This window comes from Oncorhynchus mykiss, chromosome 29 (genome assembly GCF_057628025.1).
Source record: "Oncorhynchus mykiss isolate SJ-2025 chromosome 29, ASM5762802v1, whole genome shotgun sequence".
NCBI lineage: Eukaryota > Metazoa > Chordata > Actinopteri > Salmoniformes > Salmonidae > Oncorhynchus > Oncorhynchus mykiss.
The window spans coordinates 20,937,006-21,080,102 of NC_143050.1; the positions used below are offsets into that span (position 1 = coordinate 20,937,006).

Below are 143,097 nucleotides of genomic sequence, written 5' to 3' on the forward strand. Positions count from 1 at the left end.
GGAACTGGTTTTGACCTTTTGCCTGTCCACGACCATTCTGTTGCCTACCCATTTGGATTATAATAAATATCAAAGACTCAATCCATCTGCCTCCTAGGTCTGCATCTGGGTCTCACCTTGTGCCCTTATACAATCTGGCATCCAGTACGATGGGAGGAATCGACAGTATTTTATTTTTTTATTTCCCCTTTATTTAACCAGGTAAGCTAGTTGAGAACAAGTTCTCATTCACAACTGCGACCTGGCCAAAATAAAGCAAAGCAGTGCGACACAAACAACACAGAGTTACACATGGAATAAACAAGCGTACAGTCAATAACACAGTAGAAAAAAAGAAAGTCTATATACAGTGTGTGCAAATGGCGTGAGGTGGTAAAGCAATAAATTGGCTAGAGTAGCGAAGAAATGACAATTTAGCAGATTAACACTGGAGTGATAGATGTGCAAGTAGTGATACTGGTGTGCAAAAGAGCAGAAAAGTAGATGAGGATGAGGTAGGTAGATTGGGTTGGCTATTTACAGATGGACTATGTACAGAAGCAGCAATAGGTTAGCTGATGTTTAAAGTTAGTGAGGGAAATATAAGTCTCCTTTTTCAGCGATTTTTGCTATTCGTTCCAGTCACTGGCAGCAGAGAACTGGAAGGAAAGGCGGCCAAAAGACGTGTTGGCTTTGGGGATGACCAGTGAGATATACCTGCTGGAGCGCGTGCTACGGGTGGGTGTTGTTATCGTGACCAGTGAGCTGAGATAAGGCGGGGCTTTACCTAGCATAGACTTATAGATGACCTGGAGCCAGTGGGTCTGGCGATGAATATGTAGCGAGAGCCAGCCGACAAGAGCATACAGGTCACAGCGGTGGGTGGTATAAGGGGCTTTGGTAACAAAACGGATGGCACTGTGATAGACTGCATCCAGTTTTCTGAGTAGAGTATTGGAAGCTATTTTGTAGATGACATTGCCGAAGTCGAGGATAGGTAGGATAGTCAGTTTTACTAGGGTAAATTGGGCTGCTTGAGTGAAGGAGGCTTTGTTGCAAAATAGAAAGACGATTCTAGATTGGAGATGTTTAATATTAGTCTGGAAGGAGAGTTTACAGTCTAGCCAGACACCTAGGTATTTGTAGTTGTCCACATATTCTAGGTCAGAACCGTCCAGAGTAGTGATGCTAGTCGGGCGGGCGGGTGCAGGCAGCAAACGGTTGAAAAGCATGCATTTGCTTTTTAATAGTGTTTAAGAGCCGTTGGAGGCCACGGAAGGAGTGTTGTATGGCATTGAAGCTCGTTTGAAGGTTAGTTAACACAATGTCCAAAGAAGGGCTAGATGTATACAGAATGGTGTCGTCTGCGTAGAGTTGGATCAGGGAATCACCCGCAGCAAGTGCTACATTGCTGATATATACAGAGAAAAGATTTGGCCCAAGTATTGAACCCTGTGGTACCCCCATAGAGACTGCCAGAGGTCCGGACAACAGGCCCTCCGATTTGACACACTGAACTCTGTCTGCGAAGTAGTTGGTGAACCAGGCAAGGCAGTCATTAGAGAAACCAAGGCTATTGAGTCTGCCGATAAGAATACAGGGATTGACAGAGTCGAAAGCCTTGGCCAGGTCGATGAAGACTGCTGCACAGTACTGTCTTTAAACGATGGCGGTTATGATATGTTTAGTACCTTGAGCGTGGCTGAGGTGTACCCGTGGCCAGCTCGGAAACCGGATTGCACAGCGGAGAAGGTACGTGGGATTCGAAATGGTCAGTGATCTGTTTGTTAACTTGGCTTACGAGAGGTTGAACAGGTTGAACAGACTGGTAATAAGGGTTGCAACAATGGTGGCGGATAATCTTTAGAAAGAGAGGGTCCAGATTGTTTAGCCCAGCTGATTTGTACAGGTCCAGGTTTTGCAGCTCTTTCAGAACATCTGCCAGGGTTGGGATAGCCAGGAGGAAAGCATGGCCAGCCCTAGAGAAATGCTTATTGAAATGTTCGATTATCGTGGATTTATCGGTGGTGACCGTGTTACCTAGCCTCAGTGCAGTGGGCAGCTGGGAGGAGGTGCTCTTGTTCTCCATGGACTTTACAGTAGAGAGTGATCATTACCCCATAGTATGCACAGTAGACCGGAGGGAGGAGGAGGTGTCAGTGGATGGAATAGGCAGGTGGGCGTTTGGAAGGGCAAAGTGGGATCAGTTTCAGAAGCTAAGGGAGCAGGTGATGGCTCGGGTGGATATGAGAGGGGATGTGGATAGTATGAATAACTGGGTGAGAACAGCTTTAGTGGGGCAGCTACTGAGTCTATTGTTGTAACTTTAATGGCTTACAGAGTTAATGTTTAAAGTTAATATCTTTAGATACAGCTCAATTAATTTTCTTTACAGTTATTTACATAATTAATTGTGTTAGAATTCGTGTGTTGGAGATTGAGAGAACTACATACATATTTCTGTTGTATTGGATTACGCTATTTAAAAATAAAAAAAATATTAATTTCACCTTTATTTAACCAGGTAGGCCAGTTGAGAACATGTTCTCATTTGCAACTGCGACCTGGCCAAGATAAAGCGTAGCAATTCGACACATACAACAACACAGAGTTACACATGGAATAAACAAAACATACAGTCAATAATACAGTAGAACAAAATAAAACAAAAAGTCTATATACAGTGAGTGTAAATGAGGTAAGTTAAGGAAATAAATAGGCCATGGTGGCGAAGTAATTACAATATAGCAATTAAACACTGGAATGGTAGATCGGCAGAAGATGAATGTGCAGGTAGAGATACTGGGGTGCAAAGGAGAAAAAATAAATAAATAAATACCAGTATGGGGATGAGGTAGGTGGATAGATGGGCTGTTTACAGATAGGCTAAGTACAGATGCAGTGATCTGTAAACTGCTCTGACAGCTGGTGCTTAAAGCTAGTGAGGGAGATGTGAGTCTCCAGCTTCAGAGATTTTTGCAATTCATTCCAGTCATGGGCAGCAGAGAACTGGAAGGAAAGATGACCAAAGGAGGAATTGGCTTTGGGTGTGACCAGTGAGATATACCTGCTGGAGCGCGTGCTACAAGTGGGTGCTGCTATGGTGACCAGTGAGCTGAGATAAGACAGGGCTATTGACTTCAAGTTCCAGAATGCCTTGCGAAAGGAGGTAGAGAGAGAGAGGAGAAGTGGTGTAGAGGGTAAAACATATGACATAATTAAATCAATGTATACTGGCAATATGTGCAGCATTAAAATTGGTAAGAAAATAACAGAATTCTTTAACCAGGGGCGGGTCTTCGCCAGGGTTGCAATCTGAGCCCTGCACTCTTCAATATTTACATTAACGAATTGGCCACTATTCTAGAAAACTCCTCAGCCCCTGGTGTTAGTATCCACAATTCAGAAGTTAAATGCCTACTCTTCACAGATGATCTATGCCTGCTGTCACCCACAGCACATGGCTTACAGCAGAGCCTGGACCTGTTAGAGCAGTACTGCCAGACCTGGGCCCTGGCAGTAAACCCCAAAAATACTAAAATAATGATTTTCCAGAGAAGATCCAGATCTCAGGGAATTAGACCAAAGTTATCAATTGGTAAAAAATATATAGAATACTGTACACACTACAATTACTTAGGTTTAAAAATATGCTCAACTGGACACCTTAATGAGGCAGTGAATGAGCTGAGAGAGAAAGCATGCAGGGCATTCTTCGCCATTAAAAAGCTAATTCTAATTGAAATACCTATTAAAATTTGGCTAAAACTAATTGAATATGTAATTGAACCAATTGCACTTTATGGCAGCAATGTGTGGGGTCCACTTGCAAAACAAGATTTCATCAAATGGGACAAACACCCAATTGAAACCCTGCATGCAGAGTTCTGTAAGATTCTCCTACATGTCCAGAGGAAAACTACAAACAATGCATGCAGGGCAGAATTAGGCCAATATCCACTAATAATAAAAACTCAAAAAAGAGCCATTAAGTTTTGGAAACATCTAAAATACAGTGACCCCCTCTCATGGTTACTGATCAAAACCTTAGAAAACAAGACCAAAGGAGGAATTGTTACTTCATGCCAATAAAGCAAATTTAATTGAGAGAGAGAATGCACCAGTTATGTACAAGTGACAAGTGATTATCCTGACTTTTGCTAGCAACTTTCTTTTATTGTTTTGTAGAATCTAAAGTTGTTAAATGTAACGTGAACAAGTAGTATTACTAAAAGAAGCTTTCATTTCAAACACGACGTCCCGAGTCATTACTCTAAAGATAGTTATTCTACATTTTGGTGATAAACCCGGGACAAGTATGAGCTGCGACGAAGATCGTTGGGATGAAGCGGCTGAAATTGCTGAGGAGGAACGTCGGCATGAGGCAAAAAGAACGAGACGAAAGCGGGGTACCATTCCAGGTGCCACAACACAGATTTTTAATCAGATTGACGTGGAAATAACCCAGTCGAATTTGGATACCGATCACTTGAGTACATTGTTGGAATTGCTGTCGGCTAAGGAGAACAGCTTGTTTGAATTTGATCATGGAAGTGAACAGTTAAAGCCTTTGGACGGATTGGAGGCTGAGATTACATGCACCGAGGATTACAAAGAGCGCGTTATCATGCTGAAGGGCCGTGCACAACGAGTGATAAAGAAAAAAACAGGACCTCAACCCACTACCAGCACGGGTGAGTGACGTTCTCAAACTGATCATAGAGACAATCAGTAAGGCTACCAAAGTTGATTTTTGATTAATTCTATAGAGATGTCAGTATGTGGCAGGAGTTTGAGCCAGTACGAGACCACTATTCACAACAATGATTCACTGTATAATAAAGAGACGTTTACCTATCTGAAAACGTATCTCAATGGACCAGCTGCAAAGGCAGTAGCAGGACTGATGTTAACAGACAGTAACTATGATAATGCAAACACTCTGCTCAAGAGCAGATTTGGAAGGAAAGAGCTTGTGATTAGTGCTCACATGTCAAAGCTGCTGAATCTCACTCCTGTGAATAAATCCTCTGACCTAAATGCATTGAGGCAGCTATATGATGAACGTGAAACTCAGATTAGGAGCTTGGAATCACTGGGTGTAGTGTCAGAAACCTATGGAAGCCCACTATGCCCAATCTTACTGCAGATGATTCCAGAGGACATAGCTCTTGACCATAGTCATCAGACGGGAGTGGATGATGAATGGAAAGTGTCTGAGATTGTCAGTTTCCTACAGAAGGAGGTTCAGAGCAGGGAGAGAGCACTACAAATGACAAGATCATGCAACCAACCCGAAAGAGAGCAAACTCTGGAACAGGTCATGCTCCTCCAATGAAATGAAAACAAAAAAGACCCAACATGTCATCTGCTGCAGCACTGCACACAGCCAGAAGGAACAAAATGGTCTATTCTGTGACAATGCAGACCACAAATCAGAAAACTGCTCTGACCACAATATTGCTACAAGCAAAGAGAAACTAAAGAAAATGGGAAGATGCTCTGTATGTTTAGGACAGAAACGCATAGCAACATTCTGTAAAGTCAAAGATGTGTCATGTGCAACATGTGGAAGCAAACAACACATTGCTGTGTGTACCGGTTAAAGGAGTGAGGTGCAATCCCCTACTGTTTCTGCATATGCTGTTTTTCCTCAGTTATCCTCCATTCAGTGAAGATGAAACCAGATGGACAGAACACTGTGTTGCTACAAACGGCGAAGGCATGGGTAGAAGGCCCATCGGGCAGGAAGATAGCTCGTTGCTTACTAGATGGAGGCAGTCAGAGAAACTTCATACATGATAACCTTGTGAAGGGCTTGAAGCTACCAGTAATCAGACAAGAGGCACTCACTCTTCACACGTTTGGCTCCTCTGCTCCAGCAACGTCCCAACGCAACACAGTGAAAGTCATCTTGGAGAATATCTGGGACAAACAGCAGAGAATAGAGATAGAGGCAATTGAAAAAGTGTGCACAGCTGTGATGAAGGTTCCTGGTGAACAGATTCAACATGAGCTCAATAGAAAGGTGTATAGCGTGCAAGAGATTCAAGGCAAGGGCCGGACAGCAGTTCACTGCTGTAACGGTTTTGACTTGAGGTTATTATTTATAGGGGTGCCAGGTAGGTTGTGCCTAACAGAGAAAACATTGGTTTCTCCTTTTGGTTTGGGAGGGAATGAATCCCATCTGGTCCGTCAAGTCTACACCAATACAAAGGACTTATGTAAAAGTCAGGATGGAAATACACTTTTCATAAACCCTTAAAACATTGGAAAGAACTTTAAAAACAACTGTATTCTTTTGCGTGGGTTGTATTACCAACATAAATGATTACACACACATATAATAATATAACACAATGAGTTCTGGTTCCTCCAGAAATGTCCTGTACCTCGGGCCTAAAAAGAGTCTAGCCCGGTAAAGGAATTCAGGGAACTCAAGTGACCTTTGTCATGCAATGTTTGTCTGTTCATTCAAGTGTAGCGTAAACCCAGTATTAATCATACAATCAATGTAACAATTATTTTACGACACAACTATGAAGCGTATCAAATACTAACACATCCTCACTGACAACTAACTACATAAATCATCACAGTATACATCACATCAAAACAAATAAAATACCATATACAAAAATGTTGTAGTCAGTCAGACAATCCAATCCGCCAACAGATCTCGGAGAAAGCCCAGAGAGGTGTAGTCCACGGATGCAAAGAGTGGATCCGAACCTGGGTAAACTCTATTAGGCTACAAATAGAGTTACGTGAAAGAAAATGGTTCTGTGAAGAAGTCAAACATTGCACATAACCAGAGCAGTGCATTTTCAACTGGTCTCAGATCGGTCAACAGAGCTCTAAAAAGATGAATCTCAAGGAGAGGATTGTGCAAGGTAATCTACTCAGACAGGGAAGGACCCAACGAAGCCATCAGCCAATAGTTTTAACATCACATGTATGTAAGATTATGGAATGTATGATTACGGAAAGGCTAACTTACTTCCTGAAGGGGAAGGGGACTAGTGGGTTCAGGAAGGGGGGGGGGGGGAACTATGGACCCAGTGCTCTGCTTAGAATCAGAGGTCAGGAAGGCTCAGGTGAACAAGGAGACTGTTGTAGCTGTCTTTTTTGATGTGGAGAAGGCATATGATATGATGTGGAAGGAGAGGTTGTGTTAATCAAGCTTGATATTATGGGGGTATGAGCAGTAGCGATGCGTAGGTAAAATCACTGGGGAAGCTAGGAAAAAAGCCATATTACAACCTATGTGTTGTGATAATTGTGTTGTTTTCTCTATAACTTGTTAGTTCATATGCCTTGCCACTGTGATTATATATAGGCCTAAAAGCAGAGACAATAAGAAGACACAGTGGCAGAATAAATTCAACCAGTATACTGTCTAACACTCTGTCATACAGTAAATGGTCTATCACTCTGTCATACAGTACACAGTTTCATTTTTGTTGTCCTAGGCTACCTGGCTAAAATGCTTGCTCGCTAGCCTAACTTCCTTTCATGCGCAACACTAGCTAGTTAACATTAGCCTACTACATCTAGCTACATATTGAACTTCCATCCTCTCAGGCCAGTAGCACAACAATGTATAAATCAATGGTTGGATCAGAATCACTGTTAGAATCATTGCCAGTATGTAAAATCACAAGTCCATATCCCTATTTTCATTCTTGGCTAATTAATTGAAAGGGACAATTTTAACTAGTTAGCTAGCCACCGAGGACAACAACACAACCACAACGAGATGCAACAACTCAAGTTGTTTCTGCCAATGACATATGCCCTCAATGCGGTTTGATAGGAGTGATGCCAAATCCAAACTGGCTACCCTAGATAAAAAATGTTGGTGCGCCAAGACCATTCACAGTTGAGCTCAATCAGTTTAGCTCAACGCTGATTGGCTATTATGTTATACTTTTTTTTATCAAGGGAGGCCAAATGCTCGCTGGCTTCCCTTGCAATCAATGCTACGGGCGGCAACAATGTCATACTCTTTTGGACCAGACAGCATCAGATAGTTGTTGTCAATCATGATCAGTGATGTTTACTCTCAGACATTGGGCGGTCATTATTTGCAGATGACGGGGCCTTTTGGGAGAGGGGAAGAACTGCCGTACATAGTCAGGAAGGTACAGGAAGTAATTGATGAGGTAGAGCTGTGGGGATTCAGATTCTCTGTCGAGAAAACTCAGACAGTGTTCTCTACCAGGAGGAGGGTGTGAGATGAGGTACGCTTGAGGTTATATGGGAGAAACTTGTAGAAGGTGGGGTCCTTCAGGTTCCTTGGGATATACTTTAACACTGGACTAACACATTGAGAGAGTGGTGGGAAAGTGTAAGAAGGTGCTAAATGTGACGGGAAAGGAGTGGGGGGCTGGGCGTTCCTCATTGAGGACCATGTAAAGTGCATTCAGGAAAGTATTCAGACCCATTGACCTTTTCCACATTTTGTTACGTTACAGCCTTATTCTAAAATTGAATAAATTGTTTTTTTCCCTCACCAATCTACACACAATACACCATAATGATAAAGTATAAACATGTTTTTAGAAATGTTTGCTAATTTATCAAATTAAAAAAACTGAAATATCACATTTACAAAACTATTCAGACCCTTTACTCAGTACTATGTTGAAGCATCTTAGGCAGCGATTAAAGCAGTGAGTCTTCTTGGGTATGACGCTACAAGCTTGGCACACCTGTATTTGGGGAGTTTCTCTCATTTTTCTCTGCAGATCCTCTCAAGCTCTGTCAGGTTGTATGGGGAGCGTTGCTGCACACTTATTTTCAGGTCTCTCCAGAAATATTCCAGAAGTCCGGGCTTTGGCTTTGCCACTCAAGGATGTTCAGAGACTTGTCCCGAAGACACACCTGAGACTTTAAATGTGATAGGAAAGCATCCAACAGGAAAGTGTGATTATTTCCAGGGAACAGAGACTGTGGAGCATGTATTGCTACAGTGTGGGTAGTATCAGAGGGAAAGAGAGAGACTGAGATCTAGTATGAAGAAGAACGGGATACAGGAAATTAGTTTAAAGAGTATATTGAGTAGAACGTCGTTAGATATAGTCTCAAATACTGTATAATAATTTTTAAGAGTAACGGGGCTGGCAGGTAGGATTCATTATCTCCCTGTCTCTGTCCCACACTCCAGTGCAATAGGTGGCGGTAATGTACCATAGCGTTGTATGCCAACCGCCGATAACCCCACAACGAACAAGAAGAAGACCGTCCCTTTCAGTTAGGTCCGCCTTCGTTTAAAACCAGGCCAGCTTTGCGTGCCTGAATAGAGAGAAGAACATTCTGTGAAGACCAGACATTGAAATGGCATCAGCAGCGGGTAAGGATTGTTAAACCGTATTAATTCGTCTACATATCACTTTATCAATTTCAATATTAGGTATTAGACATGTAGGCAGCAGTTAAGTACCGTTATGTGCAGTGCGAGCCATTTAGCTACATTACCTTGTATGGGGGAGGGGTTCTTTCGCTAGCTTTTAATGCTAGCTAACTAGCTATAACTGCTATTGCATTTTGGAATTACATTTTCAAAACCCCAAGCCTATAACTGTTTTTGAACAGGTTGGGAGTTATTTTCCCGTGAAACTTGCATCTCATTCCTCTAGTTTGCTAGTTCTAACTATAGTATTGTCCGATGGCTCTTACTAGTTAACGTTAGCTAACTAGCTTTTTCATTAGCTGAGCGAATGCGCGCCTGTTCTAACGTTAGTTGGTATGGACACTGTAAAACAAGCTGATAAATGCGGCCATTTCTTGAATTGGGCTTTGTTTGTCAATTAATAGCCAGGTTTTGGAGACTGCATTTTCCACAAACAATTGGTAATTTTGACATGGTAAATAATTAAAGAAGCATGTTCATGATGCCTTTTATTATCAAAATGGAACTGTCCTCATGGTTATGTTGTATTTTGCAGACTACAGCTCCTATGGACAGGCAGGAGGCCAACCGGGGTAAGTGTATTCTTGCACTGAAAAACGAATGTATATAATTTAACTGTTTATCGCGTTGATAGTAATCCGCGAACATTTGTCTGACTCGACGACAATTGTTGTATTGACGAGTCAATGAAGATGGTGGGGGGTGGAGTAGAGCACTAAGGCTGTTTTATTTTTGTAGGTATGGCTCCTATGTGGCTCCGCCCTCTCAGGCTGGCTATGGACAAAACACACAGGTAGGCTACTTTTGTTCTGACCAAAGCCCCTTTCCATAGCCCCTAGCTCTTTAGGGTTCAATGATCTGAACGGACTCAATGAATTAACACAATCTGAAGCTTCTCCAGTTTTCAGAAACAGTTTTTTTCTGGAGAAACAACTGATCTGTAATGGTGTTGGATTATCGGTAGTTGACATCTGTTGTTTTTCAGCCGAGTTATGGCCAACCGCAGGGATATGGGTCATACAGCCAGCCGACTGAGTCAACCTATCCCCAAGGTGGTAGCACCTCAAGTGGCTATGCTCAACAGGGTTACAGTCAGCAGCCACCTGCTGCAGGTGATAACTTCTATCTATTCCGATAAAAACATGGTCCACTAACTGAAATGCATTGTATTCAAAAGCTATACAACTTTTTGTGAGCCCAGCACGCATTGAAATGTACAGTTCTATGCCACTAGCCAAGGGGTGGGCAACTCCAGTCCCCGAGGGCCTGGCTTTCTCCATCCCTAGCAAACACAGCTGATATTCAAATGGCATTCTAAAACTGAAGATCATGATTAGGTGATTTTTGGAGTCAGATGTGTTAGCTGGGGCAAAACTGACACCAATCGGGCCCTTGGGGACTGGCATTGCCCACCCCCTGCATTAGCCCCCAGTTTGTTGTGGGGCAGCTGGGGCTTGTGTACGCAGTTTAACACTGACTTTTGTTTTTCTCCTCTCAGCTGGTTATGCCACCACTCCTGCTGCCCCCCAGGGTTATAGCCAGCCAACCCAGGGGTATGGAGCTGCAGGGTATGCTGCAGCCCCTGCTGCTGCCACCAGCAGCAGCAGCCAGGGCTCTTATGGGGTCCAGGGTGGATATGGAGCCCAGACTGCATACCAGGGATATGGGCAGCAGCCGGCTGCTGGAGCACCACCCAGGTGTGTCTTTGAGCCCTCAAATTTCACTCTTAAACATTTGCTTAACTGTCAGCTCAAGCTCCTTTATCATATTAACCAGTGTTCTGGTATGTGCCATTTGGCAGGTACTTTAATCCAAAGTAACTTAGTCACGCATGTACTGGGAATCTAACTTATGATCCTTGGCGTTGGTAGTATCCCACCCATCAAATAAGATGTTATTGATCATACACATTTAGCAGATGTTATTGCGAGTGAAGCCAAATGCCATGTATTTACTAATCTGAGAAAGACCAAGCTGCATTATGCCATCTGGAGGTTTGATCCAATTTCTCTTGTCCTCATCTCATGTCCCCACAGCTACAGCACCAGCAGCCAGCCACCCACCAGCTATGAGCAGAACTCCTACTCTCAGGCACCCCAGCAGGGCTCATACTCCCAGCCGCCACAAGGTGGTGGATACCAGAGCCAGCAGAGTGGCTACACCCAACAGGGTGTCGGTTACCAGGCGCCACAGGCCCCTCCACCCCAGCAACAGGCCCCACCTTCCAGCTATGCTCCCACGTCTGGGGGGTCCTACAGTCAGCCACCTGCCAGCCAGTATGGACAACAGGGTGGACCAGGAGGCAGCTATGGTCAGCAGGGTGAATATAGAACACCTAGCCAGTACAGTAAGTCTTATGGCATTGTATGATTTTTATACTGGTTTATCTTCATAGTTCTTAATTGTGGTGGGTCCTAACTGTCTGCTCTCTCCCCAGGCAACTACAGGCAGGATCATTCCAACGGAGGGGGCTACTCGGGGCCAGAGTCGGGTGGATATAGGGGCCGCGGTGAGGGCCGAGGAATGGGTGGGGGGGAGAGCCGGGGCCGCGGCCGTGGGGGGTTTGACCGCGGCGGGATGATGCGTGGTGGCGGCATGCGTGGTGGAATGAGCAGAGGCATGGGGTAAGTGCTCGCCCATCCTCTCACTTCAGCAAACCTTTTCTCCTACAGGAGCAGAGTGAGGCCTGCACAGGGCTGAGAGTGGCACATCACCCCTCACTGGATAGGGCAGTTAGTCAAATTAAGCTCGGCAGAAAGGCATGATACACATGATTTCTGCTGTTGGGATTATGTGGGGGGTTGAGGCATAGGATGTAGGTTACATTTTATACTACACTGAACAAAAATATAAATGCTGAATGTAAAGTGATGGTCCCATGTTTCATGGGTTACTATGAAAGATCCCAGAAATGTTCCATATGTACAAAAGGCTTATTTCTTTCAAATGTGCATACATTTGTTAACATCCCTATTTAGCATTTCTCCATTGCCATGCAATTGGCATGCTGACTGCAGGAATGTCCACGAGCTGTTGCCAGATAATTTAATGTTTATGTCCATGTTAAGAGTGCCCCATAGTGGGGTGACGGTATGGGCAGGCATAAGCTGTGGACAACAAACACTAAGTTATCTGAGACCAACAGATGCATATCTGTATTCCCAGTCATGTGAAATCCATAGATTAGGTCTTAACACATTTATTTCAATGGACTGATTTCCTTATGAACTGTAACTCCTTTTGACATTTTTGCGTGTTATTTTTATTCAGTATAGCTTGATGACCACATCCTTTAAAATATTATGTGAAATCAGTCATCACCCTGTATCAGATGTATGTTGTGCCACTGGTTGCTGCTCTCAGCCCTCCCACTGTATGGCCAAAGGTAAGAAGGTATCCACAAGCTAAAGACCATCAGCAAATATCTCCCCTTTGGCCCCCTAGTCTAGGGGTGTCACTCATTCCACGGAGGGCATAGTATCTGCTGGTTTTAATTTTTCCTTCGATTAAGACCGAGACAACCAGGTGAGGGGAGTTCCTTACTAATTGGTGACCTTAATTCTTCAATTGAGTTAAAAGGAGTGTAAATCCGCTGACACTCGGCCATCCGTGGAATTAGTTTGAGATGTGACCTAGACTCTCCCAACTGAACTTTGTCAAGCAAGTACCAGTTGGCCATCTTCTGGGTAGCCAATGTTGAGAGAAATTTTCCTGTGGAAATTATTTTCAATCACAGGAGCACACAAGAGCCAAAGTCAGTTGGGATAATAAGTGGCAGGCATGTTTATTCTACAAGGATGCCAGTAAGGCCTTTTTGAATGAGGGCACTTCAGGTCACATTCAAATAAATGGTCATGAAGGAGTGCATTTTGGATAGGCTATTCAACCACATGTTATTATAATGGGACTATGAGTGAAATTAATTAAATCTTTCTGGTCTTTATTTTTTTGAATTCAGGAAATAATTTTCTATAGATTTAGCCATTTCTCATTTTGAAGGTATTTAGTTTGTGTGCAGACTTTGGCACTCCTTTAGGTATACCATGCTACAATTGTGTGAGCTGGACATACACTTGGGAACTTATACAGTGGGACAAAATAGTATTTAGTCAGCCACCAATTGTGCAAGTTCTCCCACTTAAAAAGATGAGGCCTGTAATTTTCATCATAGGGGGGGGGCTAGTGAATGACCTGCAGAGAGCTGGGACCAAAGTAAGAAAGCCTACCATCAGTAACACACTACACCGCCAGGGACTCAAATCCTGCAGTGCCAGACATGTCCCCCTGCTTACGCCAGTCCATGTCCAGGCATGGGGGTGGAAACATCATGCTTTGCGGCTGTTTTTCTGCAAAGGGACCAGGACGACTGATCTGTGTAAAGGAAAGAATGAATTGGGCCATGTATTGTGAGATTGAGTGAAAACCTCCTTCCATCAGCAAGGGCATTGAAGATGTAACGTGGCTGGGTCTTTCAGCATGACAATGATCCCAACACACCGCCCGGGCGAAGGAGTGGCTTCGTAAGAAGCATTTCAAGGTCCTGGAGTGGCCTAGCCAGTCCCCAGATCTCAACCCCATAGAAAATCTTTGGAGGGAGTTGAAAGTCCATGTTGCCCAGCAACAGCCCCAAAACATCACTGCTCTAGAGGAGATCTGCATAGAGGAATGGGCCAAAATACCAGCAACAGTGTGTGAAAACCTTGTGAAGACTTACAGAAAACGTTTGACCTCTGTCATTGCCAACAAAGGGTATATAACAAAGTATTGAGAAACTTTTGTTATTGACCAAATACTTATTTTCCACCATAATTTGCAAATAATTCATTAAAAATCCTACAATGTGATTTTCTGGATTTTTTTTTATTTTATTTTTTAAATTTTGTCTGTCATAGTTGAAGTGTACCTATGAAAATTACAGGCCTCATCTTTTTAAATGGGAGAACTTGCACAATTGGTGGCTGACTAAATACTTTTCCCCCCCACTGTAGCTCAACCTGTATACATAAAGTACAGTTATGCATTTAGCCATGTTAGGTTTTGATGTTAGTCGTTCAGTATGTCAACATTTTAGTGAAATGGTCTAAAGCATACACCTCTGAATATTTGTTCGGGGGGGGGGGGGGGGGTGTATTTGTAAAAAAAAGAAGGTGAATGCATTGCTTTGTCACTTCAAGGCTATCTATTTATATCACTATCGTCTACCAGTGCTTATTGTATTGGTCAAATCAAAAGGTTTAAAATCAGAGGCACCTTTACCTTAGTTTGCACTGAACATACTTAATGTTTAATTACCCCAATAATCACAAATGCAATTCATTCACTTTTCTTACACACAGGTAAGAAACAAATAAGTGTAAAAATGGTATAACTTCAAATGTATTGCTGTAGTGCACTTTTCTTTAACATGCTTTGTCGCATTTATATGCTACAGGTAACAAAGTGAGATCCATGTAAACACACCAATACTTTTACAGTACCACAACTCAGTTCTGGGTCTGTGCCAGCAGCCTTTTGAAAAGGGGACAATATCGGTGGTGTCAACAAGAGGTGGCCAAAAATGTCCCCCAAAAAAGTCAACCTTTTTAGAAAGCAAAATGTTATTTAGTGACAATTATTGGTTGCATTTTTTTGCTTTGTGTAATCAAAAAATATTGTGTAAAACAATGTGTTTATTGGCTGAAATTTTACTTGAAATGATTGAATGTACCATAAGTTATTTGTAACAATTGTCTCAGGTACAGCTCTGAATAGTAAAGGCTCCCATGTTATGGCATTTTGTGGTGGGGGGGGGTTAGTTTTTATAATGCCCTTATCCTCTAAGCCTGAAGTCTATGAACAAATGATGGTTGTATAGTACTTTTCAAATCCAATTAGATCACTGGTCTGTAACTTGAGCTGCATCTGAAACAATTCAAATATATCCTGTTGTGTAAAATACAAGGGTTTTCTACCCCAGAGGTAATAAAGATTAAAGCCACCCCATTATGCCAAACATTGATACTCGTAGAAAGTTATGCCGCTTGAGTTCATATATTGTATTCAGCAAGGGAACCCATAGATCACAAACGTTGTATAGACCCCTACCCCTGTCAAGATTCTATAGTTCCTTTAAAGATTCAGTGTCTTTTGGGGGGTTAATGGCTAAGTTAGTTTCTTGGGCATTTTATAAATAAGAGCTAGTCAGAACTGTGCCAAATCTCCCCCATCCCTATGTGGTACAAAGTGGCTGTTAAAGGGATATCGTCTTCATATCTCCGCTTATTCCCCCAGCATCACTGGAGACAGAGGTGGCTTCAGTAAGCCTGGTGGTAAGTTTAATGACAATTACAAGACGATAATACACTAGACCACCTAACACATGTATACATTTGTATCTACTTGTTGTATTTTCTAGCCAAAGGGGAAAACAAAAAATATATGGCTGGTTCATTAGGGTTTTTCTCACACACTGCTTTGAGGGTATTTTCAATATCAAGCGTCCACTTGATTATTATTTTTAAAGTGTTCCCACTGATATTTTTTTATATGCTGCCCCAAGCCAATGAAGCCATTAGGCTTTTTACCACTTTTCTAAATATTTATTTTGTGAATGTGGTCTTTTGATTATTTAACTTTCAAAGTAGGTTAATTTTCAACCTTAGGTGTTTTGGGTGTTCAGTTCATTTGAAAACACTTTTTATATATTTGCCCAAATTGGGTGTCAAGAATCTAATTTCTAAGGTTGCAACACCATGTTTATTTTTATACAAAGGGGAATGCTCAGAGGAGCATGTGTGCCAGGGTAAAGTCAACCTGCAGCATGTGGGATAGATCAGGCAAATGTGCTTACTAACGTTTGGTCTCTTGTCTTCTCTCTTTGTGGATGGGCAATAGGACCAGACTCAGACACAGGTGAGTTCATCATGCCATGTATCAAACCCAGCACTGTTTGTGTGCGTCAATTTATAAATGTTTATTTTTAAACAGGCCTTACTCTGTCCACAGGACGCCCAGAGGAACAGGATGACTCTGAGAACAACACTATTTACATCACTGGCCTGACGGAGAATGCAACGCTGCCCGAAGTCGCTGACTTTTTCAAGCACAGTGGAATAATCAGGGTTGGTACTGGACTCTGATGCAGTTTGGAGGCCTTTCCTAAATGTTATCACAGGCTTTTGAAAAGTATTGACTGAAGAATTGGGTGATTTAACTGTTTTCCATCTTTCAGATCAACAAGCGCACAGGTCTGCCTGCTATCAACATTTACACCGACAAAGATTCGGGGAAACCAAAGGGTGATTGTACTTTGTCTTATGATGAGCCCCCATGCGCCAAAGCTGCAGTTGAGTGGTTTGATGGTGAGTGTCTTTTTGGGGGGGTACTAACAGAGGCCCTCTGATTGCCCCTTGATAATTTTTAGGGCTTCATGCATAATCTTAGCAGAGTTCTTTCAGTAAATGTTGGTATTCCCCCTTCTACCTAGGCAAAGACTTTCAGGGGAAGAAGCTAAAGGTGTCGATGGCTCGCCGTAAGCCCATGATGGGGATGATGCGAGGAGGCATGTCCATGAGGGGTGACCGGGGAGGCATGATGAACCGTGGAGGTATGTTCTGCCAAATCCTGTTCCGCACATCTGGAATGGACATTTCTAAATGGTTCTGTATCTGTTTCACTTGTAGCATTTTAGGATATCTTTCGGGATGTAAAAACGTATTGCTTTTTGGCAATCGCTGTTATCTCAATGGACCATCCACGTGAATCATGCCTATGGACTGAGCACAAAGTTAAACGTGGTGAACTTATTACAAAAGTAGTTATTGATTAGTTTAAAAATGTATGACAATAATGCATCAGTGAGTCATGTTTCCTATCACACATTTCTGTGCACCTGTGTTGTGTAGCCACTTAGCATGCCTAAACAGTAATTTAAAGGTTTTCCCAAAAATTTTCCCTAAGAAATATTGACTGCAAAGTAGGCCTACCTGGCAGAATGATATGATGATTTGTATCAATCGGGTGGGCATTTGCTTTACAAACTCTCCCATCACATGAAACACTGTTAGCCACCCTGGAAAAAAATAATGGGGAAATCCAAAACCAGGAAACTAAAGAGTATCTTAATGAACCTTAAACCCAGACCAACGAGCCTGACTTCCCCACCTCAGGGCACTATTTTCTGTTTGTGCTTTAGAAAGTTGGGAGTATTGAGATTAATCTTGTTTATAATACACTTTCTTGACTTGCTTGACTTGCTTTTCTGTTTCTGTGTGAATTGTTTGTTGGGCCCTTACCAATTTGCATCTTGGTAGATAGAAAATATATTTGAGATGTAATGTATACTTGGCAATTAGTAGATGGTGGTAAAAGTTGATCTCAAACTCAGTGTAACATTCTGAATACTGACTTTGTTATCCATTGGTCACTCTTAGGGCCAGGAATGATGAGCCGTGGTGGTCCAATGGGACGCGGTGGGGAGCGTGGCGGATTTATCCCCAGGGGTGGTCCCCGTGGCATGGGCAGTCCTCATGGCATGGGTAGAGGTGGTCCCTCAGGGGGCAACATGCAGCAGAGAGCAGGAGACTGGGAGTGCCCTAAAGAGTGAGTACTAACAAAGTAAATTGTTTAGTCTTTAACTGCCTTTCTCTGTGGTTTGGGGTAGTCCTGATTGAGGCTTATGATTGCAGGGGCTGCGGTAACCAGAACTTTGCCTGGAGAATGGAGTGTAACCAGTGCAAATCACCCAAACCAGAAGGCTTTGGGCCACCTTTCTCCCCTTCAGGTAATGCTTTGCTTAAAAAGATCTACTTCATGAAGGATACATTTAAGTAGTAGGGGAAAAGCTATACATTGTCTTCCTTCCAACCAACACTGTCTTGTTTCTAGGTGGCGATCGTGGTAGGGGTGGCCCAGGCATGCGTGGGCGTGGAGGGATGGACCGTGGCGGTCCAGGGGGCCCTGGAGGCTTCCGTGGAGGCAGGGGTGGTGATCGTGGATTCAGAGGACGTGGTGGCATGGAAAGAGGAAGTTTCGGCGGCAGGGGCCGTGGTGGCCCTCCCATGGATGACATGGGCGGCCGAGGCAGGAGGGGTATGGGCCCCCCTGGCAAGATGATGGAAATGAAGTGAGTAAAGTATTATTCACATTCAGCCAGCTCCCATCAAACAAGCTTCTAATGCCCACTTGGGGTGCTCACATTTAAACCCCCACATAGTTTCACATTTTGGCAACAGAAGTTACTTGATTGCATTGTAAGCCTGAATTAATGAAAAGGGAAAGTCCAAAATAAATTCTGAAAGCTGTTTTGAATAAATCGGTCAAGATTGTTAACGGAAATGTTTATTCCCTCCAGGGGAGACCATCGCCAGGACCGCAGAGGTCGTCCCTACTGAAGGATACATACAACGCTTGAATAAATTCCCATGTTATACAGGATTTATTTTTAAATGAACATTTTAAACTTGTATCTCCATATTTATAAATGGTTAATGGTGGGAATTTGTGGTTCTATAGTCAACTTCGGTGACCTTTTTTTTAATTTTATTTTTACCAGTGTTATTTGTCTTTTTTGTTCCTGTCTGGTTGAACATTTGTGAACCTGTGGCAAATGCATGCTGTTGTGTACAGATAAATTGTGAGATTGTATTTGTGAAACCTTGATAAGCAAAACATTTTTTTTACCTATTCTGCCCTCCCCTCTGACCATGTTGAATTAAAAAATGTGAAAACGTAGTCTCTTGTCTTTCCTGGAAAAGGGGTTTGTCTACTGATTCAGTAATGGACTGATCATCGTTTCACTACAGATTTAAGGAAATGTGGACGTCTCATTGTGGACGGCTGGATAGTTACGCAGACTGTCTAGCTTACCATGACATTCGAGAGATGGGCCCACGATGTATGCTTGCTCAAAGGAGTTGTACATTATGCTTATCCTATGGTGACATCATGCTTCAAGTGATGGAATTGCAATGCCCCTTGGTAATTTTACCAGTAAGCCTATGAGTCTTCTCAAGTATAGAAGCTAGTGTGGTCAATTTGCTGCAAAGAAACCACTAAAGAACACTAATAAGAAGAGACATGCTTTGGCCAAGAAACACGAGCAATTGACATTAGACCGGTGGAACTCTGTCCATTGGTCTAAGCCCAAATTTGAGATTTGTCTTAGTGAGACGCAGAGTAGGTGAATGGATGATCTCTCAAGGCACATTTAACCAGCATGTCTACCACAGCATTCTGCAGTGATACGCCATTCCATCTGCTTTGTGCATAGTGGGACTATCATTTGTTTTTCAACAGAACAATGATCCAACACATCATCAGGTTGTGTAGGGCTATTTGACCAAGAAGGAGAGTGATGGGGTGCTGCGTCAGATGACCTGGCCTCCACAATCACCTGACCACAACCCAATTGAGATGGTTTGGGATGAGTTGGACTGCAGAGTGAAGGAAAAGCAGCCAACAAGTGCTCCTTCAAGACTGCTGGAAAAGCATTCCAGGTGAAGCTGGTTGAGAGTGTGCAAAACTGTTAAGGCAAAGGGAGGCAACTGATTAATCTAAAATAGAAAATATACACTACTGTTCAACTTTGGGGTCACTTAGAAATGTCCTTTTCCATGAAAACATACATGAAATTAGTTGCAAAACAAATATAAAATAGTCAAGACATTGACAAGGTTATGATTTTTAATTGAAATAATTGTGTCCTTCAAACTTTGCTATCCTCCATTTGCAGCAGTTACAGCCTTGTAGACCTTAGGCATTCTAGTTGTCAATTTGTTGAGGTAATCTGAAGAGATTTCACCCCGTGCATCCTGAAGCACCTCCCACAAGTTGGATTGGCTTGATGGGCACTTCTTACGTACCATACCATACGGTCAAGCTGCTCCCACAACTCAATAGGGTTGCGATCCGGTGACTGCTGGCCACTCCATTATAGACGGAATACCAGCCGACTGCTTCTTCCCTAAATAGTTATTGCATAGTTTAGAGCTGTGCTTTGGGACATTGTCCTGTTGTAGGAGGAAATTGGCTCCAATTAAGCACCGTCCACAGGGTATGGCGTTGCAAAATGGAGTGATAGCCTTCTTTAAGATCCCTTTTACCCTGTACAAATCTCCCACTTTCCCACCACCAAAGCACTCCCGGACCATCACATTGCCTCCACCATGCTTGAGAAATGGCGTCAAGCACTCCTCCAGCATCTTTTCATTTTTTCTGCGTCTCACAAATGTTCTTCTTTGTGATCCGAACACCTCGAACTTAGATTTGTCTGTCCATAACACTTTTTTCCAATCTTCCTCTGTCCAGTGTCTGTGTTCATTTGCCCATCTTAATCTTTTATTTTTATTGACCAGTCTGAGATAGGGCTTTTTCTTTGCAACTCTGCCTAGAAGGCCAGCATCCCGGAGTCGCCTCTTCACTGTTGATGTTGAGACTGGTGTTTTGCGGTACTATTTAATGAAGCTGCCAGTTGAGGACTTGTGAGCCATCTGTTTCTCAAACTAGACACTCTAATGTACTTGTCCACTTGCTCAGTTGTGCACCGGGGCCTCCCACTCCTCTTTCTATTCTGGTTAGTGCCAGTTTGTGCTGTTCTGTGAAAAGAGTAGTACACAGCATTGTATGAGATCTTCAGTTTCTTGGCAATTTCTCGCATGGAATAGCCTTCATTTCTCACAACAAGAATAGACTGACGAGTTTCAGAAGGAAGTTATTTGTTTCTGGTCATTTTGAGCCTGTAATCTAACCCACAAATGCTGATGCTCCAGATACTCAACTAGTCTAAAGAAGGCCATTTTTATTGCTTCTTTAATCAGGGCAACAGTTTTCAGCTGTACTGATGTAACAGTATAGCTTCTGTCCCTCTCCTCGCTCCTACCTGGGCTCTAACCATGGACCCGCTGCACACATAGACAACAGCCACCCTCGAAGCATCATTACCCATCGCTCCACAAAAGCCGTGGCCCTTCAGAGCAAGGGGAACAACTACTTCAAGGTCTCAGAGCGAGTGACGTCACCGATTGAAACAGTTTCACATCGGTTACACTGACATAATTGCAAAAGGGTTTTCTATTTATCAATTATGTTTTTAAAATGATAAACTTGGATTAGCTACCACAACGTGCCATTGGAACACAGAAGTGATGGTTGCTGATAATGGGCCTCTGTACGCTTATGTAGATATTCCATTAAAAATCAGCCATTTCCAGCTACAATAGTCATTTACAACATTAACAATGTCTACACTGTATTTCTGATACATTTATGTCATCTTAGTGGACAAAACAAAAGCTTTTCTTTCAAAACAAGGACATTCCTCAAGTGACCCAAACTTTTAAACAGTAGTGGATTTTGATTTGTTAAACACTTTTTTTGGTTACTACATGATTTCATATGTGTTATTTCATAGTGTTGATGTCTTCACCATTATTTTACAATGTAGAAAAATAGCAAAAATGAAGAAAAACCCTTGAATGAGTAGGTTGTGTCCAAACCTTTGACTGGTACTGTATATATATTTTTTATCGTGATAAAAAATGATTTTGCCTGACTTTCCTGAAAATGTAGCTTTGTTGTTTAATTTTGACACTTCGCGGACACCATTGTTTGACAGGTGACTGCAGTTTGGATTGAATTGTGGGTCTTATCAACCCCACAAGTGATCAAAGTTCTTCACTCGCTCCCTCGAGCTAAATCAAAGGCCAAGGGGGTAACTTTATTTTAATTTTTTATTAACAACAAAACAATAAACATAAAGCACATGGGGGAACACAAGAATACATAGATTACAAGCAATGGACAATCGAGCTAGGGGGTACAATATCACATTACAATTACACAAGGACCTTAAGGGACACATATATACTTACAATTCTAACAGCTTTTTTGTTAGTAGAGCATTTAACCGTCTTAAAATAAAGTTCAATTTATTTTTGTAGGGTAAGAAAATGTGGTTTTCTGTTTGTAAATTTACATTTGTGTCTATGAAATTTGGCCAAAAGAATAATTAAATTAATTACATAAAAATGTTTCAGCTTATTTCTATCGTATGTTAAGAATCCAAACAGTACATCTCTCCACAATAGTGTAAAATCTTCATAAATGTGTTCAATTATAAACCTACTGATGTCTTGCCACAGTTTTCTTACATGCATACAATGCCAAAAAAGATGCAACACTGTTTCTGGGTGGTCATTACAAAAGGAGCAATTTGAGTTGATGTTTTCCTTAAACTTCTTCATATAGTGGTTGGCAGGATAATATTTATGAATAATTTTAAAGGAAACTTCCTTAATTTTGCTAACAAGTAGGTATGTGTGTGGCAACATCCAAACTTTTTTCCAACAGAAATTATCAATAAATCCATTCCAATAAGGCATGGCATACAACATCCTGCTGAAACAAGGTTCGTATCACTCTGTTGTTGAATGGACCAAAAGAGAAACAAATCTTTCCTACTGATGAGTCAAAAAGGGTCAATAGAAGGTAGGCTCTGAGGGTCAGATCTTGACACGTTCCTGAATAACATAGCAACACCTGAGGGAATGGCATCTAAAACAATTGCAAAATCTTTAGGTGTTACAGGGACCTTGTAAAGTGATAAGAATTCTTTATAACTGAGTAAAAGACCCTCTGCATTTACCAGTTGGCTCACCAATAGGATATTATTTCGGAACCAATATTCTAAAAACAAAGAAGTGTTTTTATACAATATATCCCGATATTCCATATATAATATCTGTGTGGAGAAAAATTGTGTTTATAAATTAAGGACCATGATAAGAAAACCTGCCGATGAAAAGCAGAAAGTTTCACTGGAACTTTGTCAATATTATAATTGAAAAGCAACATGAAGTTAAGGCCATCAAAAGTAGAGAAGACATGATGAGGAATACAATTCCATATAGAAGTGGGTCTTCTTAGGAATTGTTTTATCCAATTGATCTTAAAAGTATTATTTAAAGTAGTAAAGTCCAGAAAATTCAGTCCACCATTCTCATAAGTGTTCCATTACAACAGTTTTCCTAATGTAATGGGTACGGTTTCTCCAAAGAAAGTTGAAAAGCATCTGGTCAATCTCCTTGCTTATTTTACTGTGAAGATATAAAGATAGAGCACCATATGTTTGTCGAGAGATACCTTCAGCCTTGGTTATTAGGACTCTACCTTTTAAAGATAAGTCCCTCTGTAGCCCTTGATTTAGCTTCTTCTGTGTTTTTTTAATATGAGGGTTAATAATTTAGTAAGCCTCTAGACTTCTGATCCTTTGTAATGGTTATGCCTAAATATGTAAGTTCTTCTTTTACTGGAATACCGTAATATGAAGGTGTCACACAATCTTTGACAGCTATGAGTTCACATTTATTAATGTTAAGATATAGACCAGACGCTTTGGGGGTAACGTTCGTGAATTGGACCTCCACTTAAAATGGAAATTAAACTGCATCCGGTTTCGACGGGAATTCCCGGAGGGAAAGTGGCAAAAAATAACGTGTTTGGACCGCAGACTGATCTCGCTCCCTCCCATCTTTGAGGACATGTATTTCATTTGCTAAAGTGGTTACTCGAATATCTTGTCAATATAACAGACAGTCTTTGTCATAAACCAGTGTTGGACTTGGCCGAGCATCTACGCCACACACCTTTCTTCCCCTACTCGCACCAGGATCAGTGCTGAACGCTCGGCTCGGGAGAATCAAGCGAGCTAAACACGGCTTCCATTGCCGTGGTAGCCCCACTCCGTCTAGCTGAACTACTAGTAAATAACTACAGTGGGTTACCTCTTCGGCGTTACTTCATGGGTACGGTGTCGCGGCCGTTCATAGGCAAGCTAGCTAGCAGTATCATCCCTCCAGCGCTAGCTAGTAGCCTGCTAACGTTAGCAGCTCAGTGTTGATTCCTTTGACTCCATCTACCGCTGACACTGGTGCAAATGAGTGAACCGGGGAAGAGTTTGCTTTCTTCCCCTACTTCTTCAGGGGGGCAACCTGTGGGGTCTGACACCTACAAAGGCTGGCTGTATAAATGGACTAACTACTTGAAGGGCTACCAACGCCGGTGGTTTGTCCTTAGCAACGGCCTTCTGTCATATTACAGGTAATTGCTAGCAGCTAGCTATGCTACCGTTAGAAAGCTAGTTAGCTAGCTAGCTGCGTTAATGCAAGCAAAGTCAAGTGCAGTTTAGAACCAATCCCATAGTGACTGTACTTTCAGATGAATCATGTAGTTGACAGTCTATAGACTGCTTGGCGTGCATAATTAATATAAATGCAGCAACGTTAACAGGTGACTTTAGAACTGCTGTAGTTGGACCGTTATTACTCACCAAAACAAGTCTGTTAAGATATTTGGCAATGGAGAATAGCATGCCATGATGAGCATCATCCCACAGTAAGGCATTTCTCTAGTCAGTCAATGGCCGGGCATAAATGCAGAATGTGTGGGAGACAATTAGGCAAAAGCAGAAAAAAATAAACTTATCAGACTCTAAATGAATTAATATACACTCAGTGGACAGTTTATTAGGTACACCCATCTAGTACTTGGTCGGACCCCCCTTAGCCCCGAATAATTCAGGCTGTTATGGAGGCAATGTTCAGGTGCACTGTGACGTTCAAACGTTGCTCAATTGGTATCAAGGGACTCCCCCACACCATTACACCACCGCCACCAGCCTGTACTGTTGACACTAGGCAGGATGGTGCCATCGACTCATGCTGCTGATTCCAAATCCTGACTCTACCATCAGCATGAGGCAGTAGGGACCGGGATTCGTCGGACCAGGCAATGTTTTTCCACTCCTCAATTGTCCAATGTTGGTGATCACATGCCCACTGGAGCCACGTCTTCTTGTTTTTAGCTGATAGGAGTGGAACTTGGTGTGGTCATCTGCTCCAATAACCCATCCATGATAAGGACCGACGAGTTGTGTGTTCCGAGATGCCGTTCTGCACACCAGTGTTGTACTGCGCCGTTATTTGCCTGTTTGTGGCCAGCCTGTTAGCTTGCACAATTCTTGCAATTCTTTCTCAACGGCTGTTTTCGCCCACAGGACTGCCGCTGACTGGATGATGTTTGTTTGTCGCACACTGCCGTGCGTGAAAAGCACAGGAGCCCGGCCGTTTCTGAGATACTGGAATCGGCGCGCATGGCACCGACGATCATACCACGCTCTGTCGCTTTGGTCACTCGTTTTGCCCATTCTAGCCATACTGTTCACATTTTTGTGAGCAGGATGGTGTAACTAATAAACTGACCAATGAGTCTATATTTATGGTTGCATATATGATGACATTTGCATATTTCATGTAGATAATTGTTATAGATGAAGCTGTGAATAATATTTTAGGTGAGATTCATATTGGAAGAGCTTTTTTTTTGTGGGTGGGGGGTTATTTTACAGGAATGACTGTCAGCGCGTACGACACTGCATATCTATGTAGCAACCTACGAGACCCACCTAGGTCGTTACATTTCTTTATGATGTATAAGATGTCTGACATGTTTTATCTGATGCTTTTAGAACGTGTGGTCCTCTAATTCAGTAACGGCCTTCACAGTTGCTAGGCACAGTTCCCTAAAACCAGTTAAGAGGGATGTCAGCCAGACTGTTATGCACTCATTGTGAGGTATTTGTCAGAGGTGTGTGTGTGGACACACTTGGACATCACCACTTTCCCCGGCTGACCTACAGTGTTTGATGGGAATGCATGACTGCTCTGCCATGTGTGTTTATGTAACTGAACTCTTGAGTACCAGCACAGAATAAAGAGTTAAATGCCCTGGCATAACCAACACATGCACATTGCACTGACATGCACACACAAATACACTGCCAAGCACTCACATCAGCTATGCTCAAGTAGGTGCAGGTGTAACAAACCATGAGATACTGTACTCCTATGAAATATAAATAATTGCATGTGTGTGTGGCTGAATTTGTGTGGTGTGCATGTGTGTGTGCCGTGTTGTGGCATTTCTGTCTCTGTAGAACTAGATTTAGTCAGCAGACTCTTCCCTTGTCTCTGTGTGTTGGTGTGTGTGCGTCTCTGTGCATTAGGACTCAGGCAGAGATGGCCCACACTTGCCGTGGCACCATCTCCCTGACCACGGCACACATTGAAGTGGGTGACGCGTGCCACCTGGTGCTAACCAGCGGAGGGCGGAGCTACCACCTGAAGGCCACCTCAGATGGGGAGAGTCAGCGCTGGGTCTCTGCCCTCCAACAGGCTAAGGCCAACGCCAGTCACATGATGCACCAATCAGGTGAGAGACAGTGGAAAATTATATGTTTGAGTGGATTGGGATGTTTTTAAATGGGTTAGTGGGTGAAGAATGTTTAGCTTACATTCAAAATAAATTATGACAACACTGTATGATTTCTGGCTTTACTGCTGTACATGACACAGTGATTTGTGACCCTTTTGAAAGGAATTAGAATTTACATTATGAAAAAGTTATGCGTATTGAGACTAGGATATTTTACCTTTTACCTTGTCTCATTGGAGGTGAAAATGTATATTGGGACATTAACTGCAGGTTCTGTTTTTGGAATTTAAGGTTAGGCACCCGAGGTAAACAAATCTTATAATGTAGTGTTCCGTGTCAAGGTTACCAGTGTCATTCATGCAATCAACCACAAGGTGGCTTGCTCAATAAATGTTGACCGTTTGGGACAAGTGTTCCTGTTTTCTCAATTTTTTATTTTACCTTTATTTAACTAGGCAAGTCAGTTAAGAACAAATTCTTATTTTCAATGACGGCCTAGGAACAGTGGGTTAACTGCCTTGTTCAGGGGCAGAACAACAGATTTGTACCGTGTCAGCTCGGGGATTCGAACTTGCAACCTTTCAGTTACTACTCCAACGCTCTAACCAACCACTAGGCTACCCTGCCGCCCCACTAGGCTACCCTGCCGCCCCACTAGGCTACCCTGCCGCCCCACTAGGCTACCCTGCCGTATAATGCAACATTTGAATATAATTATTGTGGTGGTTGGTTCTGTTCCATTAAAAACCTCCAATGGAGACTGTCACTTATCAGTCATTTCAACAAGCTATCGTGTGTCTTTTTTGCTAATTGCATTGCTAAGAGTGGGCACTGCTCTGGTGTCCTTGAGAATTCATTTTCTTGATTGAACTGTAGTTTTGAGCTGTCTCCACCGATTGCTGGTTTAAGTCCAGTTCTCTGATATGCACTTAGTGAGCTTGTGGAAAAGAGGGTGACTGCAAAGGATGGTGCAAGGGCACAGCTTGTAATGACATCTCTCTCTCTCTCTTTCATTTCTCTCTCTGCTCTACATCTAATTTCTATCTTCCCTCACACACTTGCTCTCTCTTTCTCTCCATACCCCTCCCTTTTTGAGTATGACGACAGCCGGAGTTGAATGAAGTGACCTTCCAGCATTTATACTCCTCCTCCCACTGCTATGGGGAGAGAGATGCTTCATATTTCCATTAATACTATTTTCTCTCTATCTGCACTGTAGAGAAAGAGATTCAGTGCAGCCTCCTAATGAGTTTTCCTCTGTAAGTATTTATTACCTGCAATAACTATATTGAGGAAAGAATTGTCAAGTTAGCTATAGTGGAGAGGTTGGTGTGTGTATTTGTGAGTGGATTCATTCCCTGTGTGGTACTGTGTCCTCATGGTAATTCACTTTGGCAGTCAGTGGGGTAGACTTCATTTATCAGCTGCACACTGGAACAAATGTGAGTACCTGATTATTAAATGTTATTTGGCATCTTTAATGTGTCCGCTTCTCTTTGAGGCAATGCTCAGTCAGAGATCTATCTTTAGCTCCTTACTGATTTGAACTGACCTAGATATGACAGATGGTGGTAATACATGTAATGCACGTTTTTCTACAGCTTGGATTTATGATTGATTTTCTCAGGGATCTGCATTCATTCATAGGAGAGGGGTTGTGCCTCTGCTTCGTTCCACAGTACTCTTAGCCTCTGAAGGGTTTGTCTGTGTATGCTTGTGTTTATGGACATGGGTTTAAACTTTAAAGTCTGTTTGTTTACTTAACCTTTATTTAACGGGTCAGTTAAGAACAAATTCTTACATCCTGGTGAGTCAGTTGAGAAAATATTCTTATTTACAATAACAACCTGGCAAGTGGCTATGGTCAATGCGGCCAAACAGATGTAGCAAATGAAGCTACGCTAAGTCACTGAACAGCATTTGTAGGATCTGAACCCATTTAGATGATTCTCCATTCGCCCATGGCTCAGAAACTGCTGAAACTTCAGTAATATAGGACAATGGACACTTGTGGTGCAATAATAGTAAACATCATTCCTCTCGCAGAGCTGTGGATTTTAATTGGGTATTAGCCTCATGATCTATGCTTTAATTCCCTGGTCACTGAGATTGGGCACCGTTGAAGAGTTTCCCCCATATTTAGGATATGTTATTGTTGTGGTATTGTTTTGTACCAGGGGAAGGCTGACTACCTGTTATGTGAGTGCAACAAGGAGCCAAGGTAAGGCGCTAGCTAGCATTAAACTTATCTTATAAAAAACAATCAATCTTATCATAATCAATAGTTAACTACACATGGTTGATGATATTACTAGGTTAACTAGCTTGTCCTGCGTTGCATATAATCGAAGCGGTGCCTGTTAATTTGTCATTGAATCACAGCGTACTTTGCCAAACGGGTGATTTAACAAGAGCATTCACGAAAAAAGCACTGTCGTTGCACCAATGTGTACCATAAACATCAATGCCTTTCTTAAAGTCAATACACAAGTATATATTTTTAAACCTGCATATTTAGTTAATATGCTAACATGAATTTCTTTTAACTAGGGAAATCGTCACTTTTCTTCCGTTCTGTGCAAGCAGAGTCGTGGTAAATGCTGCAGTTTGGGCCGCCTGGCTCGTTGCGAACTGTGTGAAGACCATTTCTTCCTAACAAAGACCATAATTAATTTGCCAGAATTTTACATAATTATGACACAACATTGAAGGTTGTGCAATGTAACAGCAATATTTAGACTTATGGATGTCACCAGTTAGATAAAATACGGAACGGTTCTGTATTTCACTGAAAGAATAAACGTTTTGTTTTCGAAATGATAGTTTACGGATTTGACCACATTAGTGACCTAAGGCTCGTATTTCTGTGTGTTATTATATTATAATTAAGTCTATGATTTGATAGAGCAGTCTGACTGAGCGGTAGTAGGCAGCAGCAGGCTCGTAAGCATTCATTCAATCAGCACTTTCGTGCATTTGCCAGCAGCTCTTCGCTGTGCTTCAAGCATTGAGCTGTTTATGACTTCAAGCCTATCAACACCCGAGATTAGGCTGGCAATACTAAAGTACCTATTAGAACATCCAATATTCAAAGATATAAAATACAAATGGTATGGAGAGAAATAGTCCTATAATAACTACAACCTAAAACTTCTTACCTGGGAATATTGAAGACTCATGTTAAAAGGAACCACCAGCTTTCATATGTTCTCATGTTCTGAGCAAGGAACTGAAACGTTAGCTTTCTTACATGGCACATATTGCACTTTTACTTTCTTCTCCAACACTTAGTTTTTGCATTATTTAAACCAAATTGAACATGTTTCATTATTTATTTGAGACTAAATTGATTTTATTGATGTATTATATTAAGTTAAAATAAGTGTTCATTCAGTGTTGTTGTAATTGTTATTATATATACAGTATATATATTAAAATCGGCCAATTAATTGGTATCGGCTTTTTTGGTCGTCCAATAATCGGTATCGCCGTTGAAAAATCATAATCGGTTGACCTCTAACTCAGACGTCATTTACAAATGAAGCATTTGTGTTTAGTGAGTCCGCAAGATCCGAGCCAGTAGAGATGACCAGGGATGTTCTCATGATAAGTGTGTGAATTGGACCATTTTCATGTCCTGCTAAGTCTTAAAAATGTACTTTTGGGTGTCAGGGATAATATATGGAATAAAAAGTAAATAATTGTCTTTAGAAAGTTGTCATAAATAGTAAAGTACAGATACCCCCAAAAACTATTTAATTAGTACTTTTTGAAGTATTTTTAGTTAAATTTACTCAGTGCTGTAAAGTACTTAAGTCAGACCTATAATTCGGCCACTCAGGAACATTCACTGCCTTCTTGGTAAGCAACTCCAGTGTAGATTTGGCCTTGTGTTTTAGGTTATTATCCTGCTGAAAGGTGAATTAATCTCCCAGTGTCTGGTGGAAAGCATACTAAATCAGGTTTTCCTCTAGGATTTTGCCCGTGCTTAGCTCCATTCTGTTTCTTTTTTCATCCTGACAAACTCCCGAGTCCTTAATGATTACAAGCATACCCATAACATGATGCAGCCACCACTATGCTTGAAAATATGGAGACCCCAGGCGTCCTTTTTTTCACTCTGTCAATTAGGTTAGTATTGTGGAGTAACTACAATGTTGCTGATCCATCTTCAGTTTCCTCATCACAACCATTAAACTCTGTAACTGTTTTAAAATTACCATTGGTCTAATGGTGAAATCCCTGAGCAGTTTCCTTCTTCTCCTGAAACTGAGTTAGGAAGGACGCCTTACTGGGTGCGTTGATACACCATCCAAAGCCTAATTAATAACATTATGGGGTATTGTGTGTAGATCAGTGATACAGAATCTCAATTTAATCCATTTGAAATTGAGGCTGTAACACAACAACATCTGGTAATGTGAAGGGGTGGGAATACTTTCCAAAGGCACTGTAAGTGTCCACTCGTAACACCTTACAGTAGCTCACACCACCTCTCTCCTCTTTCCTTACTCCTTCTCCTGGCATCTTTCCTTTGCCTATCCCCATTGTGGGTTCCCTCTCCATCACCTGTAGGGGCGGATCACTGTCACACATGAGTCATTCAGATGTATGAGTCAGGGCCATCTCTATCAATTATCTGCTGACATGTTTTTCTCTGACTCCCACACATGACAGATGATGATGTGTACTTAACGATCGCACAGACATACCATGCAGCCCTCATCTCCTTCTACTGTGTAGCAGATATAACTCACAGTTCATTTAGACTACATTATCACAATCCATTTAGACTACATTCTCACAGTGCATTTAGGCTACATTATCACAGACATTTCCTAGGATGGGTGTGCTTCTATTCAGAGTCACAGGTTTGGTGACTATGCTAAAACAATTGTGCACTGGTAGAGCAGCTGTCAGAGGAGAGAGAGAGAGAGAGAGAGATCTATCTATCTATCTCTCTCTCTCCTGGGTGCTCTTATCTGTCTCTCTCCCCATGTGTTGTATATGTTTCATCAGACCACTGCAGATGTCTGAAGGAGTTTTCACTCTCATTTTAATCTTCTTCCCCTGAGAGCTCATAAATCCACTTTCCATTATTTAGTTTTTTCTCTAATATCAGCATGGGAGTCCTTCACTGTTGTCTGGCGCTCCAAGGATGCTCTGCCTGACACTGGCCTTGAGTCAGACAACCTGCCTGGGAGATGGTAGCTTATATATGCATGCATGTCACATGAAGCAGGCAAATGCAGAAGCTGATGGATTTGGCCCAGATCTGTGTTTTTACGGTAGGATCTATTGTAGGTATTTGTGATATTTACATTGTTTATTCTGACATTTACTTACAGCCACTGGATTCATGCTACAGTAGTGTTTGAGTTTGGCAAAGTTCTGTCGATATGGAGATGAGTAGCCTAGATTTTATTTCTAGACAGCAAGGGTTGTTTATAATTTGAGTTGTTCTGATTTGGGGCTTTTTGATGCCTCTGGCACCATGTAAAGTGTAAGGGTCTTACAATGTTGTTTTCTCTAGCGTTCCATCTTGTCCAATGTCCTAGACTACCAGTGAACAGTAGGATTCAAGTTATGAGGTGTCAATAATCTAGTCTACAGGGTAGGACTCCAGATTACTTTGTTGTTGTAGGATGCAGATGGCAGAGTTGTGGAGATCTAGGTGACCGTGGCGGGTGTCTCAGACACCAGGCTCCAGCAGCTCTGAGATGTCTGTAACACTGCTGCTCTCACTGAGAGACTTGTCTGTCTGTTCCGCCTGTCCTCTCTCTCTGAGCTCATTAAAATCCACATAATGATTGCACCCCAGGAATATGTCTGCCTCTGCTGGTACTGGTCGATTTATTTCCTCTTGCTGCCTGTGACTGATGGTACCAACACGGGGGAGGAGCGGAGGGAAGTGAAGTGCGTCATCATTTTTCTCCCTAAACTGCTAAAAATAACTCAGTCCTCCAATTGCTTGGGCCTGTGTTTCCACAGCGACCATAGAAATGTAATTCATAGCTTCCTGTCGGGGGAGGGGGGGTCACAACGGTTTATCTCTCTTTCCGTCTCACACTCTCAATCTATTCCCATACATAACTTCACATTCTGCCCCTGAACAGGCAGTTAACCCACTGTTCCTAGGCCGTCATTGAAAATAAGAATTTGTTCTTAACTGACTTGCCTGGTTAAATAAAGGTAAAATAAAATAAAAAATCTCTGTAGAATCTCTCCATCTTTTTTTTCCATATCTCTTTGTCAGTGATAAGTTATTTTATCTCTGCCTGCATCACAACTATAATTGTCTACAGTATCTCTACCTCATCTTCTCGTCCATAATGGAAACTGTATGACCGTCCGAGGGCATGAAAGGAAAGAACACATTCCGCCCTTCAAATCAATCATCATGTCTTCTCCACTTGCAGATTTATAGAGTCAATGCTATTTTAAGAATATGGCTTTGTAAGCAAATGCCTGAATGAATGGAACAAATTCAGTGCTGCTCCCTCTAACCATCCCTACCACCCTCTGTCTGTACAGATGACTCTGGAGACGAGGCCCCTGTGCCCCAGCCTGACCGAGCCCTGACCCAGGGGGCTCTGAAGACCCTGGCCAGTAAGCTGGACGACCTGAGCACCTGCAACGAGCTAATCGGCAAGCACGGCGCCGCCCTGCAGCGATCCCTCAGCGAGCTCGAGGACCTGCGCACGGCCACTGACGGCACCGACAAACTCAAGACTGTCAACGAGCGTGCCACACTCTTCCGCATCACCTCCAATGCTATGATCAATGTGAGGACCGACTCACTTTGCTAACACTTTGCCAACATTTCAGTACAGCGCCTACTGGCTACTTCAATCGATTTTTCAGTGTAACCAATGCTAGTAGTCATCCTACTGCTTTGATCAATACAACAATAAGAACTCTTAATGCCATGATCAATAGGAGTGTTTATTATATTGGACTGTGTGTTGTACCTATGCTCTGTAACTTTAGAGGTGTCATTGATATATTGTCACCTCTGTGGTTGCCCTCTCCTCTGTATGGTCTCAGGCCTGTAGGGACTTCCTGGACGTAGCAGAGACACACAGCCGGAGGTGGCAGAGAGCCCTGCAGTATGAGAGAGAACAGCGCCACCACCTGGAGGAGACTATTGAACAGCTAGCCAAGCAGCACAACAGCCTGGAGAGGGCCTGGAGAGAGGCTCCCAGCACACACCCAGGTCAGAGGTGCGCACAAACACCAGTCTGTTCTCTCATATTTGATTAAGATTAGAAAACACTCAATGGTTTAAGCTCCTACCGTGAAGGTAGTTTGGTGCAGTTTATTGCTTGGTATGGATTGGAATCTCACAAGAAACTGTCCCTCCTCTGGTCATCCCTGGCACTGCATTCGTAGTGGGATGTCGCTGGTTTATCTTTCAGAATTTCAATTTATTGTAGCATAAATGAACTCCGGTTTGAGAAATAAGATCTACACAAACAAAACACCCTAACTCAAACTGTAATTATCCTGTGTACCTGGCAGACGGAGGTGAGAGAACGCACGAGGGTGACGCCAGTGATGAGAATGAAGACACAGAGTTCTTTGATGCCATGGAGGACTCCCCTGCCTTCATCACAGTGACTGCCTCTGACCACACCCAGCACAGGTCAGTCAGGGTCACTGGGATGAAACCCTGATGAAGGAAGCTTGCTGTTGAAACATTAGTTATTACATGTGTTGCATCGGATTCAGAACCAGTCCGGGTCACTGACCTGATCTCTACTGATCATGGGGCCAAGTAGAGTTCATTCATATAGCTATGTAATATGACAATGCTAGCATAATTCATTAGGCTTTATTATGTATAATGAATTCATTTGACTGTGTTTTGTGTATATGGTAGTTGTAGTGTGTTTGTGTTACAGACGCTCCGGCAGTAACCAGAGTATCATGAGTGGAGGATTACCCAATAGTGAATGGAGCCACAATGAGAATGTGAGTCTGCAGTCTTATGCTTTACCACCTCTTTACATACAGAGGTTTAGTAAACCATAGGCAACTCAATCTTACCTTAGGGCAGGGATCATCAACTAGATTCAGTCGCGGGCCAATTTGTTTTTCATGAGTATCTGGTTGGGGGGCCGGAACCTAATTACAAATCATCTGTATTGGTGTAAATGAACTGCAAATTAACCACAAGAAATTAAAACCTATTCCATTTAAACCTTGCTTACATTTGATTACGGTCACATGTGTCTCTATTATGTGTGGGAATACGTTTTTTTTCTCAGAAAACTTGTAGGGACAAATAAAAGCGCCCGTGGGATACCAGTTGGGGAACCCTGCCTCAGGGATTGTATGATACAATACTTTAGGGTGAAATAATATTTGTTGAGTTCTATCCTGTAATACCTCTGCTTACCTGATTAACTGTGGTTGACCATGCATGTGTTCCTCAGGACTCTGGCTCCAACAACGTCCAGCTGCGTAGAGTTAGACGGAGCCGCATCCCAAACAAACCCAACTACTCCCTCAACCTGTGGAGCATCATGAAGAACTGCATCGGCAAGGAGCTGTCCAAGATCCCCATGCCTGTAAGAGAAACGAGAAGTGATTATACGGTCTGTACTAGTGTTTGTGTATTAAACGCAGGATGCAACTCCAACATGTGTCTGCCTGCATGTGTGACCTCAGGTAAACTTCAACGAGCCCCTGTCGATGCTGCAGCGTCTAACTGAGGATCTAGAATACAGTGACCTGCTGGACCGGGCGTCTCGCTGCGAATCGTCTCTGGAGCAGATGTGCCTTGTGGCAGCCTTCTCTGTGTCCTCCTACTCCACCACTATCCACCGCACTGCCAAGCCTTTCAACCCCCTGCTGGGGGAGACCTATGAGCTGGACCGGCTGGATGACTTCGGCTACCGCTCCATCTGCGAACAGGTCAGACACAACGAACACCCCGGCACACTCTCTCTCTGAAGCATGTCTAAGATGCACAGAGACAAACAGAATGGCCCACGCACTACTAACAATGTCACCCTCCTCCTCCTGCTCTCTCAGGTCAGTCACCACCCCCCAGCCGCCGCCCACCATGTGACGTCACAACGAGGCTGGACCCTGTGGCAGGAGATCACTATCGACAGCAAGTTCAGAGGGAAATACATCTCTGTAATGCCATTAGGTGAGCCGTGCATACCCAGTACGTACATTGTCCTCCAATATGCACTAAATACTGGTTACATATACAGAATCATGTCACATAGCTATTTCAAATCCATATTAATTAGACATTTTGTATAACGTTGTTTATTTGAATTATCTTTCTCTCTAGGCTGCATCCACCTGCAGTTCCACTCCAGTGGGAATCACTATGTGTGGGGAAAAGTCACCTCCACGGTGCACAACATCATAGTGGGCAAACTGTGGATTGACCAGGTGAGTGTCTCACATATTTAATGTGTGTTTGTATATCTGTATACAGTCCGTTTGTCCCTATTGTTTATATACAGATGTAGGATGAAAAAAAAAAATACCTATATTGTCACAGCTATGTAATCCTGCAGCAACAGGATTTGAACATTTAATCCTTAATGGTGCTTGATTGGTGGTTAGGCTATTGGCTGGCCAAAAGTAGGCTGCATGAAAAGTGCAATACTCTTAATGTAACTGTGGGTTTTCAGTGAATTTATGTAAAACACAAAGTTGTTCTGCATTTCCTGCGGCGCATGACAATTTTCAGCAACAAAAGAGTGATCAAATGAAGTGCGGCACAGGAGGTTGGGGCAGCTTCATTGAGGAGGACGGGGTCACAGTAATGACTGGGGTGGAATGGTATCGAATACATCAAACAAATCAAATCAAATGTATTTATATAGCCCTTCGTACATCAGCTGATGTCTCAAAGTGCTGTACAGAAACCCAGCCTAAAACCCCAAACAACAAGCAATGCAGGTCTAGAAGCACGGTGGCTAGGAAAAACTCCCTAGAAAGGCCAGAACCTAGGAAGAAACCTAGAGAGGAACCAGGCTATGAGGGGTGGCCAGTCCTCTTCTGGCTGTGCCGGGTGGAGATTATAACAGAACGTGGCCATAATGTCCAATGTTCATAGATGACCAGCAGGGTCAAATAATAATAATCACAGTAGTTGTCGAGGGTGCAACAGGTCAGCACCTCAGGAGTAAATGTCAATTGGCTTTTCATAGCTGATCATTCAGAGTATCTCTACGGCACCTGCTGTCTCGAGAGAGAGTTGAACACAGCAGGTCTGGGACAGGTAGCATGTCCGGTGAACAGGTCAGGGTTCCATAGCCACAGGCAGAACAGTTGTAACTGGAGCAGCAGCACGGCCAGGTGGACTGGGGACAGCAATGAGTCATCAGGCCAGGTAGTCCTGAGGCATGGTCCTAGGGCTCAGGTCCTCTGATAGAGAGAGAAAGCAAGAAAGAGAGAAAATTAGAGAGAGCATACTTAAATTCACACAGGGCACTGGATAAGACAGGATATAACAGACTGGCCCTAGCCCTCCGACACCAACTACTGCAGCATTAATTCTGAAGGCTGAGACAGGAGGGGTCGGGAGACACTGTGGCCCCATCCGATGATACTCCCGGACAGGGCCAAACAGGCAGGATATAACCCCACCCACTTTGTCAAAGCACAGCCCCCACACCACTAGAGGGATATCTTCAACCACCAACTTACCATCCTGAGACAAGGCCGAGTGTAGCCCACAAAGATCTCCGCTACGGCACAACCCAAGGGAGGGCACCAACCCAGACAGGAAGATCACATCAGTGACTCAACCCACTCAAGTGACGCACCCCTCCTAGGGATGGCATGGAAGAGCACCAGTAAGCCAGTGACTCAGCCCCTGTAATAGGGTTAGAGGAAGATCATCCCAGTGGAGAGAGGGGAACCGGCCAGGCAGAGACAACAACATGGTTTCCATGCGTTTGATTCCATTTGCTTCATTCTGGACATTATTATGAGCTGTCCTCCCCTCAGCAGCCTCCTGTGGTGGGTGGTGTTGTAGAGAATCTGCCTCACTCTGCTCTCTCTCATTATGTCTGCATGAATCATCAGGTCTCCATGTTTGCCAAAAACACAATCCAATCTGTTTTTTCCCGTCTATCTATCCCATCCCTCCCTGTCCTGCTTTGCTGTCCTCACTCTCAACATTGTCCCTCATGATTAATGACACCAATAGTAATGATGATATGTTGCTAACATTGATAAACCAGAAGTATTTTGTAATAATATTGTTGACCGTATGTCGATAATTCTGAAGCTAATTTCCACCAGGAGAATCATCAGCCTGTGGCATGGGATAAATTGCCTGTGTTTTTCTCTTTGTAGTCTGGGGACATTGAAATAGTCAACCACAGGACCAAGGACACCTGCCACCTCAAGTTTGTCCCTTACAGTTATTTCTCCAGAGACCTCTCACGCAAGGTAAATCTATGGTTTTAGAAACAGAGGCAGTCCTTCCCACATCCTCAATGTCTCCTCCCTCCCTCTGATGTTGTGACTCCAGGTGACAGGTGTTGTAGCAGATAGCGAGGGCACGGCCCATCACATTATGTCTGGGACCTGGGACGACAAGATGGAGAGCGCCAAGATAGTGGAGAGTAGCCGGGGATGTGGAGGGTCAGAGGGCAAACAGAAGACCCTCTATCAGACCCTCCAGCCCAAAGTGCTGTGGAAGAAATACACTCTCCCGTAAGATCAGCCTGCCTGCATATTATCAAGTCAGCCTTAAGCACGTAAACCTATTTATACAACCATTTTGATTCCTCTCCTCTTGCTTCCTTGTGACACTTCTTACTCCCACATCACTACCCGTCGCTCCTCGCCCTCTCCCTCTCTGTCCATCCTATCTGTTTCACCTCAGTGTTTTCTCTCCACTCCCCAGGGAGAATTCTGAGAACATGCACTTCTTCTCCTCCCTGGCCCTGACACTGAACGAGCCTGAGGAGGGCGTGGCTCCGACTGACAGCCGCCTGAGGCCCGACCAACGGCTGATGGAGGCGGGGCTGTGGGACGAGGCCAACGCCCACAAACAGCGTCTGGAGGAACGACAGAGGCTGGAGAGGAAGAAGAGGGAGGCACAAGCAACACAGGTCCTGGAAGAAGGTGAGGAGGGTAGTGGAAGGACTTGATAAAGGACATCTCAAGAGAGATTACAGTATAAAAACTAGGAAGCAAAAGTGTGACAATTGCAATACAGTGTATGTCAGCAAGATGTTACCCATATTGAGTTACAAATGTGTATGTTTGTGTCTCTGACTCCTTAGGCCAAGACATTGAGGGCTTCCAGCCACTGTGGTTTGAGAGGAGGACAGATGATTCAACGGGGGAGAGCACTTACGTGTACAGAGGTGGATACTGGGAGGCCAAAGACAAACAGGACTGGAGCCAATGCCCTGAGATCTTCTAAGGCTCCACCCCTGGGACTGTGACATCACTGGAGGGCAGAGCTGAGGGACTGATGGACAAGCAGAGGGAGGGGTCCACATGCTGCAAACACATTGACATGTGGCCAACTCTTTGTCCGTGTGTGTATTTGTGTGTGTTCCAGAAAGACGGAGCCCTCCATGCCAAACTTCAAGAACATTCTCTGTCCCCATCACTGACCAGTGTGTTTCGCAAGCATGGCCTCGTGTGTGTGTGTGTGTGTGTGTGTGCGTGCGTGGCGCAACAGAGTAAGTTAGAGAGACAACCTATTTGAGATTTTGATTAAGAGTTACAAAACAGAGCTATTGCATGGAAACCCATATTTATTTGAGGTGGTATGTCTAGTGGTGCCTGGTGCCCCATTGATCTGGTAATAAGGTAATAACTACTGTAAGTGTATAATATTATAGAATAATATTGGGACAATTGTATGGATAAGTAGGGGGGAAAGTGAAAGAGGTTGTGTTTTGGTTCTAGGATGTCCTGTTCCAGTCTGAGCAACTATCTCCAATATATACCAAGGGTACAAAACATTAGGAACACCTTCTTAATATTGAGTTGCACCACCTGCTGCCCTCAGAACAGCGTCAATTCGTTGGGGCATGGACTACAATGTGTCAAGCGTTCCACAGGGATGCTGGCTCATGTTGACTCCAATGCTTCCCACAGTTGAGTCAAGTTGGCTGGATGTCCTTTGGGTGGTGGACCATTCTTGATACACACAGGAAACTGTTAAGCATGAAAAACCCAGCAGCATTGCAGTTCTTGACACACGCAAACCGGTGTGACTGGCACCTACTACCATACCCTGTTCAAAGACGCTTACATATTTTGTCTTGCACAATCACCCTCTGAATGGCACACATACACAAACTGTGTCTCAAGGCTTGAAAATCCTCCTTTAACCTGTCTCCTCTCTTCCAGCTACACTGATTTGAAGCAGATTATTTTTAGGTGACAGCAATAAGGGATCAAAGCTTTCACCTGGATGCCGTGTCATGGAAAGAGCAGGTGTTCCTAATGTTTTGAATACTTTACATATCTATATGTAACTATGCATATCTATATGTAACATTGTGCAGTGCCAGTGTTTCCTTCCGTTGCGACAGCTAGGCACTCCCCAGATTTGTAACTTAACAGTGCATTTCTGCAGTGCATGAAAACACCCATGTAGTGGACGCTGATATCACTGAATACTTTTGATCTGTACAGACCTCATCTCAGAAACCAAGAACTAAAGTCTTTACCAGTTATGTTACATGCGTCTTTCCATGAACGATTAGTACAGACCAAAAACTGAATGGGAATTTTGAGTATGTAAGAAGCTACTCACGATTATGATCATTCGTAAACGATATCAATTGTGTTCTAATGTCTTGATTTCTCAAATGTTGATGAGGGTGCATTATGAACAGACAAAATGTTAAATCTTAACAAATGATTCCACCCTTTGCAATGAAATGTTTCAATGTCTTATATATTTTTTTAAATATTAAGAAATCGTCTGAATTATACTATAGGATGTGTAATGTCGAGTTGCACAGTGCAAAGGAGGTGTGTACTCCAATTATTACACATCTTTGTGTTTGACTGCAGGCATTTAAACATGCACCATCAATGAACTCAGACCAGTGTTGTGGCACCACTTGTAGCTAATGCATGGTTTAATGTGCTCATGCACTGCTGCCTAGTATTAATTAGGCGTTAGCCTCAATAGTCGTTTCTAGACTTCACTCACAGAAGAACATCGTGAGAATTCACCTCTTGTGCCCTAGGTCTTCGAAAATTTACTTTTTTTTGCTTGAACAAACAAACTGTCTCAATGTGGTCTTTGTAAACATCCACAGTATTATCAGAGATGGTCTATAATGTAGTAACCAGCTTTGGTGTCATGCAGTTCTCAACTCAAGACATAGATGAAAAATAAATTAGACAAGTTGAAGACTCAAGCCAAGAGGAGATTTCCCCTGGGACAGTCTGTCTGATCTGGGCTAGCCGGTCTGATGGGGCTGCACACTCCACATTACTCGTTTGATGTCATCTTGGCTCTAGCACACATGTATTCAAGGTACCACTCAATAAAAGCAATTCAATCTAATTATGTGCACTTTATTGGCTTGCCAGATTTGTAATCATGATAAATGTTCATCTTCAACTGACCTCGACCTGAGGATGAAAAATACTTTTTCTGTTTTTAATGTTGCTGCAGTTGCACTTACATCCAGCAGGTGCCACTATAGCCTACATTTTTATATTGCTGATGTAATGCCATGTTCACTTAAAGTTTAAAAAAAGCTTCATTCTGACATCGGGCTTGAATTGTCAAATGCCATGTAAGTATTCAAGCATAGTATGGCTTGAAAGCAGATTGGTGTGGCTACAAGTGGTATTCAGGTGGTCTAATAATTCAAATACAATTGTTCATGTGTAAGGCTATAGATATGATTAGAAAAATGAAATGCAATTGCATTGTAAACAGTGAATAGGTAATTGCCTTGTTCACATGATACCATGATTTGAAATATCCTGGATGTACATACACAACCATAAGATGTTATATGCTTAATATGGCACAGAATTTAGGATTACATAACCTAGGATAACCTTAGAGAATGGAATATCCTAGTGTTCCTGTGTCTTCTTATAAAATATGATTTTGTAATTAAGCATTACAGTAATTATATCTGAACAAATGTGAAAGTCTGCACAGTTTGTTGCTGATCAGTCAACATACAGTCCTTTTGGCTGTTTTAAGGCGGTGGTGTAGTGCTCACTGGCTAGATAACATCTGACCTGTATTCTACACTGAGAACAGAATGTTCCAAACTGAGGCAGAGTATCATGCATTCCGTTTTTCACATACAACTCCTCACTAGGGGTGGGAATGCAAGGTGGTGTGGTAAAGGGGGGAACAATCTCACTGCGATTTCTGTCCCATGTGCTATATTTGCATTGGTGGATTGTTTGTTTTTTAATACAGTCAGTAGATCAACATTTGTTCACTGTGCACATTGAGTGCTCTGTTTAGGTTCATTCATATTTGTGCAGACATGTTTTATTAAGTGTTATATAAAAACGCCTTTAGAGGAAGTGTGCTGTATATGCTGACACTGCATAATAAAGTAACGCTTCTTATTCCTCTCAGTTGCATTTCAGTATGTGTTTCACTCTGCAGCTCCTCCGTACTTCTCTATCGGCAGGTTTCTAGGTGAGGCCTATTTCTATCTAGACGTGTAGCCATATGGCCATAGACTGATATTTTATACTGTTCAGGGACCAACGTGGGCAACGCATAAGTGTCAAAGATATAAGTTGGATAGCCCTAAGAGGCAAGCAAAGCAAGTAAGCTGTGAGTGTGTGATGTTTTCTGTAGTTTTTACCTAAGCTTAGCCCACTGTAAAAGTTATAGGCATGAGCTCTTGTCCAGGCTGAGGCAAACTTTTCTTTGTTACTGTCCCAGTAAACAAAGAGGGGGGGATTGTTTCATCAGACTGTGGCTCCTGGTGTGGACATGAGGTGGGGGGTAGGAAAAAAAAGGATAAAAGTGGAACATGTTTTGAGTGAATATGGAGTGGAGGATCACACAGAACTTTTGGAAGAGCTACAGAAGAAAATTGAATGTGAGGAGAGTGAGGATGAATTAACTGCGGTGGAAGGTGCGGTGAGGACCGTCAAATTTGAGCCTTGTCCTGATGATGGCAAAGATGATTCTGTCCCAGTGGGAGTAAGATTTTTGGAGAGCATGGATCCATGCCTTCAGGGAGATCCATATGTGGTGTAAGGTTGGGTGGAGAAGAAGTTGGGGGATGTTCGGTCGGTGAAAGTGACTCGAAGTGGAATTGTGTACATTTTTTGTGTTTCTGCCATCCAGAGGGAGTGTGTGCTCCACATCACGTGACTGGGGACAAGAACTGTGACTTGCTTTCCTCTCCGGAGCAGGGCAGAAGTGATAACTGGAGTGCCGTTACGTGTTGTGGAGGATCAACTCAAGCTGAAGATGCCCAGTGTCTGACAGCCACCGCTAGGTGCAACGCAGACCCGGTGGAGAGCGTGGTGAAACAGATAAGACACTGTCTGTACTACTGAGTTATGATGCAGAGTCTTTACCAGATGAAGTCAAGTTAGAATGTGTCAGTTAACCCATGAGAGCTTTTGTCCCGAATCCGTTACGGTGTTTTAGGTGTCAAGCTTATGGTCATGTGGCAGCAGTGTGTAGGAGGGAGATTCTTAGATGTGAGTGCAGGAGGACAAGAGACAAAGGAGTGTGTAGTATTGGTGGAAAATGTTGTGTTTGTAAACTAGGGGTACCCATGGTAACAAGGCAAGTCAGTTAAGAACAAATTCGTATTTACAATGACGGCCTACCAAAAGGCAAAAAAACTCCTGTGGGAATGGGGGCTGGGATTAAAAAATGTAATATTGGACAAAACACACATCACGACAAGAGTTACTCCACAAAACTACATAAAGAGAAACCTAAGACAACAACATAGCATGGCAGCAACACATGACAACACAGCATGGTAGCAACACAACATGACAGCAGCACAAGATAGTGGCAGCACAAAACATGGTACAAATATTATTGAGCACAGACAACAGCACAAAGCAAGAAGGTAGAAATAACAATACATCACACGAAGCAGCCACAACTGTCAGTAAGTGTCCATGATTAAGTCTTTGAATGAAGAGATGGAGATAAAACTGTCCAGTTTAAGTGTTTTTTGCAGCTCGTTCCAGTCGCTAGCTGCAGCGAACTGAAAAGAGAATCGACCCAGGGATGTGTGTACTTTGGGGACCTTTAACAGAATGTGACTGGCAGAACAGGTGTTGTATGTGGAGGATGAGGGCTGCAGTAGGTATCTCAGATAGGGGGGAGTGAGGCATACGTTTTTTTAAATAAATAAGCATCAACCAGTGGGTCTTGCGACAGGTTTACAGAGATGACCAGTTTACAGAGGAGTATAGAGTGCAGTGATGTGTCCTATAAGGATCATTGGTGGCAAATCTGAAGGCCGAATGGTAAAGAACATCCAGCCGCTCGAGAGCACTTTTACCTGCCGATCTATAAATTACGTCGCTGTAATCTAGCATAGGTAGGATGGTCATCTGAATCAGGGTTAGTTTGGCAGCTGGGGTGAAAGAGGAGCGATTACGTTAGAGGAAACCAAGTCTAGATTTAACCTTAGCCTGCAGCTTTGATATGTGCTTAGGGAAGGAAAGTGTACCCTCTAGCCATACTCCCAAATACTTGCATGAGGTGACGACCTCAAGCTCTGAACCTTCAGAGGTAGTAATCACACCGGTGGGGAGAGGGACATTCTTCTTACCAAACCACATGACCTTTGTCTTGGAGGTGTTCAGAACAAGGTTAAGGGCATAAAAAGCTTGTTGGACACTAAGAAAGCTTTGTTGTAGCGTTTAACACAAAACCCGGAGAAGGGCCAGCTGAGTATAAGACTGTATCATATGAATATAAATGGATAAGAGAGCGTCCTACTGCCTGAGCTGTTGTTTATGTAAATGGGGACTAGGATCGAGCCTTGAGGTACTTCCTTGGTGACAGGCAGAGGCTGAGACAGCAGATGTTCTGACTATACACTGCACTCTTTCAGAGAGGTAATTAGCAAACCAGCCCAGACACCTCAGAGAATCCAATACTCCTTAGCCGGCCCACAAGAATGGAATGGTCTACCGTATCAAAAGCTTTGGCCAAGTCAATAAAAATAGCAGCACCAGATTGCATACCAGAGAATACTAGACATCAAGAAAGCCAGTCAGTTGATTATTGAGAAGTTTTTCCAACACTTTTGATAATTAGGGCAAAATAAATAAATAAAATATAATAACAATAATAAGAGGGTGATTGCAGCAGAAATACTTTTGAGGAGATGAGAAACTCCATTGGAATCGTATTTACGCCCGTCGTGTGTAAATTTGCCCATACGTTGTCAATTGGCCGCGCGGTGCATTCTGGGTGATTCCCGGACAGGGAGATCGCTCCATCAAGGAGTAAATGGGAGTTATTTGGGCGTTAGCTCAAAAAAACAACATTAGCATGACTTACGTGAACAAGAGGTACAACGTTACAAACCTTTTCCGATATATGTGATAATGAACTTGTTCTCTGCAATATCGTATAGCTTTGAAATCGTGACATTGCGTTCTTTCGAAGAAAATAAGCACGTTTCTCGACTCATACCCTGGCTTTTAGAGGTGATTGCTTGACGATTAGTTTAGCAACCGCGTGACACTGCATGAAAACGTGAACGCGATTGGTCAACAGTCTGCTGGGCGGAGCGTTATGTTTCTCCATTCATTTCCCGCAGGGATTCTTATCTCTTCCTTTAATTAAGAAATAGATATGCAATTCAAGAGGCTTTATTGGCATGGGTTATATGTTAACATTGCCAAAGCAAGTGAAATTGATAAACAAAAGTGAAATAAACAAAGTGAACAGTAAATATTACACTCACACAAGTTCCAAAAGAATAAAGAAATGTCATATGTCATATTATGTCTATATACAGTGTTGTAATCTCTGATTGCAGAGTTGTAACAATATCTATTGGTTGCAGTTAGAGAGCAGTGACGTGAGCGGTACAGCTGATCGGGCGATAACGGGGCACTGAGGCAGACGAGCAGTCAGCTCAGCTCGTTCGCCTGGGATGTTTTTTGTGATGTTACCAAGACAAAGATACACAACTACAGAGGTAAATGTAACCAAAAGGCACAACTAATAGTAATTAATGCCGTTATGCTGCCGCGTGATGTTACGTTTGGGGAACATGGTTCACGTTCGCTATTTTAGCTGGTCAATTGTTGCAGTGGGCAACATTAGCTGGCGATTCTGTGATCGTTTATCAGGCCTTTCTGGTCCGACAGTACGTTTGAATCGGACTTGTTTAGATATACGGGTAGTTTATATAATAAATTAAGCTGATAGAATAGGCACAGAGTTTCTAAACCCAGAGACGCAACATCGCGAGACTTCCTGGAACGCTTGTCAACCAGACCGGGGTTTGAGAAGTTAAAAAATATATATCATTAGCTGTTAATTTTCGCAATCTAAAGGCACAACCTCGATTGGAGCCAATGTCTTAAGTAGTTGAACATGTTATTACTCCAACCTCGTGAAAGTCACACCTTTGTGTTGATGGCGTGCACATGCGCAGTTCAGCGCTAGACGACCGTTTGACCCGATGACTTATTTCTGCGCATGTGTTTAGCTAGCCAACATTGCCACGACATATTCGATATTTGGTGGATATTGATTTTCTCATCAATACCTATTGAACCAAGCATGCCATTGCTATGAAGATGGTATATTCTGAATCAGGGTGGATGGAGAGAAATCATCACCTTTTTATTTACTTTTATTGTTATTTTTAAATAATACGATTTTGGATTTCAATCTTCAATACCTCTTACACCTAGTGTGCCATGACCATTATTGTAAAAATGTATTAGGAAAAAAATGTGTCCATCCTTCCCGGATTCAGAATATATAATTTTAATAGTCAGGGCACGCTTTGTGTAGGAGCTATTGAAGATTGAAAGCCAATGAAAATAAAAATAAATTTTAACAACAACAAAAAAGTGGTGGATTTTTGTTACTCGTCCAATGACTCCGAATATATCATTTTAATAGTCATGGCACGCTTTGTGTAAGTGCTATTGAAGCTTGAAAGCAAATAAAAAATAAATACATTTCAACAACAACAAAAGACGGTGGATTTTTTGTCCACTCTCTCACTCAGAATATATCATTTGAATTGTCATGGCACGCTTGGTGTAAGAGATGTTAAATTGAAAGCTATATATATATATATATATATATATATATATATATATATATATATATATAATACATTTTAAAAAGTGTGGCTGTGTGGATACCATCTTCATAGTCATCGCATGCTTTGACGAGAGAACCTTATATCCAATATAAACTAGTTTTACCTCCGTACTTCACGGATGACGCAAAGCATGTGAAATAGGGCGTAATAATGACGCTAGGTCCGTGCACTCATTTCGCTGTGTAGGACCTTGCGGGGCCTCATCTTTTCAATGTGTGAACAATGTATGTATAGGAATTGCCGTAGTTCTGCTGATAGGACGAGACCCCTCGCATGAAGTAAGTTTCTATCTATGGGCATTACTTGCAACTGTAGCCGCTGCAAGAGCGAGTGGCCGTTTGATTTCCGGGCCGGCGACGTAATTCATGGCAAACAACAGTAGGATAAATATAGCCAGCTGAATGTAGCCAATATAATACTATTTGAACATTTTTCTGTGTCATCATTTGGGGATTTTAAATTGTAACCAATCACGGACGCACCAGTAGAGGATGTAGGAGAGTCCGCAGTTCTCCAAGGAAGAACAATCTCCTGCTACCCACCACTTCGCACTTGTCTTGCTCGCTAGCTAGCATCTGTCACTACTATTTGGTTACACAACCATCTCCTATGCAAAACAGTAACACGTGTCTCAGCGTGGTGTAAAACATCCGTGTTTACCTCAGCAAAACAACACAGAAAACTATGGATATGTAATCGACAGAATAGTCTCAAGTAAGTTAGTTAGCTAAGGTTAGATCTATTTTGTGACACGATTATCAGGATGAGATACATTTTATACAGCTGAAAACGGCTAGCTAACGCCGACCATATCGAAAAGGGTTACGCAATCGGGACAGTTTGTGCAGACACGAATGTGATGTTCTTGCATTACGAAGTCAAGATGTGTTTGTCTTACAGAAAAGAGGATGAAAAGAACATGATTAGCACCGATGGCCTCTCTAAATGCGAGGCGACACGGCGCAAGACGGGGAAAAGGCCACTGGGGGAAATGCTGCACCTTCTGTCCGCTGTCATTGTCTGGCTTGTGACGGGGACAACCATCTCCAGTCTTAACAAATGGATATTTGCAGTGTACAACTTCAGGTACCCCTTACTGCTATCGGCCCTGCACATGTTGACAGCAATAGTGGTGGACTTTTGGCTTATTAAACTTCGAATGCTCCAGCACAAAGGCGGTGTTGACAAGCATAAGGACCTTACCAACAGCGCCAAATGGAAGGTATTTCTATTGAGCTTGACATTTTGTGCCAGCATTGCGTTTGGCAACGTGGGTCTGAACTATGTCCAGCTGTCATTTGCCCAAATTATCTACACCACCACGCCAATCTTCACCCTGGCGATTTCCACCCTTATCTTGGGCAAGCAGCATCACATCCTCAAATACACGGCCATGATGCCCATCTGTCTGGGAGCCTCGTTCAGCATCATGGGCGAGGTCCAGTATGACCAGACCGGTTGCTTCTTCGTGTTCGCTGCGACAATGTTGAGAGGTGTCAAAACCATCCAGCAAAGTGAGTAAAGTCCCAGCTGCTACCTTTTTATTATGCTTTTATAATAGTTATTATGTTGCATTTCTGATGGGTGTTGACACATTGTCTGTATAACTGGGGTAGGCCTAAGCAATTAACATATGGGTGTTATGTTGGAATAAATCAGAATGTCCCTGTGTACTTCAAGAGAGTGGAAAATAATGCCCCTAACTGAAATACTCTATCAGTGTAGTTTTGGTGTTCCCTTCAATCCTATGTTCATATTAAACTTCCCACACTGCAGTTAGGGTTGGAACATTTCACTGATGCTCTGAGTCACTCCTCAAGTGACACACCCAGTCTAGCTAGAGATGTTGTGTTGCCTGTTGCTAAGGAAACTTTCAAAACTACTGACAAGAGTTTACCCATGGAAAACGTATCAAAAAGGACTAGTCCCTGCCTGGTAAACCGGTTCGAGCCTATGTTTTCTCTAATTCTTTTCACCACTGAGCAAATTTCAGGTCTGCTGAGTGCGAACTTTCTGTGCAACTTCTGGCTCACGTTTACTGTGAACACTGAGGCTGTACTCGCTTTAAGTTAGTTTTAACAGTGGTCAAGTAGTCTACTGTGGCTATTTGATCATAATGTAGGCCTACCATCAAAAACTATGGAGACATTAACATTCTAACATGGAAATAGCTGTTCTATCGTTCATCCTACAGTAGCAACCAATGTGTGGTGTTCAATGTAGGCCTACATTCCATGAGACTTTTGAAGAAAAAAACATGCACGGCTTGACATGAACCTGTTTATCCACTTGTCCTTCAGACAAGGAGGTGACTGAAAATGTTGTTGTGGTGTTTGATGCAAGAAACCACTTTACAAAATAAAATGTATAATTATTTCCATATAACTGCCCCTTTAGGACAAAAAAAAATCTATTTACCTGACTGGCTTTTCAAGGATGTCTAGAAATGTACAAGTTTGGTGCTCTTGTAGGAACCAATCACTCTCCCATTGCTGCCTACAAATTATCTATAACTGGGCTAATAACTTACTAACTAGCAAAGGATAGAACAACAGTTAAGGATATATGTAACAGTTCAGTAAGGGCACCTCCTCCCAGCTGCCCACTGCACTGAGGCTAGGAAACACTGTCACCACCGATAAATCCACGATAATTGAGAATTTCATTAAGCAATTCTCTGGCCATGCTTTCCACCTGGCTACCCCTACCCCGGTCAACAGCCCTGCACCCCCCACAACAACATGGGTGCACCTCAGCCACGGTCAAGGACCTAAACGATATCATAACCGCCATCGATAAGAGACGATACTGTGCAGCTTTATTCATCAACCTGGCCAAGGCTTTCGACTCTCTTTCGGCTTGTCAATCACTACATTCTTATCGCCAGACTCAACTGCCTTGGTTTCTCAAATGACTGCCTCGCCTGGTTCATCTACTTCTCAGACAGAGTTCAGTGTGTCAAATCAGAGGGCCTGTAGTAGTCTCTATGGGGGTGCCACAGGGTTCAATTCTCGGGCCGACTCACTTCTCTGTATACATCAATGATGTCGCTCTTGCTGCTGGTGATTCTCTGATCCACCTCTATGCAGACGATACCATTCTGTATACATCTGGCCCTTCTTTGGACACTGTTAACAAACCTCCAGACAAGCTTCAATACCATACAACTCTCCTTCCGTGGCCTCCAACTGCTCTTAAATGCAAGTAAAACTAAATGCATGCTCTTCAACCTATCACTGCCCACGCCTTCCCGCCCGTCCAGTATCACTACTCTGGAAGGTTCTGACTTAGAATATGTGGACCACTACAAATACCTAGGTGTCTGGTTAGACTAAACTCTCCTTTCAGACTCACATTAAGCATCTCCAATCCAAAATCAAATCTAGAATTGGCTTCCTATTTCGCAACAAAGCATCCTTCACTCATGCTGCCAAACATACCCTCGTAAAACTGATTATTCTACCAATCCTTGACTTCGGCAATGTAATTTACAAAATAGCCTCCAACACTCTTCTCAGCAAAGTAGATGTAGTCTATCACAGTGCCATCCATTTTGTCACCAAAGCCCCATATACTACCCACCACTGTGACCTGTATGCTCTTGTTGGCTGGGCCTCGCTTCATATTAATCGCCAAACCCACTGGCTCCAGGTCATCTAGAAGTCTTTGCTAGGTAAAGCCCTGCCTTATCTCAGCTCACTGGTCACCATAGCAGCACCCACCGGTAGCACACACTCCAGCAGGTATATTTATCTTGTCACCCCCAAAGTCAATTTCCCCTTTGGCTGCCCTTCCTTCCAGTTTTCTGCTGCCAATGACTGGAACGAACTGCAAAATCGCTGAAGCTGGAGACTCATATCTCCCTCACTAGCTTTAAGCACCAACTGTCAGAGCAGCTCACAGATCACTGCACCTGTACACAGCCCATCTGTAAATAGCCCATCCAACGAACTCATCCCCATAATGTATCTCTACTTGCACATTCATCTTCTGCACATATCACTCCAGTGTTCAATTGCTATATTGTAATTATTTCGCCACTATGGCCTATTTATTGCCTCAACTCTCTTATCCTACCTCATTTGCACACACTGTGTGTATATATATATATCTATCTTTTTTTTCTATTGTATTATTGACTGTAAGTTTGTTTATTCCATGTGTAACTAACTCTGTGTTGCTGTCTGTGTCACTTTGCTTTATCTTGGCCAGGTCGCAGTTGTAAATGAGAACTTGTTCTCAACTAGCCTACCTGGTTAAATAAAGGTGAAATGAATAAAAAAGTTAAAAGTGAATGGCACAGATCTATATATGGTAATGGTCTGTTTTGGATATAGGCCTACTACAGCTCTGATTGCTTATGGTGCACCGGTCTGTGTAGAATGAGTAGTGCCTGTCAATGCAATAGAGTCCTACTCCGATGCATTCTGCCTACAACAAAATCTCTTGCATAGTTATTTTTGCATGCTAAGTACTGCATAGTTCATTTTGTATTGGCCTGTTGCATTGAAAGTGGCTAGTATTGCATTGATTCGATCACAATTCCCACAGTAAAGTGAAACGTTGATAGTGTTAACGGGGGAAACTCTAGCTTCTCTCCGCGCTCTTATTTCTTCTGTGCGCAGTCCTGGGGGTAGCTGCACACACCCTCGCAGGCCCGCAACTTAGAGGAAACATTGGTTGGAGCACTCAAAAAAACCAGGCAGAGAGCTCCAACCTGTTTACCGTAATTAAGTCCTATCACTACATTACACACTGTCAAGCTCAGAATGTCCATCCACTTATGAATACCGAACGTAGGTAAGGAATCATGGATGTGTTCTGTTTCCCCTAGGAATTGATGTCAGCTGGAGGTTTATGTTGGCTTAAGTGGTGTCCTAGTTAAAATCATCTGACCAATATGTCATTTGAATCCTGGTTCTGTATTTGACCAGTATGTACAGCGTGTACTGTACAGAGCTGTAATGATAATGAGCTTGCTAGTCTCATGATGTCAAATCCACTCCCGAGTTAACAAACCTTTGACATTTTGATGTTCTGAACATGGCAGATGTGGCAGACTTTGCATTTGACCACTGCGTGTTAAGCCTACTTTTGTGTGTGTGTTCTGTCTCTATGTAGGTTATATTTAAAATGTTTTCTTTGTGTGTCTCTCTCAGGTATCTTGCTCCAGGAGGAGAAGATCAACTCTGTGTTCCTGCTCTACCTGATGTCCATCCCCAGTTTCTGCATCCTGGCCGTAGCTGCTCTGGCCCTGGAGAACTGGGCCGTGCTAGAGTCTCCAATGCATTATGACCACAACTTGTGGCTCTTCATCCTGCTCAGCTGCCTGGGCTCTGTCATGTACAACCTGGCCAGCTGCTGCGTCATAACCCTCACCTCCGCCGTCACCCTGCACATCCTCGGCAACCTGAGCGTGGTGGGCAACCTGCTGCTCTCCCAGCTGCTGTTCGGCAACGAGATGTCAGCGCTCAGCTGCGTCGGCGTGGCACTCACACTCTCCGGCATGCTCATCTACCAGAACTCTGAATTTATCTCAGACTACATGGACGCACGGCGAGACAAAGCCAGGGCGCTCATTCGTGGGAGGGAGGAGGACATCGCTGGCCCATCACAACCCCCCCAAGACCAGCAGGGGAGCAGGGATGCCGATGGCAAGCGAGAGGACAAGATAGACTGAGAGAGAAGGAGGATAGGAGTTGGACTGTTTACAGCAACCCTGTCCTTCGGGGTTAGTTAAGTCAGGTGGTTCTGTGGCGAGGATCAGGAGATGGGCTTCAACCTCATGAGGTCATAGTTGATGATGACATGAGTGACAGAACTTGTTTGTTGGGTCGTTTTTACCTCTTCACTGTGCCAATGTATTTATTTCTGCCATGGTCTCATAGAATGAGAAGTCAGTCTAGGCCAGCTGACAAAAAAATCTGATGCCTTTATGAAAGTGACAGTTGAGTTTTCACTGTTCTAATACCCATACGTGCACACATCCTGGTATATGCATGCATGAGCACACAATGTGATATATCTCATGAGGTGTCGCTCTCACTACTCCACTGTGAAAATGTTCAACATGAGTGAGTGCTCAATGGGATGTTGGGAAGGACTAGGAACACCTCCTATAGATGGGCACAAATTAAATAAAAATAAGCATGGTACTGTTACATATCCTTCCCCTGGTCTTGTATCAGTGTGAATGAGGTTTCCTGGCAGCTTTTTATGTGGTGGATCTTAATATGGGGGATGTAGCATTTGTTCTAGTGCTATAGCTTTTGTCTAGATGACGTTTACAATGGCGGAGACATGCAAGCTAACAGGGTCGGCATATCATTTCTGTTGGCTGTTTGTAGGCATGGAGGTCAGTGAGCCACACTGTTAATCTACTGCATGGTGAAGCGCAGATCTGAGGCAAGCACTTTGTCCTGCTCAGCGACCTCTTATTGCATTTCCTCTTAATAAAAGGAACCTATTATAATCAGTTGAATAACCTCCAACCTGAACAGCAGTTCTCACTGCAGAAAACCTCTATTATTAGGCCCATTCACTCTAAGGAGTCTCACTCATCTTTAGTACAGTTCTTTTCTTCTGGGAGAGATCATAAAAAGGATTTCATGATCCTCCTTCCTGCCACTCCTGGGCTGAACAGAAATGTCTACTCTGCCAGGTTTCATGTCTCCACTCAGAGGGTGCCTCTATTTTTAACCTTTTACGTTTAGTCTCCCTTAACCTTTGCTGGACAGTGTTATTGTAACTCCCATTACAATACATTTTAATATTTATTAAGACATTGTAGTTGTATTGTTTATTTTTCTTCTGCTTTTTGAATTGGGTAAGGGACATTGCTGTTTATGGGTCTTAGAAAGGACAAAGGATGTTTTTGTTTTGCCATCTACGTTTTAAAAAATATGTAATTGAAGTTTAATAGCACTTACGGTATCTTGTCTATAGCAGGGTTTCCCAAGGTTGGTCCCCCCCCCCCCGGGGTTTACGGTTGATCTTTTTTTTTGCCTGTACACAGCTAATTGAAATAATCAAAGCTTGATGATGAGTTGGTTATTTGAATCAGCTGTGTAGTGCAAGTGCAAAAAAACAAAATGTGTGTGTGGGGGGGGGGGGGCGACAGAGTTTGGGAAACCCTGGTCTATAGCACTGACATATGTCAGTGGTCACTCAGTAGCTGGAGGTCTAATCAACTGGTCTGTCACTTGGCAAACAGTCATGTGACTAGAGGTCTTGCATAACTCAGATCCAGGTGTAAAATTGCATGTATGGTCAATGTACAGAAATGAGCATATGAAGCTGTTTCTAATCTTCCTTCCCCAGTCAAAATAACCTTCCGGTGTGCCGAACATTGACTTCTTGGTTTAGCTTCTGTTCAGTTCAGCCTCGGATAGACACTAGACAACAAAGTTGCTCTCTAATGGGAAATGGTTATATATATTTTGTTACCCACCTGTTCTTTTTTTCCCCTAATATGTTGCCATATGCACAGCAGCAGACACAGAATGATTTGTTGCCAGCCTCGACCTGATAAATGAGACGTTGGAATGAAGATCAGATTCATGCCAGTCACCCATTTGTTTTAACATTCAGAGTTGTATCAAGAGGGTCTTGTTATTGATGTTAGTTTAAATACCTCAGTCTTCAACATGGCTTGTTAAAGACCATTTGTTTAATGACTTATGTAAGTTAGCAGTTGAAGAGAGATCAAGCAGCTGAAAGCATGTCTGCCCACAACCACGGTTTGTCAACTGTTTATAATCTGTTAAGTTGCCTACTGTTTTTAAAAGCCAATTTTGGTTTAGTACCTTTTGGATTGACGATGGGGGCTTTTCAATCACACAGCCCTTAGAAAATATATATATATATATATATATATATATATATATATATATATATATATATATATATATATATATATATATATATATATATATATATATAATGACTGTACCAGCTTCACAGATCGTGGTTTGATTTGTTCATACGGAGTTATCTTTGAGGGGGGGGGCAAAGCTCATATTGCACTGACGAGTTTTGGAGATGCTGCCTTTACAGCATAGGGCTCATGTGTATGTACTGTTTTTGATGTCTGCAAAAGTTAAATCATTTTATTATATTTATGTATTTTACAATCATGGCTGGCTCAAATATATACTGGTTCAAGAATATGTCTCCTGTCTTATTTTAGATTAACAAAAAGCTAAATGGCATGTCTAGACACACTAAGCAAACACACAGAGTACAGTTTTAAAAAACAAACTGAAAACACTGGTAAAGTAGATGGCCACACTACTGGTATGGTGAAGGTAAGGGTAGGGATGTCCCAAGGTTCCCGGATAGCACTAACCTATGTACTATTCTGTATGTATTTAGTTGAGCTCACCACGTGGTGGAGGCATTTCCCAGTTACTGATATGTTTGACCTCAAAATCCCCCAGTCTCAACTCGGACTTGGAGTTGCCAGTGAGCTCACGATACGATATTACCATGATACTTCGGTACCAACATGCGATATAGCGATTCGATGTTCCGAATGTATTGCTCACCAAATGTCTACTGTAGAGGGACATGGAAATAAAAGTGCTCCCTATTTAAGAGGATTTAGAACACTACCATAAAGGCCTGATTGGTGGAGTGCTGCAGAGATGGTTGTCCTTCTGGAAGTTTCTGCCATCTCCACAGAGGAACTCTTGAGCTCTGTTAGAGGGACCATCGGGTTCTTGGTCACCTCCTTGATCAAGGCCCTTCACCTGATTTTCAGCTTGGCCAGGCCGCCAGCTCTAGGAAGAGTCTTGGTGGTTCCAAACTTTTTCCATTTAAGAATGATGGCCACTGTGTTCATGGAGACCTTCAACGCTGCAGAAATCTTTTGCAACCCTTCTTCAGATCTGTGCCTTGACATAACCATTTCTCGGAGCTCTACGGACAATTCTTTGTCCCCGTGGCTTGGTTTTTTTTCTGACATGCACTGTCACAGTGGGGCCTTATATAGACAGCTGTGTGCCAATCCAATTCATGTCCAATCAATGTAATTTACCACAGGTGGACTCCAAGGATAATCAATGGAAACAGGATGCACCTGAGCTCAATTTTGAGTCTCATGACAAAGGGTCTGAATACTTATGTAAATAAGGTATTTCTGTTTGTTTTTTAAAATACATTTGCTAAAATGTCTACAAAAATGTTTTTGCTTTTCATTGTATGTAGATTGATGAGGATGTTTTTTTATTTAATCCATTTTAGAATAAGGCTGTAAAGTAACAAAATGTGGAAAAAGGGAAGGGGTCTGAATCATTTCCAGATGCACTGTATATCGTCAAATATCTCTACGTAATTGTATCGACCCCCCCCTCCCATCACTATTCTCAACCTTAAGAAAATAACATAATGAGAGTAGATTGGATTTGCTATCCATCTTCTGCCAAATGTGTGTGTGTTCTGTCTTTCCATACAGGGATGTCTTGGCTCTCTGTAAACAGTGAACAGTCGCTTTTTTGCCTGAATAAGGCAGTGTTGTTGCTCCCCTTCTTCCCTTGTATTTAACCCTTTCACTTCCTTTCCAATGATTTGTATATAGGGCTCTCTAAACAACTCTTCACTCACCCGCTGAGTTGATTAAGAGCTTTTTGTCAAAATGGTGTCATTACAAAGACACGGTACTCTCTCTAGTTATGCCTCTTAAAGTTTTGCATGACATAAGAGTCAATTGAGGAGAAGAGTTTTGAAGGAAGAAGTGAGGGAGGAGAGGACCGACAGTCCCATGATTCATTCTGTTCTTCCTCCTCCTCCATCCTGGTCCAACTCTGAGGCAGGGAGTGTGGTGTTAAAGGGCTGAGCACTCTCCTGTGCAAGTCTGAGGAAGAGGAGAAAGTGGGACAGGGGTACTGAACTGAACATCACGGTAAAACTGAAGTCTCCATCCCCTGTCGCAAACAGCTGCTGCGTTGTCCCCCAAGACACAGACAGAACCCACAAAACAGGTAGGTGTGTGACTATCACTCTGACTCTCCTGTTGTCTCAATTCCTATAACAGCTTTTAGCTTCCTTTATATGAATTGATGTTACCCTTCATGTACTGTATGTTTAGTTACTGTGTGTGTAGTAATATCAGTCTGTCTGACATCTGTCTTTCTATCCATCTATTTTCCTCTGTGCAAATGTCATGGATGATTGGTGTTACAATGTGCGAAGCTAGATTACTATATTTGTACATGTTTTATACTGTTTGTGTGCTGGTCTAGGCTGGTTGCAGAGAGAATAAGGGCACTTCAGTGTTAACACAAACAGTTCTCTAGAGCAGCATGGTCTATGTCAGTTTAGACCCACTCACTGTTTACATTCAGATTACTGGACAGACTACAAGTCGAACAGATGGTGTTATGCGTTTACATTATGAGAACACTGCTATCTGCACATCACTGGGTGTTGAAACTTAAATCTAGAGTTTAGGACTATAAGGTTCCATTTGCAAAAAGATGATTCTGAGATAATTGTCTTTAAATTTCCGAACCCTAATTGGTATGAATGGTGTCAGCAATTTGTTTTGTATCTAGTTTTCTTTTGACCTTAATATAAATGGTGGTATTTCTAGTACTATAGAGGTAGAGAGCCTTGAACAGAACAAGGCTACATCAATAACTTAATTTAGACAAAAGTGCAGATAGAACCTTATAGTCCCAAGCGCTCTAAATGTCAATGCTGCCTAACCCTGTTAGCTTTATGAATGTAATTATATAACTAGCTTACATTAATGATGGTATGTACTTATAATGATTCATGTAGACAGGGCTAGTCCTCTCATCTCCACACACCAAAAACATTATTTTATCTCTAGCACGCAAATACTGTACACACACACACACTTTATCCTCAACCTCTGACCACTTGTCTTGCTCTGTCAGTCTGCCTTTCTTCAGATGTCCCTCTGGTTCAGGGAAAAGAGAGAGATGGTTGAAGATGATCATACGTTTAATGTAGGCCTATGTGCAGGTAACTGCCAAAATAAATGAAACCCCAACATAGTGTCTTAATGGGGCATCAACAGGGCGTTGGGGGTCTTGGCATAGATTCTACAAGTGTCTGGAGTGATGCCACACCAATTCTCCATCATTTGGTGTTTTGTTGGTGGTGGAGGAAAATGCTGTCTCAGGCGCCGCTCCAGAATCTCCCATAAATGTTCAATAGTGAAGGTTCATAAAGACGGCGTCCCCCAGGTACTTACCACAAATGCCTCGTTTGCTAAATTCTACGTATTGTACATTGTTCTCCGTTACTCTTCTTTTGTATCGGCATTAACACAGTATACATGATCCCAATTCTAGTTCAATGACGGCGGCAATTAGAAAAACCGAAAAAGTTGTTTGTGCTGATTAACTGGCACGTTGGACCATGTTGCGCGCCGTAGTTTAAGAACTCCGTGGGTAGTGCTAATAACAATGACGTCATATTTGAATTCCTCCACCTTTATGCACCTTCACCATTGGGTTAAGATCTTTTGACCGAGACACACCCACTTTAAACCCCCTATGCACACTTGAGACCCCTCTTCAAATCCACTGAGATCTCTTCAAGCCATGGTAGCTAAAATAATGGGCAACTGGGCATTTTTATACATGTTGTTGCTTAGGGAATTAATGTTATTTATAATAAGGTTTACATGGAGAAAATTGGACCTCTTTGAAATGAAAGTGGATGGCCCTCCCTTCAGCAAAGTATACTTTACCTAAACCCTCCCTGAACCCTTCACTATACCCAAAAATATAATTACAACAAAGTGGATAGCAGAGAACATGTCTACCATTTACCCTCACTTCTTGGACAGACCAGAGCCTTAGATATGCAGTTATAGAAACTGTTTTTTGTCCTGTCAGCATTACAAGGCAACTCGATTTTGCCTACTTTCAGCACAATGAGCTTCCATTTCTGATTGATTGTGCCGTGGCTGCTGCTTCAAGTTTCAGCACAACAATGTTACTCAAATCTGGTTTATTGTGAGGTCAATAACTCTGATAAATACATCATGGGCAAGAAACATATTGTTTTTAATAAATTAAATTACAGTAGTAGTAAGCTATCAAAGTTGACCTCTGGTCCTCTTTATCTTCACGCTCTCCTTCTCAAACTGAACAGAACACAGGCTATAGGCTAGTCCGTGCGCAAGATAAAGCATTTTTTGGACTAGGCCTAATCAAAAACTATTTACAGAAGGGACCTTTGACTCTCCTCTTGAACTCCCACTGTAGGACTACACAGCAAAGCTATTCTTTAGGCAGTACACTAACATGTTTTTGATCAGCAAGAGCAGAGCAGGCCGGGGCTCAGGGTTGGAATGTCCCTTGCCATGTGTAATGCAGCCTAGATATATTTACACCATCCCTGCAGCTATCTTAGAAATATAACTTTGCTCTGTTCTTCTCTGAGCATGCACTTCATAGCCTATAGGCTATGGATCATTTGATTGAGACCACGCTAAATAGCCTATAGGCACACTTGATATAGCCCCAGCTGAGAATCAGAGATGAGGGGTGGCATCGGGCACACATCGATATATAGGCTAATAAGCAACTAATTATAAAACACTGAGAAATATTGAAATTTCATCCATTACAAATTACATGACCCTCCCCTGGACTAGATACAAAAAATTACTAAAACCTCCCCTTGACTGAAATTGCAAAAGCATGACCCTCCCTCATTTTCCTTCAGATACCCATTATGTAAATGTTTATCTGTCCCTTAATTAACTCAGGAACCGCATCTGCGTGGAAGCACCAGCTTACAATATATTTCGTATCCCTCATTTAGTCAAGTGTTTCCTTTATTTTGGCAGTTACCTGTATGTCTGCTAGCTATGCAACTGCTTGCCATGGATCCATCAACGACATATAATATTAAAATGCATGTCAATCTCTCCTTGCTCAAAGTAGAGGCGAGATTGCCTTCATCACTACTTGTATTTGTGAGAACTATTGATATGTTGAATGCACCGAGCTGTCTGTTCAAACTACTAGCACGCAGATCAGACACCATGCACACCCCACAAGACATGCCACCAGTCTCTTCACAGTCCCCAGGTCAAAAACACACTATGGGAGGTGCACAGTACTACATAGAGCCATGACTACAAGGAACTCTATTCCACATCAAGTAACTTGTGAAAGTGGTAAAATCTGATAAAAATACACCTTAGGGAACAGCAGGGACTGTGAAGGGTCACAGGCACAGACACATGCATACACACCCACATGTACACATGGATGTTGTGTTGTAGATATGTGATAGTAGAGTAGTGGCCTGAGGGCACACACTTAATGTGTTGTGAAATCTGTTTTGTAATGTAATAGTTTTGAATAATGTATATAACTGCCTTCATTTTGCTGGACCCCAGGAAGAGGTCCTTGGCAGCAACTAATGGGGATCCATAATACATACAAATTCAAACTAATGATGTTATTTGTTCTGGCTCTTTGGATATTTGTGTAGGAGTTCTTGCCATTGGAGCCCCCTTATCTCTGTTCTTTACCTTATTTAGAAGTCCCATACAGTACGTTGGACATGGAGGCGGGACCTGATGAGGGAGTGGCGGGGGCTGTGTTTGCAAACGAGACCTCCGAGACGAACCCCAGTGACACACCGTCAGGCATACTGAACAGTCAGCAGTTATCTGCTATTGAGGATGAAGAAGTCCTGAATAAACTGGTGAGGCAGTAGTAGTGCATACTTCACATAAACTGTTTCCATTATCTTGTCCAATTACTTTTTTGTCGACGTTTAGAAAATAGATGTGACAATTGCCTGCTAGGGTATGTTTCCATTTATCTTGGGTTGATAAAAACAGCTGGACGTAATGACATCACACGCACACGCACACACACACGCACACACACACACACGCACACACACACACACACGCACACGCATACGCACACGCACGCACACACACACACACACACACACACACACACACACACACACACACACACACACACAGAGAGAGAGAGAGAGACATTTTTATACAGTGGGGAGAACAAGTATTTGATACACTGCCGATTTTGCAGCTTTTCCTACTTACAAAGCATGGAGAGGTCTGTAATTTTTTTGAATCATAGGTACACTTCAACTGTGAGAGACGGAATCTAAAACAAAAGTCCAGAAAATCACATTGTATGATTTTTAAGTAATTAATAGCATTTTATTGCATGACATAAGTATTTGATACATCAGAAAAGCAGAACTTAATATTTTGGTACAGAAACCTTTGTTTGCAATTACAGAGATCATTCTTTTCCTGTTGTTCTTGACCAGGTTTGCACACACTGCAGCAGGGATTTTGGCCCACTCCTCCATACAGACCTTCTCTAGATCCTTCAGGTTTCGTGGCTGTCGCTGGGCAATATGGACTTTCAGCTCCCTCCAAAGATTTTCTATTGGGTTCAGGTCTGGAGACTGGCTAGGCCACTCCAGGACCTTGAGATGCTTCTTACGGAGCCACTCCTTAGTTGCCCTGGCTGTGTGTTTCGGGTCGTTGTCATGCTGGAAGACCCAGCCACGACCCATCTGCAATGCTCTTACTGAGGGAAGGGGGGAAGATCTCGCGATACATGGCCCCATCCATCCTCCCCTCAATACGGTGCAGTCGTCCTGTCCCCTTTGCAGAAAAGCTTTCCCAAAGAATGATGTTTCTACCTCCATGCTTCACAGTTGGGATGGTGTTCTTGGGGTTGTACTCATCCTTCTTCTTCCTCCAAACACGGCGAGTGGAGTTTAGACCAAAAAGCTCTATTTTTGTCTCATCAGACCACATGACCTTCTCCCATTCCTCCTCTGGATCATCCAGATGGTCATTGGCAAACTTCAGACAGGCCTGGACATGCGCTGGCTTGAGCAGGGGGACCTTGCGTGCGCTGCAGGATTTTAATCCATGACGGCGTAGTGTGTTACTAATGGTTTTCTTTGAGACTGTGGTCCCAGCTCTCTTCAGGTCATTGACCAGGACCTGCCGTGTAGTTCTGGGCTGATCCCTCATCTTCCTCATGATCATTGATGCCCCACGAGGTGAGATCTTGCATGGAGCCCCAGACCGAGGGTGATTGACCGTCATCTTGAACTTCTTTCATTTTCTAATATTTGCGCCAACAGTTGTTGCCTTCTCATCAAGCTGCTTGCCTATTGTCGTGTAGCCCATCCCAGCCTTGTGCAGGTCTACAATTTTATCCCTGATGTCCTTACACAGCTCTCTGGTCTTGGCCATTGTGGAGAGGTTGGAGTCTGTTTGATTGAGTGTGTGGACAGGTGTATTTTATACAGGTAATGAGTGGAGAGCAGGAGGGCTTCTTAAAGAAAAACTAACAGGTCTTTGAGAGCCAGAATTCTTGCTGGTTGGTAGGTGATCAAATACTTATGTCATGCAATAAAATTAATTACTTAAAAATCATACAATGTGATTTTCTGGCTTTTTGTTTTAGATTCAGTCTCTCACAGTTGAAGTGTACCTATGATAAAAAATTACAGATCTCTACAAGGTTTGTAAGTAGGAAAACCTGCAAAATCGGCAGTGTATCAAATACTTGTTCTCCCCACTGTATATACTGTCATTTTCAAGTCTGCTGCCTCAGTTTGTATGATGGCAATTTGCATATACTCCAGAATGTAATGAAGAGTGATCAGATGAATTGCAATTAATTGCAAAGTCCCTCTTTGCCATACCAAATGAACTGAATCCCCCAAAAACATTTCCACTGCATTTCAGCCCTGCCACAAAAGGACCAGCTGACATCATGTCAGTGATTCTCTCGTTAACACAGGTGTGAGTGATGACGAGGACAAGGCTGGAGATCACTCTGTCATGCTGATTGAGTTTGAATAACAGACTGAAGCTTCAAAAGGAGGGTGGTGCTTGGAATCATTGTTCTTCCTCTGTCAACCATGGTTACCTGCAAGGAAACACGTGCCGTCTTTGCTTTACACAAAAAGTGCTTCATAGGCAAGGATATTGCTGCCAGTAAGATTGCACCTAAATCAACCATTTATCGGATCATCAAGAACTTCAAGGAGAGCGGTTCAATTGTTGTGAAGAAGACTTCAGGGCGACCAAAATAGTTCAGCATGCGCCAGGACCGTCTTCTAAAGTTGATTCTGCTGCGGGATCGGGGCACCACCAGTATAGAGCTTGCTCAGGAATGGCAGCAGGCAGGTGTGAGTGCATCTGCACGCACAGTGAGGCGAAGACTTTTGGAGTCAAGAAGGGCAGCAAAGAAGCCACTTCTCTCCAGGAAAAACATCAGGGACAGACTAATATTCTGCAAAGGGTACAGGGATTGGACTGCTGAGGACTGGGGTAAAGTCATTCTCTCTGATGAATCCCCTTTCCAATTGTTTGGGGCATCCGGAAAAAAGCTTGTCCAGAGAAGACAAGGTGAGCGCTACCATCAGTCCTGTGTCATGCTAACAGTAAAGCATCCTGAGACCATTCATGTGTGGGGTTGCTTCTCAGCCAAGGGAGTGGGCTCACTCACAATTTTGCACATCCTCCGAGAACTTCTCCCAACCATCCAGGAACAGTTTGGTGACAAACAATGCCTTTCCCAGCATGATGGAGTACCTTGCCATAAGGCAAAAGTGATAACTAAGTGGCTCGGGGAACAAAACATTGATATTTTGGGTCCATGGCCAGGAAACTCCCCAGACCTTAATCCCATTGTGAACTTGTGGTCAATCCTCAAGAGGCAGGTGGACAAACAAAAAACCCCAAATTCTGACAAACTCCGAGCATTGATTATGCAAGAATGGGCTGCCATCAGTCAGGATGTGGCCCAGAAGTTAATTGACAGCATGCCAGGGTGGATTGCAGAAGTCTTGAAAAAGATGGGTCAACACTGCAAATATTGACTTTTTGCATCAACTTCATGTAATTGTCAATAAATGTAATTGTCAAATGTCAATAAATTTTACACTTATGAAATGTTTGTAATTATACTTCAGTATTCCATAGTAACATCTGACAAAAATATCTAAAGACACTGAAGCAGCAAACTTTGTGGAAATTAATATTTGTGTCATTCTGAAAACTTCTGGCCACGACTGTACACTACCGTTCAAAAGTTTGGGGTCACTTAGAAATGTCCTTGTTTTTGAAAGAAAAGCACATTTTTTGTCCATTAAAATAACATCAAATTGATCAGAAATACAGTGTAGACATTGTTAATGTTGTAAATGACTATTGTACCTGGAAACGGCAGATTTTTTTAATGGAATATCTACATAGGCGTACAGTGGCCCATTATCAGCAACCATCACTCCTGTGTTCTGATGGCACATTGTGTTAGCTAATCCAAGTTTAGAATTTGAAAAGGCTAATTGATCATTAGAAAACCCTTTTACAATTATGTTAGCACAGCTGAAAACTGTTGTCCTGATTAAAGAAGCAATAAAACTGGCCTTCTTTAGACTAGTTGAGTTTCTGGAGCATCGGCATTTGTGGGTTTGATTACAGGCTCAAAATGGCCAGAAACAAAGACCTTTCTTCTGAAACTCGTCAGTCTATTCTTGTTCTGAGAAATTAAGGCTATTCCTTTCAAGAAATTGCCAAGAAACTGAAGATCTCGTACAATGCTGTGTACCACTCCCTTCACAGAACAGCGCAAATTGGCTCAACAAGTCCTCAACTGGCAGCTTCATTAAATAGTACCTGCAAAACACCAGTCTCAATGTCAACAGTGAAGAGGCGACCGTGAAGATGCTGACCGTGAAGAGGCAACAGTGAAGCTGCTGACCTTTTTGCGTATTTGCAAAAATCTACAGTGTCTTATAAAAATGTAGTGGTTTAAGTGTTTCCATTACCCTTTTAGGAAAATTGCAAATGAATAAATTGGCGAAAGCCTGTGTGCCCTTCCACCTATCTGTTTTATGTCTCTGGTGGCCTGCGCAAGCCAACATGGATAGAATACAATAATTGACTAATATTTGCCATATTCTAATAATTATCATGTGCCAATGTATCGCCACGGTCTGTGCCATGGTGAGACTTGCACTCCTGTAGATCTGTAATAATTGGATGGTGAAACTTGCATCCAGCCAACCAGAAAAGCAAGGTGAAACAATTCAGAATGAAATGTGGAGTGGAGGGTATAGTAAGGCCACATGATGACATCACGTGCTCTGCCTACCTTCAAGAGTATTCGCCAATGATTTCTTATTCGGAAAAACACTGTTTCCATCAACATTTGTCGTAATAAAGAAAATCCAGTGTAGGCTATCTTTAGATAATTTATCCTATATCTGCCATTTCCATGACATATTTTGTAGAGTAAAGCTGGGTCAATGGACACCTGCCAATAGACAGCAGGTGACCTTTTTTGTTGTTGTTTCGCACACCAAGTAAGGAGTTTTTAGTATGGAGGTTAATGAGTGTCGAATTTGGTCAACAACCCCTTATCGAATATTCAAATAAGGATTACAATAACGAGATGTATCCGCCAATCCAAAGAAAGGTGAGAGATAGACAGCCTGCCATGCCGCTTTGTACACAACGACTCCCATTGTTAGGGCGGGGAGACATGTATCTTGTCAGTATTTCCATAAACTTTGCTATAAATCTCGCCAGCTAAAAACGGAAATTATTTGGTTGGTTTGAGGGTTTTTTAATGACATGAATGCTTCAAAATTCACAAAAAGTGACATTAGCTGATGTAAAAAAAAAATGTATAAGATCTCCTATGCCTTGGTTTACCACAGACCTTATTTTCTGCATTTATCCAAAAATCCTACAAAAACCATGCTGAAGAGGAAGGAAACCGCTTAGGGATTCCACCATGAGGCCAATGGGGACTTTAAAACAGAGTTTAATGGCTGGGAGAGGAGAAAACTGAGGATGGGTCAACAACATTGTAGTTACTCCACAATACTAACATAATTGACAGGGTTAAAAGAAGGAAGTCTGTACAGAATATAAATATTCCAAAACATGCATCCTGTTTACTAAAGTAACACAGTGAAATATTTGGCAAAGCAATTCACTTTTTGTCCTGAATACAAACTGGTATGTTTGGGGCAAATCCAATACAACACATTACTGAGTACCACTCTCCATATTTCAAGCATAATGGTGGCTGCAACATGCTATGGGTATGTTTGTAATTATTAAGGACTGGGGAGTTTTTCAGGATAAAAAAGAAACAAAGCTAATCACAGACAAAATCCTAGAGGAAGACCTTGTTCAGTCTGCTTTCCAATAGACACTGGGAGATGAATTCACCTTTCAGCAGGACAATAAACTAAAACACAATCAATCATATTTCAATCAAATGTATTGATAAAGCCCTTATTTACATCAGCCTATGTCACAAGGTGCTATACAGAAACCCAGCCTACAATCCCAAACAGCAAGCAATGCAGATGTAGAGGCACGGTGGCTAGGAACAACTCTCTGGAAAGGCCAGAACCTAGGAAGAAACCTAGAGAGGAACCAGGCTATGAGGGGTGGCCAGTCCTTGTCACACCCTGGTCAAAGTATTTTGTGTTTATCTTTATTTATTTGGTCAGGCCAGGGTGTGGCATGGGGTTTTTGTATGTGGTGTGTATGGGGATTGTAGCTAGTGGGGTGTTCTAGCTAAGTCTATGGCTGTCTGAAGTGGTTCTCAATCAGAGGCAGGTGTTTATCGTTGTCTCTGATTGGGAACCATATTTAGGCAGCCATATTCTTTGAGTTTGTCGTGGGTGATTGTCCTTAGTGTCCTGATGTCATTGGGCTGTGTTAGGTTACACAAGTATAGGCTGTTTCGGTTTTCGTTAAGTTTATTGTTTTGGTAGTGTTTGTGTTTAGTGTGTTACTTCATTAAACATGGATTGCAATAGACACGCCGCATTTTGGTCCGACTCTCCTTCTCACGAAGAAAACCGTTACAGAATCACCCACCACAAAGGGACCAAGCAGCGTGTCAACAGGCAGGAACAGCCCAAAGTGGAGTACAGTATGGACTATACTTCTTGGGAGGAGATAGACAGGTGGGCGGTCGACCCAGGGAGAGTGCCGGAGCCCGCCTGGGATTCGATGGAGCAGTGCGCGGAGGGATATAGGAGAATGGAGTTTGCGAAGCAAGCAAGGCGGCGCGGACGGAGGCCCCATAGTCAGCCCCAAAAATTTCTTGGGGGGGGGCTCAGGGAGAGTGTGGCAGAGTCAGGAGCCAGACCTGAGCCAACTCTCCCTGTTTATCGTGAGGAGCCAAGGAGGAGACCAGAACCAGAGCCGGTGTTGGAGGTGAGCGAAACAGAGACTGTGAAGGAGTTAATGGGGAAATTGGAGGAGAGAGAAATGAGGGAGTTGCTGTGTTGGTGTTTTAAACATGGAATTCGCCCGACGGAGCTTGTCGGGGATTTGATGGCACCTGGGTCAGCGCTCCATACTCGTCCTGAGGTGCGTGTTAGTCGGCTGGTGAAGATGGTGCCAGTCTCACGTACCAGGCCTCCTGTGCACCTCCCTAGCCTTGCACGTCCTGTGCCAGCACCGCTCTCAAGATCTCCAGTACGCCTTCACGGTCTAACCCATCCTGTGCCACCTCCACACCCCAGCCCTCCGGTAGCAGCTCCCCGCACCAGGCTTCCTGTGCGTGTCCTCGGCCCAGTACCACCAGTGCCAGCACCACGCATCAGGCCTACAGTGCACCTCGCCTGTCCAGCGCTGTCGGAGCCCTCCTCCTCTCCAGCGTTGTCGGAGTCTCCCGCCTGTTTAGCGCTGTTAGAGCCTTCCTTCTCTACAGCGCTGCCGGAGTCTCCCGCCTGTTCAGAACTGCCAGTTAGCATAGAGCTGCCAGTTAGCATAGAGCTGCCAGTTAGCATAGAGCTGCCAGTTAGCATAGAGCTGCCAGTTAGCATAGAGCTGCCAGTTAGCATAGAGCTGCCAGTCTGCAAGGAGCTGCCAGTCTGCAAGGAGCTGCCAGTCTGCAAGGAGCTGCCAGTCTGCAAGGAGCTGCCAGTCTGCATGGAGCTGCCAGTCTGCAAGGAGCCGCCAGAGCTGCCTGTCTGCAGGAAGCTGCCAGTCTGCAAGGAGCCGCCAGAGCTGCCAGTCTGCAAGGAGCCGCCAGAGCTGCCAGTTAGCATGGAGCAGCCAGGGCCGCCAGTCAGTATGGAGCAGCCAGGGCCGCCAGTCAGCATGGAGCAGCCAGTCAGCATGGAGCAGCCAGAGCAGTCAGTCAGCATGGAGCAGCCAGAGCAGTCAGTCAGCATGGAGCAGCCAGAGCTGCCAGTCAGCATGGAGCAGCCAGTCAGCATGGAGCAGCCAGTCAGCATGGAGCAGCCAGGGCCGCCAGTCAGCATGGAGCAGCCAGGGCCGCCAGTCAGCATGGAGCAGCAAGGGCCGCCAGTCAGCATGGAGCAGCCAGTCAGCATGGAGCAGCCAGAGCAGCCAGTCAGCATGGAGCAGCCAGAGCTGCCAGTCAGCATGGAGCAGCCAGTCAGCATGGAGCAGCCAGAGCTGCTAGTCATCATGGAGCAGCCAGTCAGCATGGAGCAGCCAGATCTGCCAGTCGACCAGACTCTCCCAGATCTGCCGGTCGACCAGACTCTCCCAGATCTGCCGGTCGACCAGACTCTCCCAGATCTGCCGGTCGACCAGACTCTCCCAGATCTGCCGGTCGACCAGACTCTCCCAGATCTGCCGGTCGACCAGACTCTCCCAGATCTGCCGGTCGACCAGACTCTCCCAGATCTGCCGGTCGACCAGACTCTCCCAGATCTGCCGGTCGACCAGACTCTCCCAGATCTGCCGGTCGACCAGACTCTCCCAGATCTGCCGGTCGACCAGACTCTCCCAGATCTGCCGGTCGACCAGACTCTCCCAGATCTGCCGGTCGACCAGACTCTCCCAGATCTGCCGGTCGACCAGACTCTCCCAGATCTGCCGGTCGACCAGACTCTCCCAGATCTGCCAGTCGACCAGACTCTCCCAGATCTGCCAGTCGACCAGACTCTTCCAGATCTGCCAGTCGACCAGACTCTTCCAGATCTGCCAGTCGACCAGACTCTTCCAGATCTGCCAGTCGACCAGACTCTTCCAGATCTGCCAGTCGACCAGACTCTTCCAGATCTGCCAGTCGACCAGACTCTTCCAGATCTGCCAGTCGACCAGACTCTTCCAGATCTGCCAGTCGACCAGACTCTTCCAGATCTGCCAGTCGACCAGACTCTTCCAGATCTGCCAGTCGGCCAGGATCTGCCAGATCTGCCAGTCGGCCAGGATCTGCCAGATCTGCCAGTCGGCCAGGATCTGCCAGTCGGCCAGGATCTGCCGAAACCGCCAGCCAGCCAGGATCTGGTAGATTCATCAACCTGCCTGAGCTTCCTCTCACTCCTGAGCTTCCTCTCACTCCTGAGCTTCCTCTCACTCCTGAGCTTCCCCTCAGTTCCGAGCTGCCTCAGTCCCGAGCTGCCCCTCAGTCCCGATCTGCTCCTCAGTCCAGTGGGGTTCTGGGTGAGGACTACTAGGCCATGGTCGGCGGCGAGGGTGGACTATCCAGGGACGCGAGGAGAAGGGACTAAGACATTGATTGAGTGGGGTCCACGTCCCGCGCCGGAGCCGCCACCATGGACAGACGCCCACCCGGACCCTCCCTATTGTTTTGAGGTGCGTTCGGGAGTCCGCACCTTAGGGGGGGGGGTTCTGTCACACCCTGGTCAAAGTATTTTGTGTTTATCTTTATTTATTTGGTCAGGCCAGGGTGTGGCATGGGGTTTTTGTATGTGGTGTGTATGGGGATTGTAGCTAGTGGGGTGTTCTAGCTAAGTCTATGGCTGTCTGAAGTGGTTCTCAATCAGAGGCAGGTGTTTATCGTTGTCTCTGATTGGGAACCATATTTAGGCAGCCATATTCTTTGAGTTTGTCGTGGGTGATTGTCCTTAGTGTCCTGATGTCATTGGGCTGTGTTAGGTTACACAAGTATAGGCTGTTTCGGTTTTCGTTAAGTTTATTGTTTTGGTAGTGTTTGTGTTTAGTGTGTTACTTCATTAAACATGGATTGCAATAGACACGCCGCATTTTGGTCCGACTCTCCTTCTCACGAAGAAAACCGTTACAGTCCTCTTCTGGCTGTGCCGGGTGGAGATTATAACAGTACATGGCCAAGATGTTCAAGCGTTCATAGATGACCAACAGGGTCAAATAATAATAATAATAATAATAATAATAATAATAAGTGGTTGTAGAGGGTGCAACAGGTCAGTACCTCAGGAGTAAATGTCAGTTGGCTTTTCATAGCCGAGCATTCAGAGTTATTCAAGGCTAAATCTACATTGGAGTTGCTTACCAAGCAGACAGTGAATGTTCCTGAGTGGCTGAGTTACAGTTTTGACTTAAATCTACTTGGAAATATATTGCAAGACCTGAAAATGGTGGTCTAGCAATGACCAACAGCCAATTTGACAGAGCTTGAAGAATTTTTTTAATAATAATGGCCAAATGTTGCACAATCCAGATGTGGAAAGCTCTTAAAGACTTATACAGAAAGACTCCCAGCTGTAATCGCTGCCAAAGGTGCTTCTACAAAGTATTGACTCAGGGGTGTGAATACTTATGTAAATGAGATATTTCTGTATTTATTTTCAATAAATTTGCTAACATTTTTAATAACAACAATATTGGGGTACTGTGTGTAGATGGGTAAGAAAATATATTTAATCATTTAGAATTCAGGCTATAACACAACAAACCATGGTGGAGTTATTGCCTACAAAAGACGCCATTACTATTGAGTTTGGCCTTGGTCTCCTCATCTTTTGGTTTCTACATGGGTTTATCTCTGACAGTTGGATAAAGCTGTGGATTTTGATGAAAGGCGAATGATCCGCGCTGCATTGAGGGACCTGCTCAAGAAGAAGAGAGGTAAGATCAGAGAGCTTCAACGTGAAATGTAACAGGATTGCATCTCTGCTATCACTCCTGACAACCCCTTTGAATGTCCACTCGCTGACCTACTTCCAATTTTAATACTACAATTCTCTTTTTCTCCCTCTACTTCTCTCTAAAGAGAAGCGAGAGAAAGAGCGGGGGTCCAGGCAAGATGACCTGAGGCAGCAGGCTTTGAGTAAAGCAGGCACAGGACGGATGGGAATGAACAGAGGCCAGACCAGCAACCACCAGCAAAGATCCCACAGTTAGTATCATATCCCTGCAAAGGACACAACACACACATATTTTTACATTTCAGTCATTTGGTAGATGCTCTTAACTAGAGTGAATTACAGTTAGTGCATTCATCTGAAGATAGATAGGTGGGATAACCACCTATCACATATCAGGCATAGAAAGTAAAGTTTTTTCTCAATAAAGTATCTATCAGTAGAGGCAGACCAAGTGCTGCTTCTCTCTCTCTCTCTCTCTCTCTCTCGCTCTCTCTCGCTCTCACACTCTCTATCTCTCTCTCTCTCTCTCTCTCTCTCGCTCTCTCTCGCACTCACACTCTCTATCTCTCTCCAAGCTTTCAAATCAAAGTGGGATTGTGAGAGACGACCTGCTTCCCTACTCAAAATCACTACATGCCCCCTTCTGTTTCTCTACAGTGCACAGCCAACTCTCTGCATCAACCACCAACTCCTTCACTAAAACAACTGGCAGGTGAGTCACTGAGCTGACAGCCAGCCATGCTTCACGTGTGATTGATCAAATTCTGCATGTCTAAGTTGTGATACTAGGAGTGTGTTAAATGACGTGTTTATCCTCTCTCCCCAGCATGGCCAACCCAGCTATGGCACCAGCCCATCAGTGTTCCCCTGTCGTTGCAGAACCCAACATGAAAAATGTCAAGCAGATGTTACTGGATTGGTGCAGGGCCAAAACTGAACCATATGAGGTAAGCATTTGAGGACTCACTATCTTATATCTACATGAATATATTCTTGTTTTATACCCACAGTGTCCCCAGCATACCAATAACCTTACTTCACTTGATCAATGTCTTTGGTGTTCCCTTTTATGTCCCCTCCTCCATTAACATGTACAGGGGGTGGAAATCCGCAACTTCTCCTCCAGTTGGAGTGATGGCATAGCCTTCTGTGCACTGGTGCACAGGTTCTTCCCAGATGCATTTGAGTACTCCATACTCAACCCCAACGCACGCAAAGACAACTTTGAGCTGGCCTTCAGCACTGCAGAGTGAGTTTCCTATGTATCTATTCTAAACAAACATTGAAACACAAACACACACACACACACCCTCAGCCACAGAAAACCTACGCTGACAAAATGCACTTTCTACTCATAGATGCACAAGAAGGCCCCAAGGGCTGTGCAGTGATCAATTGAACTTGACAAAAATACCTTCTCTCAGGAAAAAAAAAATAATCTGTATTGTCCACTAGCTCAGCTGCCAGTGGATCCTGCCTGGGGACAATGATTGTGATTGCTCAGGCATGTGTCTCTCTCCTCTCCTCTCTTCTGGCTGTAGAAGGCTGGCAGATTGCCCCCCTCTGCTGGACGTTGAAGACTTGCTGCGGATGCGTGAGCCTGACTGGAAGTGTGTGTACACATACATCCAGGAGTTCTATCGATGCCTGGTGGAGAAAGGCCTAGTTAAAACCAAAAAGAAACTCTAGAGATGGATGTTTCACAATATGGGGATGGGGAGGGCATATAAGAGTTTGTAGTTTGCTGCAGTGCCTTTTAAGCACATAGCTGGGATTTTGTATTAACTGTGTGTATCTTTGTATTGGTTTGTGTGTATTAGCTGACACTTTCTGTTTATGTGTTGAGAGGACAGCTGGCACGTAGGATCAGTACATTCCACTGAGATTACACATCTGATATAATCTCAGTCAGAGCCATGGAGAATCTGGGAATGGCTTTTTATGGTGCTGCTGTGCCCTGACTACAATGCCGTTTTGTGGGTAGGCTATGTACGGGTTAAAGATACATGAGGTCAAATGTAATGTGAATGATGTGGTTTGATTTGTGAACATGTATTTTGTTCTGATCACATTTGACTATAGTACTACTACATTTATATTACGGGGAACCCACACCATTTTCAGCCTGAATGAGGATTGTTGCCAAGTCATTACTGTATTTGGTCACTATTTAAAAATGGAAAATGTCCCTGAAGTCTAGTCTATCAAAGTTTAGACCCAAAGGCATCTTGGTCCAGGGCAAATAAAATGCAGTGACTGGCTCGCAGTAACACTGACTCATTATTGGCTAAGCTACTCAGGACCACCATGTGCTCAGAGACAGACTATAATCAAACTATATAAACACAGAGTTGCCATACCTTGTCCTGCATTTGTATTTTCATCTTGAATGGTTTGGATGTTTTTCCCTCCACTATTGACAGTGCACTATGTTAGTCATATAGCCTACATTATGTAGCCTAAATGCATACAGTTTGGAAGTGATTCTTCAAAATCTTGGCACTCTACTCCAGCTCACCAGACTGTGAAGGCTAATGTATATCAGTGAATAACAGCTAAATAAACAAACCAAGCCTACTCATCCAATAGAGTGCACTGTATGTGTGTCAATTTGGACTGATATATACACAATAAATAGACAATAAAATAACGTAACATAGCTCACACCTCTGACGCGGTGGGGAGTCTTCTTCTTGCCCATGTGCATGATTGACAGATGGTCACATCATCAATCAATCAATCAAATGCATGTATAAAGCCCTTTTTACATCAGCTGTTGTCACAAAGTGCTATACAGAAACCCAGCCTAAAACCACTAATAGCAAGAAATGCAGATGTAGAAGCATTGTGGCAAGGAAAACTCCATGGAAAGGCAGGAACCTAGGAAGAAACCTAGAGAGGAACCAGGCTCTGAGGGGTGGCCAGTCCTCTTCTGGCTGTGCTGGTGGAGATTATAACAGTACATGGCCAAGCTGTTCAAACGTTCATAGACAATAATAATAATAATCACAGTGGTTGTCCAGGGTGCAACAGGTCAGCACCTTAGACTTAGACTTAGACTTAGAGACAGCAGGTGCGGGCATCTTTCACTACATTTTACGCTTTCAACGGACAATCATAGTTCGCATAACGGTTAAAGCAATAATTTCACACGTAAGATAACTCTGACAGCAGAGATAACATCATTTAAATGCGCTCAAGCATAGTGGTCACGCGGGGCCCCAACTCCGGACGCTCTTGCGCAGTGTCCTGTAGAATAACAGCTAGGCTATAGGCTACACGGCTGTGCACGTTAAGATAGCCTACCAGCCTGACATTTTCATTCTGCGCAGTTCATTTATAGAAATCTAGTCACAACGCCTGCTGAATTTGGAGGTTGTGATTTCTTGGGTGCATTTATTACGGTCTCACTCTGACTCTATTCTCAATCAGATATTATCAGGGCGCTGTGTGAGTGATGTGGGTTCCTCTCTAGGAAAACAGTTGCACCGGTCAGGCAGCAGGTAAGCAGGATCGAGACGCAGGCAGCTGTCCCGTTAACTGGGCAGTCTGCATCACGCGTACAGATGCTCTTCTAGTAGCCAATTTATTTAAATGAGCTAAACACACATCTCAAGGATACGTTTACTGGAAATAAGGCACTAGGTTACTAGGTCTTTTCACGTTTTATGCCACTAAACTCGCGTACCGGGACCGGCGCCAGGTTTATTACCTTTGACAGCTCGCGCAACCGTCACTGACTGCTGTCATTCTCCACGGTATGTACTTGTCTCTCCACGGTATCTATTTGTCATTCCCCGAGGCGTAGTATATATTTCAGACGCGTCGAAGAAAACCGTATACCGTGAAGTCCTGTCTTTTTGAGGATTGAAAGAAAGCGTAGATGTTTCTGTCCGTATCCGGGACCGATTCAATTGGATAAGTCTATTTTACCATGCCCTGCCTTGCGCCAGGTTGAGACCGATTCCTTGTACACCTTTTAGATAAAAGGTAATGTATTTGTCTGTGTGCGCAACCATACAGCAGGCATCTGTCTACTGGCTATGTGATTATTATTGTATGTTGATTGATGATCATACATTCTTGTTTTTTATATTCTATGATGTCAGTGTGCCCCAGCAGAGAGGTGCATGGCTGAGGAGAGCTGTATTAAGTGATGTTATAGATCTGTTATAAACTTTGATGTGTGACAGATGGGTAGAATAGAATCCCCAGGCCATTACACTCTTAATCCACCTATTTGACTCCACCTCTGCTGAAATAGCCATTATCAACAACATTTGTGGTGGCTTTTCACTTTCCAATATATTGATGTATTGACACACCTTCAATGACCACAACCACAATCTATTCTGTTTAGGCTACCCTTGCACAAGCAAGTGGTCACATGTGCCCTTCAATTTTCAGAGCCACTCTGAATGTCATCAATAAATTAAGGGGGTCAGGGCCAGCTCTAGTATTTTGGGGGCCCTAAGTGAGATTTGGTTGTGACTGTCAGTGACTGACAAAACAAAACAATTTTTGCCTGGAGCCGGCCCTGAGGAGGGTATTTTTTCTTCTTCTGTAGGTTAGAGGACAAACAATGTGGTTGGTAAGTGAGCTGTCACACCTGCCACTGGCCTATAGGCTACTTCTCATAGAGAGGGGGACTATGTAGACCACTATATGGCTCATCTGTTGACATTTGTGTTGTGCGCTGTGTCCCTCTATATCTGCTGCTGCAGTGGGTTAGTGTTGCATCTCTAAGCACACACTCTCGCTGCCACAGAAAGAGTGTGTGTTAGAGTGTATTAGAGAGAGACCTAGCTAGTTCTACCTGAGGTAGAGGAGCATGATATATTGGTTTCATGCACAGAAAGCCAATCTTCCCCCCTCCATCTCCAAAACATACAGTAGTTGAAAGGGAAGACACAAGGAGGGAATGGGGTAGAAAGGGGGTTGGGGGACTGAAATATGTTGCTAAGCAACAGGGAAGTAGACCAGGATGGGGGAGAAAGATGGTACCCACCAGCTTGCCTGTGGTTTAGTATGGTGATGATGTTAGCAGTGGTGTCTGAGGACTAGGGGGCAGGAGGTGGACAGGTACTCAATGTGAGCCAGCTCCCCCCACCCGCTTCTGGCTCCATGCCAATCCCCCCTCTTGTCGGGCCACAGGGCTCTGTGATAGATGGAGAGATGGTCTGTGACCAGAGGGAGGACGAGGGAGGGGGTTGTGAAGGACAAACAAACACAGGTCACTCATCTTCTCATTCTACATTGGTATCAGTTACACAACAGAGGAGACTGGTGGGAGGAGCTATAGGAGGACAGGCTCATTGTAATGGCTGGAATGGATTCAATGGAACAGAGTTAAACACGCTGTTTCCATGTGTTGGATGTGTTTGGTACCATTCCATTGATTCATTTTCAGCCATTACAATGAACCTGTCCTTCTATAGCTTGTCTCACCAGCCTCCTCTATTACACACCCAGCCCAGCAGACTGCATATTCCTCTCTTTATCTCACAATCGCTCTCCCATCCCTTCACCATGATTTGTGGTTACTAACCAGGTTGATGGATCAAATGCAGCATAAACAAAGCAGCACAGATCCAGCCAGACCTTCTGGACAACCTGGGAGGAATACTTTTCCAGCACCTGCTCTACCCCGGCGACCAACAGCTCAGGACACCTCTATCCCCAGTCCCACAGGGGGGTCTGGGAAACTCCCAGGACTGGCCTCAGGTGTACGTCAGATGCCAGACCAGGTGAGGCTGGAGCATGTACAACCTGGGTCCAGTCCTGCAGTTCCAGTCTATTTCAGCCGTCCCAGACCTACTGCACTAAATTCCTCCAGAGATTCAGAGGCTGATATGAAGGATAAGGCCTCTATTCCAAACCGCATTCCTGGACCACACAGCTCCATCTCCCTGTCCCAGTCCCCTACAGAGTCTTCCCTGTTGTCCCACAGCCCTCAGAGTCCTCACAGCACTCAGCCTTACACCGGCCAGCCTTACCTCATCCCCCAGCCTCACCTGCCTCAGCCCTGCCTCACCCCACCATCCAGCCTCAGCCCCAAACCAGGCTCCAGTCCACAGTCCCAGAGGACCAGCTCCCCTCTGGGCGCTATGGAGAATCAGCCACAGATTGAAGGAGAAATGGATCACGGTTTCAGGTGAGACAGATCACGACTGATGATGCCAAGTACTATTTTAGTAGCATGCCCACTGTATGACATTTGTTCTAAAGTTTCTACTCCCTAACTAAATATAGTAACATGTTGTCTCCATGGAGATAGTTTTCTCTTTCTTGGCAGACCAGCTAGGCAGAACTCAGCCTCAGTGATTGAAGCCATTTGCAGCATGATGGGTTGATTTGAGCCAGTGTGTCACATGAATCAAATGTCATACATCTCAGTAAGAGCTGTCTGAAGTGGACAGAATGGATGCAGGCTGTACATTTCCTTGACAGAGGTCCCAGAACCCCCACTGGTCACTGTACAGTATGGGTTCAACACTTAACATTGAGCTATACATTATTACATAATAATTACATTGTGACTACACAGTTATGATTGCAAATCACTGTAACGGGAAAGTAATGTATGTGTTTGCATAACTAGTGATAATGTAGGATGTGCATGCCCACCTGTGTTGTCCTCTAATAGGGTGCACATTGTCACATGGAATGTGGGCTCTGCTGTTCCCCCTGATGACGTCACATCTCTGTTTGGGCCGCATGCTGGCGATGGGAGTACAGACATGTTTATCATTGGGTGAGCTTCTGCTCCAATCACAACGGTGCCAGGGAGACAGCCTTGAATGTCTCTCCTCCATCATATCTCTATCACTGTTCTGATCTCTCCTCTACTACCTCATCTATCCATCCAAACATTTTCTCATTGCTCTTCTGTTCCCACTGAGTTATGAGTTGTTCTTCCTCTCTTCCTCCCCACTCAGGCTTCAGGAAATGAATTCTATGATCAACAAGCGGCTGAAGGACGCTCTCTTCCACGACCAGTGGAGTGAGCTCTGCATGGACACACTCAGTCGCTTTGGATATGTGCTGGTCAGTAAGGAGTTAGCGCGCTATGATGTCACTGTCTCAATCTCTATAGGGACAGTTACTCACGACAGTCGTGACAGACAGAGTATAATGTCAAACATCTTATCTAATGGTTTGTCTTCTTAATGTAAGATTATTTCTTCTTTCTCCTCTCTCTTTATCTCTCTATCTCACTCTTTATCTCTCTCTTGCTCTGTCTCTTTATCTCTCTCTCTCTCTCTCTCTCTCTCTCTCTCTCTCTGTCTCTCTCTACCCTTCTCTTCTCATCCTCCTTAATCACTATAGGTGGCGTCCCAGCGTATGCAGGGGGTTCTGTTGCTGGTGTTCTCTAAATTCTGCCATCTTCCATTCCTGAGGGGGGTGCAGACAGAGAAAACACGCACAGGCCTCGGGGGCTACTGGGTGAGTGTCACCCATGGCAACCCCTGCTCTAAAACAGGAGCTTGTCAGTAAATGCACAGTCCAGAAACCCTTGTGCACAAATAGTTTTTAGATTGCATAAAAATATGTCAATATGCCAAGGAGAGAGAGAGAGAGAGAGAGAGAGAGAGAGTGTGTGTGTGTGTGTGTGTGTGTGTGTGTGTGTGTGTGTGTGTGTGTGTGTGTGTGTGTGTGTGTGTGTGTGTGTGTGTGTGTGTGTGTGACCTTCCTGTGCATGTTGATGTCAGCATGACTACTGGCTGCTGGTGCAGTCTCCTTTTCTCTGAGGTCAGTGCAGTAGGACTGTCAGGCTGTCTGGTTCTCTGATACCATGCCATCTGTCCTTTCATGCTTATCACAGTGGATGTTTGATTACAGAGACCTGGAGAGCATCCATGTTTAATCCATCAATGTGTGTGACATTTTCACACTCTCTCTCTATCACTCTCTTCCCCGCCCCCAGGGTAATAAAGGGGGTGTAAGTGCGAGGATGACGATGTTCGGCCACCCGGTGTGTTTCCTGAACTGTCACCTGCCGGCTCACATGCGGAACCTGGAGCAGCGCATGGAGGACTTTGAGAGCATCCTGCAGCAACAGCAGTTTGATGGCGCGACCGCCTCGGGTGTGCTGGACCACGAGTGGGTCATTTGGATGGGGGAGGGTTGATGTAAACAGTATGTGTAGGGCCACGAGTTTTTCCCACCTGTCCACCGGGCGGCAGGTAGCCTAGTGATTAGATCCTTGGGCCAGTAACCGAAAGTTTGCTAGTTCGAATCCCTGAACCGAATAAGTAAAACAAAACTGTCGCTCTGTCCTTGATAAAGGCACTCAACCCTCATTTCTCCCGGGTTGCTGTCAATAATGGCTGATACCATGCCGTGACTCCACTCTCTGAGGTAGTTGGGATATGTAAAAAACACAATTCCATTTCACCACACATGTACATGTGTGAAACATAACAAATATAAGACCCCTTATTTGACCTTTGGGAGTTTTTCCTTGGTCATATGGTCACGAAATACTCCTAATTATGTGGTCTGATGATCAGTCGTTGGCTCATGGAGTGGTCGATGAAATGGTTATTTGTTCTTCTCCCAGCGTGGTGTTCTGGTTTGGGGATCTTAACTTCCGCATCGAGAACTATGACATTCATGTGGTGAAGAGTGCCATTGACAGCAATAAGCTCCCTTTGCTGTGGGAGCGAGACCAGGTGAGAAAGCTGTAGAATCTACTTATTTGACATTAAAAAAAGTGGAATTTTCTGGAAGTCATGATTATCTTCATTGATCTTCGTTGATTCATTACCAACAGAGGGAGCTATAGCACCACAAAAATTAACCTACGCCCAATAATATTTATTCACTCAGTGACTACATCAAGTCAAACAAGCTACTTTGATGATTCATTGGTATATATATATTTTTCTCTCTCTCTCTACCTTTCTCTCTCTATTTCCATCTCTCTCTCATTTCTCTTTATCTCCCTCATTTGTTTTGCAGCTCAACATAGCTAAAAACAGTGAGTCCATCTTAGATGGCTTCTTGGAAGGCCCTCTCAAATTCCCCCCCACATATAAGTTTGATGTGGGGACACACACATACGACACCAGGTATGTGATTCTGTGTAGAGAAATACACGGTTTGTAATTGATGTGATGCTCCCTCCATTAACTGATTCACTGACCTCTAGTTCACACTATTATCTCTCTCTCTGTACCTCTCACAGCAGTAAGAAGCGAAAGCCAGCATGGACAGACCGTATCTTGTGGCGTCTGCGTTGTACGGGCTCCCCTGTTCCTACCCACAATGCCGCTCTGCAGCGTGGCCTAACCTCGTGGCTGGGTGGGGCAACCAAGGTGGTGCAACACTCCTACCGCAGTCACATGGGCTACACCTGCAGTGACCACAAACCGGTCTCTGCTGTATTCTCATTACATGTAAGTCCAACCTCCCTGTGACCCCTAAACTCTCACCCCAGCAGTCACACTGTTTGATGTTTATCCAGATATCGTGAAAACCTTCACAGTTACTGACACATTATAACACTAGTATGACCTCATATCGTTAGAATCAGCCTCAGAAATGATCTTCCTTTCCATCTGTCTCTGTGTCTGTTTTCACTATCATACTTTCTCCCCCAGTTCCCATTCAAAGTGGACCTTCCTCTTGTAACGTTAGAGTATGAGAAGGAGTGGACTAAGGTTTCTGATGCTACAGTCAGATTCACTGTGAGGTCCAACTTCCAGCGCAGCTCATGGGACTGGGTGGCAATATACAAGGTAACTGTGACTTCAACTTTAAACCAGTGAGAGTTCATATTTGCTCTCACACATACCTACAGTACAGTGCCTTCAGAAAGTATTCACACCCCTTTACTTTTTCAAAAAATGTTGTTATAGCCTGAATTCTTTGGTTGATAAAATGTAGATTTTTTTTATCACTGGCTTCCACAATATACCCCAAAATGCCAAAATGGAATTGTGTTTTTAGACATTTTTATAAATTAATTTAAAAAATGAAAAGCTGAAATGTCTTGAGTCAGTAAGGGAAAGAGAAAGGGGATACCTAGTCAGTTGTACAACTGAATGCCTTCAACTGAAATGTGTCTTCCGAGTTTAACCCAACCCCTCTGAATCAGAGAGGTGCGGGTGGGCTGCCTTAACCGATATCCACGTCTTCGGCACCCGAGGAACAGTGGGTTAACTGCTTTGCTCAGGGGCAGAATGACAGATTTTTTTTGTGCCAAATAAGTATTCAACGCCTTTGTTATAGTGAGCCTAAATAAATTCAGGAGTAAAAAGGTGCTGAACAAGTCACATAATAAGTTGCATGGACTCACATGAGTACTCTGTGTGCAATAATATTTTTACTTTTTTTTTTTATCTACCTCATCTCTGTACCCCACACATACAATCTCTGTACCCCACACATACAATTATATGTAAGGTCCCTAAGTCAAACAGTGAATTTCGAACACAGATTCAACCACAAAGACCATGGAGATTTTCCAATGCCTCGTAAAGAAGGGCAACTATTGGTAGTTGAGTAAAAAAAAATTAAAAGCAGACATTGAATATTCCTTTGAGCATGGTGAAGTTATTAATTATACTTTGGATGGTGTGTCAATACACCCAGTCACTACGAAGATGCAGGCGTCCTTCCTAACTCAGTTGTCGGAGAGGAAGGAAACCGCTCATGGATTTCACCATAAGGCCAATGGTGACTTTAAAACAGTTCCAGAGTTTAATGGCTGGGAGAGGAGAAAACTGAGGATGGGTCAACAACATTGTAGTTACTCCACAATATTAACCTAAATGACAGGGTTAAAAGAAGGAAACCTGTTCAAAATAAAAATATTAGAAAACATGCATCCATTTGGCAAAGCAATTAACTTTTTGTCCTGAATGCAAGGTGTTATGTTTGGGGCAAATCCAATACAACACATTACTGAGTACCACTCTCCATATTTTCAAGCATAGTGGTAACTGTATCATGGTATGGGTATGCTTGTAATAGTTAAGGACTGGGGAGTTTTTCAGGATAAAAAAGAAACGTAAAGTTGCTAATCACAGGCAAAAACCTTGTTCAGTCTGCCCTCCACCAGACACTGGGAGATGAATTCACCTTTCAGCAGGACAGTAACCTAAAACAGGCCAAATCTACACTGGAGTTGCTTACCAAGAAGACTGTGAATGTTCCTGAGTGGCTGAGTTACAGTTTTGACTTAAATCTACTTGAAAATCTAAGACCTGAAAACAGTTGTCAAGCAATGAACAACAACCAATTTGACAGAGCTTGAAACATTTTGAAAATAATAATGGCCAAATGTTGCACAATCCAGATGTGGAAAGCTCTTAAAGACTTATACAGAAAGACTCCCAGCTGTAATCGCTGTCAAAGGTGCTTCTACAAATTATTGACTCAGGGGTGTGAATACTTATGGAAATTAGATATTTGTGTATTTCAGTTTCAATACATTTCTAACATTTCTAAAAACATGTTTCCACTTTGTCAATATGGGCTTAATTGATATCTGTGGTTTTTCTTCACAGGTTGGGTTCAAACATCACAAGGACTATGTAGCATATGTGTGGGCCAAGGCAGATCATGGGTCACAGGTATGATACAAAGCCTGACAAACATACTCTCACAACCAACCTCAGAGATCCATTGAGATAATAACATTACACACACACACTCACTTGCTATCTTTCCATTTTCTCTATTTTGTTCTTCGCTCTCTTTTTCCTTTTCTCTTCTCAGGTGACATTTACAGAGGAGGATTTACCCAGGGATGCAGGGGAATACATTTTGGGTTTCTATAGCAACAACATGAATACTATTATCGGAGTGACATTGCCCTTTCAGGTCAGGACCCTTCCTGCAGTTTTCCTTCCTGTGTTGTTCAATGAACAGAGAATAAAGCAATTGCTTCCCACCCTTTCCTCTACTCTCTTCAACAACCCTCCATCTCCCATAGATCCATGTTCCTGTGCGCAGCCCGACAGCCCCACCAGTATTCCGCTCAGACAGTTCTGACGTCAGCTCGGAGGATGACAGCACACTGGTCCTGCTGGCCCCTGCTAGCTCCCGCAGCCCAAGCCCTGGAAAAAGCAAACACCACCATCGTCACCGCCGCAGCCGCAGTCCTGCTCACTCCAACACCCCCATGCCCTCCCTGCAGGGCCTCAGCTTGCACCCTCGTCCCCTAGAGGGCCTACCAAGCAGCCGCTCGCCCTGCTCTGCAGCTAAGAAGGAGCGCCTGGTCTCCCCCCAGGACACACTGCCATCGCCCATCAGCCCACTCACGCCCCGCAGCCCTGTGTCACCCGGGGGCGGGGTCTCAGCCCCAGAGGCTCTGATTGCTGCCATCCTGGGGGAACACAGGCCAACTCAGGTCACCCCGACAGGGGGCAGGTCACCAGGCAAGACTGGAGAGACAAGTTTATGAGAAGCCCAAGCAACAATCTCTGTGGGGTCATGAATGTGCACAGACATTAAGATAAGACTGTTGAAATGAGGCCAGTAAAGACTATATGATGATAGAATCTAGGGCTGATATGGTCCATTATTCTGATGCTGATCTGACCCCACACTGTCACTGCGCTCATAAAAGCAGTGCATTGTATGACTTGTAGTTTGCAACATTCCACATGGTAGTGAACCAGTTGTCTCTGTTTCTTAATCTACTTATCAGTGACTTCATCCCATACATACACTGTGTGTACTTTGGAGTCAGGAGCTAGTCCAAATCAATAACAGTCTAAGTCTTACCCCAAGAAGTGCTTTTGCAGACTCATATCAATACTCTATGTACACAATAAATGTAAAGCCAAAGCAAGAGTAAATCTGCAATGTACAGTACTGCTGTTGTTATGGTAAGTTTAAAGGATGTCTATATGCCCTACCCATATGGGCCGGATCACTTGGTGTGGTATGATATCCATCTTTCCATGCCCCTAAGCGCCAACTGATATTAAACCACTCCAACCGGTTTGTTTCTGAATCTCCCCATCTTGTGTATATGTGTGTAGAATTGTACATGTTTGAGAGAAAAAAACATTCCTGTCTTATTTTCAGAGTGATAAGGATTCTAATGATTTAGTGGTTTGTTTTGGTTGTGGACATATTGGTTGTGTGAGGAAAATAAAATGATAATCCTGAGAAAAATACTTTTGATTTTTTGATATCATGCACATAACATTCAATGGGACAGCTCATAATTATAACGTGCAGAGTCCACACAGGCTAATGGCCAATCCTCAAACAGGGCTTTAGCTTTTTGAGATACCCAAGGTAGAACAAAACACAGCCATGTTTTTTCACATCTGTTGTCTCCCATTTATGAAATGGATGGGTGTGTCAAAATATTTTACTGCAAAAGCAGTTAAATTGATAGAAAATATGACACACATCCTAAACTCCAAAAGTGCAGAATAATGCCGGGCTGGAGAGGGGATCGGATGCATAAGTTCACAGAACCCAATATTGCAAGTTTTAATACTGATAAAATGTGGAATACACATAGTCTGTTGCCTGCCCTACATACACAAACATCATAAGGATATCTTGAAGCATTTTGGAAGTATAGACCTTTAAACATTACCAACTAAAAATATTTATGATGAATGGAAGCTTTTGTTTTTGGGTAGCTGATTAATAGACAACTTTCCAAGTAAAATAAGATCTTATTCAGTTCTATATGGTCCTGCCTGAAAGAAATATATGAAGTGCCTTCATAAAGTATTCATACCTCTTGGCTTATTCCACATTTTGTTGTGTTACAGCCTAAATTCAAAACGGATTAATTGAAAGTAAAAACATATTTTTAGAATTTCTCTCAATTCCCCCCAAAAAAAAGATATACAGAAATATCACACCATTGGCAGCGATTACAGCTTTGAGTCTTTCTGGGTAAGACTCTAAGAGCTTTGCACATCTGGATTGTACAATATTTGCACGTGATTATTTTTTACAATTCTTCAAGTCTTGCTGTAGATTTTACAGCCGATTTAAGTCAAAACTCTAACTAGGCCACTCAGGAACATCCAATGTCATCTTGGTTGGCAACTCCAGTGTGAATTTGGCCTTGTGTTTCAGGTAATTGCCCTGCTGAAAGCTAAATTTGTGTGTTGTGAAGCAGACTAAACCAGGTTTTTGTCTAGGATTTTGCTTGTGCTTAGCTTTATTCAGTTTCTGCATTATCCTAAAAAACGCCCTAGTCCTTGCCGATGACAAGCACACCCATAACATGACTGTCACGTCCTGACCATAGAGAGTCCTTATTTTCTATGGTGGAGTAGGCCAGGGCGTGACTGGGGCGTTAGTCTAGTTTATTATTTCTATGTGGGTGTTCTAGTTTTCATGTTTCTATGTTGGTGATTTGTATGATTCCCAATTAGAGCTGGTAATCGTTGTCTCTAATTGGGGATCATATTTAAGTAGTGTTTGTTCCCACCTGTGTTTGTGGGATATTGTATTTTGAGTAAGTGTATGTAGCACCTCTGTAGTCACGGTTCGTTGTTCGTTTATTGTTTTTTGTTTTTGCTAAGTTTCACTATTAATAAATGATGTGGAACTCAACATTCGCTGCGCCTTGGTCCGTTTCTACAAATGATCGTGACAATGACGCAGTCACCACCATGCTTGAAAATATGAAGAGTGGTACTCAGTGATGTGTTGTGTTGTATTTGCCCCAAACATAACGCTTTCTATTCAGGACATAAAGTTCCCTTCTTTGTCAAATTTTAACTTTAGTGCCTTATTGCAAACATAATGCATGTTTCTTTTCACTCTGTCATTTAGGTTAGTATTAGAATGTTGGAGTAACTAGAATGTTGTGGATCCATCCTCAGTTTTCTCCTATCACAGCCAATAAACTCTGTAACTGTTTTAAAGTCACCATTGGCTTCATGGTGAAATCCCTGAGCGGTTTCCTTCCTCTCCTGCAACTGAGTTAGGAAGGACGCCTGCATCTTTGTAGTGACTGGGTGTACTGATAAACCACCCAAAGTGTAATTAATAACACCATGCTCAAAGGGATATTCAATGCCTACTTTTTTATTTTTTACCTATCTAACAATAGGTGCCCTTCTTTGCGAGGCATTGGAAAACCTCCCTGGTCTTGTGGTTGAGTCTGTGTTTGAAATTCACTGCTTAACTGAGGAATCTTACAGATAATTGCATGTGTGAGGTACAGAGACGAGGTAGTGATTTAAAAATGATGTTTTATTATACACAGAATGAGTCCATGCAATTTATTATGTGACTTGTTAAGCAAATGCGTACTCCTACACTTATTTAGGCTTGCCATAACAAAGGGGTTGAATACTTATTGATTCAAGACATTTCAGCTTTTCATTTTTTATTAACTTGTAAGAATTTCTAAAAACTTAATTACACTTTGACACTATGGGGTATTGTGTGTAGGCCAGTGACACAAAATCTCAATTTCATCCATTTTAAATTCAGGCTGTAACACAACAAAATGTGGAAGAAGTCAACGGGTGTGAATACTTTCTGAAGGCACTGTACAGTTTACATGTTTCTTTTTTAAAATGTTGTGGCTATTGTAATCTGCTCTGAAGAAAACACCCCTTGAACTCAAAAAGTGCTGAATGATTCCTGGCTGGAGGGGGGATGGGCTACATAAGCTCATGTAACTCAATATTGAAGCTCTGATGTTGCTAGACCTTGATATACAAGTAGTCAGTTGTCTGCGCTATATACACAAACAAACATCGTCAGGATATCTTCATGCATCTTGGAATTACAGTCCTGTAGACACAGAGAGACAACAGGTAGAAATGTCAACTATGAATATTTATGATGAATGTAAGCTTTACTTTTTGGTAGCTGATTAATAGACAACTTTCCAAGTCAAATGTGCTCTCATTCAGTGATGTATGGTCCTGTCTGACAAGAATACATTCAGTTACATATGTTTTTTGATGTTGTGGCTATTGTAATCTAATCGGCTCTAAGACAAACAAGTTGGGTCAGACAAAAAAACAGTTTCCTCTGTGGATTTTGTTTGTTCAACCCCTACTCTTGCAATTACATTAGGAGGCCCACCTAAATTAGACTCTAAATCCAATATGGCATGCAAAATCCGACACTGCTGCCACAATACCATTAAATTGTGGTTAAATCACATGTAAATCTTTCAGATTTGTGTACTTGAAAAAGCAACCCTGGCCTTTTCTACGGTACTGTTCTTATGACCTGCATTCAATACTATTTTTGTGCAATTCAACTTTGTTCCAATATACCTGCCATAATTACATTTGTCTGGATATAGAAAAGGCAGCAGACTGCTTGACATGGCAACACTGAGTAGTCATTGAGAATCAATGAGACAACTCAGAGGGTCCAACGAAAGGAAAGAGAATAAACTCTGGACTCTTGACACCCTCTCCCTAACTCTACATCTTGCCCTCACTGTGGTATAACTTGTGCCTCTGGGATTGGGCTCTTAAGTCACCTTGCTATCATTTAGAAATTAACTTTGTTTCATGGCTAGTCCAATACGACTACCAACATGACCTTCCTCTGGCTCACTAAATTGTGATGCGCATTGTGATATTCCGGTGCACTCCTATGCTGTTCAGGTTGAGCTAACACTACTTTTTCCAGAAAACCATGTCTACCATCCTGGCTGTCTGTCCTGGAGATCCCATAGATGTTGACTTGGTGACATGATGGTGTATGGGTAGGATGCAACCACACATAATTACAAGCGCATAAGGCAGGTATGACACAACCTGACAATCATTGACAAGAAATGCCATCAACTTACTGGGCCTTCGCATATGATAAGAATTGAACCTCTCCAATGTCAATGCCATCCCGAATCTCCCAGAACTGTCCTCAATAGGAACAATTCGACCATCAGTCCGCCACTCTGGCAGTTACTACAACCAGAGACACCTTAAAACTAGACTGCCACAGGTCAGAGGGCCATTCAACAGCCAAAATACCATCTAGAAAGTGCTGGTGTGCGTTGCCCTCTTATGTACCTATTTTGCTACCAACCATGGCTGGCCAACCCATGTGAAACCTGAACTGGACTCAGATGTAAATAATGACTTCTCATGTTGGCGTGACTCATGCATTGGTCTGGGGAACTGTGCAGTAATCCCTTTAATAAATGGATCACTAGTCACTCAAAAAAAATGACACTTTAATAATGTTTACATATCTTACATTACTCATCTCATATGTATACTGTATTTTATACCATCTATTGCATCTTGCCCATGCCGCTCGGCCATCGCTCATCCATATATTCATATGTACATATTCTTATTCCATCACTTTACATGTGCGTGTATTAGGTAGATGTTGTGAAATTGTTCGATTTCTTGTTAGATATTGCTGCACTGTGGGAACTAGACTGGGAGACTAGTCAGGATCGAGAGAAAGCTGAATGGAGCAAAGTACAGACAAGAAAACCTGCTCCAGTGCTCATGACCTCAGACTGGGGTGAAGGTTCACCTTCCAACAGGACAATGACCCTAAGCACACAGCCAAGACAACACGGGAGTGGCTTCAGGACAAATCTCTGAATGTCTTTGAGTGGCCCAGCCAGAGCCTGGACTTGAACCTGATCAAACATCTCTGGAGAGACCTGAAATAGCTGTGCAGCTACGCTCCCCTTCCAACCTGATAGAGCTGAGAGTATCTGCAGAGAATAACTCCCCAAATACAGGTGTGCCAAGCTTGTAGCGTCATACCCAAGAAGACTCGAGGCTGTAATCGCTGCCAGAGGTGCTTCATCAAAGTACTTTTGAAGTAAAATATTTTTACACAACCATTTCTTTCATGAATGGGAGACATTATGAATGTGAAACAACATGGTTGTGTTTGTTCTACCTCGGGTAGAGTTAGCTAAAAAATGTGGGGGCCTTGCCACTAGCTTAACAGGTTTTGTAACAAAGATGTGCACATACCTGACATTTCCCCTCAAGGAGGCCATTAAATATTTACATATTGTGTATATTGGTACTTGTAGTATGGTGATTGGACTGTTTTGAGATTACCTACTTGTTATAGTGATGAAGACAGGACTAGAACAAGAGAATCAAGCGCACCTGAGGCCTACCAGAAAGCCATGGAATTTATACTATGTGGATTACAAGATGTAGTTTGCGACATGGATGATGTTGTTGTCTTCGCTGAAAGAGAAAGTGAACCAAAGATTCCAAGACCGAGGGCTGACACTTAACAACACCCTTGGACTAAAGCAGATTGAAATCATTGAACTTGTAGTCACAGCAAAAGGGATAAAACCAGACACACAGAGTGGTTGAGTTGAGTGATTGAGTGGTTCTCAATCAGAGGCAGCTGTCTATCATTGTCTCTGATTGAGAACCATACTTAGGTAGCCCTTTCCCACCTGTGTTTTGTGGGTAGTTATTTTCTGTTTTGTGTGTCTGCACGAGACAGAACTGTTTTGTTTGTTCCGCTTTGTTATTTTTTGTTCTGGTGTTCAGTTTTATTAAAAATCATGAACACGGTACTACGCTGCACCTTGGTCCTCTTCTTTAAACAGCTGTTACACAGCCTGAATTCAAAATGGAAAAAAAATATTTGTTTTCTCATCAACACACAATAACTCCATAATGACTAAGTGAAAACATGTTTTTAGAAGTTTTCTAATGTTTTGAAATTGAAATAGAGAAATAAGTATTCACACTCCTGAGTCAATATTTTGTAGAAGCACCTTTGACAGCGATTACAGCTGTGAGTCTTTCTGGGTAAGTCTCTTAGAGCTTTCCACAGCTGGACTGTGGAACATTTGCCTATTCTTAAAAAATTCTTCAAGCTCTGTCAAATTGGATGTTGGTCATTGATAGACAACCATTTGCAGGTCTTGCCATCAATTTCAAAGTAGATTTAAGTCAAAACTGTAACTTGGCCACTCAGGAACAGTCAATGTCTTCTTGGTAAGCAACTCCAGTGTAGATTTGGGATTTTCTTGGTGCTTAGCTCCATTCTGTTTATTTTTTATCATGAAAAAGTCCCTAGTCCTTAACGATACAAGCATCCCCATAACATGATGTAGCCACCACAGAGTGATACTTAGTAATGTGTTGTACTGGATTTGCCCCAAATATAACACTTTGTATTCAGGACAACATGTTTTGCAGTATTACTTCAGGGCCTTGTTGCAAACAGGATGCATGTTTTGGAATATTTGTATTATGTACAGTCGTCATTTATTTCACTCTGTCAAATAGGTTAGTATTGTGGAGTAACTACAATGTTGATCCATCAGTTTTTTCCTATCACAGCCATTAAACTCTGGAACTGTTTTAAATTCACCATCGGCCTCATGGTGAAATCCCTGAGAGGTTTCCTTCCTTTCTGGCAACTGAGTTAGGAAGGACACCTGTATCTTTGTAGTGACTGGGTGTTTTGATGCACCATCCAAAGTGTAATTAATAACTTCACCATGCTCAAAAGGATATTTAATGTCTGCTTTATTAAAATGTTTTGCCCATCTACCAATAGGTGCCCTTTTTTGCGAGGCATTGGAAAACCTCCCTGGTCTTTGTGGTTCAATCTGTGTTTGAAATTCAATGATCGACTAAGGGACCTTAAAGATACTTGTATGTGTGGGGTACAGAGATGAGTTAGTGAATGAAAAAATGTTAAACATTACTATTGCACACAGACTGAGTCCATGCAACTTATTATGTGAGTTGTTAAGCACATTTTTACTCCTGAACGTATTTAGGCTTGCTATAACAAAAGTGTTGACTTATTGACTCAAGACATTTCAGCTTTTCATTTCTAATTCATTAGTAAAGAATTGACATTATGGGGTATTGTATGTAGGCCAGCGACCAAAAAAATCTACATTTAATCAATTTTAAATTCAAGCTGTAACACAACAAAATGTGGGAAAAGTCAAGGGGTGAAAATACTTTCTGAAGACACTGTATGTTAAAAATTCTTAAAAAGTTATTTGGATTTATCGGGCGCCTTATCTCCTTACCTGCGTCATGAGTAATATTTGGACTTATAAGTATCAAGTTTGACTCTGTCTCCATCCTGGGAGTTTTGTGCATTGTGTGCATCTCATGGTCTTGAATCATCTTATAAAACAATGAAAGAAACTGGTGTCTGTCAACTCAAATGAATAAAACTAAAGAATGGAATCAAGAACTGTGATAGAGAACAATAGAACTGGGAAAAAGCACCAAACATTTAATTTAGATCAGTAGCCTTTACGTGTCACTCGGTTCAAGTCACTGTATCCAATTGAATGATTTGTTTCAATTATAAGAGGATTGCCTTTTGTATCTGTCTAATGCTGTTAGACACATATACATGTATACGTGTGTGTGTGTGTGTGTGTGTGTGTGTGTGTGTGTGTGTGTGTGTGTGTGTGTGTGTGTGTGTGTGTGTGTGTGTGTGTGTGTGTGTGTGTGTGTGTGTGTGTGTGCGTGCATTGAGAGTGTTGTGAGGCAAGGAAAGGGGTATTTAGATCTGTCAGTGAGAGGGGGCTTTGAGACAGAGGCTAATGGAAAGCAGCTTATCCTGTCGTAAATCCCTGAATATGCTGAGAAGTCTCCTCACACAAACACACACACTTTCTCCCAATACAAAAGCTACTGTAGGCAGCACAGTCACACCTTGGCATGGCAGACACTCAAAAGTAATCTGACAGTTGATTTAAGCAGCCCCAGCTATTGTGGTGTAGCAGAGATAGGAGTCACTGCCATGACTTCATGACTGAGAGAAACATGCACACATGTTGTGTGGTAGCTGTAGTCTTCCCTGTTCTTTAGCAATCAGAATAATTACTCTAAGGATTAGAAAGAGGATAATCTGAGACTAAAGCTCTGTAGCAGCATGAGACATCACAGGGTGTACAGTACAGGGTCACATGGGGTACCATAACTTGAGGAATTTGTGTGTTTGTGTGACTTTTCAAGTGTTTGCCCATAAGCTCATCTTGGTTTGTGTGTGTGTGTGTGTGTGTGTGTGTGTGTGTGTGTGTGTGTGTGTGTGTGTGTGTGTGTGTGTGTGTGAGAGAGAGAGAGAGAGAGAGGAGACAGAGAGGGGGAGAAGAAGAGAGCTATTTAGCCTACGTTTTGTTACATTTACAAAGTAAAGCATTATTGGTATATAAAGATGTGATAAAACACATACTCATACTCTGATGTTACAAACCTCACTATAGATTAGTACTGGATTATAAATCATGTCCTGGGCAACTACAGTATAACATTGTAAAACAATGTTTCTGTAAAAATTACATTGGTTTTAATTTTATAAGTAAAAAATACAAAACATATCTAAATATATTCATATCTACAGTCGTTGTCGGAAGTTTACATGCACTTAGGTTGGAGTCATTAAAACTCGTTTTTCAACCACTCCACAAATGTCTTGTTAACAAACTCTAGTTTTGGCAATTCGGTTAGGACATCTACTTTGTATATGACACAAGTCATTTTTCCAACAATTGTTTACAGACAGATTATTTCACTTATAATTCACTGTATCACAATTCCAGTGGGTCAGAAGTTTACATACACTAAGTTGACTGTGCTTATAAACAGCTTCGAAAATTCCAGAAAATTATGTCATGGCTTTCGAAGCTTCCGATAGGCTAATTGACATAATTTGTGTCAACTGGAGGTGTACCTGTGGATGTATTTCAAGGTCTACCTTCAAACCCACTGCCTCTTTGCTTGACATCATGGGAATATCAAAAGAACTCAGCCAGACTTCAGAAAACAATTGCAGACCTCCACAAGTCTGGTTCATCCTTGGGAGCAATTTCCAAACACCTGAAGGTACCACGTTCATCTGTACAAACAATCGTACGCAAGTATAAACACCATGGGACCATGCAGCCGTCATACCGCTCAGGAAGGAAACGCGTTCTGTCTCCAAGAGATGAACGTACTTTGGTGAGAAACGTGCAAATCAATCCCAGAACAACAACAGAGGACCTTGTGAAGATGCTGGAGGAAACAGGTACAAAGGTATCTATATCCACAGTAAAAACGAGTCCTATATCGACATAACCTGAAAGGCCGCTCAGCAAGGAAGAAGCCACTGCTCCAAAACCACCATAAAAAAAGCCAGACTATGGTTTGCAACTGCACGTGGGGACAAAGTCAAGGTATTGGAGTGGCCATCACAAAGCCCTGACCTCAATCTAATAGAACATTTGTGGGCAGAACTGAAAAAGCGTGTGCGAGCAAGGAGGCCTACAAACCTTGCTCAGTTACACCAGCTCTGTCAGGAGGAATGGGCCAAAAGTCACCCTACTTATCGTGGGAAGGTTGTGGAAGGCTACCTGAAACGTTTGACCCAAGTTAAACAATTTAAAGGCAATGCTACCAAATACTAAATACCAAATACTTGAGTGTATGTAAACTTCTGACCCACTGGGAATGTGATGAGAGAAATAAAAGCTGAAATAAATCCTTCTCTACTATTATTCTGACATTTCACATTCTTAAAATAAAGTGGTGATCCTAACTGACCTAAGACAGGGAATTTTTAGTAGGATTAAATGTCAGGAATTGTGAAAAACTGAGTTGAAATGTATTTGGCTAAGGTGTATGTAAACTTCCGACTTCAACTGTATATAGTCTTTAAAATGCTCTGCTACAAAAATAAGCACATTCTTCAGTATAAATAGAGCATGAACAGTATGTCCTCAAACTCTAAATATTTATAGTGCCACTAGATTTGATTTGAGGACAATCCTGTTCTTGAATGCAGGCCAGAACTACACTATATGTACAAAAGTATGTTGACACCACTTCAAATGAGCGGATTCCTCTATTTCGAGCAACAAAAACAAAAAAATCGAGCACACAGCCATGCAATCTCCATAGACAAACAGTGGCAGTAGAATTGCCTTAGTGAAGAACTCAGTGACTTTCAAAGTGGCACTGTCATAGGATGCCACCTTTTCAACAAGTCAGTTAGTCATATTTCTGCCCTGCTAGAGCTTCCCTAATCAACTGTAAGTGCTATTATTGTGAAGTGGAAAGGTGTAGGAGCAAAAAGTGGTAGGCCACACAAGCTCACAGAACGGGACCGCCGAGTGCTGAAGAGCAACACTCACTACCGAGTTCTAAACTGCTTCTGGAAGCAATGTCAGCACAAGAACTGTTCGTCGGGAGCTTCATTAAATGGGTTTCCATGGCCCCACACAAGCCTAAGATCCCCATGCGCAATGCCAAGCATTGGCTGGAGTGGTGTAAACCTCGCCGCCATTGGACTCTGGAGCAGTAGAAATACGTTCTCTGGAGTGATGAATCACGCTTCACAATCTGGCAGTCTGACAGAAGAATCTGGGTTTGGCAGATGCCAGAAGAACACTACCTGCCCCAATTGATAGTGCCAACTGTAAAGTTTGGTGGAGGAGGAATCATGGTTTGGGGCTGTTTTTCATGGTTCAGGCTAGGACCCTTAGCTCCAATGAAGGGAAATCTTAACGCTACAGCATTAAGAACAATGACATTCTAGACGATTCCGTGCTTCCAACTTTGTGGCAACAGTTTGGGGAAGGCCCTTTCCTGTTTCAGCATGATAATGCCCCTGTGCATAAAGCGAGGTCCATACAGAAATGGTTTGTAGAGATCGGTGTGGAAAAACTTGACTTGTCTGCACAGAGCCCTGACCTCAACCCCATCTTTGGGTTGAATTGGAACTCCGACTGCAAGCCAGGACTAACCGCCCAACATCAGTGCCCGAACTCATTAATTCTCTTGTGGCTGAATGGAATCAAGTCCCTGTAGCAATGTTCTAACATCTAGTGGAAAGCCTTCCTAGAAGACTGGAGGTCGTTATAGCAGCACAGGGGGGACCAACTCCATATTAATGCCCCTGATTTTGGAATGAGATTTTCGACGAGCAGGTGTCCACATACTTTTGGTCATGTATTGTATTGTATGTTTGACTAAAGACATGAAAGCCTCTGTTTCTCCATGCCACAGCAATCTTCTGAGTGCGCGCCAGACAGTGGAATTAACGGCAACACACTGCGCCATTAGTTTGTTGTCATCTTATAAAATGCCCTCCCTGGCACTCAATGACCTCTTTCATTATTTGTTTTATTTGCATGTATTGTTTTGTATTGTTATGTATTACTGCACTGTTGGAGCTAGGAGCATAAGCATTTCGCTACACCCACAATAACATCTGTGTATGCGACCAATACAATTTTATTTGGCTAGCACAGTAAACATCTTAAAGGAAGGACATCAGAAGATATTGATGAAAACAGGATGACTGATTATGACGCACAATAACAAAGGTTATGGAGGACTAGGCAAAACAACACCACAGTTTTGTGTAGGCCTTCTACCCCAGCCAATTGGTGTCTGGACTCTGGACCTTTATAGCACAGGACAGGAGGTAGTGCTCCCTCTCATTCAGTGCATTAGAGGCTTTCCTCAATTGGCCTAGACAAGGCTGCATGTAACTGGTTTAAAAATGACTTGACAGATAGAATTCAATGTGTATCAACTGATGTTGTCCTGCAAGGGTCGATTCTGGGTCCTGTACTTTTGACTGTTTACATTAACAATATCTACTTGCCTGTAAAAAATGGTAACCTGCACTTGTATGCCAATGATACTGTTGTGTATGCTATTGCCCCAACGGTTGACCAGGCTCTAGCTGAACTAGTCTGCCTTCATTGTATTACAGAAACAGATTATTGATCTGAAATGATTGTTGAATGCAGGTAAAACTAAATATATGTTGTTCTCTAGACTGCATTAAACTGATTTAAGCTTATGTCCATATTGATTGTGTCTAGCTTATAAATATCTGGGCATCTGGATATATGAAAAACTGTCTTAAAAAGTGGGCTTATTCTATAGAAATAGGTCCTCCCTCTGGCTAAGTAGTAGAAAGCAGATTATTCTGTCGAAGTTCCTATCGGTCCTAGACTATGGCGACATCATCTATTGAAAGCAGCTGCCACCTCATTAAAGCCGTTAGATGCAGTCAGTTTATCATAGCTTTATTACGGGCTTCAATTTTAGTACACATCACTACGTTCTCGACCAGAAAGTTGGTTGGCCATCTTTGATGTCCTGTCGGTTGATACATTGCTATTTTCATTTATAACGTACATTTACAAAAAGTCCCAATGTACAGTGCCTTTGAAAGGTATTCAGACCCCTTGACTTTTTCCACATTTTGTTACGTTACAGCCTTATTCTAAAATGTATTAAATCAAAAAATTGTCCGTAGAGCTCCAAGACAGGATTGTGTCAAGGCACAGATCTAGGGAAGCGTACCAAAAAAAACGCTGCAGCATTGAAGGTCCACAAAAACACAGTGGCCTTCATCATTCTTAAATGGAAGAAGTTTGGAACCACCAAGACTCTTCCTAGAGCTGGCCCACCAGCCAAACTGAACAATCGGGGAGGTGACAAGAACCGGATGGTCACTCTAACAGAGCTCTAGAGTTCCTCTGTGGAGATGGGAGAACCTTCCATAAGGACAATCATCTCTGCAGCACTCCACCAATCAGTCCTTTATGATAGAGTGGCCAGACAGAAGCCATTCCTCAGTAAAAGACATGACAGCCCGCTTGGAGTTTTCCAAAAGGCACCTAAAGACTCTCAGACCATGAGAAACAAGATTCTCTGTTCTGATGAAACCGAGATTAAACTCTGTGGCCTGAATGCCAAGCATCACGTCTGGAGGAAACCTGGCACCATCCCTACAGTGAAGCATGGTGGTGGCAGCATCATGCTGTGGGGATGTTTTTCAGCATCAGGGACTGGGAGACTAGTCAGGATCGAGGAAAAGATGAACGGAGCAAAGTACAGAGATCCTTGATGAAAACTTGCTCCAGAGAGCTCAGGACCTCGGACTAGGGCGAAGGTTCATCTTCCAAAAGGACAACGACCCTAGCACACAGCCAAGACAACACAGGAGTGGCTTGGGGACAAGTCTCTGAATGTCCTTGAGTGGCCCCAGCCAGAGCCTGGACTTGAACCTGATCAAACATCTCTGGAGAGACCTGAAAATAGCTGTGCAGCAACGCTCCCCATCCAACCTGACAGAGCTTGAGAGGATGTGCAGAGAAGAATGGGAGAAACTCTCCAAATACAGATGTGCCAAGCTTGGAGTGTCACACCCAATAAGACTAGAGGCTGTAATCGCTGCCAAAGGTGCTTCAACAAAGTACTGAGTAAAGGGTCTGAATACTTACGCAAATGTAATATTTCAGCTTTACATATACCATACATTTGCTAAACTTTCTACAAACCTGTTTTTGCATTGGCATTATGGGGTATTGTGTGTAGATTGATGAGGGGAAAAAAACTATTTAATCCATTTTAGAATAAGGCTGAAACGTAACAAAATGTGGGAAAAGTCAAGGGGTCTGAATACATTCCAAATGCACTCTACCTAACATCTTTACTAAATTTTTGAAGAGAACTCATCTGTAAAAGAGACCTTGGTCTCAGTATGACTCCCTGATAAAATAAAGGTTCAATTTTAAATAAAATATTAGGGCATTATTTTCACTAAGTTCAAGTCAATTCAATAAGACGTCTTTAGACTTAATCATCTCAAGGGACAATTATACATTATCACACATCCAGCATTACATAAGCCCATTACATACAGTACCAGAGAAAAGTTTGGACACACCTACCCATTCAAGGGTTTTTCTTTATTTTCACTATTTTCTACATTGCAGAATAATAGGGAAGACATCAAAACTATGAAATAACACATATGGAATCATGTAATAACCAAACAAGTGTTAAACAAATCCAAAAATATTTTATATTTGAGATTCTTCAAAGAAGCCACCCTTTGCCTTGATGACAGCTTTGCACACTCTTGGCATTATCTCAACCAGCTTCACGAGGTAGTCACCTGGAATGCAATTCAATTAACAGGTGTGCCTTGTTAAAAGTTAATTTGTGGGATTTCTTTCCTTCTTAATGTGTTTGAGCCAATCAGTTGTGTTGTGACAAGGTAGGGTGGTATACAGAAGATAGCCCTATTTGGTAAAAGACCAAGTCTATATTATGGCAAGAACAGCTCAAATGGGAAAAGAGAAACGACAGACCATCATTACTTTAAGACATGAAGGTCAATCCTTTTCCGCAGCAACCAGTGATCCGGGTCAACAGCATCAATGTAAAAGTATAGCTTCCGTCCCTCTCCTCGCCCCTACCTGCGCTCAAACCAGAGACCCTCTGCACACAGACCACAGTCACCCACGAAGCACCGTTACCCATCGCGCCACAAAAGCAGCGGGCAAGGGGAACAACTACTTCAAGGTCTCGGAGCGATTGAAACGCTATTAGCGCGTACCCCCGTTAACTAGCTAGCTATTACACATCGGTTACATAAGTCCATTAGCATTACGTCACAACAAGCATTAAGTCACTACATGCACGCTAGCTAGCTAGTACAACATAAGAAACAACACTAGCTAGCTAGTACACACAAGCAAGCTAGATAATACAACATTAGCTACAACACTAACTAGTTAGCTAGTACACATATACAGTAGCTTTCGAAAGTATTCACCCCCCTTGGCATTTTTCCTATTTTGTTGCCTTACAACCTGGAATTAAAATAGATTTTGGGGGGGGGTTGTATCATTGTATTTACACAACACGCCTACCACTTTGAAGATGCAAAATATGTTTTATTGTGAAACAAACAAGAAATAAGACAAACAAACTAAAAACTTTGTGCATAACTATTCACCCCCCCAAAGTCAATACTTTGTAGAGCCACCTTTTGCAGCAATGACAGCTGCAAGTCTCTTGGGGTATGTCTCTATAAGCTTGGCACATCTAGCCACTGGGATTTTTGCCCATTCTTCAAGGCAAAACCGCTTCAGCTCCTTCAAGTTGGATGGGTTCTGCTGGTGTACAGCAATCTTTAAGTCATACCACAGATTCTCAATTGGATTGAGGTCTGGGCTTTGACTAGGCCATTCCAAGACATTTAAATGTTTCCCCCTAAACCACTCGAGTGTTGCTTTAGCAGTATTATTAGGGTCATTGTCCTGCTGAAAGGTGAAGCTCTGTCCCAGTCTCAAATCTCTGGAAGAGTGAAACAGGTTTCCCTCAAGAATTTCCCTGTATTTAGAGCCATCCATCATTCTTTCAATTCTGACCAGTTTCCCAGTCCCTGCCGATGAAACACATCCCCACAGCATGATGCTGCCACCACCATGCTTCACTGTGGGGATGGTGTTCTCGGGGTGATGAGAGGTGTTGGGTTTGCGCCAGACATATTGTTTTCCTTGATGCCAAAAAGCTACATTTTTGTCTCATCTGACCAGAGGACCTTCTTCCATATGTTTGGGGAGTCCCCGACATGCCTTTTGGCAAACACCAAACATGTTTGCTTATTTTTTTCTTTAAGCAATGGCTTTTTTTCTGGACACTCTTCTGTAAAGCCCAGCTCTGTGGAGTGTACGGCTTAAAGTGGTCCTATGGACAGATACTCCAATCTGCAAGCAAACGTATGATCTCCATACAATTTTTTGTTTCCAAAACCAGAATCTGTAACAAACAGAGTGGACTGCGTTTTGTAGACTTTGCCAAAGATTTTAAAAATTGTGTTATTTAGGAGTGCAAGACCGAATTTAGTTTGTGCACGCTTATCCTGTACTACTAAGAAAATTAAAAGAGACCTACTAACTTCTATCAACCCCTACCCCAGCCCATCCATTGCCTTACAACCTCAATAACCCTATACACCAATCTTTCCCTCTCTTCCATATACCGGTACTTACAACATAAATCAACACATGCTTCACCCTGGTACTACTGTTGTACTGTGTTGTTGTATGTGTCAAACTGCTTTGCTTTATCTAGGCCAGGTCGCAGTTGCAAATGAGAACTTGTTCGCAACTAGCCTACCTGGTTAAATAAAGGTGAAATAAAAAATACATTTTAAAAGAACTACCTGGTGGGCGCAGTGTGTACTCGATCATCACTACCACCCCCCCGAAAAAAATACTACCTGGAACGTGTCCTTAGTCAACAGCCCCTCCTATACGTGGCAATTGGCTAAACAGACAGGACACGGGGACGCCCCTCACTGACGCGATTGAAGGATAAATATCAACGCCACCAAATTGTTTCAAGAACACCGGTGAAATAGCTAAGTCTACAGAAACCCTCATTTTTAAATTGGGCAATATACTTAGTATCAGATACATAATATTTTGTAAACTACAGTTGACTGAGTTTAGCTAGATATACTCTGCAAGTAACAATTCCTTTAAAATGAACGGGCAATTGAACGGTTTCCATAACTCACTCATTGATGAAGACTGCTTTTTGTTCACCTCTGAATCTGTTGGAGAAGGGCACCCAGGTGAGTTTGCGTATGTCTTATTTTAGCTAGCTACTTTCCAACATAAGGAAAGGTTATGTGGTAGATTCAGCGAACTAGCAGCAAAGTGCTGCCAAATGCCTGCCAGTCCTTTTTACGAACACGCATAAACGTTAGCTAACATATTGTTCGTATGCCCCAGTCAGCTAGCTATTTGACTATTTTTCCACATTTGCTGATCTTTGAGTCAGCCGATATTATGAATGGGGGACACGAGCCAGAGTCAGGCCACGCGGGTTGCCTTCGCCATGGGATCGGGTGCTAGCAAACGTTAGCTAGAAGCTCATGCTAATCCAGAAAAGTGTGACACTAAAATACTTGTCTGGATGGTCAAGTCGCCACCTGTGTTACGTGGTGGGTTTATTTAAAAACGTAACACATATGCCATATTTGTATATATTCGGCGTTTTTCCTTTCATTGAATTTATCAGCACATTTTGGGCGAGTCGAACAACGGTATTACATCAGTAGACTGCGAGCTCGTGCACGTAATGCAACTGCGAGCGCGGACCAAGTAGGTTTTGTTATCTGGTCACTGGGTTATCGGAGTTCTCTAGCAGTGGTGTATTTTAGTTCATTTCAATGCGTGTATAGTAACAATTGTCGGTGATTTATTTTGATTTGACTGAAGCATGAGACCACAGTGTACTCATTTCACCTCAAATCACAATTGTTTCATGAGCTGAAATAAAATATCCAAGAAATGTTCCATACGCACGACGAGCTTAAATGTTGTTCACAAATTTGTTTACATCACCGTTAGTGAGCATTTCTCCTTTACCAAGATAATCCATCCATCTGACATTTGTGGCATATCAAGATGATGATTAAACAGCATGTTCATTACAGGGGACAATTAAAAAGCCACTCGAAAATCTGCTGTTTTGTCACACAATACAATGCCACAGATGTCTCAAGTTTGAGTGTGCAATTGGCATTGTGACTGGAGGAATGTCCACCAGAGCTGTTGCCAGAGAATTGTTGTTAATTTCTCTACCATAAGCCACCTCCAATGTCTTTTTAGAGAGTTTGTCAGTAAGTCCAACTGGCCTTGACCGCAGACCACATGTATGCCGTCGTGTGGGCGAGCGGTTTGCTGATGTCAACATTGTGAACAGAATGCCCCACCTCTACCGACAACAAACAATTGCATTTTATCGATGGCAATTTGAATGCACAGAGAGCGTGACGAGATCCTGAGTTCTATTGTCGTGCCATTCATCCACCGCCATCACCTCATGTTTCAGCATGTTAATGCACAGCCCCATAACGCACAGTCCCAAGGATCTGTACACGATTCCTGGAAGCTGATAATGTCCCAGTTGTTCCATGACCCGCATACCCACCAGACATGTCATGCATTGAGCATGTTTGGGATGCTCTGGCTCAATGTTTATGACAGCTGTTTCCAGTTCCCCCCAATACCCAGCTTCTTTGTACAGCCATTGATGAGTGGGACAATATTCCACTGGCCACAATCAACTGCCTGATCAACTCTGCGAAGGTGATGTCGAGCTGCATGAGGCAAATAAATGGTGGTCACACCAGATACTTACTGGTGTTCTGATCCAAGCCCCTACCTTTTTTTAAATGTACCTGTGACCAACAGATGCATGTCTGTATTATCAGTCATGTGAAATTCATAGATTAGAGCCGAATTAATTTATTTCCTTATGAGGTAAAATCTTTGAAATTGTTTCATGTTTTTATATTTTTGTTCAGTTACATTACAGTAGCTAGCCAGGTTTTCTGGCTACAGTCCTCATGTGCAGGTTTAAGTGCAATGCTCACTCGACATTTGGGGGAGGGAGACAGCTCCATTGCAGCTGATTATCTAGGCTTACCTCCACCCTAAATATAGGCCTAGGCCTCTTCTCCAGAGACTGCAGTGCTGTGGGCAGCCTGTCGCATTATGTACCTTTTGACATAAGAAGCTGCTTTAAGCAAGTAGTCACTGTTGTAACAATTCAGTGCATATGATAATCTTTTGAATTAAAAGCCAATATGGTGCTATTGGTGAGAGAGTCTTGTAGAGACTGGTTCCGAAGACTGCCCCCCTCCTTGCAGGGCTGGGGGGTGCCAGCCATGGTGTGAATGGGCTGTGGTTAGGAATGTGGCCACTGTGGTGCTTTGCAGCTGTCGCTCATGTACATGGCAATGGCTGCTGAGTGGCTTGTTGCAAGTTTGGTCCATTAAAGGTTATTGGTTTTGCATTTGCAGGGATAAACTGCCTGGGGGAAGTGTTCAGCGGGGTCTTTAAAAAAATAAAATTAAGCAGGATACACCCCATTACTCCCATTTCTTGTTTGACAGATAAGATTTGTGACCAGATCAGCGACGCTGTGCTTGATGCCCATCTCAAGCAGGACCCTGATGCCAAAGTGGCATGTGGTAATGATCAAGCACCCATTAAAACAATTTATATATATTTATCCATGTTGCACTAACATGACCGTGCTTCTGTCCCCCCTTTATCACCCTGAATAGCTAATGCTCATGTTTACCTCACTCCCACTCACTTTCCTTCACTTGATTTTCTTCCGTTTGTCCCCTTCTTTCTCTCACATGCTTTCGCTTTCTGTCTGCATTTTCTTCAGAGACTGTAGCTAAGACTGGGATGATCCTGCTGGCAGGGGAGGTCACCTCCAGGGCCAACGTCGATTACCAGAAGGTCGTCAGGGACACGATCAAGTACATTGGCTATGACGACTCCTCCAAGGGTATTATGGCGAATTTGCTCTGATTAGATTAAATCACTCACTTCCATTGAAAACATGGTTTTAAGAGTTCACAGGGTTTACTTTAGTAGGTACAGAAAGTAACACTGAGGTTTGACTATTCCCTTCCCACAGGCTTTGACTATAAGACCTGCAATGTCCTGGTGGCTCTGGAGCAGCAATCCCCTGACATTGCTCAGGGTGTTCACCTGGACCGCAAAGAGGAGGATGTGGGAGCTGGAGACCAGGTTAGAAGGTTCCTGTCTTTGAGTGTTTGTGTGAGGAAGTGACTGGGCCTTGACAGTATGATAGTGTTTGTTTTTGTCCCCGCTCCAAGTGTTTGACTGTGTTTTGTGTTACAGGGTCTGATGTTTGGTTATGCCACTGATGAGACGGAGGAGTGTATGCCCCTCACCATCGTCCTCGCCCACAAGCTCAATGCCAAGATGGCTGAATTGCGCCGCAACGGAACCCTCCCCTGGCTGAGGCCAGACTCCAAAACTCAGGTTAGATTCAGCACTGTAGCCCATTAACACCCATGCACCAAATATGGCAATGAAGTCATGTAAATCCCTTGTCCAGATCTTCGTAATGAAGCCGGCTTTTCAGATGCACTCCAATCACATGCAGGTATCCTAGTACCTTGCCTTACCTTGTCAGATGTGTGTACTCATTGAATGACACTTAATACCTCGTCTCCCTCTCTAGGTGACTGTTCAGTACAGGCAGGACCGTGGGGCCATGCTCCCAGTGCGTGTGCACACTGTTGTGGTGTCCGTGCAGCATGATGAAGTAATTTGCCTGGATGAGATGCGTGACGCGCTGAAGGAGCAGGTTGTGAAGGCTGTGGTGCCCACCGTGTACCTGGACGACGACACCATCTACCACCTGCAGCCCAGCGGTCGCTTCGTCATAGGAGGTCCTCAGGTGAGACTGAGAGATGTATTGTACACCACTGTCCTCAATAGACTCTAGAAAATGACCATCCAGAGAGATGTGATCAAGTAGCTACATAGTCAGTCAGATTTGTTTTTTAAAGTAGGCTCTTGTCAACACGAGAGATATTTCTAAGACTGTCCTGGGCTCCTTGGCTGACTCTCCCCCTCGCAGGGTGATGCTGGCCTGACCGGACGTAAGATCATTGTGGACACCTACGGAGGCTGGGGGGCCCACGGTGGAGGGGCCTTTTCAGGGAAAGACTACACTAAGGTGGACCGCTCTGCTGCTTACGCTGCCCGCTGGGTGGCCAAGTCCCTGGTGAAGGCTGAGCTCTGCAAGCGCGTGCTGGTCCAGGTCAGGATTGAGCTAATGGCTGCAACCTAACAATTTTATTTGTCTTTTGTGGTCGTTTTCAGCTTTTGATTTGCTGTAAGAGTCATTCACTTAGAACTGTTATGTATAACAATGAGATGAAAAGTATAAGAAATAGCATATTTTACAACCTGTCATGTGAATCTTGATCATGCGTGTTAATAAGAGGTGGCTGTGTTGTCAGGTAGCCTATGCCATTGGAGTGGCCCATCCCCTATCCATCTCCATCTTCCACTATGGGACTTCTCAGAAGAGCGAGAGGGAGCTGCTGGACATCGTCAAGAAGAACTTTGACCTCCGCCCTGGTGTCATTGTTAGGTAGTGTGGAACAATGGTGGCTGCCAGGAACACATTTTGTTATCAGGGGTCCCATAGGGTCGGAGCTGGTCTTCATGGGTCTAGGGGTTCTACATTTGAATGGGGACGGCTTGGTTTGCCCTCTAGTAATCTGTGCATTTATTTACCCAGTTCAACACTATTGTGCTTTCTGTGTTCCAGGGAGCTCGACTTGAAGAAGCCTATCTACCAGCGGACTGCTGCCTATGGCCACTTTGGGCGGGAGGCCTTCCCCTGGGAGGTCCCCAAAAAGCTAAAATACTGAATCCCTCACCCTGAGCTATGGGTGTACTACAGAAAAACCTACAAGCTCTTGGGAGAGATGAATGTCCACAATCACCCCCAAACTCTCATCCCTAAAGGAAACATTTTACACTCCTGTACCCTCTCTACCCATCTGCAATTGCTTGCACACCCCCTGAAATCCATTTCCTGTCTTTCCCTCTGACAGTTGTTTTATCTTCACAGAAATGTATTTTCTCTCTTCTCCCTCCTGTTTCCGTACCTATCCCCCACCCAATGTTTCTCTGGTTGGAGAAATAATTGATGGCACATTTTAGGGCTGAAGAACACTAGGAGTTGCAATAGGTAATTAGGATGTAAATCTTGTCCCCTAAACTCTTTTCGATTAAAAGTTAAGTATTTGTCAGATGTAACCAAAAACCCATTTGTCAAAGTGGAACTGCAGAACTTGAGTTTTCTTGAACTATAGTACCTTGTTTGGAACAGTCATCCCTTCAGACCATGTTTTCTGACGTGTTACAGAGAAGTCAGAAACTTCTAATGAACTCTGGTTCTGTTGGGATGTACGTTGTATCTCTATTCCCTCTGTCACATCCTTTGTCAAATTAAGATTACATGTGAAAGTTCTAGAATGTTCTGATAGACTAAGGTAAAGGCACGGCACTTCCCCTCTAGACAGTGACCACTGGGTGTCGCTAGAGAAACTGCTTCAGTCTGCTGAGGGGCTCTCTACCATTTGATAACTCAGTACTTGAAAACAAACGTAAGTGCTTCATTTTTGACTGGCTTTGGGGACCTTTTTAAACATGGATGCTGACAAGTGAGGAAGGTTAACTTAAAAAAATAAACAATTAAAAATCATTAGCATTGTTTTACCCTCTGGTTCCTAAAGTGGTCCACAGAAACACTTTGGGTTGCCGCCATTAGGTGGTGCTCTAAGCAGTTGCCAGTGTTATTTATATTTTAGCGACAAGGGTTTGGGAGATGACTGACTGCAAAAGTACTTTAACCTTTTTTTTCTTCCCACATGCCCACTGATAGAAGCAAAAGTCTGGCGGGTGTTGTACAGAGAAACCGGCCTTGTTTACAATGCTCTCTCTGTTGGGTATGTGCGGACTGCATCATTTGCATTCTCTACATTTGTTTTAAATCTTTCTTTTTTTTACATTTTTGGTGTTGAGGCTCAGTCTGGTTACTGAAGGTGTAAAAGTGCCTTTTTAATGTTTTTACCTCCCCACACACACCCTGCCTGCTCCTATCTCCAACCCCTAACCTGTGATGCTCTCTTGATGCTTACAGACCCCTCCCCTTGGCTCAAATGTTCAATTTCCTAAAGACTTGAAATGCTCCATGTGAAACCTTTGAATAAAAGTCTACCCTGATGTTCTGTACATAATTCCTTAAATGTTTTTATTTTTAAATTCTCAATATTCAACTCGCAGCACTAACCTCCATGGGTACTTAAACAGAAATACATTAATTGGGAGAGGTAGACTCATGTCCCTAATGAGGACACAATGTAATGTACAATGTTTGGAATTTCACTACACAATTGCTGCTGTTTGTAGAAATGATTTCCATGAAAGGGTCAGTCAATGGGGAAAGTTATTTTACTTATGACGTGATTTGATTTTGATAATGTCAGTAACCATAAAAGAATGAGCATGAAGAACAATTAATATTCATGAGGCTTGAGGTCACATGTAAAGCTAAAATCACAAGCAAGGTAGTCTGAACATTTTCCTAGTACATTTAGCTTTGTAGACCACCTTTACTGTTAATATAATGTCTCTAAATAGTTTCAATGTCTTTCATGTTCTCTTAATCCCTAGCTCGCAGGAATGCATTCATTTAATACTGACTGCGCTGCCCGCAAGAAAGTATAGAAGAGTTTTATAAAATCATATCCATTGGCAAAATATTCAGTGCAATGTTCATGTGTTAAAGTGTTATCATCTAGAAAAAAATATTGACACAAATAGAATATTTGTCATTTGATGTTGAAAGCTTTGGGATCTTCCATTGTTGCAAAGGCCTCAGGCTCTCTCAAAGTCTTGGATTATCAATCTGAAAAGAGAGTGGGCGGAACATTTATTTACAACCCAAGTCGTTTGTGTGTGTGACAACCAGTTCATCTGAAACCTAAATAGCATGCCTATCATAAGATTTATTAATATTTGTGTTACTAGGGTCGGTTTAATAAATCATAGGCCCCGTGTCTTTGTTTTATATAACCCCCCCCCCCCCCTTCCTGACACATCCTAATGTTTTGTAAACCCAATCTGTGCACAAAAATTCAATTAGTTGTGTGATAAATGTACCCTTGAAGAAAAAGTCCCATTGTAATAAAGCATAGACTACAATTGAGTAGATTTCCACTTTTTTTTTGCTGCTTCTGGAAAATGTGCCTTTTCATGCAATTCTACATAACATTACCAGAATCTCTTAATGCCAAGCAAATGACTGTGAGAGTGGCTACTCTGACAGTGTCAAATTTATCAATAAAAACAATCTGGCCCTGTGGCCAATGAAGCCTACAATATTAGGAGGAAATACACTGAGTATACAAAACATTACCAACATCTGCTCTTTCCATGACAGACTGACCAGGTTAAATTTACAGTATATTATAGGCTACAGTTGGCTACTAAATAAGTGGCACACTGACTCACCCAATGATGAAGAAGCCTAGGCTAGTACTCACCGGTAATGGCCGATGCACTGTTCGTGGCAATAGCATATCTTAAGATAAACTACTTAGAAAAAGAGTGACACTGTTCGCTCAACAAAAATAAATAATCTACAAACAGATTATTCTTCTCTTTTCAGCAGTAGGCATTTGCTTTCCAAACTGTTTTTCCTGTGATTGTATTTTTAAATTTGCAAAAGGCAAATTAACAGCCAACAACAGAAATATAATCCATAGATGGCTGTTCCATTCAAATCAGGACTGGCAGCCATTTCTAGTGTAGGCATGAGTTTAACAGTCAAATTTCTAGGCTAAGAGGCTTGAAAACCCTTCTGTGGAAATGTGTCTAAGGCCACAATGCAACAAACTGTTCTATATTTGGCGAGCATGCTGCCCAAATTGTAAGGCATACCTGTAACTGCCAAAATAAAAAAAACACGAGGAAATTAGGGATACAAAGTATATGGCATGGTGTGTGGGGTGCATTATCCTGGCATGGTTTAGATCCACTAGTAGGATCTATGCAAAGGTGCATTGAAACTGTTCTGGCAGCTCGTGGTGGCCCAACACCCTATTAAAACACTTTGTTGGTGTTTCCTTTATTTTGGTAGTTACCTGTATGTGCTTGCGGTAACATTTAATCCACAGTTATTCTCTGTGGCTATATTATGCTCTCTGGTGTATTTTGAACATTGAGAGCGGGCTCCTGTAAGCCCCTGCATTAAACCGGCCCTGTGTGTTAAAATGTGGAATTAAAATGGATTTAATTCTAATAATGAGAACTTGTTCTCAACTAGCCTACCTGGTTAAAGAAAGGTGAAATAAAATAAAAAAATATATAATTTGTCAGCGATTTACACAAAATACATAACAAAAATATAAACAAGCTGAAATTAAAGATCCCAGAAACTTTCCATATGTGTTAAAAGCATTTCTTTTGCACACATTTGTTTCTATCCCTGTTAGTGAACCTTTCTTATTTGCCAAGATAATCCTGACAGGTGTGGCATATCAATAATCTGATTAAACAGCATGGTCATTACACAGGTGCACCTTGTGCAGGGGACAATAAAAGGCCACTCTAAAATGTGCACAAACGCAGACCACGTGTATGCGTTGTGGGCGAGCGGTTTGCTGATGTCACTGTTGTGAGCAGAATGCCCCATGGTGGCGGTGTGGTTATGGTATGGGCAGGCATAAACTATGGACAACAAACATAATTGCATTTTATCGATTGCGATTTAATGCACAGAGATACTGTGATGAGATCCTGAGGCCCATTGTCGTGCCATTCATCCACCTCCATCACCTCATGTTTCAGCATGATAATGCACAGCCCCATTTTGCAAGAATCTGTACACATATCCTGGAAGCTGAAAATATCCTAGTTCCTCCACGTTACCCATTGAGCATGTTTTGGATGCTCTGGATCGACGTCTACTACAGCGTGTTCCAGTTCTGGCCAATATCCAGCTTCTTCGCACAGCCATTGAAGAGTAGTGGAACAACATTCCACAGGCCACAATCAACAGCCTGATCAACTCTATGTGAAGATGTGTCATGCTGTATGAGGTAAATAAATGGTGGTCACACCAGATACTGACTGGTTGTCTGATCCACGCCCATAACTTTTAAGGTATCTGTGACCAACAGATGCATATCTGTATTCCCAGTCATGTGAAATTCATAGATTAGGGCCTAATAAATTAATTTAAAATGACTGATTTTCTTATATGAACTGTAACTCAGTAAAATCTTAGAAATGGTTGCATGTTGCGTTGATATTTTTGTTCAGTCTATGTTGAATTTAATTTTTGATTAGAAATATATTATTTGACCTTGTTTCAATGTGAATAGTAAAATGGAATGTTTGAATGCCAAGAGTGTGCAAAGCTGTCTTCAACTCAAAGGGTGGCTATTTTGAAGAATATAAAATATATTTTGATTTGTTTAACACTTTTTGGATTACTACATGATTCCATATGTGTTATTTCAAAGAACAAAGTTGAAAATAGTAAAAATAAAGAAAAACCCTTGATGAGTAAATGTGTCCAAACTTTTGACTGGTACTGTATGTATACACTATCCAAGCAGAAGATACATCTCCTTCAAATGTTGATATGTGGTTGTGTTCATAATTCAATGTTCACAATTCAAAATCCAGTTTGTCTACAAAATAATGATTGATATGTTGGATTTACGTCTCTCAGTTAATGAATAGCACTAAATCAAATCCAACTTAAATGCACTTCAAATATAGTTTTATTTGATTTAGTCCTATTCTTCAACTTAGAATTTTGGTTGAGATGAAGACATAAATCCAACATATTACTAACTTGTAGATCAACCCACCGTCTTTCATGAAAAATAAAATATCCAAAGGTAAAAGTATATTATTAATATCACTAGGCTACTTCTAAACTTCCAAAGATCCATTCAACCATGACTGAATGATAATACTGTATGAAAAGATGATCTCTTCCTAAATATTTAGTCAAATTATACATTTTGTGTATGGTTTCTTAGAAACAAGGGGTGGCTTAACTAACTCTTTCCCTCAATTTACCCCTCTCCCTTACTGGTTGAGGACCCTTTTCAAATCCAATGTATTTCCATGTTGATTCTACGTCACAATACGTTGACAAATGACGTTGAAACAACAATGATTAAACCAGTGTGTGTGTCCAGTGGCCAATTTGTACTCCTGAACTAATGTAGGCTTGCCAAAACAAAGGGGATGAATATTTATGCAACAATTATATTTTAGTTATTTAATTTGCATACATTTGTATGGAGTATTTTGTGTAGATCAATGGCAAAATGTCATAGTTAACTCCATTTCAATCACACTTTGTAAAGCAACAAATGTGAAAAAAATTCAAGACTGGTGAATACTTTTAATAGGCGCTGTATGTACATCAAGAGTCAACTTACCGTCCACTTTGAGAGTAGGTACTGGGCAGAGGTTCTTACTTCCACGCAAACTTCTGGCAGATTGACACCATCTATATAAGACAAATTGCATGCAAAGATTTAAACACCTTTGTTCTGTTATGAAATGTCTACTATACTTTTTTGTGTTTTCTTGATGTATTTCCTATTGTGTAATTTCTTGTGTGATTGTGTGATGCTCCCTTAGTCTTAAGAGACATTAGTCTCAATGGGACTCCCTGATAAAATAAAGGTAAAATAAAATACAACTTTGTTGGTGCGTTCAGGGGCCTTACCCCGCATTCCAGGGCAGTCTTGAGGTCTCTGCAACTGTAACTGGTGCCCAGAGTGCATGGGTCCCCTCCCTGTTCTCCTGCCTCTATCACTCCCCCACACAGGCCCACTCTCTGAGAAACAAACAAACTTAAAGTACATCCCCGCCCCATTGAAATTTGGATTTAATAACCTCTACGGGATCGGTGTCCCCCCGCGGGACGGTTGAGCTAATGTAGGCTAATGCAAGTAACAAAATAATTTCCCAGGATATAGACATGTCTGATATGGGCAGAAAGCTTAAATTCCTGTTAATCTAACTGCACTGTCCAATTCACAGTAGCTATTACAGTGAAATAATACTATGCTATTGTTTGAGGTCGAGTGCACAATTCTGAACTTGAAAACGTATTAATAAACCAATTAGTCACATTTGAGCAGTCTTGATGCAACATTTTGAACAGATATGCAAAGCTTCAATTCCTTTTTGATACTGTCGCAAAGCTAACTAAAAAGCAGCATTCCCCAAGAGAGGATGGCTTTCACTTCAGCAGTGATAAATTAATGAACTTCTTTGAGGAAAAGATCATGATTATTAGAAAGCAAATTACGGACTCGTCTTTAAATCTGCGTATTCCTTCAAAGCTCAGTTGTCCTGAGTCTGCACAACTCTGCCAGGACCTAGGATCAAGAGAGATGCTCAAGTGTTTTAGTATTATATCTCTTGACACAATGATGAAAATAATCATGGATTCTAAACCTTCAAGCTGCATACTGGACCCTATTCCAACTAAACTACTGAAAGAGCTGTTTCCTGTGCTTAGCCCTCCTATGTTGAACATAATAAACGGCTCTCTATCCACCGGATGTGTACCAAACTCACTAAAAGTGGCAGTAATAAAGCCTCTCTTGAAAAAGCCAAACCTTGACCCAGAAAATATAAACAACTATTGGCCTATATCGAATCTTCCATTCCTCTCAAAAAATTTAGAAAAGGCTGTAGCGCAGCAACTCACTGCCTTCCTGAAGACAAACAATGTATACGAAATGCTTCAGTCTGGTTTTAGACCCCATCATAGCACTGAGACTGCACTTGTGTGGTAAATTACCTTTTAATGGCATCAGACCGAGGCTCTGCATCGGTCCTCGTGCTCCTAGAGCTTAGTGCTACTTTTGATACCATCGATCACCACATTCTTATGGAGAGATTGGAAACCCAAATTGGTCTACACGGACAAGTTCTGGCCTGGTTAAGATCTTATCTGTCGGAAAGATATCAGTTTGTCTCTGTGAATGGTTTGTCCTCTGACAAATCAACTGTAAATCTCAGTGTTCCTCAAGGTTCCGTTTTAGGACCACTATTGTTTTCACTATATATTTTACCTCTTGGGGATGTAATTCGAAAACATAATGTTAACTTTCACTGCTATGCGGATGACACACAGCTGTACATTTCAATGAAACATGGTGAAGCCCCAAAATTGCCCTCGCTAGAAGCATGTGTTTCAGACATAAGGAAGTGGATGGCTGCAAACTTTCTACTTTTAAACACGGACAAAACAGAGATGCTTTTTCTAGGTCCCAAGAAACAAAGAGATCTTCTGTTGAATCTGACAATTAATCTTAATGGTTGTACAGTCGTCTCAAATAAAACTGTGAAGGACCTCGGCGTTACTCTGGACCCTGATCTCTCTTTTGAAGAACATATCAAGACTGTTTCAAGGACAGCTTTTTTCCATCTACGTAACATTGCAAAAATCAGAAACTTTCTGTCCAAAAATGTTGCAGAAAAATGAATCCATGCTTTTGTCACTTCTAGGTTAGACTACTGCAATGCTCTACTTTCCGGCTACCCGGATAAAGCACTAAATAAACTCCAGTTAGGATTCTAGCAGCCGTATTTAGCACTGACTAGAACCAAAAAATGTGATCATATTACTCCAGTGCTAGCCTCCCTACACTGGCTTCCTGTCAAGGCAAGGGCTGATTTCAAGGTTTTACTGTTAACCTACAAAGCATTACATTGGCTTGCTCCTACCTATCTCTCTGATTTGGTCCTGCCGTACATTCCTACACGTCACAAGATGCAGGCCTCCTAATTGTCCCTAGAAACTCGGTCTCAACCTTTAAGTCTTTACTGAAGACTCATCTCTTCAGTGGGTCATATGATTGAGTGTAGTTTGGCCCAGGAGTGTGAAGGTGAACGAAAAGGCTCTGGAGCAACGAACCGCCCTTGCTGTCTCTGCCTGGCCGGTTCCCCTCTTTCCACTAGGATTCTCTGCCTCTAACCCTATTACAGGGGCAGTGTCACTGGCTTACTAGGGCTCTTTCATACCGTCCCTAGGAGGGGTGCGTCACTTGAGTGGGTTGAGTCACTGATATGATCTTCCTGTCTGGGTTGGCGCCCCCCCTTGGGTTGTGCCGTGGCGGAGATCTTTGTGGGCTATACTCTTGTCTCAGGATGGTAAGTTGGTGGTTGAAGATATCCCTCTAGTGGTGTGGGGGCTGTGCTTTGACAAAGTGGGTGGGGTTATATCCTTCCTGTTTGGCCCTGTCCGGGGGTGTCCTCGGATGGGGCCACAGTGTCTCCTGACCCCTCCTGTCTCAGCCTCTAGTATTTATGCTGCAGTAGTTTATGTTTCGGGGGGCTAGTGTCAGTTTGTCCTATCCGGTGTCCTGTGTGAATTTATGTATGCTCTCTCTAATTCTCTCTTTCTCTCTTTCTTTCTCTCTCTCGGCGGACCTGAGCCCTAGGACCATGCCTCAGGACTACCTGACATGATGACTCCTTGCTGTCCCCAGTCCACCTGGCCGTGCTGCTGCTCCAGTGTCAACTGTTCTGCCTGTGATTATTATTATTTGACCATGCTGGTCATTTATGAATATTTGAATATCTTGGCCATGTTCTGTTATAATCTCCACCCGGCACAGCCAGAAGAGGACTGCCCACCCCACATAGCCTGGTTCCTCTTTGATTTGATGGTTTGATTTTGATTTGGTGATTTGATTTGATTTGATTTGATCATTCTAAAACTTTGCACATACACAGCTGGCAACTAGTGGCCAAAATATTAATAGCGCCTGGGCTGGAATAACACATTATTGCCTTTCTCTTCATTTCAAAGATGATGGTATAAAAAAATACAAAAAAACGAATGTTTTGTTCTTTGTATGATCCTTTACCAGATGTGCTTTATGTGTTATATTCTCTTACATTAATTTCACATTTCCACACACTTCAAAGTGTTTCCCTTCAAAATGTTATCAAAAATATGCATATCCTTGCTTCAGGTCTTGAGCTACAGACAGTTAGATTTGGGTATGTCTTTTTAGGCGATAATTGAAAAAAGGGTCAGATCCTTAGTGACTTTCATGTTACGTTACAGTGTGTAGTCGAGTGAATCTAAACATGACATACCTCACACACATCAAGGGCTGACTCTGGTTTACCCAGAACCCCCTTCAGCTGGTGCCCATGACGCTGGGTAAAGCCATCACACTGAAAAGAGAGAAATAAGACATGAGCCCAGAGGCTCCTATAAGGCTTCTATGTGAGATGAGGGAGATGTAGATCAGGGGGCAGGGCTGACCTTGGGAAGGGCCTTGGGGTGGAGCTGGCAAACAGAGGCCAGGAAGGAGGAGGTCTGGGGCTCTGAAGCATTGGAGCCCAGCTGTAGATGAGTCAGAACCGCCAGGGTCAGACAGGAGTCACAGTCAGACAGGGGAGCACTCTCTGAGAAGGAGAGAAAGAGGGAGAGGAGAAAGGGAAAGAAGAGAGAGACATTTCAAAACAGAGGATAATATAGAAGAGGAAATGATAGAGAGAAAAGTGATTATATGGTGGTGATGCAAAGCAGGGCAGGAGGAATGAACGATGAAGTGGTCATGAACTCACCCAGGACAGGCGTATCCATGCCATGACAGGCTTCGACGAGGGTGCATATGACCTCAGGGGTGGCGTAGGTCAGGAGCATGTCCATCAGCATCTTACCATACTTCTCTATCAGGTTCTCACACTGCTTCCTGTAGGACATGGGTAGAATACCACACACCTTCCCCAGCAGATCAATCACAGCCATCTGGGAGGGGAAACAGATACAGGGCATTGGGAAAAATATTGTTTGTGTGTACGCACATCTAGGGTGGCCTAGCGGTTAAGTGTGCTAGGTCAGTAACCAAAAGGTTGCTTGGTTCAAATCCCCAAGCTGTCTAGATGAAAAATCTGTCAATGTGACCTTGAGCAAGGCACTTAACCCTAGTTGCTTTGGATACAAATGTGTGTGTTAGTGCACAGCAAACTCTGATTGGTAAGCTTAACACTGTGGGTGTACAATTGAATGCTTTTTAAGTGTTTACATGAGAACCACCAGAACATATTTTTATAAAGACTTTTCAAAGTGTTGCCCTTTTAACAGTGTTACAGTGTATATTTCCTAACAACAGCGATGTAGGTATTGAACACTATATTGGGTGAAGACAACACTTTTTTAGTGTGTTCCAACTGATAGTGTAACATTTTAATGCCACTGGTGTTAGAAACGAACTCAGTGTGTAAGGTACACTTCTATGGTGTTCACTGATACAGTGTATTTTGGAATTTAGAATTTTACTCTAACAGTTGACTAGTTTATAAACTGGCTACATCACATTATGCTGGCTTGCAAAATGATGTGTAAATCCTATTGAATTCTAGCCAGATTGAGGATATCCAACAATTGTAACTTTTCACCTGCAACCTGCATTTAGAATGACTGCCAAGGTAGGGCTCGAAAAAATGTAGACTAGCTAAACTATCTAAACTGGAACGACCATCTCAGCAACGGGTGCAATAAATCTAACTACTAACGGATTGGATTAGTTTAGAAAAATGTCATGTTATTTACATTTGTGTAGCATAAAATCAATGTCCATGCAAAACAAATCAAAGAATCTACCTGCAATTTTTACAACTATTAGTAAAAAAAACATCAAAAAGGCATTTGTTTCAAAACTCCAAACACAAATTTCAAATGACTAATTACAAAACACAAAATCATACAGTCCCCTTTTCATCAAACTTAATCATCTAGAAATACATTTCACATTGCAATACATGTTCATGTAAAAGTAATTGCCTTTCACAATGCAATACTCACATTACTTTTGATATGATTCTCTCCTCTTTTGTTAAAATGCATTTACTATAACTTCATCCGACTGCTCTGAATTGACGATCACTTAAACATTTGGTAAAGCTATAGGTTTGACATGTCAACTGTTTTGTCTACTACAAACTTTGAGAACTACATCATTCAAATATGTCTGTAAAGTAGAAACATAAAAAGTGTGATTTACTGTATACTCAAATGTACTACTATGATGATGATGATGATTTTACTTCACAGTACATTAAAAAAAAATCTGACATTGGCAAGATCAGATATATACTGTACGTAATAAATCAAAGTTTATTGGTCGCATCCACAGATTAGCAGATGTTACAGCAGGTGCAGTGAAATGCTTGTATTTGTAACTCCAACAGTGCAGTGATAGAATATCAATACAATACCAATATGCAAATCATCCAGAAAGTCCAAAACAAGAAAGAAATGCATCCCCCAGTACTGTAATACATGCCATTTACATAGCAGACACTTTAATCCAAAGTGACAACAGTCTACACATTTTGGTATGTGACCCTAGTGGGAATCAAACCCACAACTCTGGTGTTGCTAGTGCTGTGTTCTAATGAACTAAGCCACGTACAGGACCAATACAATACAGAAGTACAATACAATACTGTAAAATACAATACATGATTACAATACAGGTGGAAGATGTATGATTGCCATCCCGTAAGCGTACCACCCTCCTTCAGGCCATGGATGAGGCAGGCAATGATTTCAAACCAGACCTAAGTCAGACTTTGATTTGCAATGCTAAAAGGTGCATGAACAAAAAGGATATTTATTTTGATTTCGATGAGAACCTATGTCCAAATGCTCAAGACAGGCTTGATGCAATTTAGTGCCTGCTAAACAATGTTTCCTTCATTTGATCACACCTTTGATCCCACATGGGATAGTGTACCTGATATGAAAACAGTGTAATGTACTGTAATGTACAAGTGTTACCAGTGTGGAGTTCTAAGAGTTTTGAAAATTCACCACATTTTCACCATAATACGGTAAAAAACGGTTACATTTTTCTGATCACTTTGGTACAATTTTCACAAGTCTGTGTTACATTTTCACAATACTAAACACAAAAATCATCAAAATGACTAAAGTTTTTAAAACTCTAAGCACATTTGTAATTGACTGAGAACTACAAATAAAGTCACTTGTTCATCACTCTTTCAATTTTGATGCATAATCAACCAAAGTATCTGCTTTTCAAAATGCAACATTCACTTGACTTTTGATTTGATTGTATTATTAGTTGTTAACGATACAAATAATTAGACAATCACTTAATCAAACTGTTCAAAACGGGTAACTACTGAACCAAAATGATGTATTGCTTGTAGTTAGCACATACAGTATAGTTTGATAACTGCTGAACACTGTAAATGTATATATGTTTGCCTCATAAATGTCTCAATCTGACATCAATTTATGATGGAAGGTAAACCAAATCATATATGTATGTGCCAGTGTGCTTCAATAGGAAGTGGAAAGAGTCACTCTATGTGCTACCATTTGGAACGACAGTGTACTGTACAATGATCTTATGAAAGACCTGCGTTATATACAACAATATAGTCCACTCATTATCTGAATTTCATTGATACACTGTAAGCTGATGAATTTCAAGCAGATAGACAGGCGATACTGTATCATTTGACAAATCCTGTAGATAAGGTGATCTTGTAAAATGTAGCATGGGGCATAAATAACATACAACACCGCGCTACGTTTCTACAGTAGTGTCATGTTCTGACCTTTATTTCCTTTGTTTTGTCATTATTTAGTATGGTCAGGGCGTGAGTTGGGGTGGGCAGTCTATGTTTGTTTTTCTATGATTTGGGTATTTCTATGTTTTGGCCTAGTATGGTTCTCAATCAGAGGCAGGTGTCATTAGTTGTCTCTGATTGAGAATCATACTTAGGTAGCCTGGGTTTCACTGTGTGTTTGTGGGTGATTGTTCCTGTCTCTGTGTTTGCACCAGATAGGACTGTTTTGCGGTTTCACGGTTCTTGTTCTTGTTCTTGTTTTTGTTAGTTTGTTCATGTGAAGTGATTTATTAAACATGAATCAAAATAACCACGCTGCGCTTTGGTCCGCCTCTCCTTCAAGTCAAGAAAACCGTTACAAGTAGCCAACTCCTTTATAATACCCCCATTTCTGATGATTTGTCCTACCTATTTACAATATAAGAATAATAACATGTAAATCTGACAGACATATTTCTCAACATGCTCACAATCTGCCATTGGATACAAATTATATATTTTTTTGCAAGTTATAGTCAAATACTGTATGGAAAATGATATTTACCGTCTACTATTCTTTCTATTCAGCATTTCAAAAATAACAGTTTTGTATTTTTTGGTATTGGACTAAATGGTAGTTAAAATGACTAAATGGTAGTTAAAATGACTAAATGGTAGTTAAAATGACTAAATGGTAGTTAAAATGACTAAATGGTGAGCCTGTCATTACCTGATATATTGGTGACTAAATTGAATGTTCTCATGGTATTTCATTAATTTTGCATGAATGACTCAGGGGTGAACCCTAACCCTAACCTCTGTGAATACACAATCAAAGGTTCTGAACATAACAAGTGTTATTAGTTTATAGTTTTCTTCTAAGAGTTTTGAAAATATACAACTTACATCTGAAAAATGTGCCAAAGTGATTGAAAAAAAGATAACACTAACACAGGCAACCCCTCGATTGAATAACAGTATTTTTAAGATATGAACAACAGCTGGGGTGTGTGTGTTCCTGTGTGCATGCCGTGGCTGAATCTAGTTGATGATCCCTGCACTAATTATATTTCTATGGCATGCCTTACCTCAGTCCTTATTTTCGGCAGCATACTCTCCAGTGACTTGATAAGATAAATGCAGAAGGTACATTCTGGCGAGAACTGCACCTAGTAGACAAAACAGAAAGAAAACAGAGGGAGAAAGAGAACAAGATAAAGACAGACAAACCAAAAAAGTCAGCGGGACACAGAGTAGAGGTCAGAGAGAGAGTGCATTAGTCCTGTTCTTTCTGTCTCACCTTTGTCATTGTCATGGCTGACTTCAGACCCGCTTGAACGTGATCGGTCAGCAGGCTCTGCTGCTGGCTGTCTGACTGGGAGCCACACAGTCCCAACACGGTACACACCTCAGTGGGTTTCTGTGGGAGAGGAGAGAGGCTCAATTCAGGCTCATTCAGTCAGAATTATATAACAAATTACAAACCAGGATCTTTCTCAACCTCCCATCAGCACGTACGAAGAAGCTGGTCAAGAAGGTGATGACCAGGGGGAGGTTCTTATCCACTTGCTCCCGGCACAGTTTGGGGGACGCAGGGCCTGGCATGAGGTCACATAGTTTCTCCAATTCGCCCCTAATCTCGGTCTGGGGATGGAGGAGTGGGAGGCATCAGTTGAAATCATTTTGAGGCACATTAAGTAAATGATGTGTTTTACAATCATTAAGACATATTAGAATATGTATTAAAAGCTACAGTGAAGTACAGGGGTGAATTTACACAGACCGAAGTGCCTGACCAGCCTCAGAGGAAAGGGGAACTTAGAAGTCAGAAATACACTGTGAACTGCTTTGATAGTTACTTTTATATAGAAAAGAGGAAGTGGCTTTCTAACTCTCCAAAACAGCAACGTAGAACAGAAACACAAACTGTACCACTTGTGTTGAGTGAGGGTTTGTGGGAAAAAAACAGGTGAAAACCATTTCAGGAACTGAAAGTGTCTGTTGTTTTTCATTGTTTGCGGAAAAGAAACCTGAATGCTCTATCTGCAGCCACAAATAGGAAGAAAAACTGACCCAGGTGAATGAGCATCATATGCACATACAAGTAGTACTGATGTGATGGTTATATACTTATTTTCCACCATAATTTGCAAACAAATTCCTCAAAAATTCTACAATGTGATTTTCTGGATTTTTTTTATTCTAATTTTGTCTGTCATAGTTCATCATAGTACCTATGATGAAAATTACAGGCCTCTCTCATCTTTTTAAGTGGGAGAACTTGCACAATTGGTGGCTGACTAAATACTTTTTTGCCCCACTGTATGTTTCTGGGTGTTATTATGAATGATTCAAATGTATGGTATGTATGGTTCAGGGGTGCATGTTCTGTCGATGCATTCACCTGTATGTCCGGGTTGGAGATAAGGTCTTTAAGGAGTTCAATTATTTGAGTACAGTCCTGGCAGCTGTCCCCTTTCTGAGAGGAAGAGAGGGAAAGAGAAGAATGCCAACTCAAAGCTGTGGCGGGATACTGAGGCAAAGACATCCATTTATTCTACTTAGTATATAAGTGGAAGTTGACATTATTCCGGAAGGTACTCCCTGAAAAGCAGTGCTGGATTTCTATGAAATAGTCTTTTGTGTTGCAAAACATGTCTCCTCTCATTTATACCTGCTTCTATAGTCTATAGACTGAACATTTGTTTTAAAGAAAACAAAAGTGAAATTGGCTCGGTTCTTATTAAGACACAAAATATTATGACCCCATCACTGAAAGATAACATTCTCAAGAACATGTATGTGTCTTCTGTTTCCCTATACAATGCCCACAAGCTTCATTAGAACAGGGTCAGTGGAGGTTCCTCATAGGAGGAAGGGGAGGACTATCCTCCTCAGTGAATTTCATAAAAATAATGAAACATTTAAAAAGTTATCCTGACTCCCGGTTGGTGCAGCGCTAGCTGTGCCCCCAGAGACTCTGGGTTCGCGCCCAGGCTCTGTCGCAACCAGCTGCGACCGGGAGGTCTGTGGGGCAATGCACAATTGGCCTAGCGTTGTCCGGGTTTGGCCAGTAGGGATATCCTTGTCTCATTGCGCACCAGTGACTCCTGTAGCGGGCCGGGCGCAGTGCACGCTAACCAAGGTCGCCAGGTGCACAGTGTTTCCTCCGACACATTGGTGCGGCTGGCTTCCGGGTTGGATGCTCGCTGTGTTAAGAAACAGTGCGGTTGGGTTGTGTTTCAGAGGACGCACGGGAGTTGTAGCAATGAGACAAGATCGTAGCTACTAACAATTGGATACCATGAAATTGGGGAGAAAAAGTGATCATTTTTTAGATAAAACGATTCTAAATATATTCACGTCAATAAATAATTGATTAAAACAGTGTTTTGTAATGAAGGTCTACAGTAGCCACAGCAGCCGTCTATAGGGTAGCACCATGGTGTAGCCGGAGGACAGCTGGCTTCTGGCTTCTGGCTTCCTCTGAGTACTTTGACTTTAATAAAAAACCTCTGGGTACATTGACTTTAATAAAAAAACCTAGGAGGCTCTTGGTTCTCACCCCCTTCCACAGACGTACGTAATTATGACAACTTCCGGAGGACGTCCTGGAGTGGTGTAAAGCTCACCGCCATTGGACTCTGGAGCAGTGGAAACTCGTTCTCTTGAGTGATGAATCACAATTCACCATCTGGCAGTCCAACAGACAACTCTGGGTTTGGTGAATGCCAAGAGAACGCTACCTGCCCCAATGCATAGTGCCAACTGTAAAGTTTAGTGGAGGAGAAATAATGGTCTGGGGCTGTTTTTCATGGTTCGGGCTAGGACCCTCAGTTCCAGGGAAGGGAAATCTTTATTATTTAAAAAAAACGTTTTTTTGAATGTTACCCCTTTTTCTCCCTAATTTCAATTGTTAGTAGTTACTATCTTGTCTCATCGCTACAACTCCTGTACGGGCTCGGGAGAGACAAAGGTTGAAAGTCATGCATCCTCCGATACACAACCAAGCCGCACTTCTTCTTAACACAGCGTTCATCCAACCCGGAAGCCAGCCGCACCAATGTGTCAGAGGAAACACCGTGCACCTGGCAACCTTGGTTAGCGCACACTGCAGGGTGAAGGCCCTTTCCTGTTTCAGCATGACATTGTCCACATGCACAAAGTGGGGTCCATACAAAAATGGTTTGTAGAGATCGGTGTGGAAGAATTGCGCACCAGCGACTCCTGTAGCGGGCCGGGCGCAGTGCACGCTAACAAAGGTTAGCGTGCAATGCGGCTGGCTTCCGGGTTGGACGCACAGATTCCAACCTCATTGCCGGACCTCACTAATGTTTTGTGGCTGAATGGAAGCAAGTCCCTGCAGCAATGTTTCAACATCTCGTGGAAAGCCTTCGCGGAAGTGTGGAGGCTGTTATAGCAGCAAAGGGGGACCAACTTTATATTAATGCCCATGATTTTGGAATGAGATGCTCGACGAGCAGGTGTCCACATACTGTTGGTCATGTTGTGTATGTTGACTATGAGGTGACAATGATGGTCAGTCATGATATGAAGGTTTGACTTGGGAAGGTTGCGAGAAGGAATTATATATTCAAGGAGCAAAGTGATCATGCTGTTTTTATATGGTTGCTATGAAAGTCAACTGTGAATGCGTGTTATCTGGGGAGTATTCATTCCACCAATTCTGTTGAAAAACGTTTCTTAAACGGAAGCAAATGGAACGAAACAGGGATAAACATACCTGAATTATTCCAATAGAAACTCTCATTTGCAACTGTTGGACTAATGATTACACCCTAGATCAGCTAGATGCAAGCAAGAGTGTGCAAGGCGGTATTGAATGTGTTACTGTGTGTCACCTTGATTACTCAGTTCTCAACCTGTACAGCACCTACATTATAAACATTCATTCATAGGCTAGGTTGTAGCAACCTCATGATGGGTATAGGGACATTTTGAGTATCATGTAGTAGCATAAACCTATCACTGTTACATTGAACTGGGTGAATGGAATATGGATGACAGTCATCCAATATGCTCTAATAAAAATAAGGCCATACTCATAAAATATACAATTATCCTCCCTCATTTTAAACGGCACCTACCCCCACTGAACAGAGAAGACAAGACCAGGCACTAAATCAGACTGGGAGAAAAGTTTCCATCTACAGTTTTTATGCAAGTAAAGTCATACTGTATGAGAAAAAATCAAGGCAGCTGTGATTGAAATAGAACGCTTCGGTACAATTGTATAAATGCCAACAGATCATTTGTTAGTTATTTTTTTCTGTCGGTAAAATAAATTATTCGAGAAAAGGCGTTGGAAACGAGTTTATGTGCAAATGTTGAAATAATAACCATCATATCGAAGTAAACTTGGAATCACGCGATGACATGTTGTGTGGTACTCCCACTAATAGGCCTACTCGGAAAACCATGCAGTTTTTAAACTACATATTAAATAGTTTATGATGAACTTCAGAGGGTGGTGAAAGTGCACGGCGATGAGTTTGATGCTCCTTTCCAATAACTATTTAGGGTCTTAATCTGGTGACATGATGATCGATGCTTGACTGCCGTTTGACAAATATAAATATTCTGGCTGTTATCCATAATAATCTCATAATGTGACTAGCCTACCCGCACAGTCTACCTGCTCTGTATTTGCGTGTTTTTGGCTAGAGCGCACGTGCCAAGCACAGAGTAGGCACTTTTGCTATTTTACGCAATCATTGAACATGCGATTGAAACCCACTGAACTCTAGATTTGTATTTGATACATGAAAACTTGAGCGAAAAAACATACTTCATTCAACTTGAAATACTGTCAAAGTTATTGTCAGACTGATTTGTAATAGACTGCCATACCCCCAATTAAAATATTAAAGAAAAAATGGCCGTTGATTACATCACCTTTGGTGAGAACACAAAAAATGTATTAATTCATCAAAATTGGATCATGGGCCAAAAAAGTTTGGGAACCCCTGGGAACTAATCTGATTGATAATGCTATTGATATTTATACTTTATTTGATTTATATACTGTAGTAATGATATTAATTATGGAGCTCATTACCTGGTAATTTTCTCTTAGTAAAACACAATAATATTTCTCTATTTTTTCTCTATATTTCTTTGCTTTTTGAATCCTGCCAGGTGGTTGTTAGTATGCAGCACAATGTTGCATACACTGGTATTCCTATATTTTGTGGGTTAAAGGGGGGAATCATTGTTTTCAAAATAAAAATAGTTCTTACTTTCAGCTTGTCCCAGGCGTTTTGTGTTCCCTCCACACCGACAACCCTTGCCAAAGCTGTGGGAAAGATAAAAATATGAAGAAATGTATGGTTCTAAATGTCTCATGAACAAGATTATATATTGTAATTACATGTTTAGGGTTAAAACATGAATGTATATGTCAATGTACAACCCTAACCCAATGTATATGTCAATAATGTACATTGAATTAAATATACTATAACATCATATTCATATATTATAGTATTAACCGAAACTGTGTGCAATTGTATAGCATACCTGTGGTCTGGTAAGAAATTAAGATAACGAGTGCAAGCTTGAAAGAGGCCATCATAAGTCAGTCTCTTTCAAAGACTACTTGGAAAATGAATAACCACTCAATGTAGGATTGGGGTATAGACAGGGGCCAGCTGCCGCAGAAAGCCCTCGCCAATCAGAGCTTGACAGAAAACCACAGGTTGAAGTGTGATAAGCTATTTGTATTCTCTTTGGTATTGCGGAACTGAGTTGTACAAAAGTACTGAGGGTCCCAATTCAATATAAGCTGTAACTTTAGTTTCAGTATCTTGGATGCTATAACAAAACCCATGTTTTATTTATTTTATTTCACCTTTATTTAACCAGGTAGGCTAGTTGAGAACAAGTTCTCATTTACAACTGCGACCTGGCCAAGATAAAGCAAAGCAGTGCATCACAAACAATAACACAGAGTTACACATGGAATAAACAAACATACAGTCAATAAGACAATAGAGAAAGTCTATATACAGCGTGGGCAAATGAGGTGAGATAAGGGGTGTGTGGCAATAAATAGGCCATAGTGGTGAAATTATTACAGTATGGCAAATTAAAAGTTTGGGGGGATTGATGTGCAGAAGATGAGTGCAAGTAGCGGTACTGGGGTGCAAAGGAGCAAAATAAATCAAATAAATAACAATATGGTGATGAGGTAGTTGGATGGGCTATGTACAGATGCAGTGATCTGTGAGCTGCTCTGACAGCTGGTGCTTAAAGCCAGTGAGGGAGATATGAGTCTCCAGCTTCAGGGATTTTTGCAGTTCGTTCCAGTCATTGGCAGCAGAGAACTGGAAGGAAAGGCGGCCAAACGAGGAATTGGCTTTGGGGGTGACCAGTGAAATATACCTGCTGGAGCGCGTGCTACGGGTGGGTGCTGCTATGGTGACCAGTGAGCTGAGATAAGGTGGGGCTTTACCTAGCAAAGACTTATAGATGACCTGGAGCCAGTGGATTAGGTGACGAATATGAAGCGAGGGCCAGCCAACAAGAGCATACAGGTCGCAGTGGTGGGTAGTATATGGGGCTTTGGTGACAAAACGGATGGCACTGTGATAGACTGCATCCAATTTGCTGAGTAGAGTGTTGGAGGCTATTTTGGAATAGCCCCCATAAACTGCATGCTTTCCCAACGATTAGTAGTGGGAGGACCACACATCACATGACTACAAATTTACTTGATATGATGGTAATATTTGCACATAAAAGGGGTTCCACTGACATTTCGCACATAATTCATTTTACCAACACAAAAAGATCTCACCTTGTCTAGGTATTTTGTTTTGTGGACATTTGGAAAGTTGACATTTCTTATCCAACATGTACTTTATTGCATAAAAAGGTTGGATGGAAACATGGTTTGAATCATGGAAAGAGCAGGTGTGCCTAATGTTTTGTACACTGTGTTATAATCCGGGTGGTTCGAGTGCTGAATAATTGGATGAAAGCCGTGGTATAGCCTGTACTGTATACTTTGTGTTTGACAAAACATTTATTTTTACTGTTCTTGTGTTTGCAAGAAAGGCATTTCACTGCACTTGTGCATGTGGCATTAACATTTGAAACGTCTAATTCCGTTGGTAACCATTTTAATAGCAATAAGGAACCTCAGGGGTTTGTGGTATATGGCCAATATACCACAGCTAAGGGATGTATCCAGACACTCCTCATTACGTCAAGCGTAAGAACAGCCCTTAGCCCTGGTATGTTGGCCATATACTACACCTTATCGGGCCTTATTGCTTAATTCTAGTCAAGGTTGATCCTATAAACTACTGCTGAATACACCTTTTCTGTTCAATAATATAAAATTGAATTGTATATGTCACATACGCCGAATACAACTGGGGTAGACTTTACAGTGAAATGCTTGCTCACGAGTCCTTCACAACAAAGCATACTTTAAAAATACAAATAAATACAAATATATTGAACAAAAATATAAATGTAACATGCAACATTTTTAAAGATTTGACTGAGTTACAGTTCATATGAGGAAATTGAAATCAATTAATTAGGCCCTAATCTGAGTATTTCACGACTGGGAAGAGAGATATGCATCTGTTGGTCACAGATACCCACTCCTCTTCAATGGCTGTGTGAAGTTGCTGGATATTGGCGGGAACTGGAAGACACTGTCGTACACGTCGACCCAGAACATCGCGAACATGCTCAATTGGTGACATGTCTGGTGAGTACGCAGGCCAAAGAAAATTGGGACATTTACAACTTCCAGGGGCCGTGCTTTATCATGCTGAAACATAGGGTGATACTGGTGAACTAATGGTACGACAATGAACCTCAGGATCTCGTCACGGTATTTCTGTGCATTCAAATTGCCATCGATAAAATGCAATTGTGTTCGTTGTACGTAGCTTATGCCTGCCCATACCATAAATCCACTGCCACCATGAGGCAGTCCATTCACAGCGTTGACCTCAGCAAACCGCTAGCCCACATGATGCCATACACGTGGTCTGCGGTTGTGAGGCCGCATGGACATACTGCCAAATTCTCTAGAATGACGTTGGAGGTGGAGATGGTGGTAGAGAAATGAACATTCAATTCCCTTGCAACAGCTCTCATGGACATTCCTGCAGTCAGCATGCCAATTGCATGCCCTCACAACTTGAGACATCTGTGGCACATTTGAGGGGCATTTTATTGTCCCCAGCACAAGGTGCACCTGTGTAATGATAACGCTGTTTAATCAGCTTCTTGATATGCCACACCTGTCAGGTGGATGGATTAACATGGCAAAGTGGAAATGTTCACAAAATGAGAGAAATAAATAAAAATTGCGTATGGATGTCACGCCCTGACCTTATAGAGAGCTTTTTATGTCTCTATTTTGGTTTGGTCAGGGTGTGATTTGGGTCATGAAAATCATGAACACTTACCACGCTGCGCTTTGGTCCGATCCTTCATCAGACGACCGTGTCACGGCTGTTTGAAGAACTGGACCAAGGTGCAGCGTTGTGAGCGTACATTTTCTTTAATAAATCAAAATGACGCCGACAAAACAATAAACAATACCAAAACAAACCGTGAAGCTTCGTGCCATATCTCGCCACTGGAGGCTTCTTGCCATGGATCATCACTGGAGGCTTCTTGCCCTGAATCATCACTGGAGGCTTCGTGCCATGGATCATCACTGGACGCTTCATGCCACGGATCATCACTGGACGCTTCGTGCCACAGATCATCACTGGAGTGGAGAGACACACAGGAGGCCTGGCTCTGGGAGCAGGCACAGGACTCACCAGGCTAGGGAGACATATAGGAGGGTTAGTTCTAGGCGCAGGCACAGGACACACCGGGCTGAGAAAGAGTATTGGAGACACCGTGCGCTCCACCGCATAACACGGTGCCTGATTAGTACGACGCCCGCCACGGTAAGCACGGGGAGTTGGCTCAGGTCTCCTACCTGACTCTGCCACACTTCCCGTGTGCCCCCCCCAAAAAAACTTTTTGGGGCTGCCTCTTGGGCTTCCTTGCCAGCCGTATTCGTGTCGCCAACTCAATTCTCCGGTATCCCTCCTTGCACTGTTCTAGAGAATCCCAGGCGGGCTCCGGCACTCTCCCTGGGTCGACCAACCACCTCTCTATCTCCTCCCAGGTTGTCTCATACTCCAGATAGCGCTGCTCCCATGTCCAGGAGTCCCTTTCAGAAAGTATTCAGACCCCTTGACTTTTCTCACATTTTGTTACGTTACAGCCTTATTCTAAATTTATAAAATAAAATAAAATCCTCAGCAATCTACACACAATACCCTATAATGACAAAGCGAAAAGAGGTTTTTAGAATTTCTTGTATGTATAAAATGTATTTAAAAAATGTAGAACAGAAATACCTTATTTACATAAGTATTCAGACCCTTTGCTATGAGAATCGAAACTGAGCACAGGCACATCCTGTTTCCATTGATAATGCTTGAGATCTTTCTACAACTTGATTGGAGTCCACCTGTCGTAAATTCAATTGATTGGACATGATTTGGAAAGACACACACCTGTCTCTATAAAGGCCCCACAGTTGACAGAGCATGTCAGAGCAAAAACCAAGCCATGAGGTTGAAGGTATTGTCCGTTAAGCTCCGAGACAGGATTGTGTCGATGCACCGATCTGGGGAAGGGTACCAAAAACATTCTGCAGCATTGAAGGTTCCCTAGAACACAGAGAAGGGCCCTGGTCAGAGAGGTGACCAAGAATCAAATCAAATCAATGTTTTTTGTCATGTGCGCCAAATACAACAGGTGGAGTAGACCTTACAGTGAAATGCTTACTTACAGGCTCTAACCAATAGTGCAAAAAAGGTGTTAGGTGAACAATAGGTAAGTAAAGAAATAAAACAACAGTAAAAAGACAGGCTATATACAGTAGCAAGGCTATAAAAGTAGCGAGGCTACATACAGACACCGATTAGTCAGGCTGATTGAGGTAGTATGTACATGTAGATATGTAGACATGTATATATGGTAATTTGTGAAATGTTGGATATGGTATCTGATGAAAATAGGGAAATATATTTTTGGGGAGATATGAATATTGATTTTTTAACACCAACTGTCCAATGAGAAATAAACTTATTCCTGTTGCCAATGAATGTAACCTGACCCAAGTTATGACATTACCTACCAGAACGTTCACTAATAGGTCCGGTATCACATCATCAACTTGTATCGATCACATTTTCACTAACATGGCTGAACATTGTTCTAAAGCTGTATCAGTGGCACTAGGTTGTAGTGATCATGACTTGGTTGTACTCACCAGGAAAACTAAAACACCAAAGGCGGACCCGAAGGTAATCCGCCGAAGGTCCTACAGAGGGTTCAATCAGGGCTCATTTGTGGATGAGATTAAGAAAGTGCAATGGTTAGAAGTGTGTAGTAAGGATGACCCTGAAATGTCACTAAGTTTGTTTATTCAATTATTTATGAGTATAGCTGATAAGCCACACCCCTTTAAGGAAATGCACTGTGAAGCCAAACGGTCCCCCATGGATTGATGATGAGCTGAGAAATGTAATAATTCAACATTATGATGCCAAAGAAGCAGCAGATAAATCTGGCACTGTTTGATAAGCAAAGTTATTGTAAATTAAGAAATCTGGTAACCATGCTAAACAAAGGAAATAATAAGGGTTTCTATCAGCACAAAATTGATGAAGTAAAGGGTGTTTGGGAAAAAACTGCGGAGAACGTTGAACGCTATTATGGGTAGGAATTCGACCATGTCTGCCTCTTTTGTTGAAACAGAGGGTATATTTATTACAAAACCACATGACATTGAAACTACTTTAATTCATATTTTATAGGCAATGTAGACAAGTTGAGGAATGCTTTGATTCCAACTGATGGCTCCATGTCATATACCCTTATAAAAGATGATATCATGAAGGAGAAGCAATGCATGTTTGAATTTCACCAAGTAGAAAGGTAAAAGGTAGAAAGGATGCTGTTGTCTCTTTCGGATGACAAGTCACCTGGTACAGCTAATCTTGACGCCAAATTGCTTAGAGTTACAGCTAACAAAATGTCTCCCCCAATCTCTCATAATTTAATAAGTGCTTGATGTATGTATGGGGTGTTCCCAGAAGTCTGGAAAGAGTAAAAGGTTATTCCATTACCTAAAGATAAAGAAATCTGCATTCACTGATCCCAATAGTCATCCTATAAGCTTGCTGCCTCTGTTAAGTAAATGATTGGAAAAAATTGTATCTGTACAAGGATTAAGGATTATTTCTCATGTAATGGTCTGCATACAAAGAAGGGCATTCTATGAGTACGGCCTTAGCACAAATGACAGATGATTGGTCAAAGTGTATGGATGACAGGAAGTTAGGTGGTGCAGTGTTGCTTTTGATATAATTGATCATGGACTGTTAATATGTACAGTTGTAGTCGGAAGTTTACATACACCTTAGCCAAATACATTTAAACTCAGATTTTCACAATCCCTGACATTTAATCCAAGTGAAACTTCCCTGTTTTAGGTCAGTTAGGATCACCACTTTATTTTAAGAATGTGAAATGTCAGAATAATAGTAGATAGAATTATTTATTTAAGCTTTTATTTCTTTCATCACATTCCCAGTGTGTCAGAAGTTTACATACATTAGTTTTTGGTAGCATTGCCTTTAAATAGTTTAACTTGGGTCAAATGTTTCGGCTAGCCTTCCACAAGCTTCCCACAATAAGTTTTTGGCCCATTTTGGACCATTCCTCCTGACAGAGCTGGTGTAACTCCTTACTCGCACACGCTTTTTCAGTTCTGCCCACAAATCTTCTATGGGACTGATGTTAGGGCTTTGTGATGGCCACTCCAATACCTTGACTTTGTTGTCCTTAAGCCATTTTGCCACAACTTTGGAAGTATGCTTGGGGTCATTGTCCATTTGGAAGACCCATTTGCGACCAAGCTTTAACGTCCTGATGTCTTGAGATGTTGCTTCAATATATCCTCATAATTTTACATCCTCATTATGCCATCTATTTTGTGAAGTGCACCAGTCCATCCTGCAGCAAAGCACCCCCACAACATGCTGCCACCCCCGTGCTTCACAGTTGGGATGGTGTTCTTCGGCTTGCAAGCCTCCCCCTTTTTCCTCCAAACATAACGATGATCATTATGACCAAACAGTTCTATTTTTGTTTCATCAGACCAGAGGACATTTCTCCAAAAAGTATGATCTTTGTCCCCATGTGCAGTTGCAAACCGTAGTCTGGCTTTTTTATGGCAGTTTTGGAGCAGTGGATTCTTCCTTGCTGAGCGGCCTTTCAGGTTATGTCGATATAGGACTCGCTTTACTGTGGATATAGATACTTTTGTACCTGTTTCCTCCAGCATCTTCACAAGGTCCTTTGCTGTTGTTCTGGGATTGATTTGCACTTTTCGCACCAAAGTACGTTAATCTCTAGGAGACAGAACGCGTCTCTTTCCTGAGCTGTATGATGGCTGCGGGGTCCCATGGTGTTTATACTTGTGTACAATTGTTTGGTGGTACCTTCAAGCATTTGGAAATTGCTCCTGAGGATGAACCAGACAAAAGGCAGTGAGTTTGAAGGTAGGCCTTGAAATACATTCACAGGAACGCCTCCAATTGACTCAAATGATGTCAATTAGTCTATCAGAAGGTTCCAAAGCCATGACATTTTCTGGAATTTTCCAAGCTGTTTAAATGCACAATTATAAGTGAAATAATCTGTCCATAAACAATTGTTGGAAAAAGTACTTGTGTCATGCACAAAGTAGATGTCCTAACCGATTTGCCAAAACTATAGTTTGTTAACAAGACATTTGTAGAGTGGTTGAAAAACGAGTTTTAATGAAACCAACCTAAGTGTATGTAAACTTCCGACTTCAACTGTAAACTCAAATGTTATGGTTTTAGGTCTGCAGCTCTATCCAGGATGGAAAGCTATCTATCCAGGAGAAGGCAAAAGGTGTCCTTTAATGGCTTTTCAAACAGTGAAGATATACCCTGTGGTGTTCCTCAAGGAAGTTGCCTAGGCCCACTTATCTACTCTATCTTTACTAATGATTTACCTTCAGTAATGAACAAAGCAAGAGGGGTAATGTATGCTGATGACTCTACAATGTGTAACACAGCATCAAAATGTAATGAGCTGACAGATGTACTGAGTAGTGAACTAAGAATGGTGTCTGAGTGGGTTGATATGAACAAATTGGTGTTGAACACTTCTAAAACGAAATGTTTTGTATTTGGTTGAAGATATATGCTTGCTGATGATCCCCAATTGAATTTGTCGATGACCAGAATGAACGTAGTGAAAACAACAACTACTAGCCGTTATTGTGGACGCATCTTTATCCTGTTCAGAACACATAGATAATATTGTTATTTTAGATGGGTAAGGGAATTGCTGTTACAAGAACATGTTCAGAGTATGTAACATCTAGCACTCTGAATCAGGTGATTCAATCCCTACCACACTTAGAGTACTGTCCGGTTATATGGTCATCTGCAGCAAAGAAAGATAGAACAAAAGTTCCAAATGGCTCAAAACAGGGCTACCAGATTAGCTCTTCATTGCTCTCGCTGTATTTAAAAATGTTTTTACCTTTATTTAACTAGGCAAGTCAGTTAAGAACAAATTCTTATTTACAATGATGGCCTAGGAACAGTGGGTTAACTGCCTTGTTCAGGGGCAAAAGGACAGATTTTTTTAAACTTGGGGATTAGATCTAGCAACCTTTCGATTACTGTCCCAATGCTCTAACCACTAGGATACCTGCCAACCCACAATGAATATTATTCAAATGCATTAGAATCTCTCATCAAATCAAATCAAATTTATTTATATAGCCCTTCGTACATCAGCTTTCGTACATCAGCTGATATCTCAAAGTGCTGTACAGAAACCCAGCCTAAAACCCCAAACAGCATAATAATAATCACAGCATAATAATAATCACAGCATAATAATAATCACAGGTAGAACATGAGGCATGGTCCTAGGGCTCAGGTCCTCCGAAAGAGAGAAAGAAAGAGAGAAAGAGAGAATTAGAGAGAGCACACTTAAATTCACACAGGACACCGGATAGGACAAGAGAAGTACTCCAGAAATAACAAACTGACCCTAGCCCCCTGACACATAAACTACTGCAGCATAAATATTGGAGGCTGAGACAGGAGGGGTCAGGAGACACTGTGGCCTCATCCAATGACACCCCCGGACAGGGCCAAATAGGAAGGATATAACCCCACCCACTTTGCCAAAGCACAGCCCCCACACCACTAGAGGGATATCTTCAACCACCAACTTACCATCCTGAGACAAGGCCGAGTATAGCCCATGTCTTCACGTTGAAAACAAATTACCATCCAGTCTTCTGATTTTCTTTAGGAATGTTTTTTTTAAACACAGTACTTTTCAGACCAGTTAGTCATACTAGCAACATGCATAACCACCAAACCAAACAGGTAAATTCAGGGCATCTAAAACAACACAAGCCAAGGACAAATCACCTTAAATCTATAGTTTTATATAGAGCCATAGCTGAATGGAACTCTTTACCAATCCATATTTCTCAGGCAAAAATTAAATCCACCTTCAAGAAAAATAAAAAATAACATCTAATGCGATAGACCATATGACTGGACAGGAAATAGAAAGCATCAACTGAATGTTAAATGTGTTTCCTGTCAGGTATTTTAATTTTCTGTATTGTCTACTTGTTAAATGTTTGTAAAGTCTTAATTTGGAATTGTTTGTAATGTCTTATTATTTGGTGTTGGACACCAAGAAGATTAGCTAACTGTGGTAAACTGTGGGGTGTTGGGTTGGATGTGCAGAGATTAACACAGAAACAGGGAGGTTCTAGTCAGCAAACACGACTTTACGCGGCAATAAAATAAACATAATGACATCACGTAGGGTTGAATCAGTGCTTCTGCTCTGTGTTGGTCTCTCTGTTCTCTCACACGGTGTGCCACAGTGCTCCTTTTATGTGGCCTCCACGGCTGATTGGCACTTTCCCCTAATTGCCTCTACTTGGAGTCATGCGCCATTGTGGCATGTACCTCCCCTCTATTACCAAATCCTGGGGTAGACATCCCAGGATACACATAACTTTACAACATTAGCTAATGGGGATTCTTATAAAAATTCACAAATTCGCATAAACTGACCAGGTGAATCCAGGTGAAAGCTATGATCCCTTTTTGACATCACTTGTTAAATCCACTTCAATCTGTGCAGATGAAGGGGAGGAGTCAGGTTAAAGATGGATTTTTAAGCCTTTTTTTAAGACAATTGAGATATGGATTGTGTATGTGTGTCATTCAGAAGGTGAATGGGCAAGACAACATATTTAAAGGCCTTTGATTGACGTCTGTGTGGAGTAAAGGTAATAGGATGTCATGTCAGATAACAATGGCATAATACCAGGATGTTCTTGCTTCTTCTCTTAATTCATATTGAGGTAAAGGCAAAGTGAGATTGAACTTTGAAGGACATTAAATATTTCAATTATCATTACTTCTACTTTCTATCTATCTATCTGGATCTTGTACTTCCTGACGGGCAGACCACAGGCTGTGAGGATTGGCAACAACTCCTCCTCCACACAGACTCTTAACACAGGTGCCCCAAGGGGTGTGTCCTCGGCCCTCTGCTGTACTCCCTATTCACCCACTACTGCGTGGCTTTGCACGACACCAACTCCATCATCAGGTTTGTCGACGACACCACGACGAGGCATTGTGGTGCCAGGACAACAACCTCTCCCTCAAATTCAGCAAAACAAAGGAGTTGATTGTTGACTTCAGGAAGCAGAGGAGGGAACATGCCCCAATCCACATAAACAGAACTTGTCGTGGTAATTTCCTGTATTACTAAACACTGAGAGAGCAAACCACACACAAGTCAGAGGTATTTTATAAAGTCCATCTTTAATTATATATGAGCTTCACCATAGCCCTGTTTGACTCTCAGATCAATTCAGTGTCTATAAATGAATTCTCTGAGAGTGCTTACAAAACAGTTCTTAGTATCATTTATAGCCAAGACACACCCATCTCAACTCACATGACGAAACACAGATCTCAGGAACAGTTCTCAAAGAACCTTTTACTTGAAAGAGGAGTATCCCATAGCCAGATAGCATTAGCTATAAATTATCGTTCAGTTTGGTCTCCTAAACGAAGTTCTTATCTCGTTCTTGGTACAACATATAGTGGGGCAAAAAAGTATTTAGTCAGCCACCAATTGTGCAAGTTCTCCCACTTAAAAAGATGAGAGAGGCCTGTCATTTTCATCATAGGTACACTTCAATTATGACAGACAAAATGAGGGGAAAAAATCCAGAAAATCACATTGTAGGATTTTTAATGAATTTATTTGCAAATTATGGTGGAAAATAAATATTTGGTCACGTACAAACAAGCAAGATTCCTGGCTCTCTCAGACCTGTAACTTCTTCTTTAAGAGGCTCCTCTGTCCTCCACTCGTTACCTGTATTAATGGCACCTGTTTGAACTTGTTACAAATATAAAAGACACCTGTCCACAACCTCAAACAGTCACACTCCAAACCCCACTATGGCCAAGACCAAAGAGCTGTCAAAGGACACCAGAAACAAAATTGTAGACCTGCACCAGGCTGGGAAAACTGAATCTGCAATAGGTAAGCAGCTTGGTTTGAAGAAATCAGCTGTGGGATCAATTATTAGGAGTTAGAAGACATACAAGACCACTGATAATCTCCCTCAATCTGGGGCTCCACGCAAGATCTCACCCCGTGGGTCAAAATGATCACAAGGACAGTGAGCAAAAATCCCAGAATCACACGAGGGGACCTAGTGAATGACCTGCAGAGAGCTGGGACCAAAGTAACAAAGCCTACCATCAGTAACACACTACGCTGCCAGGGACTCAAATCCTGCAGTGCCAGACGTGTCCCCCTGCTTAAGCCAGTACATGTCCAGGCCCATCTGAAGTTTGCTAGAGAGCATTTGGATAATCCAGAAGAAGATTGGGAGAATGTCGTATGGTCAGATAAAACCAAAATATAACTTTTTGGTAAAAACTCAACTCGTTGTGTTTGGAGGACAAAGAATGCTGAGTTGCATCCAAAGAACACCATACCTACTGTGAAGCATGGGGGTGGAAACATCATGCTTTGGGGCTGTTTTTCTGCAAAGGGACCAGGACGACTGATCAGGTTAAAGGAAAGAATAAATGGGGCCATGTATCGTGAGATTTTGAGTGAAAACCTCCTTCCATCAGCAAGGGCATTGAAGATGAAACGTGGCTGGGTCTTTCAGCATGACAATGATCCCAAACACACCGCCCGGGCAACGAAGGAGTGGCTTCGTAAGAAGCATTTCAAGGTCCTGGAGTGGCCTAGCCAGTCTCCAGATCTCAGCCCCGTAGAAAATCTTTGGAGGGAGTTGAAAGTCTGTGTTGCCCAGCAACAGCCCCAAAACGTCACTGCTCTAGAGGAGATCTGCATGGAGGAATGGGCCAAAATACCAGCAACAGTGTGTGAAAACCTTGTGAAGACTTACAGAAAACGTTTGACCTCTGTCATTGCCAACAAAGGGTATATAACAAAGTATTGAGATAAACTTTTGTTATTGACAAAAATACTTATTTTCCACGATAATTTGCAAATACATTCATTAAAAATCCTACATTGTGATTTTCTGGATTTTTTCCCCCTCATTTTGTCTGTCATAGTTGAAGTGTACCTATGATGAAAATTACAGGCCTTTCTCATCTTTTTAAGTGGGAGAACTTGCACAATTGCTGGATGACTAAATACTTTTTTCCCCCCACTCTAGTACCAAACCATTACCTCATCCAATGGCATATATCAATTGTCAATTCTAGATACTACCATCTCAAATACACCCCCTCCTGGACAAGATCAGAAAAGACAGTGAGCCTCTTAGGTCATATACTAAATCAAGATAAGGGCAACCTCAGAGGGAACAAGCCTCCATTCTGTCCTCCTCCCCTTCTGATATTCTTCATAGCATCACATGGTTTAACAGATATATTGACATATGAAGACAAGCCTGACCTCTCCCCTCTCTGGGCCCCTAGTGACTAAGCCCTAGCAGAGAAGGGATAACTGTAAACTGCCAACAGTATTATCCAAAAGAAGACATCCTAATGACTAATATCTCACAAAAGCATTATTATGTAAATAAAACATCTTACTTATCAATGTTACCCAACAAATTCTGATTCTGCTACCACAAACTGCAGTAGAGAGAGTCAGGTGTCTTAAGTGCCTCGGCACCCACATCTCAGAGGACTTGACATAGACTAACAACACCACCACTCTTGTCAAGATGGCGCAACAGCGTCTCCACTTCTTAAGGTGGCTGAAGAAATTTGGCATGCCTCCCAGGGTCTTCTCCAAATAATACAGCTGCACCATTGAGAGCGTCATGACCGGTTGCATCACGTCCTGGTACACAAATTGCTCCGTCCACGATAGCGGGACTATCATTTGTTTTTCAATAGGACAATGACACAACACATCACCAGGCTGTGTAAAGGCTATTTGCCCAAGAAGGAGAGTGATGGAGTGCTGCATCAGATGACCTGGCCTCCACAATCACCTGACCTCAACCCAATTGAGATTATTTGGAATGAGTTGGATCGTAGAGTGAAGGAACAGCAGCCAACAAGTGCTCAGCATTTGTGGGAGCTACTTCAAGACTGTTGGAAAAGCATTGCAGGTGAAGCTGGTTGAGAGAATGCCAAGAGTGTGCGAAGCTGTCATCAAGGTGGCTACTTTGAAGAATCTCAAATATGAAATTTTGATTTGTTTAACACTTTTAGTTACTATATGATTCAATATGTGTTTTTTCATAGTTTGAATGTCTTCACAATTATTCTACAATGTAGAGAATAGTAAACAATTAAGAAAAAGCCTTGAAAGAGTAAGTGTATACAAACCTTTGACTGGTACTGTATTTTGTGTGTTTTCTTGTGATGATAAGAACTTGTTTCCCCCATCATTTCCTATTACCGAAAAGAGCTTCTGGATATTAGAACAGAAATCACTAACCTCAAAAATTGGATGAAGAATTCTACTTCAATGACTCATCCTTGCAATACATAATGCTCACCCGGGACCAGACCCTAATCCCAGACAATCGGAAAGGAAGGAGACGGCGATATAGAGGCAGACGTTGGGGCACCCTCATGAATCTACAGTGACTAGTAAATAAACCGCCTCTGCCCTCTATTCTATTGGCAAATGTACAATCACTAGAGAACAAACTAGACGATTTCCATTGGAGACTATCCTATCATCAGGACCTGAAGAACTGTAATATCCTATGCTTCAAGGAGTCGTGGCTGAACGAGGACATGGTTAATATAAATCTTGCTGGATATTCTATGCATCAGCAGGACAGAACGGCAGTGTGTTGTTAACTCAAGGGCGGGGGCATGTGTGTCTTTGTTGACAACAGCTGGTGTGTGATCTCTAATATTAAGGAAGTCTCAAGGTTCAGCTTGGCTGAGTAAGAATACCTCATGATAAGGTGTAGATCATACTATTTACCATGAGACTTTTCATCTACATTTTTTGCAGCTGTCTATTTAGCACCAGAAACCAATGCTGGCAGTAAGACTGCACTCAAAGAGCTAAATAGGGTCATAAGCCAACAAGAAAATGCTCATCCAGAGGCAGCGTTCCTAGCGGCCAGTGATTTGATGCAGGAAAATTGAAATCCATTTTACAGAATTTCTACCAGCACGTCACCTGTGCAACTAGAGGGGGAAAAAACTCTAGATCACCTTTACTCCACACAGAGACGCATACAAAGCTCTCCCTCACCATTCATTTGGCAAATCTGACCATAACTCTATCTTCCTGATTCCTGCTTACAATCAAAAACTCAGGAACAGGCAGTGTCAGTGACACGCTCAATTCGGAAGTGGTCCGGTAAAGTGGATGCTAAATGCCTTCTATACTCGCTTCGAGGCAAGCAACACTGAACCATGCGTGAGAGCACCAGCTGTTCTGGACGACTGTGTGATCACGCTTGCCATAGCCGATGTGAAGAAGACCTTTAAATAGGGTAACATTCACAAGGCCCTAGGACCAGACGGATTAACAGGATGCATACTCAGAGCATCCGCTGATCAGCTGGCAAGTGTCTTCACTGAAATGTTTTACCTCTTCCTGAACCCAATCGGTAATACCTGTATAAGTTTCAAGCAGGCCAACATTGTCACTGTGCCCAAGAACGCAGAGGAGACCTGTCAAAATGACTCGCGCTCCATAGCACTCACATCTGTAGCCATGAAATTCTTTGAAAGGCTGGTCATGGCTCACATCAACACCATCATCCTGGAAACCCTCCCACTCCAATTTGCATATCACCCCAACAGATCTACAGATGACGCAATCTCTATTGCACTCCATACTGCACTTTCCCACTTGGACAAAAGGAATAACTACAGTACATGACAATGCTGTTCATTGACTACAGCTCAGAGTTCAACACCATAGTGCCCTCAAAGCTACTAGGGCAACAACACATCCGCCACGCTGACCCTCAACACGGGGGCCCTTCAGGGATGCATGCTTAGTCCCCTCCTGTATTACCTGTTCATCCATGACTGCGTAACCGTGCACGACTACAACACCATCATTAAGCTTGCACCATCACCATCACCAAGATGCTTTCTCCCCGTCAAAGAGAGCATCTTGACTGGCTATATCACCGCTTTGTATGGCAACTGCTTGGCATCTGACCACAAGGCGCTACAGAGGGTAATACGTATGACCCAGTACATCACTTGGGCCGAGCTCCCTGCCATCCAGAAATTCTATACCAGGCAGTGTCAGAGGAAGGCCCAAAAATTGTCAAACACTCCAGCCACCCTAGCCACAAACTGTTCTCTCTGCTACCGCACGGCAAGCGGTACCAGTGCACCAAGTCTGGAACCAACAGGACCCTAAACAGCTTCTACCCCCAAGCCATAAGATTTTTAAATAAGACTGTTAAAGAATGTTAATCGAATGGCTACCCGGACTACCTCCATTGACCCTTTTTTTTTAACTAACTCTCTTGCACTGACTCCATGCACACACACTGGACTCTACCCACACACTCACACATACTTACACTGACACCCCAACACACACATACACACACACACACACACTACATTCGTCCACACACACACTGGACTCTACCCACACACTGACACATACTTACACTGACACCCCAACACACACATACACACACACACACTACATTCGTCCACACACACACTCACATACACACACGCACTTTCTCACTCACCACATACATTGTGTCTACTGTCTCTTATCTATCATGTTGCCTAGTCACTTTATCCCTACCGATATTTACATACAGTAACGAACTCAATTACCTCGTACCCCTGCACATCGACTCGGTACTGGTACTCCCTATATATAGCCATGTTATGTTTTACTCGTTATTGCTATTCACTGTGCATGTATTCCTCGTGTCACATTTTTCTTTATTTTTTATCTTTATCTTTAACTCAGCATTGGTGGAAATGGACCCTAGTCTAAACCTGTTGTTTACGAAGCATCGACAAATAAGATGTTATTTGATCAATTGTTTATGACTTTACTGGAACACATTATGGCTTTATTGTATACACAATAACTTGTTTACCGGGTGAGCTACCATCAGTGATCCCCAGAGGGAGCAGACCATTCATCAGACCTGCAGAGAGCATCAATTTGGCCCTCTGCAGACAACCTCAACCTGAGACAACATGCTCTCCTAGCTGTGTGAATCACATCATATGGCACTGAGGTGCTGTTGAACTAAATTTACCCTAATTCAATCACCAGATTTTGTCAACGATGCTCCCGTGGATCTGTTGTAATACTTTTTATAAAATCATTTCAAATACAATTGTGTTAGTTGCATACACATATTTTGCAGATGTTATCGCAGGTGCAGTGAAATACTTGTTTCTAGCTCCAGCAGTGAAGAAATATAAAACAATATACAATATACACAAGTCCCCAAAAAATTAAGTAAAGAAATAAAGCAATATCAGGACGAGCAATGTCAGAGTCTGGAATATATACTGAGTGCACAAAACATTATGAACACCTGCTCTTTCCATGACATAGAATAACCAGGTGAATGCTATGATCCCTTGTTGATGTCACTTGTTGAATCCACTTGTGATTGCGGAGGCCAGGTCATCTGATGAGGCACCTAAACTCTCCTTCTTTGTCAAATAGCCCTTACACAGTCTGGAGGTGTGTTTTGGGTCACTGTCCTGTTGAAAAACAAATGATAGTCCCACTAAGCGCAAACCAGATGGAATGGCGTATCGCTGCAGAATGCTGTGGTAGCTATACTGGTTAAGTGTGCCTTGAATTCGAAATAATTCACCAACAGTGTCACCAGCAAAGCACCATCACACCTCCTCCTTCATGCTTCATGGTGGAAACCACACATGTGGAGACCATCCTTTCACCTACTCTGTTTCTCACAAAGACACGGTGGGTGGAACCAAAAATCAGAAACTTTGACTCATCAGACCAAAGGACAGATTTCCACCGGCCCAAGAAAGTATCTTCTTCATGTTGGTGTCCTTTAGTAGATGTTCTTTGCAGCAATTCGACCATGAAGGCCTGATTCGCGTTGTCTCCTCTGAACAGTTGATGTTCAGATGTGTCTGTTACTTGAACTCTGTGAAGCATTTATTTGGGCTGCAATTTCTGAGTCTGGTAACTCTAATAAATGTATCCTCTGCAGCAAAGGTAACTCTGGGTCTTCTTTTCCTGTGTCGGTCCTCATGAGAGCCAGTTTCATCATAGCGCGTGATGGTTTTTGCGACTGCACTTGAAAAACGTTCAAAGTTCTTGAAATGTTCTCTATTGACTGATCTTCATGTTTCAAATGATGGACTGTCATTACTCTTTGCTTATTTGAGCTGTTCTTGCCATAATATGCCAAATAGGGCTATCTTCTGTATCCCACCCCCTGTATCCCACCCCTACCTCGTCACAACACAACTGATTGGGTCAAACATGTTAAGAAGAAAATAAATTCCACAAATTAACTTTTATAAATGCATACCTGTTCATTTAAATGCATTCCAGGTGACTACAACATGAAGCTGGTTGAGAGAATGCCAAGAGTACGCAAAGCTGTCATCAAGGCAAAGGGTGGCTACATTGAAGAATCTAAAATGTTAAATATATTTTGATTTGTTTAACACTTGTTTTGGTTACTAAATGATTCCACATGTGTTATTTCATAGTTTTGATGTCTTCACTATTATTCTAGAATGTAGAAAATAGTAAAACTAAAGAAAAACCCTTGAATTAGTAGGTGTGTCCAAACTTTTGACTGGTACTGTAGGTCTGGATTGAAATCATTGAATGCCTCATCCTTGGCCTGAGGGAGGGTGGTATGCTTATGGTGATGGCAATAATACATATTCTACCTGTATTGTAATCATGTATTGTATTTTACAGTATTGTATTGCACTTATATTTTGTAGTGGTCCAGTACGTGGCTCAGTTCATAAGAGCACTAGCAACAATATAGTTGTGGATTCAATTCCCACTGGGGTCACATGCCAAAATTGGCAATTTGGATGAAAGTGTATTTTACGTAAATGGCATCTTTTACGGTATTACAGTACTGTATTGGCCAATACCTCCCAATTCCATCAAAAATACCCCAGCAACTTAATTTGGGATACATGTTAACTCTATAGTGGAAGTATTTATTGTTTTGGACTTTCTGGATTATTTGCATATTGGTACTGTATTGGTATTGTATTGGTACTGTATTGGTATTGTATTGGTATTGTATTGGTATTGTATTGGTACTGTATTGCTGCACTGTAGGAACAAGAAACAAGCATTTTGCTGCACCTGCTGTAACATCTGCTCATGTGTGTATGCGACCAATACACTTTTCTGTGAAGTAAAACCACAACAGTAATCATCATAGTTGTACATTAGAGCATATATCATACTTTTTACTTACATTTTTATTATGTAGTTCTCAAAATCTACTACACTGCCCAGTTTACATGTAAAAAATATATAGGTTTACCAAATGTTTAAGTGATCATGAAATAAGATCAGATTAAGTAATAATAAAATGTCTTAACTAAAGAGAAGCGTCGTGGCGGAATCAGAATTATTTAGGTAACATTTATAAATAATATGTTTTATTATTTTTATTGAATGCTTATGTGAGATATGTCATTAGAATGTCTATTTTTGAATAATACTGTTGGCCGGTTGCAGTTATCTGTTCTCTGTCAGGTTTCAGTTACTTGGGCCGCAGAGAGGGGAGAAGTCAAGCTTGTCTTCATATGTAAACATGTCTTTTAAACCAATTATCTCTTGGCTGTGTGCCAGTCACTGTGTCTCTGTGATCTTGTCCAGGAGGGGTGTATTTGATATATGCCTGTTGATGAGGTTTT

At 42.5% G+C, this 143,097-nt stretch overlaps 7 protein-coding genes across 28 annotated transcripts; 6 read left to right on the forward strand and 1 right to left on the reverse strand.

The window, feature by feature from the left end:
- Positions 1–8,360: 8,360 nt before the first annotated feature.
- Positions 8,361–19,105, forward strand: ewsr1a (EWS RNA binding protein 1a). 6 transcript variants are annotated; one of them, XM_090226769.1, is made up of 16 exons: positions 8,361–9,334; positions 9,930–9,966; positions 10,133–10,187; positions 10,380–10,506; positions 10,893–11,091; positions 11,431–11,741; positions 11,832–12,018; positions 15,665–15,702; positions 16,268–16,285; positions 16,361–16,494; positions 16,605–16,734; positions 16,860–16,979; positions 17,806–17,974; positions 18,061–18,155; positions 18,260–18,497; positions 18,726–19,105. In XM_090226769.1, exons 1-16 carry the CDS (start codon positions 9,319–9,321, stop codon positions 18,763–18,765), a joined length of 1,914 nt encoding a protein of 637 aa, XP_090082895.1. In that variant the 5' UTR covers positions 8,361–9,318; the 3' UTR covers positions 18,766–19,105. The 6 variants fall into 6 exon arrangements, 4 of the variants coding, with proteins under 4 accessions (XP_090082895.1, XP_021446793.1, XP_090082896.1 ...); XM_021591118.3 differs by having other exon boundaries at positions 16,379–16,494; XM_090226770.1 differs by having other exon boundaries at positions 9,196–9,334; positions 11,431–11,714.
- A 4,445-nt stretch (positions 19,106–23,550) lies between these two features.
- osbp2a (oxysterol binding protein 2a) lies at positions 23,551–41,171 on the forward strand. 15 transcript variants are annotated; one of them, XM_021591111.3, is made up of 14 exons: positions 23,551–24,469; positions 26,433–26,638; positions 33,176–33,426; positions 33,689–33,857; positions 34,163–34,286; positions 34,546–34,615; positions 35,080–35,214; positions 35,315–35,560; positions 35,681–35,801; positions 35,952–36,055; positions 37,976–38,071; positions 38,154–38,338; positions 38,532–38,752; positions 38,914–41,171. In XM_021591111.3, exons 1-14 carry the CDS (start codon positions 24,306–24,308, stop codon positions 39,054–39,056), a joined length of 2,235 nt encoding a protein of 744 aa, XP_021446786.2. In that variant the 5' UTR covers positions 23,551–24,305; the 3' UTR covers positions 39,057–41,171. The 15 variants fall into 15 exon arrangements, 13 of the variants coding, with proteins under 13 accessions (XP_021446786.2, XP_090082898.1, XP_036823149.2 ...); XM_090226772.1 differs by having other exon boundaries at positions 23,795–24,469; positions 35,681–35,819; XM_036967254.2 differs by having other exon boundaries at positions 23,822–24,469; positions 26,364–26,638.
- Positions 41,172–45,651: 4,480 nt separating this feature from the next.
- On the forward strand, positions 45,652–55,098 carry LOC110509906 (solute carrier family 35 member E4). 3 transcript variants are annotated; one of them, XM_021591109.3, is made up of 3 exons: positions 45,652–45,786; positions 47,833–48,446; positions 52,092–55,098. In XM_021591109.3, exons 2-3 carry the CDS (start codon positions 47,852–47,854, stop codon positions 52,610–52,612), a joined length of 1,116 nt encoding a protein of 371 aa, XP_021446784.1. In that variant the 5' UTR covers positions 45,652–45,786; positions 47,833–47,851; the 3' UTR covers positions 52,613–55,098. The 3 variants fall into 3 exon arrangements, with proteins under 3 accessions (XP_021446784.1, XP_021446783.1, XP_021446785.1); XM_021591108.3 differs by lacking the exon at positions 45,652–45,786 and adding an exon at positions 47,063–47,210; XM_021591110.3 differs by lacking the exon at positions 45,652–45,786 and adding an exon at positions 47,073–47,646.
- Positions 55,099–55,388: 290 nt separating this feature from the next.
- On the forward strand, positions 55,389–73,407 carry LOC110509905 (smoothelin). The gene is made up of 8 exons (XM_021591107.3): positions 55,389–56,912; positions 60,464–60,630; positions 70,726–70,801; positions 70,947–71,072; positions 71,479–71,533; positions 71,648–71,768; positions 71,919–72,070; positions 72,363–73,407. Exons 2-8 carry the CDS (start codon positions 60,487–60,489, stop codon positions 72,508–72,510), a joined length of 822 nt encoding a protein of 273 aa, XP_021446782.3. The 5' UTR covers positions 55,389–56,912; positions 60,464–60,486; the 3' UTR covers positions 72,511–73,407.
- Positions 73,408–74,082: 675 nt separating this feature from the next.
- Positions 74,083–83,955, forward strand: inpp5ja (inositol polyphosphate-5-phosphatase Ja). The gene is made up of 13 exons (XM_021591104.3): positions 74,083–74,811; positions 76,373–76,975; positions 77,468–77,575; positions 77,760–77,868; positions 78,151–78,267; positions 78,749–78,924; positions 79,385–79,496; positions 79,786–79,895; positions 80,012–80,222; positions 80,427–80,564; positions 82,338–82,403; positions 82,549–82,653; positions 82,766–83,955. The coding sequence occupies exons 2-13, from the start codon at positions 76,377–76,379 to the stop codon at positions 83,234–83,236; spliced, it is 2,322 nt and encodes a 773-aa protein (XP_021446779.2). The 5' UTR covers positions 74,083–74,811; positions 76,373–76,376; the 3' UTR covers positions 83,237–83,955.
- A 15,841-nt stretch (positions 83,956–99,796) lies between these two features.
- Positions 99,797–106,162, forward strand: mat2aa (methionine adenosyltransferase II, alpha a). The gene is made up of 9 exons (XM_021591099.3): positions 99,797–100,146; positions 102,478–102,555; positions 102,762–102,884; positions 103,017–103,129; positions 103,244–103,387; positions 103,590–103,808; positions 103,992–104,174; positions 104,377–104,510; positions 104,691–106,162. Exons 1-9 carry the CDS (start codon positions 100,056–100,058, stop codon positions 104,791–104,793), a joined length of 1,188 nt encoding a protein of 395 aa, XP_021446774.1. The 5' UTR covers positions 99,797–100,055; the 3' UTR covers positions 104,794–106,162.
- A 201-nt stretch (positions 106,163–106,363) lies between these two features.
- On the reverse strand, positions 106,364–124,351 carry LOC110509903 (prosaposin). Its single transcript, XM_021591100.3, has 12 exons — positions 124,118–124,351; positions 123,838–123,893; positions 119,982–120,056; positions 119,096–119,221; positions 118,878–118,997; positions 118,666–118,746; positions 114,560–114,743; positions 114,255–114,397; positions 114,083–114,163; positions 110,688–110,798; positions 110,395–110,465; positions 106,364–106,838 (listed from the first exon to the last, which is right to left on the reverse strand). The coding sequence occupies exons 1-11, from the start codon at positions 124,170–124,172 to the stop codon at positions 110,430–110,432; spliced, it is 1,068 nt and encodes a 355-aa protein (XP_021446775.2). The 5' UTR covers positions 124,173–124,351; the 3' UTR covers positions 106,364–106,838; positions 110,395–110,429.
- Between the last annotated feature and the right edge of the window lie 18,746 nt (positions 124,352–143,097).

Coding starts and splice junctions, on each gene's coding strand:
- LOC110509905 (XM_021591107.3), top strand. CDS start 60,487: ATGGAGGCGGGACCTGATGAGGGAGTGGCGGGGGCTGTGTTTGCAAAC. Junction 60,631..70,725: donor AAGAAGTCCTGAATAAACTG/GTGAGGCAGTAG, acceptor TATCTCTGACAG/TTGGATAAAGCTGTGGATTT. Junction 71,073..71,478: donor CCACCAGCAAAGATCCCACA/GTTAGTATCATA, acceptor GTTTCTCTACAG/TGCACAGCCAACTCTCTGCA.
- osbp2a (XM_090226771.1), top strand. CDS start 24,306: ATGAGTGAACCGGGGAAGAGTTTGCTTTCTTCCCCTACTTCTTCAGGG. Junction 24,470..26,363: donor GGCCTTCTGTCATATTACAG/GTAATTGCTAGC, acceptor CTGTCTCTGTAG/AACTAGATTTAGTCAGCAGA. Junction 35,820..35,951: donor AGGTGAGCCGTGCATACCCA/GTACGTACATTG, acceptor CTTTCTCTCTAG/GCTGCATCCACCTGCAGTTC.
- inpp5ja (XM_021591104.3), top strand. CDS start 76,377: ATGGATCAAATGCAGCATAAACAAAGCAGCACAGATCCAGCCAGACCT. Junction 79,896..80,011: donor ACACACACATACGACACCAG/GTATGTGATTCT, acceptor TACCTCTCACAG/CAGTAAGAAGCGAAAGCCAG. Junction 80,223..80,426: donor CTGCTGTATTCTCATTACAT/GTAAGTCCAACC, acceptor TTTCTCCCCCAG/TTCCCATTCAAAGTGGACCT.
- LOC110509906 (XM_021591108.3), top strand. Junction 48,447..52,091: donor TGTCAAAACCATCCAGCAAA/GTGAGTAAAGTC, acceptor TGTCTCTCTCAG/GTATCTTGCTCCAGGAGGAG.
- ewsr1a (XM_090226769.1), top strand. Junction 16,980..17,805: donor AGGCATGATGAACCGTGGAG/GTATGTTCTGCC, acceptor GGTCACTCTTAG/GGCCAGGAATGATGAGCCGT. Junction 18,498..18,725: donor GGCAAGATGATGGAAATGAA/GTGAGTAAAGTA, acceptor TATTCCCTCCAG/GGGAGACCATCGCCAGGACC.
- LOC110509903 (XM_021591100.3), bottom strand. CDS start 124,172: ATGATGGCCTCTTTCAAGCTTGCACTCGTTATCTTAATTTCTTACCAG. Junction 123,894..124,117: donor AATTTCTTACCAGACCACAG/GTATGCTATACA, acceptor TCTTTCCCACAG/CTTTGGCAAGGGTTGTCGGT. Junction 118,747..118,877: donor CAGCCATGACAATGACAAAG/GTGAGACAGAAA, acceptor TTTGTCTACTAG/GTGCAGTTCTCGCCAGAATG.
- mat2aa (XM_021591099.3), top strand. CDS start 100,056: ATGAACGGGCAATTGAACGGTTTCCATAACTCACTCATTGATGAAGAC. Junction 102,885..103,016: donor CTATGACGACTCCTCCAAGG/GTATTATGGCGA, acceptor CCCTTCCCACAG/GCTTTGACTATAAGACCTGC. Junction 104,511..104,690: donor CGCCCTGGTGTCATTGTTAG/GTAGTGTGGAAC, acceptor TCTGTGTTCCAG/GGAGCTCGACTTGAAGAAGC.